The sequence below is a fragment of the Cervus elaphus genome, chromosome 5 (genome assembly GCF_910594005.1).
Source record: "Cervus elaphus chromosome 5, mCerEla1.1, whole genome shotgun sequence".
NCBI classification, from domain to species: domain Eukaryota; kingdom Metazoa; phylum Chordata; class Mammalia; order Artiodactyla; family Cervidae; genus Cervus; species Cervus elaphus.
The window spans coordinates 17,884,870-18,029,048 of NC_057819.1; the positions used below are offsets into that span (position 1 = coordinate 17,884,870).

Below are 144,179 nucleotides of genomic sequence, written 5' to 3' on the forward strand. Positions count from 1 at the left end.
CATATAAAAGATGAAATAAAATAACAAAGACAATTAGAAATCTGGAAAAATATTTGTAATATATTTGCAAACATAACTGCAGTGCATTGTCAGTTCTTTTTAGCATGGGAAAATGATAGAAACATGCAATGCCAAATAAGAAGAAGCATGAAGAAGAGGAGAAATACAAAATGGCCAAACAGCACTTTGGAAATATATTCAATCTCTCAAGTAAGCAGTTTTAGTGAGTACATGGGATAATATCATATACAGCTGGTGAGTGTGTAAATGAACATCTTTCTGGAAGGCAATTTGGTTCTATGCATCATATCTTTTTAAAAAGTACCCTACAATTGCACTACTGGGAATTAATTCTAAAGAAGTAGTCAGATAGGATACCAGGATAGCAATACAGAATGGCTTATATACAGACAAAAATTTGAATCAACATAGAGATCCAGGAAGAGGGGGGTTGTAAATGAATGCTGGTACATCCATGCACTACAGTGCAACCTTTAAAAACGATGACATTCTGCTATATTTATTGACATGCAGAGGTGTTCATGACATATTTTAAGTGTAAAAAAATGCAGAATAAGAAGCAATATGTTTAGTGTGGGGGCGGGGGGTGCATGTGTCTGAATACATTAGAAGCCGAGAAGAAATGTTAGCCTTGCTCATTTCTGGCTGGGGAAACTCCAGATACTTTCTTCTTCTTTATACTTGTCTGCATTTTCTTTTTTCTTTTTCTTTTTGGCTATGAGCATATATTACTTTTTTTTCATATATTCTATCAGAAAATTTTAGAAGACCTTTTTTTCATAACTACAGAAAAGCACAGATGTGGTCCTGGCTGGAAACCAAAGATGCTGTTATGAATCCCACTGCTGTTCTCATCTGGGGATCTCAAAACACATCACAAAACATCTGCTGAGGTCTTGGCAGACCCTGAAGATGTCTTGGTCAAAGTCGCCCTGCCTGGGAGTCTCCTGGAGGACAGTCCCAGATCCCTGTCCTTCCACAGAGCCGGCTCATTGACGTTCCTGAGGTCCTCCATCACCTGGAGCAAGTGAGCAAAGTTCCTGAGGACCCAGGATCTCATTCACAGCCCCTTCCATTGCTTTTCAGGGCGTTGGGCTCCAGCTGGAGCGCCTGCTTCACCACTTTGCCCTGCCACTCATGTCTCAAGCCGACGACACACCACAGCCCTGAGGAGAGATGGTCACATCGTGGCCATACTGGACTGCTGGGCCCTGGGAAAGCTGGGAGCCCCCATCCTGGACATCTGGAGGATCTCATCAAGGGTGCCACAGGAGAAGCTTGGCTCAGGGACCCAGAAAATGGGGTGCATCCCAGAGCAGGTTATTTGCCACGTGTGGGTTATGAGTTATGCAACCTAACTGGTGGCCTTTTCCTTCAATTTCTTTGCCTGTAAAATGGGTACACTGGACTCCTCTCTAGCTTTGCATAGAGATGAAATAGCTACAATGATAGAAATAATACGGATAAGGATTATTGTAGCTACTACTTTCCAAGAACCTACTATGTACCCAGCCCCGTGCAATATACTTACAGATTTTGATCAGTTCATCTTCATAATGTGGTGAGATGGGGCCTGTAACTGTATCCACTTGACAGATGAGGAATCTAAGGCTCTAAGAGGTTAAGTGAGTGGCTCTTATCTCGCAGCTAGGAGGCAGTGCAGCGTAGGCTGAAGCTTCAGCTGCCTGTCTCCTGATTCCACCCTGGGATCGCATTCTGCTCTGCCCTTCCTCTCCCTAATTCTGGTTTGTTTCTTCCTTTTGTTCCTCCTTCCTGACTGAGCAACCCTAAAGTGAGGCACTGTCCTGGGCGTGCAGAAGGTGCAGGGGGGGTGGGGGCAGTCTGCTGATGTCTGTGTACCTTCCTGCCCTCAAAGAGGCTGCAGACCAGAGCCTGCAGACAATGAAGCCTTCCATCCTTCACTGTTTATAAGAGCATAACAATGGGCTGTCCACCCACATGGGCCCACATAAACAACTCACAAGACTTCTGCACAGTGGAAATCTCTGCAGCCATTACCAAGGACAAAGTAGCCGCTCAGAGAACAATATCTAAGATATGGTGTTAAGTGGAGTAAGCAAGAATAGAAAGGAAGGTTTTAAGTGAGCCCATTTGATTGTTTAAAAATGTGTAACATCTTAATTTGATTGATTGATTATTGTTATGACAGTATTCTTTTTAGTGAGGTAAAATTCACACATAATATTAGCCATTTTAAAGTGAAAAATTCGGTAGCATTTAGAACATTCATAACGTTGTGCAACCACTGCCTCTATCTACTTCCCAAATATTTTCATCATCCCAAAAGGAAACCCTGTTCCCATTAAATAGTCACTCTCTTTTGCCTCCTCCTCCAACCCCTGGCAACCACTAACCTGCTTTCTGTCTCTTTGGCTTAATGTATTCTAGATATTTCTTAGAAAAAGAATCATACAATTTGTGGCCTGTTATGTCTGGCTTCTTTCACTTCATGTAATGTTTTCAAGGTTCATTCATGTCGTAGCAGGTATCAGAACTTTATTCTTTTTCACAGTTGAATAATATTCCACTGTCTGGGTAGGGCTGTTTGCTCATTTATCAGTTGAGCGACATATGTTTTTTCCCCACCTTTTGGCAACTGTGAATGATGCTGCTATGAATATTTGTGTATAAGATTTTCTTTGAGTCCCTGTTTTCAATTTCTTTGGGAATACATCTAGGAGTGGAATTGCTGGGTCACAGAGAAATTCTACATTTAATTTTTTGAGCAACTGCCAAACTGTTTTCCACATTGATTGCGCCATTCTACATTCCCACCAGCAATGTGTAAGGGTTTCCATTTCTCCATATTCTTGCCAGTACTTTTATTTTTTGCTTTTTCTTTATAGCTATTCTAATGAGTATAAAGCAATATCATTTCCCTAGTGACTAATGATGTTGAATATCTTTCCATGTGCTTGTTGGTCATTTGTATACCTTCTTTGGAGAAATGTCTATTCAAGTCTTTTGACCATTTTTTAATTGGGTTATTTGTCATTTTGTCGTTGAACTGTAAGGATTCTCCATTTTGGTTTTAAGGACATGCCTGTCTATGTATGTCCCTTCATTCAAAGCATTCATAAATGTTTATCAGGCACCTACTAAAGGTCAGTCACTGTAAAGTGGTAGACAAGACAGTTAAAGATGCTTGCTTAGGGACTTCCTTGGTGGTCCAGAGGTTAAGAATCTACCTTCTAATGCATGAGATGCAGGTTCAATCCCTACTCAGGGAACTAAGATCCCACATGCTGCAGGGCAACTAAGCCTATGTGCAGCAGATACAGAGAACCTTTGTGCTGCAACTAAGACCCACTGTGGCTATAAATATGTAAATAGTATTTTGTTTAAAAAAGATGCTTGCTTATAAGGAGCTTCTGGTCTAATAGGGAAGACAGAAAGAAAAAGGAAGCAAATAAACAAAACAAGATCTATTCAGATTGTGGTAAGTGCTAAGGATAAAGTAAAGTGGGGTGATGGAATAGACTGGGAGAATAATTTCTTTACTCAGTGTGGCCAGGGAGGCCTCTCTCTCAGGAGGGGACATTTGAGTTGAGACAGAGAGAGAACAAAGAGCCAAGATCTGGGATAAGGGCTCCGGCAACGAGAAGACTTGGTGCAAAGACCCTGAGGCCAAATGAGTTTGCTATATCTGAAGAACAGCCAGTGGGGTTGGAGCACAGTGAGCAAGGGGAAGAAAGATGTGTTGATAAAATCAGAGTTGCAGATGGGGGCTGGAGCACATCTTAAATCTGGACAAAAGCTGGACACATAAAATAGATTGTGGCAACTTCTGGGGTGATGTGGACCTTCCCTTTCTACTGTACAGATTCCTCTTGTGTTGTTTTTATTAAAAGCAAATATTGCTTTTGTGAGAAAAATTATTATAAAGAGCAATGCATGCCCAATATAGAAAATTTTAATATAGAATCACATAAAGAAGAAAATTAAAATAAAAATTACCCAGATGGCCAGCCCCTAGAGATAAGCCCTCTGCTAGGGATTTTATTTCTCCTCAGAAAAGGCAATTTCATATCAAAGAGCATGTCTTCCAGCCTCTGTAAGTTGCCCTGAAACCCTCGGAAAGGCCCTCTTAAGAAACAACCAGGTCTCACATATAAAAGCTTTCAAAGTATGTACAATCTTCAGTCCAGCATTTCCACTTGTAGAAGCACATCTTAATGAAATAATTGGATGATTGGACAATGTAAAAAATGTTACAAGAATGGTAACTACCTCACTATTTATAACTGAGAAAAACGGAAAACAGTCTAAATGCCCATTAAAGGGGGAAATGGTTGAATAAAATATGGGACATCCATCCAGTGGGACATTCAACAGCTGTTTCAATAATGAATCGATATTTATTGACAAGGAATGGTCTTCTGGTTGTATTATAAAGCAAATGAATGGTTATGAAACTTTATGTATGGAATGACCCCCATTTGTTTTATTTATATATGGGGGTATATACCTATATATGTATTTATACATTCCCTGGTGGCCCAGATGGTAAAGAATCTGCCTGCAATGCAGGAGACCCAGGTTTGATCCCTGGGTTGGGAAGAACCCCTGGAGAAGGGACTGGCAACCCACTCCAGTATTCTTGCCTGGAGAATGCCATGGACAGAGGAGTCTGGTGAGCTACACTCCATGGGGTCACAAACAGTCGGCCACGACTGAGTGACTAATGCTTACACTGTATGCTTAAAAGTAGACCACAAAAATATACACCAACATGTTAAAGTGTTATTTCTAAGTAAAAAAATTACAAGTGATGTTTTTCATTATCTAATTTTTTTCACAGTATGTGAATATTACTTTTACTTTCAAAACTAAATAACATCCTAGCTCGATCCCACCTCAGGGCCTTGCCCTGACAGGTCCCTCTGCCTGGAATATTCTTCCCCAGGCATCCTCTGTTTCCTCAAGTCTTTGCTGAGATGTCATTTTCTCGAGGAGCCTTCCAGACCATTTTAAGTAGACCCCATACACCACTCTCTCTTGCCTCTTAACTTGCTCTATTTCCCTTTTATTTCATAGAACTTATCAACTTCTAACTGAATTTGTAATTTCCTTATTTATTACACTTATCATCTATGATCTCTCATCCCCCACCCTCAGCCAACAGGTCAGCTCCAGGAGGTAAAAATTTTTTTGCCAATTTTTTCCCCTGTTGATTCCCAGAGCCTAGAACAGGGCTTGGGGCAGCGGAGGAGCTCAATAAATACCTGGGGAATGAATGAAATATAAGCAAGCAAATGGTTTTCCTGCACGGATACTTTTGTCCTTGCCCTTCTGGTTTTCAGAAGTGCTATGGATGAGACATCAGGCAAGCCTAGTGAAGGACTGGAGGGAGAAAAGATGTCCTCTCAGTTTCCACATTCCTGCTCCCCTCACTTGCCTGTGAGCGGAGGTAGCTGCGCTGAGCCCTAACGTAGCACCGCCCCCTGCCGGGAAGTTTGAAGAACTGCAGAGCTCTGCTGTGACCCCAGACACATTTGAAAAAGGATGAAACCTGGGAGTTTGAAAGTAACCAGGTAGAAAAGTTATGGGGTGAAGCCCCCATGTTTTCCTCTGGCAACCAGATAAGCCCGTGGAGGCCTCTTTTTTAGGCTGGAAGAGGGGTTGAGAAGGAAATGGGGTTCACTTTCTCAGCAGTGGGGTCCTGAGGAGTCCTGACTCAGGCAGTTTATCTCTCAAGGGTGGAACGATTGCTTCTGATGAGAAATTTGGCTCAGACTGACCTTAGTGGATGGGTTTCCCTGGTGGCTCAGTGGTAAAGAATCAGTGCAGGAGATGCAGGTTCGAACCCTGGGTCAGGAAGATCCCCTGGAGAAGGAAATGGCAACCCACTCCAGTATTCTTGCCTGGGAAATCCCATGGACAGAGGAGCCTGGCAAGCTACAGTCCATGGGGTCACAAAGATTCTGACACAACTGAGCAACTAAACAATGGTGACCTTAGTGGATATCAGCCAGAATTCAAAGTCAACTCTCCAGGGATCTTTTTTTTTTTTTTTTTTTTAATTTCTGGCTTTCCTGGAGTTAGTTCAAGTACAGGGTTTTTCTCAGGTTTTGTGTTTACCATGTGCTCTTTTTCTCTAAGCCACCCCACAAAAGGAGAATTTCAAATCCAGTTTTTACCCAGACCTTCAAATGAATGTGCAAGTTCAGTTACAGAAAGAGGAAATGGAATGGTCAGATTTGCTTACTGGCTTAGCATTTTTATGGAGCAGTTACCTCTAGCCAGGCAGGGTTCTAGGTGCTGGTTATACAGCAGAGAAAAAAACAGAAATCTCAGCCGTCACAAGGTTGATATTCTGGGGAGGGGACAGATGCTTCACCCAGAAATAAATTCAAATACCTAATTTAAAACTGTGCTAAGTGCTCTGAAAGAGAATATGGTAAAGAAGGGTAATGGGATAGACTTTGATTTGGGGAAATCCACACAAGAACAAAATATTTAAATTTGAATTCTGCTGCCAATAGTCAGGGGCCATCTGGGGGCCTCAGTCTTTCAACCTTGGCAAAATACCTCCCCAGAGAACAATAATTTGCTCATTTTAGTAACTGTTTGCTCTACAGCACTGAGTATCACACAGTGGTCTAGGATCAGAATCCTGGCTTCAAACCCTGGCTCTGCCCTCCTCTTCTTATCCACCCCCACCGAGCACCATAGAACAGGGATATTAGTTCCCTGAACAGGGATTGAACCTGTGTCCCTGCAGTGGAAGTGCAGATCCTAACCACTGGACGACCAGGAAAGTCCCTGCCATCCTCTTTAGTTTCTACTTTTCTGGTCCCATAGAGTTATTATAAGAACTTAATAAGATAAAAATAAAGCAACTGATATAGTACCTGGCAAGTAGTCAGTATTTTAAAAAATACCAATTGCAATTGTTAAAGGCTCTGAGAAGTTCTGCAACTGAGAAACCTTTTTTTTTTTTTACTTTACCACCTTCACTAATTTTAAAAAAATATTTATTTATTTATTATTTGGCTGAACCAGGTCTTCGTTGTAGCACATGGGACCGTTGTTTTATTTTATTTATTTTTAATATTTACTCTTTTTTTTAACTTTTTGTTTTGTACTGGGGTATAGCTGAATAAGTGTTGTGATAGTTTCAGGTGAATAGCAAAGGGACTCCACCATACACACACATATACATATTTCCATTCTTCCCCAAATTCTCCTCCCATTCAGGCTGCCACATAACATTGAGCAGAGTTCCCTATGCTATACAGTAGATCCTTGTTAGTTATCTATTTTAAATATAGTTGTGTGTATATGTCCATCCCAAACTCCCTAACTCTCCCTTCCCCCAGCACCAGGGATCAAACCTGGGTCCCCTGCATTAAGAACATGGAATCTAAGCCACCAAACCACCAAGGAAATCCCTAGAAACCTCTTTAACTAGATTCATTCTTCAGCTATAGAAAATTTTTGCTATATTTTGTATTCCACTGTATATTTTGGTGGAGAAGGCAATGGCACCCCACTCCAGTACTCTTGCCTGGAAAATCCCAGGGACAGAGGAGCCTGGTAGGCTGCAGTCCATGAGGTCTCTGAGAGTCGGATACGACTGAGCAACTTTACCTTCACTTTTCACTTTCACGCATTGGAGAAGGAAATGGCAACCCACTCACTCCAGTGTTCTTGCCTGGAGAATCCCAGGGACAGGGGAGCCTGGTGGGCTGCTGTCTATGGGGTCGCACAGAGTTGGACACAACTGAAGTGACTTAGCAGCAGCAGCATATATTTTGGGGAAAAATTATTTCAGCTTTTTTGGAAGGAGTGGTAAGCAGACATTCCTCACTGCCTTACCCCAAATCACTTGCCATCTTTTTTCTTGCTAACAAAACTTTAAGTTCAGGATTTGACCAAAGACAAAATAAATCCTCCAATGGTTTAAGCTCCTGCTAATGGTCTTCTGCAACCCAAAGCATACCTCATGCATCCAGGGGCCCCAGGTATCTGTTCAGAACTAAGATCAACCTGGTTTTCTCCATTTGTGTTAATACCTGCATGTTTACTCTTAGGACAGTCTCTGGGCATTGTTACAGGCAGAACCATTTCCTTCCCTGAGGCCTGTTCCCTCTGTAAAACCATGACTCACTTCAGAGACTCCTGTTGGCCTCACACCTTCATTCCAGAGTGGATTCCATGATCTGTCCCCCTTTGTCTTCCTCAGCTCTCCTGTCTATTTTTGTCCTTTGTAAAAAGCCCTGGCCCCTGGCTGGGATACAGAAATATTAGCACACACTGCCCCTTAATCCCTCAGGCTCCTCTTCCCTTGTCCAAAGTCACCCAAGAGAAGAGGGCAAACTTAGCTTTCTCTGTCTGACTTTTCCTGGGGAAACAGAAGTGCTCCATTGTGTGTCCCACCCTCAAATTCTCCTATTCTCCTCAAGTAACAAGTAACTCAAGGACCTTCTTTCTGTCTCAGAGGACACATACAAAGGATGAATAGCAGATACAGGGCATGCAGCATGCATACACAACTTCCTAATCCAGCACCCAAGGCAGACATTGCTAATCAATCACAGCACTCTTTTTTTTATGAAGCCAGGATAGTCATGCTCAATTGAAGTTGATACATGAGATCCTTAACCCCTCTGACATAGATGGTGGTAAGGGATAAAGAGCAACATCCATACTCAACTCAAATAAGATTCCTCTGATGCCTGTCACTGTGATACTCTTGGTGAGCCAGAGGGGACCCACCTTGCCTGAAGTCTTCCTTTTTTTTTTTTTTCTGAAGTCTTTCTTTTAAAAATATTTTTTTTTTTCACCACAACATGCAGGATTTTTAGTTGCAGCATGTGGGAATCTAGTTCCCTGACCAGGGATTGAATCTGGGCCCCCTGCATTCAGAGTTTAGAGTCTCAGTCACTGGACCACCAGGGAAGTCCTTGGCCTGAAGTCTTGGACAGGATGGGCATGAGGACCACAGACGTCAGCCTCCAGAGACACTGCATAGGAAGCCTGTCCAGACCTTTTACACATGTGTTCTGGACTCACTCTAAAACCACCCTCAGTCCCTTTTGAATTCAGTTCCATAGAACAAGTCTACAGTGATCACCTACTCTGTGCCAGGACTGAGGGCCCTGGAAAGATGAATGAATCCTGGTTTCCCATCTGGAAGGTTCTGGAGAAAGAGAGAGACTAACAGAATGATAAGCCAATTCAGCAAATGCTGAGTGAGTGCCTACTATGTGCCAGGCACTGTGCCGAGTGCCACGGGAAGATGGTCAGCAAGATAGACACCGTCTCTACATCATGGAGCTACATCCCAAGCAGGGAATCAGTGCTTGTCAAATAATCAAACAGAGGAGTGTGAAACGTGACTGTGATAAGTGAGGGAGAGAGGACTCCAGCGCTAGCAATCTTCACCTGGGGCACTGGGGAAGAAGGAACAAGTTAGTTAAAGAATAAGTAACTGCTAGGTAGACCAGTGGCTCTCTAATGGAGACAATTTTGGATTCAGCCCTAGGAGCCATGTGGCAATGTCTGGCAACGTCTTTTTAAGTATCTCTATTTATTTATTTGACTGTGCTCAGTCTTAGTCACAGCATGTGAGATTTCTGATCTTTGTTGCAGTATGCATAATCTTTAGTTGCAGCATGACAACTCTTACTTGGGGCATGTGGGATCTAGTTCCCTGACCAGGGATTGAACCTGGGGCCCTTTGCATTTTGAGCATAGAGTCTTAGCCACTGGACCCTCATGGAAGTCCCATCTGGCAATGTCTTTGATTATTACGACTGGGTGGTATCTAGTGGGAAGAGGCCAGGGGTGCTACTCAACATCTTCCAACCCACAGGTCAGCCCCCAACAACAAAGAATTATCTAGCCCCAAATGTCAATAGTACTGATGACATCACTATTCCCTGCCTCCAACCATGGCAGAGAGGTCGAGGGTGTCAGTTCATCTCCCTTGCCATCTCCAACTGAGCATGACCATCCTGGTTCACTGAGAGAGAGTGCTGTGATTGATTGTCAGTGTCTGCCATGGGCACTAGATTAGGAAGTGGTGTCTGCATGTCACGTGCCATGTATTTGCTAGTCCTGCTTTGCAGGTGTCCTCAGAGAACTGAGACAGAAAGAAAGTTCTAAGGCCATGCATGACACTGAGAAACTCTGATCTAGATAAAGAGAGAAGGGAAGAAGGGTCCAGACAGATGAAACAGTCTTTGTCCTAAGAGAGTGAGCAACAATTTAAAAGAATGAGTGGACATAACCGGCTTTGAAAAGGTTCCCCTTGCTGCCATGTGGCAAGCCTGTGGAGGGTCAAGGACAGGAAGCAGGGAGGCTATTGGAGTCGTCCAGGTGAGTGGTCACAGGGATTTGATCAGGACAGCTGTGCACACCTTGCAGGCCTGAGCTGAGGGAAGACAGAAGATTGGACATGAATTCACGGAAGAAGTTTTGAATTCTGGTTTCCATTTGGGGTTAGACATTCTAAATATTGAAGTAAGATTGTCTTTAGGATTAAATGACCATAGGACTGTCTTTTACCTAAAATGATCAGAAAAGTCATGCACAAAAAACTCAACTTTTCATCCAAGGACGGGCATAGGTTACCCCAGAAAATAGGATTTAGGAAGACATTGGAGGGCAAAATCCAAGTTGTGTTTTGTTCAGTGTTATCTTAATCAAGCTGAACAGTGCCCCATGAGATTGGTGTTCGTACCCACCCATTTCAGAGATGCAAAAAGGGAGGTTCCACAAAGAAAAGCCACTTGCCCTCCAGGATCCAAACAGCAAGCGGCAGAAGTGGCATTCTTCCCACTTGACTCCAAGTGTCCCTCCTTCCCCACAGCCAGGCCAGCAGACAGCAGGAGGAAAGACAGAGGATCGGTGGACTTCAGCATTCCTAGGCATCTGCATGCTCTTCACTGGCAGAGAACCCATCTCTCCCAGTGTTGTTGCTGATGTCTAGCTGCTGAGTCATGCCCAACTCTTTGTGACCACATGGACTATAGCCCAAAAGACTCCTCTGTGCATGCAATTTCCCAGGCGAGAATACTAGAGTGGGTTGCCATTTCCTTCTCCAGGGGATCTTTCCGACCCAGGGATCAAACCTGTGTCTCCTGCATTGACAGGCAGCTTCCATACCACTGAGCCACCTGGGAAAGCTCCATCTCTCCTATCCTCATAATAATTCTCAAGATCAGTGGTTCTAAGCCTGGTATAATTTCCCCCCACAAGGGAAGAATTGGCTGCGTCTGGAGACATTCCTGGTTGTCACAATCTGGGAGGGGGTTACTCCTGGCATCTACTGAGTAGATGACACTGCTCAATGTCCTGCCGTGCACAGGACAGCCCCTATCCCATTTAAAAAAAAAAAAAAAACAAACTACCTGGCCCCAAATATCGAAAGAGCTGAGGCTCAAGAATCCTTCTCCAGAATCAAAGCCCTGTGAATACCCATGGCTGTGCCGGAAAGGTGCAGGGGCCCCAGCCCTGCAGAGCCCTGTGAGCTGAAGACATGCTGAAAGGTCCTTCACCCAAGAACCCTGGGTCGGATGACTAATGAGCCAGGAGTTCAGCCTTTATACCGCTCCAGAGCAGGGCATAAGTGACAAGTTCGGCTGTCATGATGCCACGGTTTCAACAAAGGGGACTTGAACAGGCGGGCAGAGGAGTGTGGAAAGGCTTGTGGGGAAGGTCAGGGCAGCAGCTGTTGCTGGAATCTGGGCCTCACTGAAAGGAACAATGCCCCCAGAATGCCAGGCGTGCCATGGAGACAGCTGAGCCTGCGGGGCGGGCAGGCGTGGGCAACGGGCATCTGAAGGGCACTAGTAAAAATGGAATTGTCTGGGTGCCTTGGTCCCCCCACGCAGGCAAGACAGATGACTGAGGGCTAAAAATACCAGGAGAGGAAAAGCCACCAGAGGCTTGTCTGGCTGCCTGGGACTGGATCTGACCTCTAGGCTCCCTGGGGGTGGTGAGAGCTGGGACCTGGATCCCTAAGACCGCAGATCGGATAGCAGGGTGAGGAAAACTGCAGTGGTGGAGTCTGACATGCAGGCTTCAAATGTGCCAGGCACTAGCAGTGAGACCCTGGAGAGTGACTGCTCTTCTCTGAGCCTCAGTTTCTTCATCTAGAAAATGGGCCTAATACTAGTACTCTCCTCTCAGGGCTGTGAGAATGAAATAAGATGATGGTTAAAGCTCTTAGGTCAGTGCCTGTCACATGAGCTCTAGATAAGCAGGACAATAATGATTTGATTTCTCTGGGGACCTCAGTTTGGTGAGGTCATGGGACAGTGGCTGGGAGGTGGTCACGGTGGGCAGGTCTGCTTTCTCCAGGCCTTACTATCCACCCGCAAGAATCCAGCACAGGCTTTAATGTCCCCTCCAGACCCAGCACTTCCCCCTCATTTGTCCTTCCTCCACCAGGAGGCTTCATTTCAACAATGCAAACATGTCCAAGTGTCACAGCTCACCTTCCTCCAGTACCTCTGCCTGAGGGTGAGGTGGGGGCTGGAGTAGGAAATGAGCTGGAAAGATAACCAGTAGTAACTCCTTTGCACACACACACACACTCATGGTGCACATACTCTGGGAAAAGACATTCACAGGAATTCTACGAGTTACTATGCGGATGGTATTTGGGACAGTACCTGGCACAGAGCAAGCACACAATATATGTTAGTTGCTATTATTAGCATCTCAATGATCTAGTTTTACTTTTAAAACAATCTTCCAAGGTCAGTTCTACTGTTTCCCCCCATTTATAAGTAAGGAATCTGAGGTTCAGGGTAGTTAAGTCACTTTTCCAGAGCCCTACAATAAAGGAAGTGAAGGAGCTGACCTGGAATCCAGCTTTCAATAATTGTACCACTCTGGTAAGTCAGGCTCAAGTGGTAAAAGATCTTAACTATTGGACCAAAGAGTTCTTCCTCAGGTAGCAGGGAGCCATTGAGAGTTCTGAAACACATATAGGTCATCATCAGAGTTGGGTATGTCAGGAAGCACTGCAGTGGGGATATACGGAAGGCATAGGTGGAAAGGCAAGAGAAGAGGGGTCTCAAACAAATCAGGATCTACTACCATATGCCAGACCTAGGACAAGATTTAGGAGAAATGATATGAAGACATGATAGGGGCAGAACAGACTTATTTGCCAGTGGGACAGAATCAAGAGGGCTGAAGATTTTGGTCTGGTCGTTAATAAGCAGAGAGTTTGGTTGAGTGAGAGAAAAGAAAATAAATCCATGCTTGAACTTGTTATCTCTTTTACCCCTCTTTTTCCCCTCTCCCTGGACACGGCTGACCTCCAGTGCTCTGGGAAAAGAGCTGACAATTACTGAACACTTACTGGGAGCCCAGAGCATTCCAGCACTTTGCAAGTATGAGTTAACTCATTCAAACCTCACAAGAATGCTTGCAACACTTGGAAATTAGGGTCTCTATTATCCCCATGTCACAGATGAGGAAACTGAGGCTGCTTGACCAACTTGCACTCGCTACACAGAAGGTGCCCCTTCACTGTAGCTGCCCCATCTCAACTGGGCACAGAGCCTGTCTACCCAGGTCTGACTCGCTGGAGAAGCCAACTTCCCCACCTGGTGGCTCTCACTGACGCCTGGGGGCCCTGACACGGGGAGATAGGCTATCACTTGGTGACAGAGCCCATCACCCACCCGACTTTGGGCTGGCAGGGCCTGGTATGCCTTTGTTCTATTGGTGATGGCTGACTTCACCACCCTCCTTAAAGAGGTATTACGCCCAAGGCAAGGCAACCCGCTAGACCAGTTTGCTTTCAATGATAACATGGTGAGCACATATATGTCATTTTCCTATGCCAGGTTTTGTCCTAAATATTCATGTGCTTAACACTTTAAATTTAACGCTTTCATTTACTGATATTAATGTATGTATTCGTTTGATCCACTGAAGAGTTTTATAAAACAACCACACAGAGAAGAGCTTCCTTTTCACCTTACAAGGAATATAAAGGCTTAGACTTGAATTCCAGGAGCTAAAGAGGAAAAAGTACTTACAAAGGGGATGAGTTAAAAAATACCCCTAGCCAGAACTGGATGAAAACCTTTAAAAGACTCAAGAACAGCAAAGACGCTAACTCCCACTACCTCATATGAAATGCAAGATAAAAACAGTACGAAACGGTCAGACCAGCGTAAAAACATCTCACGATGTTCTGATTTTCCCTGCGGTGACTATTTTAGTCCTTTTTGAAAATATATCTAATCCTTTCCCCAAAAAAAGTTCGTCGGGTTTTCCTTTGTTTTGTTCTTGGCACCCCTGCTCAGCTGGTGCTCTGAGTGTGTATAAAGTGTGTCTGCTGCGTGACCTGGCTCTGCCTGCAGCCTCTCGCTCAGTCACAGACAGGTGGACAAGCATCTCAGCCCCATGGGAGAGGAGAGGGTGGGTGGCGTTTCAAAAGGTTTCAAGGCACATCGTGCAGTAGAAAGGTCCAGGTGGCTGGTGTGTGTGAGTATGTGGGTGTGTGATGATATCATTCATGTGAAAAAGTATATTAGTATGTGCATGATATGATACTAATACAAAAAAGTACAACTGTGTGTGCCAATGACAGCGATTGAGAAAGGGAGAGGGAAAAATTGAGATGCAATCCTGAAATAGATCCTGGAACAGAAACAAGGGCATTGGTGGAAAAACCAGAAAAACCCAGATGGAGTCTGGAGCTGAGTCAATAGTAATGTACCAACGTCAGTTTCCTAATTTTGACCAAAGTCCGAATGACAACGTAAGATGTTAACATTAGGGGAAACTGAGTGAGGGGGACATGCTGCTGCTGCTGCTAAATCACTTCAGTCGTGTCTGACTCTGTGCGACCCCGTAGACGGCAGCCCACCAGGCTCCCCCGTCCCTGGGATTGGGACCTCTGCAAATTTTCTATAAATCCTAAAGTTAAAATTTTATTTTTAAAGAAGTCTGGAAGGAACTTCCTGAAGTTCTAGAATAACAGAACTAATCTCCGATTGTTGTGTTCTGCAGTCACTACGTCGTATCTGTCTCTTTTCCAATGGACTGTACCCCTTGGACTGTAGCCTGCCAGGCTCCTCTGTTCATGGGATTTTCCAGGCAAAAATAATGGAGCGGGTTGCCATTTCCTTCTCCAGCGGATCTTCTCGACCCGGGGAGTGAACTCGTGTCACATGCATTGGCAGGCAGATTCTTTACAGCTGAGCTACCAGGGAAGCCCAATCTCTGGTGCTAGAGGTAAAAAAAAAAAAAAAAACCCAGTTATTTTTGAGGAGTGTTGACTGGGACAGGGCTTTGGGAGCTGGGGTGTTTTGGATCTTGACCTGGGTGTACACATATGAAAAACTCACCTCACTGGGTACTGAAGAGGTGTGCACCTTTTTACAGGTGTATCTTGATTTTTAAAAAGCAAAGGATTAAAAATATAGTCTAAAAGCCACACACACGGTTTCCTCTGGGGAGGAATTAGCTGGAGTAACAGAAAGGAAGATTTTTAGTCAACTATTTCTGTAGCATTTCAAACTGTTTGATAGCAAGAATGTATTCATTCACATTGTACTAATTTAACTTTTTATGGACATGCACACAGAAAAGGGCACAGATCATAACATTGCAGCTCGACAAATCTTCCCAAACATAACACATTTGTGTAACCAGCACCCAGATCAAGATACAGCACATTCCCAGTGACCCAAAAGATCTCCAATTATTCACTGTTTACTTCAAATTTCAGTTTAATTAGGGAGTCTATATATACATGCTAAGTCGCTTCAGTCGTGTCTGACTCTTTGTGACCCTATGGACAGTTGCCTGCCAGGCTCCTCGGTCCATTGGATTTTCCAAGCAAGAATACTGGAGTGGGTTGCCATTTCCTTCTTCACTATGTGTGTGTGTGTGTGTGTGTGTGTGTGTATTGTTGTTGTTTCATTGCTAAGTTGTGTCTAACTCTTTTAAGACCCCATGGACTGTCGTAGCCCGCCAGGCTCTTCTATCCATGGGATTTTCCCAGGCAAGACTACTGGAGTGGGTTGCCACTTCCTTCCCCAAGGGATCTTCCTGACCCAGGGATCAAACCTGCGTCTCCAGAATTGCAGGCAGATTCATTACCACTGAGCCATAAGGGAAGCCCTCTGTGTGTGTGTCTGTCTGTGTGTGCGCGCACGTGTGGGTGTGCTTTTATTTATTTTTTTGCTAAACCTGGTATCCCAGAGGCCCCTACACTTATGAGCTCCCACTGTTCTGATCCCTAACAGCGGGGATTCATTTTACCTGTTTACCCACACACTGTTTTGAAATTTAAAGTCTTAATGTTTACCTTAGAAAAATATCAGAAGCAGTGATCTGCAACATAGAAATCACAGGTTTATGTCTCCTTTACCCATCTCCCCTCATTCCAAGCCCCTGAAAACACAGTCAACCCAAACAAAAGTGTTGGATCAAGTTCAAACAGGGACTTTGACTCTGAGACACTCAATGTCGAGGCTCCAAATGGTCAATGGAAAAGGACTGTCCTTCCTTCAAGGATTCCCTCCATCAGGTTAGACCACATTTCCCAAGCCTAGGAAAAGGTAAAAAACTTCCTGGCCCCAAGTTGGGGTTCTCAGGTCTAACAGCTAAGTGCTCCAAAAACAATCACAGTGGCTAACGTTTATCGAGGGCTCAAAACGCTCTATCCTGTTTGATCCTCATGACAACCTTATGAGGCAATGCTATTGTTACCTTCATTTTACAGATGAGGAAACTGAGATTTAGAGAGGAGAAAAAAAAGAACTTCTGAAATAATACAGCTGGCCTGAATTCAAACCTTGGCTTACTGGATTCCAAAACCCTGAGCAATCACACAAGGCCATCTCAAGAATCAAAAGCAAATACTCCTCCTGTCCTCAGCCTGGCAGATGACCAATTCCGGGGACCGAGGGTCTGTGGTCTGCAGTCCCCTGTTCTCTGGCTCCTTGTTTCTAGCATTGCCAAAGAAAAGTCTGATGCCAATTATATTTTTTCCACAGGAGCTATATTCTTTCTGCCTAGAAATATGTCAGATTTTCTCTTAACCCTGCAAGTTTGTGAATTTTGCCAAGATACACCTTGGTGTGTTTTTCCCTCATCCATCCAGCATGGAGCTTGGGAGTCCTTTCAATCTGCAGATTTCATCCTCTCCTCAGCTGAAGACAGTTTTCTTGTATGTGCTTGGTCACGTCCGACTCTTTGCAGCCCCATGGACTGTAGCCCACCAGTCTCCACTCTCCAGGCTCCACTGTCCATGCAATTTTCCAGGCAAGAATACTTGAGTAGGTTGCCATTTCCTACTCCAAATTTTCTTGAATTGTTTGTTTATTTTCGGCCCCTCCTTCTGGAATGTGTATCATTTGCTTCTCTTTATTTTCCTCCAAGGTACTCTCTGCATGTCATCCTCCAGACTACTATATGGATTGCAATGACCCTCCTTGTTGACAATTCATCTAGTTAAGTTTTTTATTTCAGAAATCAGGTCTTAAAGCTCCAGGAAGTCATTTTGGGATTTCACTGGCATTTCTGTAGGTCTGCTTGTTTTAGTTTTTGTTTTATGTAGTAAGCCTATACATGGGTTTTAAAAAATAATCAAATTAACACACTGCTTCGTTTTCAAAACAGAAGACTATTATGCCATTGACAGTTGGACATAAATTCCTACTTTTCTCAAATTGAAGCTTAGTATGTACATCTCTCTCCTTACCCAAACAAAGTTTTACTGACATACATCAAGCCCTGAGAACAGGACCCTGCACCAAGTGAGGCACCAATAAATATTTAAGTATTCATGTCCTTTGAAATTGGGGTTGATATCATTCTTGCTTTAAAACAATGTACATCCATAAGCACTACTTATGTGTTTTCCTCTCCTCATGCCTTCTTTTAAAATCATCAATGGGTAATTTTTAAAATTACCACTCGATAAAATTGACCTTTTTTCATGTACAGTTCCATGAATTTTAATACACTTAAGTTTTATTGTTGTAATTAATATTACTTAGCTGTTGCTCTGTTTCCTCACGTTCTCACTAGATGTGGGGGGCAGTATAAACTCCTCGGAAATGTCCATGTCCCTGTAACGTGTGACTATGTTACCTTACAGGTAAGGGCGCCTGAAAAAGGGGACTTTGCAGAGGTGATGAAGAATCTGAAGTGAGGAGATGATTCCCTCACCGAGATTATCAGATTATCCAGGTGGGCCCAAATTAATCATGGGGGTCCTCAGAAGATGGAAAGAAGGCAAGAGGATCAGAGAGGTTGAAGCCAAGAGTCTGGAGTGATGTGTCCATGAGCCAAGGAGTGTGGGCAGGCCTTAGGAGCTGGAGAAGGCAAGGGATGGATTCTCCTTGAGACCTTCCAGAAGGAATGTTAGCCCTGCATTTTCAATTGATTTCTGACCTCTAGAACCATGAGATGAATAAACTGGTGCTCTTTTAAGCCACCAAGTTTATGGTAATATTTATACAGATGCAATAAGAAACTAATCCACTAGATTCGTTTTCTGATTGTTCTGCCCGATGTTCTTCTCTCTGGCTTCTGTTCAGGGGGGCAGTTATTTTTCTCTTTGGCTCCATGGAACTTAGGTCTGGTTGCTGGACACTTCTTGACCATAGGAATCCCATCAGCAGGGGAAAGCTCTCAGGACTGGTGGAGTTGCATTCTCAGGCAAGGTGCGTTACCCACACTAGCCTCAAGGACAGAGAAGCTTCAGCCCACTCATGAAGCTCCTTCCCCTGATATACCCTTGAGGTTGGGACTGAATCCTACCCCTGAACGTCTACACAGACCCAAACCCCAAGTCTTCTTAGACTGTCACTCCCAGGGCTCTGGGGGACTCCCCAGTGCCAGTCCAGCTCATCGACAAGAGGGGATATCTGGTTCTCCAACAACAGAACCTAAGGTCTAACACAGCCTGTGGGCACAAGTCCTGGTGGCCACATAGCACCATAACCTACTCAAGGTGCCATGTTCCCAGGATTTTCCTGACACATATAATCTCACTTAATCCTCCCAACAGCCTTATGAAGGTGTGTGTACTATTATGGTCTCCATTTCCCAGATGAGGAAACTGAGGCCCTGAGAAACATCACCCTGACGGAGACCGCCCCCCCACCCACCTTGAGTTAACAGAGCCGGAACTCTCTCCTCAGCACCTTCTCCCAAAGGCCCAGTTGAATAAAATATGTTCTTAGAGGGTCCAGCTGTACAGACGCCCGTCTGGGAGGGCCTCAACCAGGGACTCTCTACCCCTACCATGCATTCTGCACATCTACTGTGGCTGCAACAAACTTTTTGTTTAGCCATTTATAGCTACCGACTGCTCACACAAGCGTTTTAATGGAAATCCATGGTGTGCCTATTAGCTCAGGAAACATTTGTTCTGGTGTTGTCAGAGAATCTTGGACAGAAAAGCTCTTTTTGATCTGTCTGCGTGCAGGTACATGTGTGTGTGAGTGTGCACAGATGTGTGTTATTGTGTGCCTCTGTACATATGCACAAGTGCATGGGTGGGTTTTGTCCATGCGGGCGGGCATGGGTGTGGGTGCATGTGTCCACTCAGGTGTGTGTCCCTGTGCCCGCACACATACAGGAAAATACATTTTTTGTTATTAACGATTCTCTAGAATCGGCTCCTGGGTAATTCTAACCCAGGTGTGACTGCAGAGAGAAAATAACTTACACTTTTTTTTTTTTTTGGCCATGGCAATAAATGATTCTTGGGTTTGCACCCCCAAAAGTGAAATTATTTTTTACCTGAGAAAGGAAGTTGAGTGATCACTGCCATTTACTGAGGACCTGCCTGGGCCTCATAGTTACTCACACTGGAAAAATCTCATAAGGAAGGTCTTTTTAATCGTTCTCACTTTATGTGCTCAGAGAGGTAAAGCCACTTGCCCGAAGTCACACAGAGCCCCCCTCAGTTCAAATCCAATTGTGTCTGACCTCCCAGCCTGAGGGCTCACTCATTCCACTCCACCGCCTCAAATTGCCTAAGGTTGAATGAAAACTTTATAACAATCCCTACTCAGGCCTCTGACAAGGAAAGCAAAGTCTGTGTTACTTGTTTCTTTAACTACCTTGTTCTTTCCTGGGGGCCAAGGATCTTCCAGTTTTCTCCAGCAATATCCACAGAGGTTTTAGCACATCAGAGCAACTGAGCACATATTGGTAGATTGATTTGGTTGATAGGATCTCGTTTGCTGGCCTTGCTCCAGTCAGAATGCCCCTGGAATGGGCAGCCTAGGCGCTGGTTCAACACAGTGTCTCCTGCTGGTGAACTCGTTATTACTCCCCTCGTTTCTGGTATGAAATTCCAAGGCCAAACCATGTGATCTGTCTTGCACACCTTGCTGTTGCCTCAACTTGTGCCCCTGCTTCCCTCACTCACTCAGCTCCAGTCACATGCTCCTTCTGCTCCTCAAGATTCTCAATCTGTCCTCCTCAGAGGCTCCTGCTGTCCCCGGGGCCAGGAGCATTCTCCCCATCTCTGCTCAGCACTACTGCCTGGCACTGCCCATCTCTATTTCGTTCCTCTGTTGCATCTGTCACCACTTGAAATTCTCTGGGTTGGACATTTGTTTCTTTTCATCCATCTACCCCTTGCACAGTTTCATGAGGGCATGCAGTTTGTCGCTAGGCAGCTGTCTCCCCTACACTGGCCCCGCGCCTGGCGTGCAGCGGGGCTCCATGAGAGGGTGACCACCCACCCAGCCATTGACTCTGTTTCAAAACCACTGGGGCGGCTGAGGAGATGTTCTGCTTCTTGGACTCTGAAGCCCATCACCCACGGCCACTAAACAAGGCCAAGACTTTATTCCAAGCCCTCACTTCTTTTTTTTTTTTAGTTGGAGGCTAATTACTTCACAACATTTCAGTGGGTTTTGTCATACATTGATATGAATCAGCCATAGATTTACACGTATTCCCCATCCCGATCCCCCCTCCCACCTCCCTCTCCACCCGATTCCTCTGGGTCTTCCCAGTGCACCAGGCCCGAGCACTTGTCTCATGCATCCCACCTGAAGCCCTCACTTCTTACTCCTTGGATCCCAAGGCTGCCTGCAAGGCCACAGGAGGAAAACCATCCTGAGAGATTAACCACCACAGTGCCTTGAGTTCTGACAGCAAACCACCTTTCCCAAGGCCCTTTAAGAGCCTGGACTCTGGAAGCAAATGGGCCTCAGGTCCACTCCCAGCTTCTGTCTGATCCCAGGCATCTCATTTTGCCTCTCAGCCTCAGTTTCCTCATCTGTGAAATGGGGACACAGAAAACAAGGGGGTCTCTCCCACACAGGGTGATTAGATTTTAAATAGGAGCACAAAACGTATACACAGTTCCTGGCACACAGCAGGCACTTGATGAGAGCTGTTCTTTCTTCAACCAGTTAACAGATTCGCTGAGCAGCTGCTGTGTGCTGGCCAGTCAAGAGCTTGGAGCCGAGGAGAGTGTGGTGAGGGCCTCCTGAGCGGCCCACCGAGAGTGAACAAAATAAGGGAATTGCACAGTATGTTGTGGTTGTCTACTAGCTCAGTCGTGTCTGACTCTTTGTGACACCAAGGGCTGCAGCACGCCAGGCTTTCAGGAAGTGGTAAATGCTGGGGAGAAACACAAACCGAGAAAGGGCTCTCCAGGGCAGGGGCTCAATGGCTGTTTTTAAAAAATATTTATTTGGCTGCATCAGGTTAGTTGTGGCACTCGAGATCTTCGCATCATGCAGGATCTTTCATCGCAGTACGCAAACTCTTGAATTACAGGAGCACTCTGTCTCTCTTGCTGTGGCCCATGGGCTCAGTAGTTGCTGCGAGCAGGCTTAGTTGCTCTGCAGCATGCAGAATCTTGGTTCCCTGACCAGGGATCGGACCCATGTCCCCTGCATTGCCAGGAGGATTCTTAACCACTGGACCTCCAGGGAAGTCCCTAAAGGGTTATTTTTAAAATAGCATGCTGAGGAGGTCTCATTGAGAAGGTGAGCAAAGACCTGAAGGAGGTGAGGGACGGAGGTTCACAGATGTCAGATGGAAAAGCATTCCAGGCAGAGGAAACCACAGGTGCAAAGGCCCTGAGGTGGAACCCATGACTGATAATGTAAGAGAATTTTTAAGTCTGCTCTCCCCGCCATTTTCCTCCTCAAAATTGACAAGCACAAGTGCTGACCGCCCGAGCGCTGCAGCAAGCGAGCAGCATCTCTCCCCGTGCACCAGCCGCCCGCCTCTTTAACCTTGAATGCCTTTCTGGGCCCCACGTGTCACCGGGTGGCGACTGAGCTGCCCTTACTTCAGAAGAACGGCATGGGGTGGGGGGGCCTTAGGTGGTGTCCGCCTCACCTACCACTGCCAAAAGTGGTCATGGGGTTATTTTTAAACTTAGGGAGGAAGTATTTATTGTTCCCAGGCTGAAGAGAGCCGGGCAGACTGTGGGATTCTTCTGGGGGAGTACTGCTGCGTCCTTTCCACCATGGTGAGTACTGAGGGCCCCCGGAGGAGGTAAGTGATGCTGGGTGGCAGGGAGGGGACACCACCTCCAAGCAAAGGACCAGAGGGGAGGGGGAGCACGGCAGCTCGCCGGGGCCCCAGATCCTGGAGGAAAAAGCACTGCTTGCTGCGTGCACACAGAGGAACCCCAATCAATGCCCCCGATAAGCCACAAATAACAGCAGCTCCCGGGGACTCGCAAAAACAAAATAAGAGAGTTGGCTTTTTTATGGCTTGTCTACTGACCTCTTGAGGAATCAATAACTCCCAGGGCTTGCAAAATGGGATTGAACGCTTTTAAGGATCAAATTGTAATTCTTTTCTCTTGTTCAGGCAGCTGGGGAAAAGAATCTTTTTGTTTTCACCTTTTGAACTTGCAAATTTAAAACCTCTCTCCCTCTGTTGTTTAGTTAGGTGTCCCTCTTCGGAAGCAGGAAGCCCCCAAAATCAGGATCAGTGTGAGGCTGTGGTTAGGGGCACAGACTGTGGAGGCAGTCTGCCCAAGTTCGACACTGGCTCTGCCTTTTTGTGACTGTGTGACCTTGGGTAAATGACCCAACCCCTCTGAGCCTCGGTTGCCTCCCCGGGAAAATGGCAATGGTAATAATAGCATCCACTTGACAGAGCAGTTATGAGGACTAAATGCAATAACATATGCAGTGTTCAAGCATTTGCTGTAACTCAAGTCAGAAGCGGGTGGGGAAATGTTAACTCACTCCCCTCGCTCTGTTTGCATGATGCAAGGACAGAACATTTAGAGAGGAGATGTTGCTGCCATTTGGATCAGGGGAAAATCGAGGGGGACAGAGCAGTTGGGTTTTAACACCCTGAAAATGTGTCATTTCATCTCGCATTCTTCATGGTTTAGTGAGCCTGACTTTTTTTTCGCCTCCAATCAATTCTCCTTCTGTGCATTACTGAACTTTTTGTGAAATGCATCAAACAAAAGCAGCTGGGTCCTGCTGGGGCTGATCCGAAAGCCTGACCTCCATCCCTGGAGACACACCTCTACCTCCCCTAGTTTGCAAAGGAGTTGCTGCAAGACCCACAGTCTTAAAATCCACCAGAACCAGGCTGATTTTGGGAAGTCTTATTCCATGTCCTTTTATCTTTCCAGCACCGCCCTTTTGAGATGAGTGTCGGCACCATACCCACATTTCACAGATGAGTGGCTGAGGCTTACCCAGAGATGGAACCTGACCTCGTTTTCTAATTCCCAGCCTCTGACTCTTTTAACTGATGTGTTTTTTCACCCTCTAGTCACCTAAGAAAGCCAAGAAGAGAGCAGAGGGAGCCAATTCCAATGTGTTCTCCATGTTTGAACAGACCCAGATCCAGGAATTTAAGGAGGTGGGTGCAGCTGGGTGGAGATTCCCACATGCTAGAAAGAGCCTTTCCCTCATTCCATATTCCCTGCAAGGACCTTTCAGTTATGTTGTCTTTGTTTTCATTCTGTTGTTGTTGGCTGTCCCATGCCACATGTGGTATCTTAGTTCCCCAACCAGGAATCGAACTCACACCCCTTGCAAAGAAGTGCAGAGTCTTAACCCTTGGACCAGCAAGGAAGTCCTAGCTTGTCTTTATCCTCCCCAAAACACCCCAAATTTGGTCTGAACATGTGTGTGAATGACTTAAAGAAATTAACTTTTGCTGATCATCAAAACAAAGCCTATGTCTTGTTGAAAATGTAGGAATGAATTTCAGAAATGCATGAAGAATAAAAATGACCTGACTTATAATTCCATGACCCAGAGATGATCAGTTAACATTTTGGTATATGCCCTGCCAGTGGTTTTTGTTATGCACGTATTTGTTAAACAAAGTGACTATCTTCTATGCACACTAATCTGTACCTGTTATTTTTCCTTGAGCAATTCAGCACCAACATTTTCCATCATTTATTTAAATCGCCTCCTATGGTTAGATGTTATGTTTAGAATGCTTTACTATTATAATTAACACCCTTTGCTTGTATCTCTAGTTATTTCCTTGGGGTAAATTCCTAAAAGCGGAACAGTTGGATCGAAGGAACATTTTTTTTTTTCTTTACAAAAGGAACTAAAACCAAGTACAACCACTGGTCCAAGCTGCCCTCCAGAAATCCTGTGTTCATTCTGACTCCCATCAGCCCCAAGAGGAGAAGGTGTCTTTCCTGCCACATCTCCATCAACACTGGGTGTTAACATCTCAAATATGATTTCTGCCAGTCGCAGAGATATCTGAGAGTATCTGAGATATTAATTTTTACCGTCTTGATTGTTGACTGCTAGCTGGGTCTGAAACCCTATCCCAGTCTATGGGGATGTGCCTTCGTAAGCAAACCTAAGTACCAATTACGTAAAATTAAACCACTGCTGCAGACTCAGGATACACTGAATTAATTTTCCAGCCATCCTGATGGCTCACACTGAGTTATCTACTCTCTCACCTGGCCCTTCAGAGGAAAACACACTAAAGCTATGCTGGCGAGGCCACAGTATTTTATATGAAAGGAGAAACCACTGGGGGCTTCCAGTGGGACATGAAGACTTGCCCCTTCTGTCCTCACCAGCATTCAGATCACAGGAACATCACACCCCACAGGCTGCCAGGGAGAGAGGAATTCCTGGGATGAAATGTCACATCTGAACCTGAAATAGGTCTCTTCCCCGGAGAAGACTACATCCTCCCTTCTCCCTCCCTCTGTCCCACCTTCTGGAATGAGATCAGCTGCTGGGGGCATGACCTGGGGGTGCAAATACTTTCAGGAACCAGTTGTTAAAAGAACTCAAGAAATGCAGATATGATACGTCATTGGTAAAATACCTGGGCATTCACAAAGGTCTTGGAGTTTCCCTCAGAGCCAGCTGGAAAAGATCACTGGCTTCATTTTACAGATAATGTGGGCTTGCGAGTTGGTGAGCAGACTCGTCTTTAACTCATTTATTTTTTCAACAACAGCTTGATAAAGTTATAATTCACATACCATGTATTCAGCCTTTTAAAGTAAGTGTACAATTCAGTGGTTATTTAATACAGTCACAGCATTTTGCAACCATCATCACTTATCTAATTTTAGAACATCTTCATCGCCCCCAAAAGAAACCTCATACCCATCAGCAGTCACTCCCCAGTCCCCCCTCCCCCCAGCCCCTGACAACCACTAATCTATTTTCTGTCTCTAAGGATTTGCCTGTTCTGAATGCTTCATAGAAATGGAATCGTACTCTATGTGGCCTTTTGTGTCTGGCTTCTTTCACTTAGTATCATGTTTCAGGGTTCATCCATGTTGTAGCATGTGTCGGAATTTCCTTTTTATCATTGAATGACATTCCACTGTGGGGAGAGACCACATTGTTTATCCATTTATCAGTTTGGAGCTACTGTGAGTAGTGCTGATGGGGACGTTCACACACAGGTGTTTGTATGGTCACGTGTCTCATTTCTCTTGGGAATACACGGAGGCGTGAAACTGCTGGGTCCTGTAGTAACTCCAGATCTAACACCTAATATCCCTCGATGCTCCTTGAAAACCCCAGAATCCCACTTCCCCCAGCCCTTGGCACAATCGCTGGGACTCCTCCCCACAATTTCTCCCGGGCTGACCAGACAATCACCTTCCTTTCGCAGGCCTTCACCATCATGGATCAAAACAGGGATGGTTTCATCGACAAGAATGACCTGAGGGACACCTTTGCTGCTCTTGGTACGTCACCCCGCACCACCACCCAGCACCAGCTAGGAAGGTCTTCTTATCCCACTCCATGAGGGGCAGGAGGTGGGGCTATCAAAAAGGTCAAGAGCTTGTCATTTTGAAACAGCTCAACCAAGATTGGTCTTTAAGGCAAATTTCAGAGGATAGGAAAGAAGTGTTTAGTCTTTGAGTGTCTTAACGTATCTTTTTCTTTTAAAATCATTTTTATGTGGTTTTGAATACAATGGCAGTTTACAATAGAAAACTTGGAAAATTCAGAGACGTATAAAGGAGTAGACAATGTTGACCACTAGGGCATATTCTACTCTCAACATCTGAGCCTCTAATTTTTTTCCTAGGCATCTCGTGTGTGTGCATGCTTATTAGTTAGACTCATTCTATTTTGGATTCAGCTTTTAAAATTTAACATCTCAGTAGGGTGATCATGAGTACATGGAACTGCTTCAAAATATAAGTGTCCAATCTGTCACCTCCTCCTCCATTCCTACCCCCAGAACTCAGGTCCATGAACAGCTGGGCAGGTTTTGTACTGAGCAATTATCCAGAGTACTATTCGCATTTGTAGCCACTGTAGATTATTAATTTAAAACATAAGTTATCTCAATAAGGGGTGGCTTTTTCTAATTTATACAAACGTACTATATGGGCTTGTGACAGTGGCTAGGACAGGTATATCAGAATCTCCAAGGCTGTGTGGGTTAGAGCGGTTATAATTTGAAAAAGTTCCCTCGAATTCTGATCTGTCTCTCCCACCTCCAAGTGAGAAGGGCTAATTTTATAATATGAGGATTTCTTATTTGAGTAAAACATTAAAACATCTGTATAAAATATTCCAGGTCCTGAAAGCACAGTTTTAAAAATAACTAAACCCTCTTTGGGTTGTTTCCAGTTGTCTGGTTATTATAAATAACACTTTTGAGAACATCTCACGTGAATCTCTGGTCCCGTCTACTCTGTCTCCGATTATTCCTAGGCAAGATTCCTTGAAGTAGGATTACAAGGACAAATGCCAGTGTCCTGACAGCTGTTTCTGTCCCAGCTCAGAATCGCTGAGTGTCTGTCTCCTGCTCTAGGGCGTGTGAACGTGAAAAATGAGGAAATTGATGAAATGCTCAAGGAGGCTCCAGGTCCAATTAACTTTACTGTGTTCCTACAGATGTTTGGGGAGAAACTTAAGGGTAAGTTCATGTGTATTTCTGTTCATCTATGTCTGTATATGTATATATCTGTGTGTGTTGGTTTGTGCACCTATGTGTGTGTGTCTGTGTGTGTCTTCATCTTTGGGCATCAATTAAAAGCACTAGGAAAACATACAGGAGTTGGCAGATGGAGGCAAGGTAACATAGGAGAGGGAGAGAATAAAAAGAGCAGTTAATAGTGCTCCAAGGTTTATCCTAATCCAGACCTCATACAAAGCACTTTAAATGCATTATATGCATCATCTTAGTCTAGGATGTAGGTTCTCTTCTTATCCTCGTCTACAGAAGGGGAACTGAGACTCAGAGACGGAAAGTCACTTGCCTGAAGCTACATGGCTAACAAATGCTGGAGTCAGGATTCAAATCCCAGTATTTCTAAGTCTAGATCCATGCCTGACCTTGGGTTTGCTCCAGAAATAACTGGATTCTCAGCCCACGCTTTCAAAACACCAAGGCTCGGTGCTCAGAAGTGGTGAGGCCTTTCTTCCTTACCCAAGATTGTTAGCCACCCATAGCACATCAACCCCATTTTCTGTTGCAGGAGCAGACCCCGAGGAGACCATTCTCAATGCGTTCAAAGTGTTTGACCCTGAAGGCAAAGGAGTGCTCAAGGCTGATTAGTGAGTGGGATGTGAGTGGTGGGAGGGGGGCCTGGGGGTTCCTTGCTTCTCCCCACAGCCCTCCCCACAAAGCCGGGGCAATATCTGCGTTTCTCTCTCTGCAGTGTCAAGGAGATGCTGACCACGCAGGCGGAGAGGTTTTCCAAAGAGGAGGTAACAGGCCCCCTTCAGACACCCTCTGTACCCCAGTTACTGGCCTCACCTTTCTAGGGACTCCCTCTCCAGACTCTCTTACATAAAATAGCCCTGACCCCACACTGAGAGAGAATCTGCTCTCGTTTACTGAGCCCTTACCTCATTTCATTCTCTCAATCACCCTGTGAGGTAGTGACTAGCACTATGGTCGTTTTACAGATGGTGAAACTGAGGCTCAGGGAGGCAAAGTTACTAGCTTAAAAGAACAACACTAATGGGAAATGCCGGGTCCTAGATCCAAACCTCTATCTGACTCCAGGTTCTGCCTTCCTCGTAACACATTGAGACCCGGTGACAGCATCAATTTCCTGATGGACTGAAGGTGTCATGCAGGGTGACCATGCATCGTTGTGTAGGTTGTACACTGCACAATCCTCCTGGATGCCCTTAGTAATATATACTGCAGAGTATCTATTTGTTGCAAGTTTTTTCCAGCAGATGGCAGTCAAGTGTCTTGCTATAATTTTCTAAAAATCAGAACATAAGACTCTTTCTGGCAGGTGGCAGTAATGTGCCTGGAAGAAGGGGCACTATTGCTATCAATAATTCATCAAAGGCCCTGTATGAACAAGCAACTGTCTTGTCAACATTGCTAATTAATCTTAATGAATCTATTTAAAATAGTCCCTTGCAGCCTCTCAGGCCTGATTCTGTGAAGTTTCACATTTTACTAAAAATTTTATTTGAATTTCCTCCTTAAAATTCAAGCAGTTGAAAGAGCCTACCTTTCAACTCCCACCATCTTCATGACTTCGGACAAGCTCCTTAACCTCACTGTGCCTCAATTTCCTCATCTGTATAGTGGGGACAATAATAGAATCTACTTCATAGTATACATGACGATTAAATGAGTTCAAATGTATAAAGTGCTGATACGTGAAAAAGGTAATATGTGTTAGCTATTATTAACCCCAAATTAAAAAAACAATAATTAGCCAATATTCTTTAAGGACTTCCTGGTGGCTCAATGGTAAAGAATCCTGCCAATGCAGGAGACTCGAGTTTGATCCCTGAGTCAGGAAATCCCCTGGAGAAGGAAATGGTAACCCACTCCAATATTCTTGCCTGGGAAATCCCGTAGACAGAGGAGCCTGGTGGGCCACACTGCATAGGGTTGCAAAACTTAGCAACAACTACTACAACAACTTAGCAACTAAACAAACTAAAAATATTTTTAATGTAGAAATTACACATTAAAAAAAAATTAAATTTCTAATTTCCCTCAAAGAATCTAATTCCTCAAGGAGTCTGACCTCCTTGCCCACATGGCCACAATGGCTGGCCCTGAGGAGTTACAATCCCTGTAGACGGACTACCTCTCCATTTAACCACAGTCCCTACCAGGCCCATTGTGCTCGCCTACATAACCTGCCCGCCCCTTTGCACACACAATTAAGTTTGCAATCCCTGCTTTCCTCATTGCAGGCTGGGTACCTAGGAACATCCCTGCAGGATGGCCCTTGGGGTCAGCACCTGGGGAAGAGTTAGGAAGGGCAAGGAAGCAGGAGGGCAGGGAGAGAGATGCCCATAACACCCCATATCCTCCAGGCCCCAGCTGCCTCTCCACTTGGGCCGCCCTCCCCCCCAGATCCTCAGCATGTCTTGCTGGTTCATTGCAGATTGACCAGATGTTTGCCGCCTTCCCCCCTGATGTGACTGGCAACTTGGACTATAAGAACCTGGTGCACATCATCACCCACGGAGAAGAGAAGGACTAAGAGAGTGGCTTGCTTTTGGGTGGGCAGATGGGGGCATCCTTGCCCTCTTCTCATTTTGCCCAGTAATGCACCACCCCCAACCCTGGCCAGTTGGTCATGTGGCTGCCTCATTTATCCACCTCCATCTTCTTTGCAGTCTGGGTGCCTTAGAGCTACCACGTGACCACACAGCTGGCAGATGGAAATTCACCCAGAGCCTGTGTTCAAATAAAGAGGAGGTCGTGTATTTGTTCATGGTGTGTCCTTGAGTAAAGAAGACCCTTTGCTAGTTCCCATGAAGGCAGTCTATGAGTTAGGGACAGCCCTGCTGTCATTATTATTGAATCTTAGTGACTCTTTACTTAAAACAGATCTTTAGGGACTTGGGACTCTGCTGGTGGTCCAGTGGTCACCAGCAGTTCCTGGTTCTTGTCTATCTCTTCAGCAATTCTAGTGGAAAGAGGACACTTCTCTCTCTCTCTCTCTCTCTCCACCAGCTCCACACAAATCCCAAAACAGGGCCTATGCAATACCTGAACCAACCCTGAAACAGGTGCAGTACTCTGACTAGCAGACTTGCTCATATGATCAACCCTCGCGCAGGGGTTGAAATCAGTCCCTTCCATACCTTACATGGCCTGAGGGTAGGAGGGGCCATTCCCAAAGGAAAGTCCAGATGTATTTTAGGAGGAAGGAGGAGTAGATGTCATGTAGTCTAATTTTTCAAGGGAACCCCAAGAACCTGGAACCTAGCCAAAGCGAAAGATGTACTGGGAACAAAGAGCTGAAGCTGGGATCAAAGTGGCAGCTGGGGTCACCTAGAGAGAATGAGGGGGTCTGGGTGGTTGGAGGAGCCAGAACTGGAGTGAGTCTTTAAGGTTCAAGAACAATAACAGAGACCCCCCCCAGAGGAGAAGCTCAGGGTCTGCTCCAATGACATCACCTGCTGGGAAATGGGGTTCCTTTCAAGCCAGCTGAGAGGCAGGGACTCAGGACCCCCACGCCATGCCATGATGACCCTTCATGATCCACACCCTGTGATGACCCATGTCCCCCTCACATCCAGAACCTGTGACCTGGGGCTCCTGCAGAGACAAGGCCAGGCCCAGGAGAGGCCCCAGCTCATGGCACTCAAGTGGAGTTTGTATTTCAGGACAAGACATCCTGGACACAGCTCTACAGTGACACACTCACCCATGCGACCCTCCCACACACAGATATAGACACAGGGCCTCCACAGCTCCCGGTTCCCACCTGTGAGTCTGCTGCACCCTATGTGGTTCGAGGACGTGAAATCAGTATTTTGGCTCCCATGTGGCCCCTACACTTCACCTGGTGAGCCGTGATGCGGGGGGTACCATCTCAAGGGTAGTCAAGGGCCACGGTGACCTCACACCACTCTTGCCACCTGTGCCAGCTTTGGATCTCCACACTCCTGCTCCTCTACCCCATCCTGGGGAGCTGCCAGTGCCCCAGTCTCTTAGTAATGAGTGTGGAAGAGGCACTGGGGTTACAGAACAAAACATTTACTCTCTCTAGTTATGTACGAATGGCCAGAGCTGCCTCAGACTGTTACCTTCTTCTTGGACTTCACTTCGTCCCCTTTTTCAGGTATGCTGTCCCTGTTTCGAGACTCTCTTGTGGTGTAGTGGTTGAGCACCATTTGCCGAAGGCTGCTGTGGTCCAGGGGCTGCTCCACTGCACCAAAGACGGGACTCGGTGTGAGGAGTTCAAAAATCAAATCCAGCACAGCAGCGGGGTGCGCTTCCTTCCCAGGGCTAATGCCTCTTTGCCCTGTCCAAGGAACTCCAAGCCTGGTTTGGTGACCCTCCACAGCACTGGGGGTTGAAGTGTGAACATTCTCCAAGTTCAGGGAGAGGGAGGACAGGCAGAGATACACTGCTCAGGGATGGTCAGACAATAACTGTCTTTTTCTCCCAGACGAGGATGTGAAGGTGAGTTGGATTTAATATCAAAAAGACAGGGCCACCATGTGCAGTTGCTCAGGATGTAGACTGCACAAAGACACCTGTTTCCGCAGGGCTGAAACCCACTCCCCCACACACACACTTGATTGCCAAGCTACATGCATCCAGCAGAGGTGGCTTTGCCTAATTAATCTGCCTAGAGGGGCTTCCCTCTTCTAATTCACACATGCAAGCCATAGAGGCTAGTGGGCTAAGAGAACCCAATGTTTATCAATATTCCCTTGAACAGAAATGAAGATATCATCTGTATATTCCTGACCTTGTGAGGACAGTGTTATCAATCACTGTTCTCTGCCACCCTCCTTGTTTAAGAACTCAAAGGGTCAAGGGAAGCTGTGCTAAGGTGGCTGACACCAGCCCTGGTTTTCACTCCTGCTAAGTCTCAGTTGCCTTGAGTAAATCAAGCAGATGTGTGTACACCTGTGCATCTCTGCATGCACACATATTGGCAGTTCTCTCCCTCCATTCTTGGCACACCTGCACACTTGAAACGCTGCTCACAGAAGAGGGGGAACTTTTTTAAAAACCAATTTTTTCCCTCTGGTTACTCAAATCACACAAGGTCACTGTAAAAGAAAATTCTAAGCAATGACAGAATTAACTCAGAAATACAAAGTTCTCTGCAACCCACCACCCAGAAATACCCACTGTAAGTCAGCATATACATCCTCTTCATTTTTATATGTATAATCAAGATATTTTCCTTCCCTTCCTCCTCCTCCTCCTTCCTTTTCTCTCTGCCTTTCTCTCCTATGTACCAGGTTGTGAAAGGCTGTCTCGTGCACTGTAGGTTTTACGTAGCATCCCTGGTCACTAGATGCCATATACACATATGTCAGTTCATGTCAGTCCACAGCATTCTTTTTAGTGGCTGCATAGTATTCCATCACATGCACGGGTGAACTATAACTTATTTAACCAATCTCTAACGGGTGAGCATTTCAGTCATTTCCAGTTCAGCTGCCCTCCTACTTCCACCTTCGACCCCTGAGTAAGTTTTTCTCTGAAGGACCAATCCCCACAAGCAAGATTACAGACTCTATGCATGTATCTGAAACCCAGGGTAATTATTAGCTAAGCCCATTTCACCTGTAACCTGCTTTCACTAATCAAGATCATTTTATTATTGGTACAAATGTCTCGCTTGTCCTCCAGGCAACATGTAGCCTAAACAACGTGTCTGCCTGAGTTGTTTTCTAGGAGCTTGGGTCCAGCTGTGTCTAGTTCCAGCTGAGCAGGTTAACCCTGGATAGAACCACAATCCTTCCACTGAGCACATGCAAGAGTTGCTGGATGACATCTTGAACACACAGAGGCCCACACTTAGTTACACCTATACAGAACCAGGATCAGGGCACCATTTTCCAATCACCTTCCCCCACATGCTCCATGCCTCAGATCACCCGGCATCTTTAGTCTTTATCCCATAAACACCAGAGCCCCTTGCTTTCCAGGAGGCGGATTTTGGAGATTTGTCTCCCCGTCCCCTCTCCTTGGCTTTGCGAACTTGCGAATGAATCACCCTCTCTCTGCTGACCCTTCATGTCTTGGCCTGGCTTGCTTCGCATTGCAAAAACGCAACCTGGCTCAGTAACATAACCACTTCTCAACCTTCCCGAACATGTTGCCAAACTACCCACCAAACACCACGTGGGGCCAGACTTTACCCCCACCTTCCGAGAGAAGGGCTAGTTCCCTCAAGCCCCGCAAACAGCAGTACCACCAGCTTCCGCCTCCAAAAGCAAAGAAGGTCAATGTGCCTGTGCCCGCAGGGCCACAGTTAATCTCTGGTGTGAACCAAGTCTCAGCTGCTTCAATCATGGGGTGGGGGCACACAGATGCGGTTGGGGAAAGGAGGTCACATGTGGAGCGAGAGTCAAAAGCATACGGTGAGGGTAGGAGACGGGATCAGAGAATCTCGTCTGCTCATAACTTGCCAACTTGGAAATTTTGGCTATTTTAAGGTTCATGAAATGGTCACAGAGTAGTTGTAATTTTTTAAAGTATCTGAGATAACTAAACTTCAGAATCTGTGGCTTTGTCATCATGCTGTAGAAAAAAAATTCCAGGTAAGAAAAGAACTCACCTTCATCCAACTTGTCACTAAAGGGGTCAGCCCAGAACACTGGGGGGGTGACCTTGATGGGTTCTGCAGGCTTGAGGAGGGCGGAGCCGCCCCAGAAGGGGTTGAGGAAGGATGGCTGGACCTCCGCCTCTGTCACTTCCATTTCCATAAGCCGCTTGTAGGATTCTAACACCAGCAAGTCATTGGTCTTCTTCTCAATGATGGCTGGAAAAAAGGCATAACCAAGAAGTTTGCCAGAGACCTGGGCCCTGGGGGAACTAGAGGTAGCGCTCCCTGCTGGAGAGGAAGGGAAGTAACAGGAAGCAGGCAGGTCATGAATGCCTATAAGGACAAGGGCTTTCTCTTGGTTTATATCATTCATTCCCTAGAGAGCACAATTTGGTTCTTGAGAGGCAAAACCAATCTGACTCTTTGATGTATAAGGCACGGATATACATAAAAAAACATGAACAGTTATATGGTATATCAACTGTATGAAAATTCCATAAGGAAGAGCTGTTAGGAAAAGTATGTCTGAAAAGGCTCCATAGGGGACAATAATAAAAAGAAGGTTGAGGAATATTTTTTTAACACTAAAAACTGGGAGCCATGGGCAAACTCTGTCTTAAACTACTGATCTTTTCCTCAGTGCTCTGAGTTTGGGGGAACTGTCCTTCCCACTGTGTTTCATGGCCCCATGGAGTCACCAGAATAATTCATTCATTCATTCATTTATTCATTCATTCCACAAATGATTATTGGATGCTTATCAGACCAGGCATGGTGCCTGAGACGCCATGATGCATGGAGGGAAAACAGTGACCATAAACAATAACAGAGATGCAAACCTTGTCCTGATGAAGCTCATAAGCTTCAGTGTGAATGGGAAGATGGACAGAAAGGCAAGTTCAGCAAATAAATACACATACTCCTCACTATCCAGATGCTTGTTATCTAAATTCAGTAACTATTGGATTTTTTTTTTCAATTTCACATAACGCATACCGTTTCTCTTCTCTGTGAAAATCAGGGACCAAAAAGATTCACATCTGAAACTTGCTATTGGTTCTCAAGAACCTCCTCTCTTCACACAATGAGAATTACCTGTATATAGAGACAAACTAGGCAGGGATTAAATAATAGAACTGCTATGAGAGTGAGTACCAGACCACCTGACCTGCCTCTTGAGAAATCTGTATGCAGGTCAGGAAGCAACAGTTAGAACTGGGCATGGAACAACAGGCTGGTTCCAAATAGGGAAAGGAGTACGTCAAGGCTGTGTATTGTCACCCTGCTTATTTAACTTATGTGCAGAGTACATCATGAGAAGTGCTGGGCTGGATAAAGCACAAGCTGGAATCAAAATTGCCAGGAGAAATATCAATAACCTCAGATATGCAGATGACACCACCCTTATGGCAGAAAGTTAAGAACTAAAGAGCCTCTTGATGAAAGTGAAAGAGGAGAGTGAAAAAGTTGGCTTAAAACTCAACATTCAGAAAACTAAGATCATGACATCTGGTCCCATCACTTCATGGTAAATAGATGGGGAAACAATGGAAACAATGAGGGACTTTATTTTGGGGGGCTCCAAAATCACTGCAGATGGTGACTGCAACCACGAAATTAAAAGATGCTTGCTCCTTGGAAGAAAAGCTAAGACAAACCTAGACAGCATATTAAAAAGCAGAAACATTACTTTGCCAACAAAGGTCCGTCTAGTCAGAGCTATGGTTTTTCCAGTTGTCATGTATGGATGTGAGAATTGGACCATAAAGAAAGCTGAGCACTGAAGAATTGATGTTTTTGAACTGTGGTGTTAGAGAAGACTCTTGAGAGTCCCTTGGACAGCAAGGAGATCCAACCAGTCCATCCTAAAGGAAATCAGTACCGAATATTCATTGGAAGGACTGATAAATTGAAGCTGAAACTCCAATACTTTGGCCACTTGATGGGAAGAGGTGACTCATTTGAAAAGTCCCTGATGCTGGGAAAGATTGAAGGCAGGAGGAGAAGGGGACAACAAAGGATGAGATAGTTGGATGGCATCACCGACTCAATGGACATGAGTTTGAATAAACTCTGGGAGTTGGTGATGGACAAGGAAGCCTGGTGTGCTGCAGTCCATGGGGTCACGAAGAGTCAGACACAACTGAGTGACTGAACTGAACTGATGAGAGTGAATAATAGTGGATACAGCAGGACCAGCCTCAGATGGAGCAGCGGAGGGGGACTTGCTGGAGACAGGACATTTAAACTGAGATCTAAGAATGAGGAATTGGGTACGGGATGAGTATCCTAGGAACACCCCATGCAAAGGCCCTGAGGTAGAATTTGTTGGGGGAGAGATTTGGAAATACAAAGAGGAGAACAGTGTGGCCACAGGAGGTGAGTAAAGAGGAAGAGCAGGACAAGAGATGATGAAAAGTGTAAGCAAGGGGACTTCCCCGGTGGTCCACTGGTTAAGAACCCACCTGCCAATGCAGCAGACACCAGTTCGATCCCTAGTCCGGGAAGATCCTGCACGCTTGAGGCAACTCAGCCTGTGCACCACAACTACTGGGTCTGAACACCCTAGAGCCTGTGCCCCACAACAAGAGAAGCCATTGCAATGAGAAGCCCGTGCACTGCAACTAAGAGTAGCTCCCTGCTCACCGCAAGAGGAAGCCTGCACACAGCAATGAAGACCCAGGGCAACCAAAAATAAATAATAAGTAGATGAATTTTTAAAAAATGTAAGCAGGGGCCAGGCTATAAAAAAGTTGATAGACTGCAGGTAAGAAAGAGTTAATATGGCAAAGTCCGACTGCTCTCCTTGGAAAAGGTTGCTTAGCAGTTTGGTCCTTGGACAGTATCAGGGAACTTGGATTTCAGGAAGGTCCCCCTCACCATTAACTGTTAAGAGAGGCTCATCATGCCTTTGTTGTTCAGTCACTCAGTCATGTCCGACTCTTTGCGACCCCATGGACTGAATCACACCAGGCTTCCCCGTCCTTCACTGTCTCCCAGAGTCTGCTCAAACTCATGTCCCCTGGGTCAGTGATGCCAGTATGCTTAATCTGTGTATTTAAAAATGTAGCTTATGCTATAAATACTTGCTATTCTTTCTGGGGTCTGGAACTGGGATATGTGCCAGGCTGGAGGTGTCTGTATGATCAGCCCCCATCCTCACTCTAAGCGATGAGTATCCAATGAGCTTTTCTGGTTGACACCATTTCACGTGTGTTGTCACAACTCATGGCTGGGGGAGATTACGCACGTCCTGGGAGACGACCCTTGGAAGCTTGCTCTTGATTTCCTCCATGCTTTCCCCCAAGCTCCTTTCTCCTTCACTGATTTTGCTTTGTACCTTGTGGCTATAATAAATCATAGCCATGAGAATATAACGATATGCTGAATCCAGGAGCCCTCCTAGTGAATCCCTGAAACTGACGGGAGAGAGGCGTCTTGGGAACCTCCCAAGCACAGATGGTATTAAGAACCTTCGATTCTATTCTAAAAGCAGTGGAAGTCATTCATTCTAAACTGGCATGATCTCTGTGGGTACATCTCCCTCTCTCTCCAGAGCTCAAGGCCTAGAAATGTGTATTACAGTTAATAGGCATTTGCTACATGCCAGGCACTGCTCTGAGCACTTTCTTTCTTTCCTCCCAATCTGAATGCTTTTCATTTCCTTTTATTGCCTTACTGCATTATCAAGAACCACCAACATAATATTGAATAGGAGTTGTGAGAGCAGACATCCTTGCCTTGTTCCTGATCTTGGAAGAAAAACATTGCTTTTCTTCATCATTAACTATGAGGTTAGCTGCAGGTATTTCTGGAGATGCCTTTTATCAGGCAAGGAAGTTTCCTTCTAGTTCTAGTTTGTTGAGAGTTTTTTTTTTATTATGAATGGATATTGAATTTTGTCAAATATTTCCTTCTGTATCTATTCACATGATCCTGTAACTTCTTCTTTAAGAACTACTTATTTATTTAACCTTCCCAACATTTTTTAGATGAAAAAACTGAGGCACAGAGAGGTTCAGAAGATTGCCCAGAAAATTCCCTGATGGTCCAGTGGTTAAGCATCTGCTTTCCAATACAGGGGACGCAGGTTTGATGCCTGTTCGGGGAACTAGGATCCCACATGCCACGGGGCAACTAAGCGCTACAACAAAGATCCCAATTGCCATAACTAAGACCCGATACAGCCAATAAAGAAATATGAAACACACAGACTCAAAAATCCATGTTTAAAAAAAAAAAAAAAAAACAGTTGCCAAAAGTCACACAGCTAGTAAGAGTAGAACCACGGTTTGAACTCAAGCAGGTTGGCTTTAGTGCCAACAGGCTTTACCACCAGGCTCACTACCTCCAAAACAGCAAGTCCTGGTGCCTGCTCATAGAAATCTCTGGAAATGGTTGCTAAGAGTCTAGTGGGCTTGACTCACCAAAGTACTGCGGGAGGTTGGTATCCGTGATTTTCCCCGTCTCCCCTAACTGCACCAGGATCTTGGTGGCATCACAATTTATCTTCTTAAACAGATTCTCCACTGAGGTCTTGAGATACTCCAAGGTCTTGCTGATCTCCCTGTAGTTGTTCTCGTACATGTCTGCCTCCTCCGTGGTCTTCTTCAGTTTCTCCTATGGCAGACCCCCAGTTCCCATCCAGGTCAGCCAGGTGGCCACTCTGGCTGGGCTCAGCCCTCACATGTGAGAGTCTGAAACCAGGGTCTCCAATTGCAGGTTTGCAAACCTCTAAGGGGCTTTCCTGCTGGCTCACCCAGTAAAGAATCCACCTGCAGTGCAGGAGACGCAGGTTCGACCCCTGAGTCGGGAAGATCCCCTGGAGAAGGGAATGGCAACCCACTCCAGTATTCTTACATGGAAAATTTCATGGACAGAGGAGCCTGGCAGGCTACAGTCCATGGAGTCGCAAAGAGTCAGACACGACTGAGAAACTGAACTGAACTGAACTGAGCGACTAACACTTTTCACACAAGGGGTTGCAAGAACAATTTAATGGGCCTCAATCCATATTTTTTAAGTGAAATAAAATAAATCAGAAAATAAAGGAAGAGAGGAGAAGATACTAGTATGCACTGGAAGTAGTGAGGATAGATATTGTCTAATGTAAAGATTTGTTTCACTTATGTGTATGTGTGTCTGCATGTCTACTGGATTGCAGCATTTTTTAAAAATTGTTGACTCATTTTTAAAAAATTAAGGCCCACGGGAAGAAATATATTTTACATTGCAGTCCAACACATTCACACACTGTTGTTCAGTCGCTAAGTTGTGTCCTACTCTTTGTGACCCCATGGACTGGAGCACGTAGGCTTCCCTGTCCTCCACCGCCTCCCAGAGTTTGCTCAAGTTCACGTGCATTGAGTCGGTGATGCCATCCAACTATCTCATCCTCTGCCGCCTTCTCCTTTCACCTCCAATTTTACACGTGTGTATCTATAAACATTTATCTAATCAAATGAAATTAAAGTTTCACAAATCAGTATTCTTATTGTGTGTTCTAACATTTTCCATTCTGTTCTGTTCTATTCCATCTTGTTATCTTTAAATGCTGGTGGCAATCCAACAAACTGATTTCATCATTCAGTTTAAATCATATTACTAGAGACCAGTGGTTCTCAAAGTGGCGTCCCAGGACAAGCAGCATCATCTCCATCAGGGAACTTGTCAGAAATGCAAGTCCCAGGCTCTAGAATCAGAGGCTCTAGGTATAGACTCAGCATCTGTGTTTAATGAACCTCCAGATGGTCGTGATACATGGTAAAGTTTGAGAACCTCTGTGAGTCCACTGGATCACAATTTCAGTTTCACATTGGTATTACCTGGGAGCATTAAAACATTGGCTACCCAGACCCCAGCCTCAGACATTCAGACATCTTGGTCTGGAGTGCAGCCTCGGCACTGGAAACTTTAACGCCTCCAAGGTGATTCTGACTTGCAGCCCAGACTGAGAATCGCTGCTCTAGGATAAATGCTCTGATGGTTTCCCACCTCTCTCCCTGGCTCTCAGCTTGCAAACGTGAACTGGGCCCTAGAAGGATCAGCCTTGTCCCTACCAGCTCCATATGGACCATTCCAAATAAAGATCCCAGAGGGCCCTACTCACACGCCCATTTCCAGGTGAGGGAACTGAGGTTCTGAGGCAAGGGAGAGGGAAGCCATGATTTGAACTGTCTCTCAACCACCACGCCAGGCAGCTTCCTCTGTCCCAGCCACTGGAATATTCAGTTCCCAGGGCTGAATTTCCTCATATGTCAGCCAGAGCCCCTCCTCTCATTCTAAAGGTGCAGTAAAAGATCACATGGTTAAAAACGCTTTTTAATAGCCTGATGTGGTGTTGATAACACAAGTATGTGTGTGCATGCTCAGTCATGTCCAACTCTCTGTGATCCCCTAGATTGTAGCCCACCAGGCTCCTTGGTCTATGGAAATTTCCAGGCAAGAATACTGGAGTAGGTTGCCATTTCCTCCTCCAGGGGATCTTCCCGACCCAGGCATCGAACCCTTGTCTTTCGTGACTCCTGCATTGGCAGGCAGATTCTTAACCACTGTGTCACCTGGAAAGCCTGATAACACATGTCCGGCACCTAAAATGTTCCAAGCACTTTACACGCATCTTCTTAACTAATCCTCACAATTGTCCCAGTTTTCAGATGAGGAATACTGAAGTCAGAGAAGAAAAGTGAACTTGTGCTTACCTCATCTGTGTTGAGTTGTCTAAGAACCTGACCTTGGGCTCTTTATTTAAGCAATTATTTAGTAACAAGATGATGGTGACTTGAGGTTTTATTGACTTACAGGATAAACAACAATAATGATAGTTATGTTTACAGCTCTCTGCCCTGCAGTATGCTAAGCGTGTACATGCAGGATTTTATTCAATCTTCACAGCCCTACAAAGTGAGTACAATTATTATTCCCATTTCACAGGTGAAACTGAGGTTCAGAGAGGTTAAGTCAACTTTCTCAAAGTACTAACGTCAGGAAGTAACTCTTCTGGGAATCATACCCAAGCCTTTGTTCCCAGGACCTGGATGCTTAATTTCTATGCTAAACCTCCTGTGAAAGGACTGATTCCACCACTTCCCTCAGAGGAGACAACAAATGGAAGGTAAATAGAAAGGTTCCAAGACTAAAGGAGATGGGCGTGATTTTTAGTAGGGGGTAAGAAAAGTGGGTTCTAGGTGAGCCCATTGCTATTAAGACAAATTCTCTTGCTAAGAGTATCTGCATTTGAAAAGAGGCTCCAGGAAAACGCAAGGAGCAAAGAGTTACTGGAGGACTTCAGACAGAGGTGGGGCCATGCTTGGGGTTGCCTGGTCAGCCTCCCCAAGCTGTATCCCCCATTAGGCCTTCAAAACCCCAAGATGCAGAGCAGCAACAGTCCCAACCCCAAGGAAGCATGTGAACACTGGGTGGCCAAGAGTCAAGGATGTGGGATGCCAAGCACGTGTCCAACTTGAGGGGGGATCTCCTTGAACCTGGGCCCTGCCTGCAAGTCTACTTTCCCCATTCCCGAATCCTGGGAGAGGGTGCTGAGCCTGAGAGGTGCTTTGCTGCCCTCCAGTGGTGCATTAGAGAATGGCAGAGCCATCCCTGTCTACCACCTGCAATGCCAAGAACAGAAATCAGCTACAGAAAAAGGAAGGGAAATGACCCATGAGCATGGTTCCTGGGATAGGAACTACTGGATTAGAACAGGGCTTTGCAATCAAACTCTGTGGTTCATATCTTTCTCAGACACTTGCTATCCATTCTCCCCTTATACCTTAATAACAAAATGGTTATCATTTTAGTGTAGCAATGTGCCAACTAAAAGTTGTATTTCCAACCATCCTTTGAAATAGGAGTGGCCACTAAGACACAGATACAGATGCTATTGACTGAGAATTCAAGGAAAGAACTTTTAAGCTGACTAATCCAATTAGCAAGGCCTTTTTTTCCTTCCCTACTTTCTTTCTGCTTGGAATGTATATGTGATGGCTGGACCATAATACAAGCATGAGGCATCGTTGGGAATGTAAGCCACACACTAAAGATGGCAAAACTGGAAGGAGAAGCCTGATTTACTGATAACATCATGACCAGCCCTAAAGTGCTAATCTCCAGATTTACATTTTAACAAAGTAAATAAACTTCTATTGCATAGACCACTGTTATTTTGGGTCCCTATTATTAGCAGCTGAATCCAATGCAAAGCTCATACATTATCGCAACTCCATGATGATGGAGATTGCTTCTCTGAACCTCAGTTTCCTCATCTGTAAAACAGATCATACCACCTACTTCATAGTGTTGCTGTGAGGATTAAATGAGATAGTGCAAGCCAAGCTCTTAGCTCAGTGTCTTGTGCATAGTAATTGTTCAGGAAATATTTGTAATTACTATTATTGATTGAGAACAGGCCACAGCTAGGACAAGGGAGAGACAGAAGTAAAGACAGAGGCAGAGATCTGTTTGAAACTCACCAGTCAGGGATGAAATTACGGGCACAAGGGCCTGGGATAGGCTTCCTGAAGTGGGAGAGTCTTTAAAATGGAAAAAGAAAGCCTTTGCCCTTTTTAGGAACAAAATTTTGCAGCAATGTCTGTAGCAGAGGCTGCCTGTGACAAGGGGTCAGAACATGTCAAGACACGACTCAGGCCAGTAGTCATAGGACAGGCATCTTACTCCTACTGACAATCAACTGACAGGCCATCAGACAGACAACAGAGACTCCCATGTCCCCCCCTCCCCAGGCTGGTCTTACCTCCAGCTCTCTCAGGATGGAGTGGCTATCATCATGGGATGATTTCTGCTGGGATCGCAAGTGCAAGATCTCATTCTGCTCAGGAGAGAACCAGACCATAAGGAAAAGCAGTGTCCCCCTTCCTAGCACACCTCAAAATAAGCCAGTGCCTTGAAGAGTTGATGAGGACTTATTTCATTTTTTTAAAATATCTAGAATACAATTTATTTTTAATTGGAGGATAATTGCTTTACAATTTTGTGTTTGTTTCTGCTGTATACAATGTGAATCAGCTATAAGTATATATATATATATATATATATTCCCTCCCTAGTGAGGATTTAAATTATCCATTTCAAGAAACCCCAGAACCCCTGGACCCCTCTTAGGTCCATGGAAGTTTTCTGATGCTTTTTAAATTAAAAGGAGGATGAGGGCATGAGTGGGTGGGTGGTTCATCCTTTCTGGAGAATTGTCTATAATCAATAGGATTTGCAGCAACGGTGGCCAGGTTCTATCTGCACTGTCCAGTACCGAAGCCATTAGCCACACGCAGGCACAGGACTCTTGCAATGAGGCTAGGACCAACGAGGAACTCATTTTTAGATTTAATTTAAATTGATTTAAACGAAACTCTCCCATGTGGCTGGTGGCTACGGTAATGGACAGACAGCTCCAGAGTAGGGGTTCTACAACTCTACCATGAATCAGAATCACCTAGGGGTTTGTGAAAACACAGACATCTGGGCTCCACATCAGAGCTTCCGATTTAGTATGTCCGGGTGAGGCCCTGTGCTATGCTATGCCTAGTCGCTCAGTCATGTCCGATTCATTGCAACCCCATGGACTACAGCCTGCCAGACTCCTCTGTCCATGGGGATCCTCCAGGCAAGAATACTGGAGTGGGTTGCCATTTCCTCCTACAGCAGATCTTCCCAACCCAGGGATTGAACCCAGGTCTCCCACATTGCAGGTGGATTCTTTACTGTCTGAGTGACCAGGGAAGCCCAGGAATATGGAGTAGATGGTCTATCCCTTCTTCAGGGGAACTTCCTGACCCAGGAATTGAACTGAGATCTCCTGCATTGCAGGTGGACTCTTCACCAGCTGAGCTACCTGGGAAGCCTGGGTGAGGCCCTAGAATGCACATTTCTCACAAGTTCCTAGGAGATGCTGCCACAGTGGTGGCCCAGGGGCCAGATCTGAGAACTCCAGGGCTAGAACAGTGTGTCCAAATGTAAAAGGCAAGCACTTTCTGATGGGGCAATACCATTTCCAGGAATCTGTCCCAAGGAAATAGTAGGACACGTGGGCAAAGGTGGCCACTCAAGGCTGTCCCTTGAGTTATTATTCATTATCTCCATTAGGAACAACCTGAATGTCTACTGGTTGGTGATTGGTTAAGTAAATAATGGTACATTTATATCATGGGGGGAAAAGGTCTCAAATTAAGATACAATTTTTTTTTAAGATACAATTTAAATGCATATTCCAGGCTTATTTTCAGGGAATCTAGGTTTGCAGGTATGAGATAGGGCCTGAGGAATTTGCTTTTTTAAGAAGCATCTTGTGGTATTATTACTACAGAGCATCTAGGGAGCATGTAGGGGCCCCAGAAGCCACTACAAAGAACATAGGAATAAAAAGTTTTAAAAGGTTATGTAAATTTACTTAAAATACCAGAGGAGAAAACCATAGATGATGTTGGGCAAACTGTTGGAGGAAAAAAGTTTATAAAACAGCAAGAACTATTTTGTTCGCTGCCACATTACCAGTGTCCTTTGGCCTTCAAAAACCTTCCCTGTGATACTGAAGATGGCCACCAGAGGGAAGTGGTGAAGCGCCTAAACAGGAGGGGACACACTCAGAGGCCAACTGGGTTCCTCTTGCTTGAGACTGGCCTGGTCTCCTCAGAGCAAATGAGACCCCAGCTCCTCTCAGCAAAGGAGAGAGAGTGTGGTCTGACCAGTTTATAGGGGCAGTGCACTCAGCTACCTGTGAGAATGTGGGCTGGAGTTGTCAGGTCTGATTTTCCTAGAGAAAGCAGAAATCCACATTTTCATGTGGAATATCCTGATTTTTAAATGTTGGCAACTCACTAATTTTAAAATTTGGGTATGAAGGAGGCCAAACAACAGAACAATGAAGGCTGCATTCATCAGTTTATGACCTGTGACCCCAGCCCTCTAGGTAAGAGTGAAGTCAGATGTTAGAATCCCAAATATTTTTGACTTAAATCTGAACCCTACTTTGGGCAGAGCTGCCACAAGAGGGCAAAGAGATAAGGTCTCAAACACCCCCCTCCAGTAACTTATCTCACCTCCACCCCCTTCATCCAGAACCACTCCATTTCATCTGTTTTATATACTGATGTTTCCCCATACCCTAGTTTAAACAAAAATTTTGGTAGCTTTTAAACGAAAGCTTGGAAACTACTGCTCCAATCCAAGTATGTCATTCTTGGTGGGGAAACTGAGGCCCAGAGAAGGTGAGAGTTTGGCCATCTTTCCTCAGACACACTTGTCTTCACAACAGAGACAGGCTGTGTGGCTGAAGAAGAAAGGAGAGTGCCCTCAAGGTGACTGGGAAGGTCAAGGTCAGTTACTGGTGGAGAACCATTGCTCGGGGCTTCCCACTGTGTGCAGGGCAGTCCTGGGCTTTGGGGATGAAGAGGGTACACACGAGGGCCTGTCCTCTGAAAGACTGGCCTCCAAAAGAGAAACATAGGGCCATTCAAGCGCCTCTCCCCTTCGCTCTCTGGGTCACCCAGCCAAAGGGAGACCCCAGCTGCACAGTGGAAGGACAGCGAGATAGGGGGTGCTTGCCTACCCTCGTGGCAGGTCATTCGTTTGGCCACTTGCCACCAGGAAAGACACACACACAGCCTTCTCCACATTCCTGTCTCCTGGTTCCAGAAGCTGCTCCCGCACCTCACCCATTCTGGAGCTCAGCTATGCTATTCTGCACATTCCCTCCTTAATTTCTTTAGACCTTTGTAAAGTCTCTTTTTTAAAAGCTCACCTCTATTTACCCATTTTGGGCATGCCATCTGTTTCCTGTGACAGCCCACCTCCGTTTCCACGTGTCACCTGTACTATTATTATCTATTAGTAGCTTTCTTTAAATTGACCAAATTTTGTGTAGTTTGTTTATCATTATTTGCTTACTGTTACTATTACTACCTGGGCTTCCCAGGTGGTGCAGTGGTAAAGAATCCACCTGCCAATGCAGGAGACTCAAGAGGGGCAGGTTCAATCCCTTGATCAGGAAGATCCCCTTGCCTGAAGAATCCCATGGACAGAGGAGCCTGGCGGGCTACAATCCACAGGATCGCAAAGAGCTGGACATGACTGAGCAACTGAGCATGCACATACATTACTACTCCTTACCACCCTAAGGAATCCTCTCTATAGAATTGCAATGCTCTACAAGCTGTTCTTTCTAATCCTCATTAAAATTAAGTTCATCACTCATTTTGAAAAAATTAAAATGTTTTCCCCCGTCTTCTAGCTACTATCTACTTGCATGTGGCCCCAGGTTCAGGAAATGGTGCCACTGCAAAAGGAAGGGCTCCCCTAGGTTCCCACCCAGCACAGGCACCTCAGAGGGAAGAGTAATGAGTTCTCAGAGGAGGTGACATTTGTCAGGACTAATGAGTGGTATTGCATCAGAAGAAAAGTGAGAGGGGTGGGCAACAGCATGAGGAAAGTTTCAGAGAAGGGAAACACAGGGGGCAGCTGGGACTGGCAGCTGACGGGAGTGCCTTGAGGGTCGTGATGAGAGCTGAGCCTGCAGGGGAAGGTTGAAGCCAAATTCTGAAAGGACTGGAGTGTCATGCTAAGTTTAGACTCTCTCTGTGCACAGAGTCCCAAAAGCTGTTTATGTGTGTTCTGGGGAGTCAGCAGCTCAGGGAGTCAGCAGCTCAGAGAGTCAAGTTTGGAAAATTACAGGTTCAACAAAGGTAGTTTTTTTTACTGCAGGACTTATCAGAGCCTTTACTATGCTCACCTACATCAATTCTCTCCAAGATCAATTTACCATCTTTCCTCAATTCTACAAAGCTGCTTATTGACAGGGGTCAGCCAGCTTTTAAGGCAAAGGGCCACACAGTCAATATTTTGGGTTTTGCAAGCCACATATGGTCTGTCTTGCATATTTTTTTCCCTTACAACCCTTTAAAAATGTAAAAATCATTCTCAGCTCATGGGCTGTGCAAAAAATAGGTCAAAGGCCATATTCGGCTGTGGCTATAGTTTACTGAACTCTGGATTATAAGACATATCATGCTTATTAAATGTCACTTACCGGGGTGAGGGGACATGAACCTATTAAGTGTATGTGTCAACTGAAAGATTACTACCAGTTTCAAGAAGGTTAAAATGTAGAGGGGAGAACACTGGGGGAATATAGTATTTCCCAAAGTTTTTTTGACTTGAAGTCCTTTTTCTGCAGAGCAGCTCAAAGAGTGTTCTGAGGAACCTGCTTTGGGGAAGGCTACTGTGGGAACAGATGGGCCCCTAGCCTGGGAAAGGAGAGGTGCCCCGACCTGGATTCTCTCGATCTTCTTGTGCATCATCTCCATGTCGTTGTTGAGCTCTGTGACATATGTGAACCGAGCAAAGTTCTTCTCCTCCTTGGCCAGAAACTCCTCGATGAGCTGATTCAGGTTCCCAGTCTTCGTCAGTTTCAGCAGCCGGAGGTGAGCCATCTCGTAGCTCTCAAAACTCTCGCCCTTGCTCTTCTTCCCAAACTTCTTTGCCTTGAGAACTAGAAAAGGAAGAAGCAGCAACTGTGAGTCTGAAAGGGAAGCCATTCAGAGCAGAGCTTGGCAGAGGAAAGAACTCCATAACATTATCACTGTGCCCCAGGGAGGGGGCTAGACTTTCCCAGGACAGGGAGGGGAAAAGTGAGAGATGGGAGTTTCTCAGAAACACACTTCTAGCCATACAGTTGCAAATGAGAAGGTAGAAAGGGACAGAAAGGGACAGATTTGACAAAATCAAATGTAGCTACACAAGGGGGCTCTCTGAAGAGCTCAAATCTTTCAACATGTCCAGGAGAGAGTTAACATAGCAGCCCTGAGACTGCTCTGCTTAGAAAGGTCTGTTTGCAAGGCTGGCCCTTCACCTTCATCTGGGAACTTGAATGGTGAACATTTCCCTACACTGATATAAAACTGTCCGCAAATGGTTAAGAGCGGCTCCTGTGCCCTGACTGTATGAACAGTGTGGCCTATGCCGACATCTGCCTTCCTGCTGGGAGGCTGGAATCTTGGGATGTGCTGGGGAGAGAGGGCCTACACAACCAGCCCCCAGGAAGAATCTTGGGCATCAAGTCTCTAATGAGCTCTCCAAGTAGATGACTCTCCACATGTGTTGTCAGAATTAGAGGCTGGAGGAATCAAGCATAAGCTGTGTGACTCCACTGGGAGAAGATCCGGGGAGCTGGGCCTGGTTTCCTCTGGACCTCGCCCCATGCATCTTTCCTCCCTGCTCATGTGTCTGCATCACAGCCATGTTTGCAATGATATGCTGAGTCTTGTCAGTCCTCCTTCAGAATTTCCAAACATAGATAGGGCTGCGGCAACCACCAATAAAACAAGTTTCTCCTCTAAATAATGGAAGCAGAGCCACAAGGTGAGAACCCATCCTGTAGGTTAGCGATGGCGGATAAAATCCAACTCATCTAGTTACATTTGAATTTCAGACAAACAATGTATTTTTAAAAGTATAAATATGTCTCAATTGGAGATAAAGCACAAATAATTCTTTAGTGTAAGTATCTTTCAAATATTGCATGGGACTAAAATTTTATTCTTTATCTGCAATTGAAATTTAATGGTGTCTTGTATTTTTATTTGCTAAATTTGGCAACCTTGGTACGAGGAGACTTGGGTAGCTTCAGTTGAGAGAAAGAGGTATTCAGTGGAGAGAGATACCTTCTTCCTTTTTGGACTGCTCCTCGAATTCAAGACGGTCATTCAGCTTGACGAGCAAGAAGGACTTGAGCTTGGTTTCGTGGTCGTAGACGCGCTCCAGCTCTCGGATCTCCAGGTTGTATTGAGAGATGTCCTTCTGCTGGCGGTCCTTCATGGCGGCCATTCGGGCCATGGCTTCCAGCCTGGGTGGGGCGGGGAGCACAACACAGTCTGAGTGTCCAGAGGCTCCTTCCTTCTCCCCCCGCCTTCTCCCTACCAGTCCAGCCAGACTTCATTCCTGGTCAGTGATCACCCCTTCTTTTAATCATGGAGATTTCTGGGAGTAGAGGAACCACCTTCCTCACCTGAATGACAGGTGCTCACAACCCTAGACCACCCTCAGGAAATGATTTTCTATCATCCTCTCTGTCACCATCCTTATCATCATCATCACCATCACCACCACCATCAGCCTCATCAAACATCACCATTATCACGATTACCATCATCATCACCACTTGTCAAGTATAATACTATGCCCCAGCCACTCCCTTATATACTCATATTTTTTAATATTTCTTTATTTTGGCTGCACCAGGTCTTAGTTGCCGCATGCAGGATCTTCAATCTTCATGCAGGATCTTCTGAGCAGCAGCAAGCAAACTGTTAGTCTCAGGATATGGGATCTAGTTCCCTGACCAGGGATTGAACCTGGCTCCCTGCACTGGGAGTGTCTTAGCCACCAGGAAATTCCCTATACTAATGTTATTTAATCCTCACTTCCACCCAAAGAAGTCCTACAATAAATTAGTGGTGATGGAGCCAGGATTCAAACCCAGATCTCTCTGGCTCCAAAACCTGCACTCTTCACATGTAAACTGCATGCCTTTTGCCCATCCGGGGGTGAAGCCAGGAAACAGTCCAGACTGAGAGGGGTCCCTACGACTAGAGGCAGGGACACCTGGGGGAGATGATACAGAATAGGGGTTTAAATCTCAGCTCCACCACATCTGCCACTTACCAGCATCTCAGGTAAGCATTTTGACATCTCTAAGCCTCCATTCCCTGGCCTGTAAAATTGAGATAATAACTCCTAGGGCTGTGGTGAGGGTTGATATACTACCCAGAGCACCTAGCATCATGCTTGGCAGACACACAACCAGGGCTCGGAGTCACAATGATGATGGTTTCAGGTTTCTCCACACATAAGCACAGTGGGTAGAGGAGTAAGAAGCCCAACAGGTGGCTGAGACATCTCTGCCCTCAAGAGTCTCTCCCCCAGCCTACCTCTGCTCATAGGCCTGCGCAGACTGCTCAATGGCCACATTCATTGTTTTCTTCTGCATCAACAGGCGCCGACGAAGATGCTGGTAGACGTTGTCGTAAGCAGCCTTCTCATACCTCAGGTCCTCGATCTCCTTCCGGAGCTTCGCGTTGGTGGTCAGCATCTGGTCAAAGTGTACAGTGACCTGCAAGGAGGGCTGTGCTTCAAAACAAGGCTCGCTCCTGGGGCATGAGACAAGCTTCCAGAAGGCAGCCAGAGGGTTGAAGGTCTTCCCCTCCCCTCCCACCCCAGGCCCCCCAGAACCACGGTTGGAGCGCTGCCTGGCCTGCATGTACACCATCGTTCACCTTCTCCTGACTCAACCAATGAAATGTACGCCTGCTAATGGCTTCACAGACATCATTCTTTCCTCCTCCGAAGGGAGGGAGAGCTGTCTGCAGAGATTTTGTTTGGCCGCGTTGCACTCTGTGGGATCTTAGTTCCCCATGTGTTCCAGGTGCATTCATGCACACGTGCTCAGGTGTGTCCGACTCTGTGCAACCCTATGGACCACAGTCCACCAGGCTCCTCTGTCCATGGGATTTCCAAGGCAAGAATACTGGGAAATACTGGGGTGGGTTGCAAGTTACTTCTCCAGGGGATCTTCCGGACCTAGGAATCGAACGCATGTCTCTTGCACTACAGGTGGGTTCTTTACCGCTGAGCCACAGGGAAACCACTTAGTTTCTCAACCAGGGATCAAACCCGTGCCCCCTGCAGTGGAAGCAGGGAGTCCGAACCATTGGACAGCCAGAGAATTCCCCCAGAAGACACCTTACATACAAGATTCAAACGGGTTTCCAAAACATGGATCTGTTTCTGCAATTTCCGGGGGTTATTGGCCTCCTGTATTTTTGTGAAGATCTGTCTTTGGGTTACAATTTTTTTCTCCATCTGAACAATCTGAAAAAAAGAGAGAGAGGGGAAAACCCAGCTGTGTTAACATCTGTATGGGGACAAATGCAATAGTTCACTAACTCAAGCATGCTAAAACAGAAACTACCATTTCTTTTCCTATGAATAGAATTTTAATTTCTCTCTTGGATGTGGACTCAACTTAATTTTAGTTTGGGAAAAAATGAGCAACTAAAAGTTTTTATTCTCACTTGTGTGTGTAAATTTCACTCACATAAGGGCAAAAATTTCACTTGACCCTAAAGCCACTGTTTTCCTTGAGAAATGGCATTGATCCCCCAAGAAGCCTTCTGTAACCTTGTTTTTGTTTGGTTGGCAGGTTTTTTGTTTGTTTCTTTTTCTGACTCTTACAATAATGGGGATGCTAGCGACCCTTAAAGAGCAAGTCAGGAGGTGTCACACACCCTGCAACATGTAAGACAGCACCAGACATCCAAAAATTGACCCCCATCCCTTGTGACTGTCCAGTGCGCCTTGAATGTCAGGCAAGGGAAAATCCTCTATAATCTTCTGTGCCTAGAATCAAAATGTCTTTTACATATACACACACAGCATTTTTCATTCTTTTTTTAAATTTTTGGCTGTGCTGGATCTTTGCTGCTGTGCGTGGGCTTTCTCTAGTTGCAGAAAGCAGGGGCTACTCTCTAGCTGCAGTGCAGAGGCTTCTCACTGCTGTGACTTCTGCTCCGACTTCTCAGAGCACAGGCTCTAGACTGCATGTGCTTCAGCAGTTGTGGCTCCTGGGCTGAAGAGCACAGGCTCAACCGTTGAGGAGCATGGGCTTAGCTGCTCCGCAGCATGTGGGATCTTTTCCAGCCAGGGGTGAAGCCCACGTCTCCTGCATTGGCAGGTGGATTCTTTACCACTGGACCACCAGGGAAGTCCTTTCATTCAGTTTTCATGGACAAGTATCCAGGAATGGAGTCACTGTATAAATCAAGAGAATGTTCATTGATTTGTCTGGAACTTAACCAAGACTTGACCATCATTTTGGAAATCTTGACACCAGCACAACCTGGAACATCTTGTGGTTTTTGTTTGGCCATGCTGGGAGGCTTGTGGGCCTCTTAGTTCCCTGACCATGGATTGAACCTGGGCCACTGAAGTGAACACAGCAACTCCTAACCACTGGATGGCCAGGGAATTCCCATGGATCATCTTCTTTGAGTTGTGGACACAAGCCCAAATCAGTCTGCAGTGTGGAATCTGGCCTACTGCCTGTTCCCATAAAGTCTTACTGGCACACAGCCATGCCCATTCTTTGCATTGTCTATGACTGCTTTCAGGCTATGAAGGCAGAATGGAAGAGCTGCAACACAGACCACACGGCCTGTAAAGCCGAAATATTTACTATCAGGCCCTCTGTGGAGCAGTTCGCCAGCCCTGTTCTAGATAAGTCAGGCCAAAACATGAACATATCGAAATACACATAATTTTAGTATAAATAGCTTTCCTTTATGTTTCCTTTATATTATAGCATCATATTGATTTAAAAGAAGAAGGGTAAAGGATTATACCATCTATGAATTTTAATTCAGGATTGTAAAGGAAGTATTATAAAATATTTGCTGTTAAAAACAGGTGCTGGCAGTTGAGTGATTCATAATTTCAAGTGTCAATGACTAGAAAATGATTAAGTTCATTTAGGCTCAGGACTTGTTAAAAATATGCTTTCCTCAGAACTTCCTCTGCTTTTATGGGCACAGATCTCAGCAGCCTCTCTTAAGGGGTAGCAGCTTGTATCAATTAGGAAAACAAGCAACAACAAATTACAGAAAGCCTGGCTAAATAGTGGTTTAAACAAATTATGGTTTATCTTTCTCTCATAATACATTGATGGCTTACGTTCAGTAACTGAAGGATGTGAGGACAAGATCTGTATAATTCACCTGACTTCTCCCTCAAAACATGGCTGCCATAGCACCAGCCTTCACAGTTATGTTCATGGAGGGAAACAGAGGAAGAAATATGGATGACGGGTAGGACCTATATCTAAGACGCTTGCTCCTTCGAAGAAAAGCTATGAAAAATCTAGATATTATATTCAAAAGCAGAGACATCACTTTGCCAACAAAGGTCTGTCTAGTCAAAGCTATGGTTTTTCCAGTAGTCATGTATGGATGTGAGAGCTGGACCATAAGGAAGGCTGAGCACTAAAGAACTGATGCTTTCAAACTGTGGTGCTGGAGAAGACTCTTAAGAGTCCCTTGTACAGCAAGGAGATCAAACTAGTCATCCTAAAGGAAATCAACCCTGAATATTCATTAGAAGGACAGATGCTGAAGCTGAAGCTCCAATACTTTGGCCACCTGATGCAAAGAGCCGACAATGGAGAAGACCTTGATGCTAGGAAATATTGAGGGCAGGAGAAGGGGATGACAGAGGATGAGAAGGTTGGATGGCATCATCAACTCAGTGGACATGAGTTTGAGCAAGCTCTGGGAGATGGTGAAGGACAGGGAAGCCTGGCGTGCTTGCAGTCCATGGGGTTGCAAAGAGCTGGACACAACTGAGTGACTAAACAACAACAACAAACCAGTTGGAGTCTCTGAGCTGGAGGGGCATCTGGTGGGGAAACGTCTGGAAAACGTTTCCTTATTCCTAAAAGAGAGTCATAGGAAGAGATGGTCTGTCTTCTCCTGAAGATGTTGTTCCACATGGATGTGGTGCCTGGAATAGCTGCTGCAGTCCTGCCCACAAAGGACAAATACTTTGATAACCTAACTGAGCTGCTGAATCAACCATCCTGAAGCTTGTATTATTTTTATACTTCCTGTTGGTTTTAGTCACTAAGTCGTGTCCAACTCTTTGCAACCCCATGGACTGTAGCCCGCCAGGCTCCTCTGTCCATGGGATTTCCCGGGCAAGAATGGTGGAGTATGTTGCCATTTCTTTCTCCAGGGGATCTTCCCAATCCAGAGATCAAACCCATGTTTCCTTCATTAACAAGCAGATTCTTTACAACTGAGCCACAAGGGAAGCCTGCTACTTCCTATTAAACGAGATAAAAACATTTTCCTGTTGCCAGTACTTTACTCAGGGAAGGTGGGCTCTGCCCCCAGGCCCAAGGGATAAATCATCATCCATCTAAACCAGAGGCTGGGAATATTTTCCTAAAAGGCCAAAACAGTAAATATTTTAGGCTTTGAGGACCAAGAGACTCACATAACTCTTTTAGGGTATGTAGATACTCACATAACCATTTAAAAAGCAAACATTTAAGATGTAAAAACCATTCTTCACTGGAGGACCATAAACAAATAGACAAGACTTGGTGCTTGCACCATAATCTGCTGCCCCTGGTATACCCCAAACCAATTCTGGAAATTCCATAATTTCCCTTTACCAGTGATTGGCAAAGGAATGGACCTATACCCCAACCCTGGCCAATCAGAGAAAATCTGCTGAAGGGATTTTGTGAGTTATTCTCCCTTTCATAAGAAGAGAATATCATGGAGGAAAAACTCCCATCCATTCTTTATATTTTTGAATGCAATTAGATGAAATATTATACCAGCTAATGTATATTATATCATTATACAAGATGGCCATTTGGCAGCCATGAGGCCAAGAGAGTCTCAGAGAAAAATAAAAAATCCATCATTGTAGAGCTGCTAAACCATCCCTAGGATGGCCTATTTCCAGTCAGACATCTTATTATGTGAGAAAAACAAACCTCTATTTTCCCAACTGTGTTCAGTCAGGAATTGCATTACTTGCAGCCCAACACATTTCTCAAGCAAGATGGTGGCTCAGCAGATCGGACATCAAGGGAACCAGTGGATCTCACACAAAACTGGCAAGGTATAGAAATGCTGCTTATGATTGACATCAGCCAGGTTTTGGACTTTAGCTGGAACACACTGTCTCTCTCCCCAACAAATTCCCTCAGAGCAAAATCAAATTGCTTCATTAGTGCTGACAAAGTCAGGTTCAAGTCAAGCCAGATTCCTTTTCCACTTGGCTCTCCTTTCCTGTTCTATGCACAAGGCAACATCCTCAACACAAACCCACTCCAGCTCTCTTCTGAAATAAAACAAATGACTTGTTTTGATTTATGGGAGGGTAGCGTCCTTCCCCATATATCAGGTGTGGCCTCTGCTGCTCTGAAGGGCTGCCTGTCCCTGCCTGAGCTGACCCCTAGAGTCCTCAGGCTCCAGCTCCTTGCCAAAGGAAGTTATGGCATCAGCTCTTGTGACTAAATTCAGAGCTGTATTCCCTTTGGCACCTTTATGTCAGACACTGCTTTCATGATGCTCAAAGTAATTAGGCTTCAGCCCAATGGGAGACATTACCCAAGCCTGTAGCTGAAGAGGAAATGCACTGCCTACACGAGATGCCCAGCAGGAAGGCATCAGCTTATTAATTATTCTGTGAGGCCAAGCAGGGCCCAGTGGTATCCTTGCCTCCAGTGACCCCTTGAAAGGACAAAGTTCTGGGCACTGTGCGGTGGACACAGCAGGAGGGGATCCTGGGAGCTGGGATGGAATTAGACCAAGAAGGTTTTTGTTCTGGGCAGTGAGTGCCATACTCTTTGGAGGATTAGCAAACTAAATCGCCTTTTCTAATGTTTCTGAGAATCCACATCCCTGTTTCTTTTTTCAATTTTTCTTTGTTCACTTTTTAAAGCTTTTTTTTTTCCTTTGATGTGCACCATTTTTAAAGTCTTTATTGAATTTGTTACAATATTATGGTTTTTTTTAATGTTTTGGTTTTTTGACAGCAAGGCATGTGGGATTTTAGCTCCCCAACCAGGGATCAAACCTGCACCATCTGCATTGAAAAGCGAAGTTTTAATCATTGGACCACCAGGGAAGTTCCCTCTTTGTTCACATTTATTGCCTTCTTCTCATACATTCATATATTCATTCATTCACTCATTCATCAATGTTTATCAAGCCACTGCTTGATGCCAGACAACAGGGGCACCAGACAGAGTGGCCCCTGCCCTCAGGGAACCTACAGTCTAGGACTGGGAACAACCCAGGAAGCATGTTGAGTTCTAGCAGAGGGGAGATAGAAGATAATTTGGACACACACAGTAGGGGCACATAGCAGAGAAAAATGAAGGGACAGTTATCCTGCATAAACAGTCTTTGAGCTGAGACCCAAAGGATGAATAAGACTCCCCCAAGCAGAGAGGATGGGGCCCAGCACTCCAGGCAGAGGGAAGAGCATGTGCAAAGGCAGAGATGAGAGACAGCAGTGTGGATCCATAAAGGCAGCCAGTGTGGATGGAGCACAGAGGGCAAGGGGTGGGGGGCATTTACTCCAGGATCCAGAGTGCCCTACTTCTCTGAGTACCCCCACTGAGTGTGCTATTTGTTCCTGGCCAGAAACCTAATACCAGGGGGATATACTTTAAACTGGACAGAGGCCATAGAGAAGGCCTCCCTGAGACCTGAGAAAGTCACCTTTAGGCTGAGAAATGGAGAGGGCAATGGCAACCCACTCCAGTACTCTTGCCTAGAAAATCCCATGGACAGAGGAGCCTGATGGGCTGCAGTCCATGGGGTCACTAAGAGTCGGACACGACTGAGCGACTTCATTTTCACTTTTCACTTTCATACACTGGAGAAGGAAATGGCAACCCACTCCAGTGTTCTTGCCTGGAGAATCCCAGAGACGGCGGAGCCTGGTGGGCTGCCGTCTATGGAGTCGCACAGAGTCAGACACGACTGAAGCGACTTAGCAGCAGCAGCAGCAACAGCAGACTGAGAAAAAGATAAGCAACTAGGGTGAGGCATTTGGGGGCAGCATATGCAAAGGCCCTGAGGTGAGAAAAGACAGCATTATTTGGGGGGAAAAAGAGAAAGTCTTTTGCAGCTGGAGTGAGAAGACTTAAGGCAGGAATAATACGGGATGAGCCTAGAGGGGTAGGCAGGGGCTAGATCACATAGTGACTTTCGAACCACAGTAAGGGATGAATGCTATCCAGCAAATGTCTCCAGCTTTTTGTTTTCTGGATCCATGAGGACTGCACTTCCTAGGCCCCTTTATGAATGGATAGAGTTGACTATTTTTGGATGGGTATGGGCACTGGGGGTATTTATGGGTTCTGTAGACTGTCTTGAGTCAATGGGTCATGAGCAGATGTGACGCACTGGAACACTTAATTGCCAGGGTGAGACCCTCAGGATCTCATTTTTTTCTACCACAACCCCTGGCAGTGTCCAAGATGGGGGCTATCCCATCAGCCTGGCCCCAGGATGAGAGGATTTAAGAGCCCCTAGCCAATCTACAATAGACCATAAATCATGTATGAAAAAGAAACCTCTGTTGTTTTAAACCACTGAGTTGGGGAGAGGGAGAGTTTGTTACTGCAGCATACCTAACCTCTCCTGACTGATACAGTAAGGACTTGGGCATTTATTCTAAGTATAATAGGGAGGCACTGGAGACCACAGTGGGGAAATGGATCAATAGAACTGAGAGATTAGGGGTTACAATGGTGGTAGAGACAGGTTTAGAAAAGCCAGCAGTGCAGGGTATGGTGGGGAGTACACCTCCCCCACTCCTACCCCTTGCTCAGTGTTCTGGTTAACCCTTTAAGAGAAAGACCACACCTTCTCATCCAGTTCAGCCAACAGCAGTTTCATTGATTTAATCAGGGCCTCATAGTCCTCCTTAGTTTGCAGCAGGAAACGCAGTTCCACGTAGTTTTTCTCATTGAGATCCAGGTTCCTGGAGGACTTGATGAGATTCAAAAGCAGGGTGATCTCATCTTGCTCCTCCTGAAGGGTCTTGATTTCCTTGCTGTTGGGAAAGCAGCACATGATTAACCCTGAACCCCTGGCTTTGCCTGGATCGGACACTCCAGGCCCCTTGACCCTGAAAGGAAACTCAGAGAGGTACTTCCCAACCCAGCGAGTTGGAAGGGACTCACTCAAGGTCTCTAGTCCAGGTCCTGAACTTACATCACCTCTGACCCAGTTCACTGCAACTTCCACTGCTCTGCACCCTTCTCTGAGTGATATTTTTTTTTTCTCCTCAGAACAATTTGCAGCTGTGCCTGTCAAAACCCATTACCTAGACATGATGGGAGCCCCCAAGTTTTCTTTTGCCAGCAGCTCACTGGCATCTGTCTGATTTCGCAGACCTTCTTTTCCAGCTTTCCAGCCAATTATCTCTGGTAATGACAGGCAAACCCATCAGACATGATCTTTCAACTGTGCATCACCACAGAGTTGCAGAGGAACCTGTAACCCCCACCAACTCCTCTATTCGGGGGCTAATGATTTATGAAATTGGCTGACATGAGTTGTCTTTCTCTCCCTTGTCTACTCTGGAGAAGAGAGGAGGTCGAGGACGTGGGCAAATGGAGATTTTGAAAAGAAAAGAAGGCTCGGGCGACTGTACAGCAATTGAACAATGTGAAATTGGCACAGAGGCCAAACTTCTTGCAAAGTCCTTGCAGCCTATTCCCACTGCTCAGTGCAATTTGCAGGCTTGCGGCCTCAACGCCCTTTGGAAGCTTGGAGAAATGCAGCATTTCAGGTCCCAACCCAGGACCTGCTGAATCAGAATCTGCTTTGCAACAAGATGCTCAAGTGACCTCTACGCACTTTAAAGTTTTGGAAGCACCACTCTAGAACAGTAAAGAACATTCAAGGGCAGGGGTCTGCAAAGACTTTTCTATAAACAGTAAAGAGTAAATATTTTAGGTTTTGTGGGCCAGAGGACCTCTGTTGCATCTATTCAACAGAGCAACCATATGAAACACAAAAATGAATAGGTGTGGCTATGTGCCAGTAAAACGTCATAAAAACAGGCCGCCAGTAAGACTTGGCTCATTAGCCACTACTGCTCTAAAGCAGCACTGTCCAGTAGATTACTCTGCAGTGATGAAAATGTTCTCTAGTTGCTCTGTCTGATAGCATCCACCAGGCACATGTGGCTACAGAGCACCTGAAATGTGGCTGGTGAAACTGAAGAACTGAATTTCTAATTTTATTTTTTGTAACTAATTACCAATGTAAATGGCCACATGCGGCTAGGGGCCACTGAGAGCACATCTAGTTCCAGAGCATCTTGTCTTCTAAACCTGGCCCTTGGGACTTCTCTGCCCCTCTTAAGCCCCTCATGGGAGGGGTCTTTGTAAAGGTACAGAGGAAAAAGGGAGAGAGCAGGATAATCCATCAAAGACAAGCTTTCCAGGTGTAGTGAGGTCAGAGAAAAGCAAAAGGAAGGTTTGTCCATCTTTAGGCAGGGCTGGGACTGCAGTGAGGGGAGTGAGGTGCTTCAAAAATTAAGGAAATCTTCACTCTCAGGGTGGTATAGGTGCGAGGTCAGCACTGGGAAAAAGCACTTCCTTAAATATTGTACCCTAGCTACCTCACTTACCTCAGCCCAGTTTTCCTTCTATTTTGGGGTGTTTATGTCTACTCTTCCACTCCCCTTCCCCGCTTCAGTTCCATCACAGTGAAACCAGATCAAATGGACCAGGGTAGGGCACAGTAGGATGCAGAAGAGTAAGAAAGATTCAAGAAAAACTGAAGACACACCAAGAAGTAGGCATTTCCTGATGCCCACACCAAGGATAGGCTGTGAATCAAGATCTCCAGGCACAGAAGTGCAGGTTGTGGACTGCACAGCCCAAGGGAGCACCATCTACTTGAAAACATATCACCAATTTGCTGATTTATTGTACTTTTCTGAGAGACAGTTCAGTTCAGTTCAGTTCAGTCCAGTCGCTCAGTGATGTTAGACTCTTTGCGACCCTATGAACCACAGCACGCCAGGCCTCCCTGTCCATCACCAACTCCCGAAGTCCAACCAAACGTCCATTGAATTGGTGATGCTGTCCAACCATCTTATCCTCTGTCATCCCCTTCTCCTCCTGCCCTCAATCTTTCCCAGCATCAGGGTCTTTTCAAATGAGTCAGCTCTTCGCATCAGGTGGCCAAAGTATTGGAGTTTCAGCTTCAGCATCAGTCTTTCCAATGAATATTCAGGACTGATTTCCTTTAGGATGGACTGATTGGATCTCCTTGCAGTCCAAGGGACTCTCAAGAGTCTTCTCCAACACCACAGTTCAAAAGCATCAATTCTTCGGCACTCAGCTTTCTTTATAGTCCAACTCTCACATCCATACATGACCACTGGAAAAACCATAGCCTTGACTAGACGGACCTTTGTTGACAAAGTAATGTCTCTGTTTTTCAATATGCTGTCTAGGTTGGTCATAACTTTCCTTCCAAGGAGTGTCTTTGGCCATGTTTTAACAAAATCTCTACATAACAATGATGTTTCCAACAGATGGCAGTAAAGAATCTTGAGAAAAGGGTGCCTTTTTCTAATTCACATAGTGATTCCATATTGACTAGCAGTGGCTCTGAGTAAGCCAATCCATGGAAAATCTAAAGAACTCCTCTAGCCTCTGAACTTCACACGTCATCTAACAGTCAAATTTTCTTTCTAATAACAGGCAGTTACTGCCTGTATAAACATTTTAGATGTAAAGGAATCACCTTTCCTTGGACGGAATCTAAGAATGCCTATTTAACGTTTGTTTCTTCAACCCCCGAGAACACCTTTCTGTTGCCCAAGGAAAACTATATATAATTTCTAGGGCAACTCAAGTTCAAATATTCAGTCTTGAAGATCCCAAAAGGTCACACAAGCAGGAAACGTCCTTTGGGGTATCCACTGCCGGGTGATTTCCCCTTCTCTGGGAACTCCCCACCTTCATTGCTAGAACCGCTGGGGATACCCACAGCTATTTTTTGTCCTATAGTTCAACCCCTAGGCCACAGCTGATTGGGCCAGAAGCAGACACCAGACCCAAGCTGAGACAATCAGATTCTCCCTCTCCTGAGAATTCTGGGATGGATTCTCAGAATTCTGGAATTGATTAAGGACAGTCTCTCTGTGTGGCCCTTGGTAGCTCAAGAATTAGAGGAAGCCATCTCCCACCAGCCACAGCTGAGACTCAAGAAAAGGAAGAACAAAACTCATGTGTTGAAAGAAACAGGAACCAGAAATGGCTTCTAGTTTGGGTCCTTTCCTGAAACATGGGTGCTCCGCTCCCCTCGGGGTCCCTGAGACACCCTGAACTCTGAGAATTTATCTCCTTTCCCCACTGAAGCTATCCCAAATTGGTTCATGCCCCAGAGGCCACATCAGAAGGCAAGCCCCATGAAACCAAACCCCATTTCTCTGACCATCACTTACTGCTGGTTTGTGATCTTCCGCTGGGAGCGGAAGTTAAAGGACTTCCGACTGTCCACCATCTTCCGGAATTGCTGCCTCAGCTTCCGAAGCTCCCCCTCAGCCAGCTGCTCTTTGGTCTTCTCTGAAGGTTCCTGGGAACTTTCAGGGTCTTTTCTCCTGTACTTCTTCTGGGTGAGACAGGGTGGTTATTAAGCAACAGGTTAGGTGACTAGAAAAGCCCACATTTCAACTCAAGGATGGAAGGCAAGAAGGGTGCTTGGGGCAGAGCTAGAGTTGAAAGACCACCCTTGGGTGATGTCAACTGCTTGCGTGTTACATGGAAAACCTGCCCTGGGTTGCTGGGGTGGAGAGGAGACTGGACTTCATTATTACATACTGAAGAGGTGGCCTTGCTGTGTGACCTTGGGTGAGTCACTTAACATCTCTGAGTCTCCAGTCTTTCATCTATAAAACGGGTACACACAGATTTGCTGTCAAGATTCCATGAGCTAATATGTATTTAGTGGACAGCACAATGCCTAACCCCACAGTAAACCCTCTATACATAGGAGCTATTATTACCCACCATTGGCATCTTGAAGGAATTGTGCTTTTCCTCTGCTCAGACACCGTACCCAGGGAGGTCAAAGCCAGCAAGTGCTCTTCTCTCTCTCTGCAATGCCCTGTCCACAGTGGCAAAACAAAGAAAACTAGTGAGCCACCCCTGCTGGTGGTGCCGGACCCAGCAGCACCCTCTCCCTTCTCCACCCCCCGCAGACCTCCCTCCTCCCACAGTTTGGCACCAGAGGAGGACATGACAGATGGCTGCCCGGGTGTGAAAAGAGGCTTTTTTTTTTTTTTTAAAGCAATGTTTTCCTGAAACCTGTTCCTCTCCCAATTTATTATTAGGAGCCAGGCAGATGGTTCTGGCATGTTGGTTACCCTCTTGCTCCCTGTGTTCCCAAAGAAGAGGGGCAAAATGGCATCAAGGCAGTGTGTCCTCTGATGGGGTTACATTGAAATTCACCCAGCTTCAGCTGTGAGGACAACCTCCCCTCGTTTTTAAAAGCAGAAGCCAGTTGTACTGAGATGCATTAGGTATTCAGAGGTGCGAACAATGCTAACTCTATGAACTCCATGGGGCTGTAAGATCCACTGCACCCCAACTTCCAGACTTCAGGAACTAAATTCCTAAACTAGAAACTCTGAGCTCTGCCACCCACTGAAGGGTTCTACAGTGCAGCGGTTTAAAGCATTGCTGTATCAACCATCAAATCTCAGCAAAAATTCCTCCTTGGCCACTTGTTAACTTTGGACAAGTCATTTCAGTTTTCTGGGCCTTGATTTCCTCATCTGGAAAATAGGAGAAATTCTAGAAGCCATTTCAGGTTGTTCAGCAGGTAAGGCACTAAAACAAGCACAAAGTAAGAACTCAGTAAATGGGAGCTGTTATGATATGCTGTTATATGGGTCTTTTCATATGATGACAGTTTAGCATTAAAAAAAATTTATGTGGGCTTATGGAGCATCCAGCATTCCTCTGTCTCCTGTAGCAATACCTGGAATTTCCAGTAAGAAGCTACCCTCTCTCTCACTCCTGGTCATTTCTGGATTGGAACCTGTGACTCTGGATGGGCCAATCATAGTGCCAGAACCCTGGCCAATCTGCATAATCTCAGGGCCCTGGCCCAAGTGATCAATTCTGTGATAGGTCCGTGACCCCCAGCAGAGTAAATGGTGGAATTTAAGCTTGCACAGTCAGGAAGAGAGAAATTCTGTTTCCTGCTGCACTTTAACCTGTGAATGGGGTTGGGAGTGGCTGACAACCATCTTGCCTCTTCAGGAAGCCTAAGAATAACGCTATCTTGGAGAACAGAAGACAAACTCAAGAGAAATTTAACCTTGGGGGAATCATCTGAGGCCCTGGATATAGCCAAGCCTGAAGATACTCTGGGTCATGTCCAATTACATGAATCAGCATATTCACTTAAAGTAATCCAAGATGAGTTTTCTGTTGCTTGCAATCAAATGAGTTCTCCTGCCTGCAGTACCTAAATCTCTTTAGCACACAAACTAAGAGGCTACTGTGTGCTAAACATTGTAAGGAATTCAGGTGTAAGTCAACCTTCAAGGTGCTATGAACCCTGCCCTAGGTAAAATAGTGGGAAAAGGTGCACAAAGAAGATGATTTTCAATTTGGGTTTTGAAGGATTAATAGGAGTTCACCATGCAGAGAAGAAAAGTGGGGAAGAAATTGGGGGTAAAGAGAACTGTCTGGGCAAAGGCTGAGTGGCAAGTGAATAAAAGGAGTGTTCAGAGACAAGTGTGTGCTGTAGTATAGATCGCAGCACCCACTGGGAATAGCCAAGAGGTTTGGAAAAGCCAGGATGTTCCTTAAAAGCAGGGATGTAAGAAGATCACCCTTTAAGAGATGAGGTGATTGTCTCCCAACAACCACTTCTCCTTCATGAAGAGTTGTTGCCACAGTAGCTGCCTGACCAGGGCTTATACTTCCCAACTCCTCCTGAATCTATGCATGCCTATGAATTCTCACCCATGGGATGTGAGCAGAGAGATGTGTCCCTTCCAGACCATGACTTTAAGAAGTGGATGTGACATTTCCATCTTCTCTTCCCTGCTCTGACATCTCTGGGAAGTGCAACCACAGATGGGCAGAGCCACAAGACAGGTTCCCTAAACCAACTTGTGGAAGAAGTCACCTGCCAACCATGAGCATCCTCATTGGACTGTTAACCAAAAAAAGAAAGTAATTTCTATTATATTAAGCCAATGAAATGTGGGAATATCTTGGTTATAGAAGCTAGCTATAACATGTTATAACTAGCATGACTCTTAGAACACCATAAGTTCTTAACAGGACTCTGATTTTGTCCCTCCTCAATGTGCCCAGTTCTAGAGGATGAATCATGATTGGTTCCCACTAATCCTAGTAACCCTATTTCCCTTTGTCAATGATTGGTCAAAAGATGAGCATGTGACCCAGATCTGGCCAATGGAACTTCAGGAGAAGTCTATTCCTATTCCTTTATGACAAAAAGAGCTTGTCCCTAGTCCCCTTTCTTTTGCTTTTGGAGATTATTGTGAAAGAATGATAGTTGATGCTGGAGCAACCATCCTATGATCATGAGGAGAAATATCACTGTCACACTAAAGAGAGTGAAGAAGAAATATGGGGGGAAATTTAGGTCCTCACTGACACTGTTTGCCACTGCCCCATTCTTAGAACAGCCTACCTCTTGGCTTCTTGTTAAGTGAAATAGTTAAGTGTCACTACTGGTCAAGGTACCCTTATCAAGTATTTTCTTCGTTGCAGCCTACAGCATTCCTGCCTTACATGACCCACTACCTTGAAAATTATTCTCAAGTTGCTGGGTGACAGGACAGTCACTGAGGCGATAGGACCTTTGACATTTCCCTAATATGTTCTAGGGGGTTTCTAGAGGGTTTGGAGACTAACTGAATTTTGGTAAATCACATCTGAAGGAAAATATCTATTTCTGGAAAATTTCCACAGACAGGGAAGTAGAGTAAAGACTAAAGTTCTATAGCTTGTTTATTTCTGGAAGAGCCCTCAACGTAGGCCTACAGGCTATAGCAGGATTTATTAGACTGAAAAAATTTGGGCAAAGGATACTCACTTTAGGACCTCTTTAAATTATAGAATTTTGTGCAGCTCCAATTTCATATGGTCCAGGAGCTTTTCTATATCTAAAGACTCTTTTGATCCTAAGTGGATCTGTAATGCACCTTTCTAAAAGTATGACTAAAGGATATATGACATTCACTGACAATGTGATTTCTCTCTCTGATCTTCAGTCTCCTCATCTGTCGAATGGAGATACTCACCCACATCCTCAGTACAAAATAATGTATATAAAGCTCTTTGCGCAGAAGCCTAGCACATAATAGGTGCCTGATGAATGTAACTTGTCTGTGAATCACGATTTTTAAGTATCAGTTTATCTTGCCCTTGAGCTAATTGGTTGTGTTGTATGTTTTCCCCCAAGAACTGGAGACTCCATCAACTTTTACCTTGTTGCTTGATACACATACATACACACAGAGAAAGAACCAGGCTCCTCCTGGGACACTGGCTTTTCTCCAGCTTCTAGACACCAACACAGACCCTTCTGAGCCCTCTGGGCTGGGCCCACTCTGTTCCCTGGGAAGAGATCCACCCTCATTCACACAGCTTGGACTTCAGAGAGCCCTGCAGGGTGTCCTGGCCCCTGGCACACCACCCTCTTGGTCAGGGTTCTCAAACTCAAGGCCCACGGGGCAAATTCAACCTGCCTTCAGTTCTGGTTAGCAGGCAGTGTTTTAAAATGTGAATGTGGGTCATGCTGTCTCTCTCCTGACTACAGGCTCTATTCCTCCCCATTGCCTAACTCCTCCTCCCCTCCATTCCCACATTTCCTGTTTTGGGAGCCAGCAAGAATTTGAGTATGCAATTCTTGGGAGGAATCTCAAAGCTGCCCATGCAATGGAAAGTGTTAAGAAATCCAGAGGTCCGGGTCAGGGAGCATCATGAAAGTGCCTCCAGCTCCCTGGACCTCCCGCTACCTACTACAGTATCGTAATCCTGGGCACATGATTAGCTCTTAGCAAATACTATTGGAATGAATGAAGTCTCCTAGTGGGTGGAGACTTTATTGTCTAATATTTAATTAGTTGAGGTAGAGGGGGCAGGCTCCTCCTCTGCTGCTGAATTTTAACAATCTGCCCTTAAAAGAAAATCCTGACCCCTGGAAGGGCTCTGCAGGGCCCCTGGGACAGTTTACTATGTGGATTATAAAGGCCAAGTCTGAAAGAGAAGGATCCTACCAAAATTAAGTCAAGGCTGCATAACCTGGTGGAATGTTAAAACATGCTTGCAGCGCTAAGCGGGGCGTAGAACACAAATTTTTAAAAATTGGGATAGTTTCGGGGGGGGGTGAAAGTTTGTTGGGCTTCCTTGGAGTTATTTGACACACTGTAATTTATTTATGTTTAATTGATGGGGGTCAGGATATTTTGCAAGTTGAGGGGCAGCTAAACCTCTGACGTCGGGGGCCAGGGGCAGCCACCAGGTATTTGATTTCCCCAGCAGGGGGCGCTGTGACGCAGCAGGCGCGGCTGCAAGCGCAGAGAAACTCACCAGCGGCGGCCTGCAGGACCGCTCCCACCGCGTGTCCGACGTCGGCCGCAGCTGCGTGTCGGACGGCGCTGGGAGAACAGCTAGCTGCACCGCTGTGCTGGCCCGCGCCGACCCCAAGCCCCAGGTCCGGGCGTTCTCGGGCCCCTGGAACGGCGCCTTTGTGACTCGCACAGACGGACGTTCTCCCCTGGAAGGTGCTGGGAGGGTGCAGAGCCCTGAAGTGAGAAGCAGAACAGCCCATCAGAGGAAGGGGTTTTTTTCGGAGGGCAAGAGGGGTAGCGACACTCTCCTCGGAGACACCCCTGACACACTAATTGAACCCTCACAGCACTGCTTGACTCAATGACAGTTATCCTTCCGTGACTTGGCCACTCACATCGCCATTCAGGCTCCAATGTCCTCTCTTATTCACACGAATCTCCTCCCGCCTCACATTCGAGGTCCTTACAGCAATCCTACTGGGTGCATAATTTACATACACAAACGCAAAGGAACCCAGATCTTCTTGCTTTGGAAACAAATACCCACAAGTGCAGGGGAATTTGTCCATCAATTTTCTTCAGGAGCACCCACCCTCATCCTCTGTGAGCTTAACATAGGGCACCCTAGTCTGATCCTGTTTACCTATGACCAGCACCATAGGTGGTCAGCATTTTTCACTGGCCTAACTGCGTTTGATTGTTAAAAGATAAACATTTCTTCATACAAATGGCCCTGAAATACAAGCCAACCACTTCCTCTGAGGCTAAACTCAAGAAGCAGCCACACTGCTGAAGGGAACAGATTACTGGTTTTCTAGGGTAATTTCGATGCCTGTGATTTCCACCTTACCTCCAGCCACTTGAATGAATGGTAGCTCAGTCTCACTAAGCTCTCCATTCTCTTATCCCTAAACTCGTGGGACAAGATGTGTTTTAGAAGTTACTGTGTTTGGGGTTTCAGAAAGGTGCTTTGGTGCACAAGGAAGCATGTTGCCCCTGATGTTGCTGGCAACCATGTAACCGTGAGGGAAGTTAGTGGGACAAATGAGATTTGGGCAACATGTCAAAATCAAACACACTGACATTTCTGCAAGAAAACATGAATATTAATAAGAAGTAGAATAAATAAAGATCATAAGCAGCTTCATGTCAGGCCTCGATGACTCACACAAAGTGTTTTGGGACAAGTGTTACCAGTCTCATTTTACAGATAAGGAAGCTGAGGCTCAGAGAAACATAATGACTTTTACAGTTAGTGGAGGATCCAGGATTTGAACCCAGAGCTGCCTCTAGAGACTCATGCTTCATCACAATTCTGAGTGAATCCACAGCTCCAAGCCTGAGAAGTTCTGGTAGCTGGTATCTACCATCTCTCTGATATTTAAAGGGCTGCTCTAGCCCTCAGCTCCATATATAGCCCAATGACTCATAATTTCAAGTGTCAACGACTGAAAAATGATTAAGTTCAATTAGGTTCAGGACTTGTTAAAAATAGGCTTCCCTCAGAAGAATTTACTCTCTCTGCCTTTATGGGCACAGATTTCAGCAGCCTCCATGCAGAGAAGTGCAAGGCTTTTTAAATTAGAACATGCCAGAATCAATTCTGCTAAAGGGATCTTCAGCTCCGTCAGCGGGGCTTGGAGCAGAGTGAGATGCCAACTTGCCAAAATGATGAGCCAGCGGTGAGAAGTGTTGGCGATAGCAGCATCTACAGAATGGAGGAGGAAATTAGAATCAGGCTACAGAGGGGCTAGGCAAAGGCATTTGGCCACAGACCAGGAAGCTGATTGTCCAAATGACTCTTTGACAAGGAATCAGAAACCCACCTGAAATAACTCAAAATGATATTTTTTTCTCTCCAGCATCTGCTCCCCTTCCTCCTTCCCAACAGATCCCAATTTGTTCAGGTAACCATCCCTCTCCCATTCAGCCTATGTGACCAGGAGAAATTGATTTTCGCACACATCTCCAGAATCACTCTCAATTACTCTTAGCCCGTCACAGCTATCCCATCCTCCTTGCCAATGATTGGACCTGGAAGCTAATTTTAAGCCAGTTTGTGCATAGCATTCTCCTGGAGATTGCAACTGGCCCAGGAATTGGCACATAACTGACAGTGGCCTAGTCAGACAGAAAGGAAGAATTTACAGGCCAGGGCTTTTTTTCTAGCTCCACAGATGGGAACAAGGAAGCACGTTGCCCTGCTGTTGCTGGCAGCCCTCCTGTAACCATAAGGGAAGGAAATGTGAGATCAAAGCCAACACGTTATACAGGGGGGAGCCTAAAGAGAACGGCAGAACAGTGTAGCTGGAACTCCAAACATACCATACCTGAAATCTACCTTGGTTCCACACGTCTTGTTTTTGGTGTTTTTTTTTTCTTTTTGGCCATCCCAAAAGGCATGTGGGATCTTAGTTCCCTAACCAAGGATCAAACCTGTGCCCCCTGTCCTGGGAGCTCAGAGACTTAACCACTGGACCACCATGGAAGTGCCACACTTCTTGTTAAAGAAGTTAACACATTTTTTTGTTTAAGCCAATCCAGATTTCTATTTCTTCTAGCCAAAAGTATACTAAACTATATGAATATCATGGTTATAGCATGTAAACCGGAGGCAGATCCCCATGAGGAACAAGAACCAAGAACTAGAAAGCTGTCAGAAATCAAAATAGCTCCTCTCTCCAGCTCTCTCTCTCTTTTGAATCACCTGATCTCTCAACTTGGTCTCTTATTTTTAAAGACAAATTTCTCCTCCCCTCAGCTTGCTTCTTATGAATTCCCATTTTAAAGTCCACATTAAAAGAAATCAAGGTCTTCTGAATTTCAACTTCCCAGAAAAAAGAACCCAAATCCAAATCCAGTCTGGATTTGGTGTCCACTGTTATGGCCAGGGGGCCACTATCAGGTGACAAAACTGCCCTTCCCCAGGGACTGTGAAAATAATTCTCAAAACAGGTGAGGGCACAGTCATAAAATGGAGAGAACTCTGGACCAGGTGTTACGATATCCAGATTCTAGTCCTAGCTCTGCCACTGAAGTGTGGTATGCTCTTAGGAAAGTCAGTTGACCTCTCTGAGCCTTAATTTCTTCAGACTGCCAGGGCCAAGTTGAGAATTTTAAAGCCTGAAAAGACTGTAAAATATTTCATCCCACTTACAGCACTGAAAATAAAAACAGTACTGATTCATAAGATAAGGGTCAAGTAGTCTGATAGGATTCTGACTTCTGCTATGATGCTTTTTCAAATAAAATGATGCACCGTTTTGGGGAAAAGCACTTTTGGGTGTCCCTACTTTACTGGTGCCCTTGGTACTGCTTTCATTTGTCTTTGGGTAACTCAGCAAAGGTTACCCCCTCCAGCCCAGCACTGCTGAGCAGCCTAATGGCCGTGCTGGTGGCATGTGGTGTCACCCAACCCTGCCTTCTGCTATCACGGACTGGATAAGAACCCCTCGCCCAAGTTAGACAGAATTTAGACCCAAAAAAGTCCCTGGGAAACAAAAGACTGATGAATAGAGGGTGCAAGAGCCAGGAGACTGTGTGAAGTCAGGGCTGGGGCAGCCAGTTTTCCCCAAGTGTATGCACTTCTTGCAAAGAGTCGGACACAACTGAAGTGACTTAGTGTGTGCGTGTGTGCGCAAGCACGCACACACACACACACACACACACACACTGCTCAGAGGTTGACTACACACAAAGCCCTTCCCTCACGTCTTCCTTGCTGACAAAATCCTGATTTGTATTCTAGAACTGAGTATAGAACACTGAATCTACAGAAGGTGAGCCCACTGAAAGCTTGGGGGCAGCCAATGAGATGTGAGGGAGAGTCCACTGGGAGGTTTGGGACAGATCCAAATGCTAGCTGAAACTCCACTGCACAGAGGTGTGAGCTGAAGTGCCGGGCCCAGGGGCAGAGGGATCTGAATTGTATTCCGGCCGCAGACCTGTAAACCCACCCAAGACTCCACGGACTGCCCAAATGCCTGTAATAATCTCCATGTCTGCGCACACCAGCTTCTGTCATTTGCAGTCAGAAACATCATCTACCAAGGGAGTGGGCATTATTGGTATTTAAAATCTTCAGATTATTCTCTAATGGGATCCAGAACTGCCCCACTCCTGGCCTCCCTTTCACTGAAGCCAGAGTTGCCAATTATTATCTCAGTGGCAGACTTCTGAGATAAGAAATCTGTACACGCTACAGAAAGTAATGCAGTCTCATACAGCAAGACTGATAAACATGTTTATACTCTTCAACCCAGGAAACCTAAACCTGAAGATTCATCCTAAGAAAACAAGCCAACAGCAAAAAAAAAGAAAAAAAATTTAAAGAAAAATCCATAGACACAAAGATGCCCATTGTAACATTATCTCTACAGGAGAATGAACCTGTGCTTTTGGGGTCAGAATCCAGGCTCTTTGGTGAAGGAGAGTTGGAGCAGTGATAACTGGAAGGGGACTCAAGAGGCTTCTGGAGTGCTGGGAAAATTCTGTTTCTTGATCTGGTTACATGGATAAGCTCCCTTGTGAAAATTCATCAAGCTGTGCACTTCTGACATGTCCCTTTTATATATGTATGAAAGTGAAAGTTGCTCAGTCTGTCTGACTCTTTGCAACCCTATGGACTATACAGCCCACAGAATTCTCCAGGCCAGAATACTGGAGAGGGTAGCCTTTCACTTCTCCAGGGGATCTTCCCAACCCAGAGATCGAACCGGGGTCTCCTGCCTTGCAGGCAGATTCTTTACCAGCTAAGCCACAAGGGAAACCCAAGAATACTGGAGTGGGTAGCCTATCCCTTCTCCAGCAGATCTTCCTGACCCAGGAATTGAACCAGGGTCTCCTGCATTGTAGGCGGATTCTTTACCAACTGAGCTATCACGGAAGCCCCAATATATATGTATATTGCACTTCAGTGGGCTTCCCTGATGGCTCAGCGGGTAAAGAATCTGCCTGCAGTGCAGGACACACAGGAGATTTGGGTTCAATCATCACTGGTTGGGAAGATCCCCTGGAGGAGGAAATGGCAACCCACTCCAGTATTCTGGCCTGAAAAATCCCACAGACAGAGGAGCTTGGCGGGCTACAATCCAAAGGGTTGCAAAGAGTCAGACACGACTGAGCACACACACATACACATACACTTCAATAAAACAGCTCTCTACAAAGAAGAACAACAGGAGGATTTTTTTGTGAGGGGAGGTGGTGACCACACCAGTTCCTTGTCTGGATTCTTCCTGCCTTTCTGTAGTAATGGTTTCCCTCTGATGCTAATCTCTCAGAGCTTCTACCTCCCTTCTCTGGTCCCCTAACCCTGAACACTCTGACAGTAGTCCCTTCTTTAAAGTCCCTTGAGCATCTGAACTGGTTTCAGTTTTCTTGCAGGACTCTGTTGCAGCCCCCCGCCCCATCCCCTGTGACAAGGAAGTGACCTTCCTGGATTCAATGCTGCAGAAACTTTGCCCTCCAGAGAGGATGGGAACCAGCCCAGGAGTGAAGCCAGCATTAATTTCAATTTGGCACTAGGAGCTGTGCCAAACCTTTCTATCTTTTTGAAAAAGTGAATAACTGGGCTCTCCCTGCTTCCCATATGTGCTCTCATCCTCTCCCTGCCATGGTCCCACCCCTGTGGGCGAGGCACTGAACAGGTAGGAGGCATGCTGAGCTAGGAGAGAGACAGAGAAGGAAAGAGAACACGGGATGCCATTATGTTACGCTGGTGCCCCAGCAGCATACACACCCACCATGTCACTCAACTGCTCTAAGGAAAGATCATCTCTGTCTGGTCTCGTCTTCATGGGGAAACTGAAGCTTCACTGTGGGAGACACTGACGTTTCCTTCCCCTTTATCTACTCTTTCTCCTTCCTTCCATTTCTACTTTTTTTAAACAAATTTTTATTTATTTACCTCTGGCTGTGCTGGGTCTTCGTTGGCTTTCACTAGTTGCAGTGAGTAGAAGCTACTCTCTATTTATGGTGCTCAGTAGTTGGGCTACACAACTTAGTTGCCCCAAGGCATGCATGTGGAATCATCCCGGACCAGGGATCGAACTCTTGTCCCTTGCATTGGCAGGTGGATTCCTAACCAGTGGACCACCAGGGAAGTCCTCCTTCCTTCCTTTTCTTACTTTTAATGGGATAACAGCTCCCCTTGAATGGGAGTTGAGTTTGTGACTTGATTTGATCCATAGAATGCCACAGAGTGATACTGTTCCAGTTCTAGGGATAGGCCTTAAGAAGGCCTGGCAGCCTCCACTTTTACCCTGGAAGGTGTGAAAGACACTTGGTCACTCAGAGATCACCATGCTGTGAGGAAGCCCAAGTTAGCCACATGAAGAGGTCACACAGAAGAGCATCAAGGCCCTAGACATGTGAGTGAAGCTTTCTTGGATCTGCCAGCCTGGTTGATCTGCCAGCTGACTGCAATAATATTGTACAGAAGATACAAAAGACATAGTTCAGCACTCTAAATAGGGCTTATATTCTAATTAGGGAAATTGATGTCTGCTGGGACAAGACTCAAGTGGTTTGCTCCAAGCACAGCCCAGTGCCCCCTTAATGTCAAGGGTGACACAGCCCTGGGTGAGCTCAGGGTCACAGGTTCCCAGACCCTGTGCATTGTCTCTCCTCCTGAGAATGCTCTCTGGGCAGATCCTGAGCCAGCCTGGGGCTGGCTGGGGTGCAGGGTGAGGCAACTAGAAGGTGAAAACCAAATGCCAAAGTCAGCAGTAGGACTGGCCAGAGAAGTGGGCTCCTGGGGCAGAATCTGGGGTTTTTTTTCCCAGACTGCTGAGCTCCAGAACTGGGCTGCCCTCCAGAGAGCCTGCAACCTTGAGTGGGAGGCAAGGTCTCCCAGTAAAAGCGGCTGAGCCAGTTTAAATACCTGCTTTTCTTTATCTGCCCCACCTTGAGTTTCTGGAACAGGAGCAAGAAAGGCCACCCCACAGGGTACATGGGTGATAAATTTGGGCTTCAATCTGACAGGATCAAGTGCAAATCTCAACTTTGCCTCTTACAGCTCTATAACGTGAGGCAAGTCCCATCCCCTCTCTGAGCCTCAGTTTCTCTTCTGAGAAACAGGAGTAATAACTATACCTACCCATGGACTCTCTGAAAAGCATGCCTTAGGTTAGCACATAGTAAATGCACAATAACTTGCTAGATATTATTATTCAAGAAAATCTAGTTAAGGACCTGATAAGGGTTGAGGTCCTGAGAGTGGGGAAGGAGAGCTGAGTATAGTTTCTGGGTCTTTCCAAGGACACACCATTAGATTGTACAACTGGCCATAAATATTCACTGCCCATCCCGTGTTGAACTCAGATGTGGTCATGCGACTTACTTTGGCCTATGAAATCTGGACAGAAGTGACGCATTACATCTGGGCCGAAGCTTTAAGAGCTGGTATGTGGTCTACCAGGCTCTCTCGCCTCTGCCACAACACCTGGTGGGCTCCACCACAACTTCCAGGTGGGCTGCTCCCTTACTCTGGGTCTCAGAGTAGGCATGGAGTGTGTGATCAGGGTGGCTGACAGAAAAACAGAAACCATAGCAGCCATTTTAACAGAATTAGAATGGATGTTGAAGGACAAAAAAAAAAAAAGCAAAGGAGCGCAACTAGACAACACAGAGATGCTGACTGCAGGAAGCAGACACTCTCCCCAGGGCTGGCAGACAAAGGGTAGAGATTGGAGTGTCAGAACCCAGAGCCTTGGAGGAGAGGCCCCCTCGAGGCTGTAACTCAGACCGCCGAGTGGGGAGTGCCTGACACTTGTGGAGACATAAGGAGGCCGGTTCTAGAGGTATGTGTATAAAACCAGAGACTGGAACCACTAGCCACTGCCAGGATGCAGAAGTGTTGCTTGGGTGACCTTGACCTGAACAGACAATAGAAGGAAGGAGCAAGTCACTTCTCTTTCCTCCAGCCTGCCCCCTATTGGGAGAACCTACCAGGAGCAGCTGACAAGGAAGGAAGGTGGCTGGTCTCAGCCCCAGCATCACAAAGCAAAGCATGGGAGGGGAAATTTAGAGCTGAGAGACAGCAGCTTAATAACTAACATGTGGAGTGAGAGTGAGAAATAAACACTTGTTTTAAGCCACTGAGTTCATGGGGCTCTTTGTTACTCAGCAGAGCCTAGTCCCTCCTGATTATCCTGTAGCCTAGCCCCCAAGCCTGAATCCTAAATTCCCTCCAAGTGCAATGTGGGAGCTTCCCTTCTCACTTCTTTACCTCCTCACCTGCCTCATATCAAATGTCTTCCCTTTCTAAGAGGTTCTAGAAGCCTCCAGGCTGTATATTGTCATCCTGCTTATTTAACTTATATGCAGAGTACATCATGTGAAATGCCAGACTGGATGAAGCACAAGCTGGAATCAAGATTGCCGGGAGGAATATCAATAACCTCAGATACGCAGATGACACCATCCTTATGGCAGAAAGTGAAGAACTAAAGAGCCTCTTGATGAAAGTGAAAGAGGATAGTGAAAAAGTTGGCTTAAAACTCAACATTCAAAAAATGAAGATCATGGCATCCAGTCCCATCACTTCATGGCAAATAGATGGGGAAACAATGGAAACAGTGACAGACTTTATTTTCTTGGGCTCCAAAATCACTGCAGATGGTGACTGCAGCCATGAAATCAAAAGATGCTTGCTCCGTGGAAGAAAAGCTATGACCAATCTAGACAGCATATTAAAAAGCAGAGACATCATTTTACCAACAAAGGTTTGTCTAGTCAAAGCTATGATTTTTTTTCTGGTATTCATGTATGGATGTGAGAGTTGGACTATAAAGAAAGCTGAGTAAAAAAGTAAAAAAAAAAAAAAAAAAAGAAAGCTGAGCTACTACCAAATGCAATCTACAGATTTAATGCAACCCCTATCAAATTACCAACGGCATTTTTCACTGAACTAGAACAAAAAATTTCACAATTCATATGGAAACACAAAAGACCCCAAATAGCCAAAGCAGTCTTGAGAAAAAAGAATGGAGCTGAAGGAATCAAGTTTCCTGACTTCAGGTTATACTACAAAGCTACAGTCAGCAAGACAGTATGGTACTGGCACAAAAACAGAAATATAGACCAATGGAACAAGACAGGAAGCCCAGAAATAAACCCATGCACCTATGGGTACCTTATTTTTGACAAAGAAGGCAAGAATATAAAATGGGGCAAAGACAGCCTTTTCAATAAATGGTGCTGGGAAAACTGGAAAGCTACATGTAAAAGAATGAAATTAGAACACTTCCTAACACCATACACAAAGATAAATTCAAAATGGACTAAAGACCTAAATGTAAGACCAGAAACTATAAAACTCTTAAGAGGAAAACATAGGCAGAACACTCAATGACATAAATCAAAGCAAGATCCTCTATGACCCACCTCCTAGAGTTAAGAAAATAAAAACAAAAGTAAACAAGTGGGACCTAATTAAACTTAAAAGCTTTTGCACAGCAAAGGAAACCATAAGAAAGGTGAAAAGAAAACCCTCAGAATGGGAGAAAATAATAGCAAATGAAACAACTGACAAAGGATTAATTTCCAAAATATACAAGCAGCTCATACAACTCAATACCAGAAAAACAAACAACCCAATCAAAAAGTGGGGGGAAAAAACCTAAACAGACATTTCTCCAAAGACATAAAGATGGCTAACAAACACATGAAAAGATGCTCACCATTGCTCATTATTAGACAAATGCAAATCAAAACTACAAGATATCACCTCACACTGGTCAGAATGCCCCTCATCAAGAAGTCTACAAACAATAAATGCTGGAAAGGGTGTGGAGAAAAGGAACACTCTTGCACTGTTGGTGTGAGTGTAAATTGATACAGCCACTATGAAAGACGTTATGGAGATTCCTTAAAACACTAGGAATAAAACCACCATATGACCCAGCAATCCCACTCTTAGGCATATTCCCTGAGGAAACCAAAATTGCAAGAGGCACATTGTTCACTGCAGTACTATTTACAATAGCTAGAACATGGAAGAAACCTAGATGTCCATCGACAGATGAATGGATAAAGAAGTTGTGGTATATATACACAATGGAATATTACTCAGCCATAAAAAGGAACGCATTTGAGTCAGTTCTAATGAGGTGGGTGAGCCTAGAACCTATTATACAGAGTGAAGTGAGTCAGAAAGAGAAAGATAAATACCATATTCTAACACATATATATGGAATCTGAAAAATGGTACTGAAGAATTTACTTACAGGGCAACAGTGGAGAAACAGACATAGAGAATAGACTTCTGGACATGGCGAGAGGGGAGGAGAGGATGAGATGTGTGGAAAGAGTAAACATGGAAACTTACATCACCATATGTAAAACAGATAGCCAATGGGAATTTGCTGCATGGCCCAGGAAACTCAATCAGGGGCTCTGTATCAACCTAGAGGGGTGGGATGGGGAAGGACACGAGAGGGAGCTTCAAAAGGGAGGGAATATATGTATACATATGGCTGATTCATGTTGAGGTTTGACAGAAAAACAGCAAAATTCTGTAAAGCAATTATCCTTCAATAAAAAATAAATTTAAAAGAAAACTGAGTGCCGAAGAATTGAAGGTTTTGTACTGTGGTGTTGGAGAAGACTCTTGAGAGTCCCTTGACTGCAAGGAGATCCAACCTGTCAATCCTAAAGGAAATCAGTCCTGAATATCCATTGAAGGACTGATGCTGAAGCTGAAACTGCAATACTTTGGCCACCTGATGCAAAGAACTGACTCATTGGAAAAGACCCTGATGCTGGGAAAGATTGAAGGTGGGAGGAGAAGGGGACGACAGAGGATGAGATGGTTGGATGGCATCACCGATGAAATGGACACGAGTTTGAGTAGGCTTCGGGAGTTGGTGATGGACAGGGAAGCCTGGCATGCTGAAGTCCATGGGGTCACAAAGAGTCAGACACTTCTGAGCAATTGAACTGAACTGAACTGAGAAGCCTCTAAACCTCTAAACATTAAACCTTGGAGAGAGACAGAACTCCTGGCTCTTTACAAAGGAAAGGGAGGTGAAGAAACTTTTTCAAGGTCACACAGTGCACTTTTGTACTCCTTAGACTTGACCCAGGATTCCTGACTCCCAAACCTGGTTGCCTAAGGAACTTGGTATTAAAAAATAACAGCAACAACAACCACAGATGCCCAGACCTCGAGCCAGGAGACTCAGACTCAGGAAGTCTGAGGAGGATCTTGATGATAATCTGTTTAACAACAACAATAATACATGCAAAGATGTATATAGCATTTTCATCATACCAGGCATTGTTCTAAGTGCCTTAAGTACATGAACTCATCTGTACCTAAGGAATTCTCACCACAACCCTATGAGATCTCTATTTTTCTTTTTCCATTCTACAGATGAAGAAACAGGCATTTCTCTATAACAAGTAGGAAATGTGATGCAAAGGAATATCAGATTCTTTCATCAACTGCAAATTGTTTGGCCCACAGTGGCCAGCATTTAAAAATCAGGAGCATTCATGCAAAAGGAAATAGAGTATGGGTTCTAAGAGCAGAATATTGGAACTAGGACTGACCAGGTTTGAAGCTAGGATGATCAACAGTCCTGGTTCTCCCAGACTAAGAGTTTCCTGGGATGTGGGCCTTCTAGTACTAAAACAAGAACAGTTGGTCACCCTACATTCCAATTCTAATATTTTCTAGTATGTAACTTTAAGGCAAATCATGTGACCCCTCAGTTTCCCCATTGGTAAAAAGTAGATAATGACAATATCTACCTTACAACATTAAGTCAACATTTAAGGTGTTTCTAAACTGCCTGAGTGTTTGCCATTGATATGATTATTAAAACTTGCATTTCCAGACTTAGTTCCCTTGAAAGATTGGAAGACATGACAACTAAGAACCTATATTCTAATTTACTACTTAGCATACATTTAATATACAGTGCTTTTCACTACATACCAGGCACTGTTCTAGGCATTTACAAATGTTCATTCATTCAGAACATCTCTAAGAAGTGAGTTTTTATTATTGTTCAATTTCACCAATGAGGAAACTGAGCCACAGGGAGAGGAAGTGACTTCCCCAATGTCACACAGTGAGTGGGAGGCAGAGCCAGGATCCAAATCCAGCCAGTCTGGCTCCATTCAGTGACCAACTAGCACTGGGTCTTAACTGCCCTCCGGAGAAGGGCATGAGCTCCCCGGATTTTCTATCTCCCTGGTTTTCTATCTCCATTCCTCCTAGACCTCTTTGAGTTCTGTTTTCCAGCCCCACATCCCTGGGGGTCTCAACCACAGTGGCAGCTTTTCTAAATGATCTAAGGGAAAGAGTCTGAGGTCTCTAAGTCCAGCTTTCATTTTCTGGGTCCCAGGGTTTCTCGAAAAACGTCCTCTCCTCCAAGAGATTTAGATTTAGATTAATCTTCTTAGCCAGTGGCTCAGGATCAGGCAGACAGTCGGGTCACCTGCTACAGCCTGGCCAGACCCAATTACCTGCCGTGACCCCAAAATTCACTCATGCACACCTGCTCCTGAGACATTTGCTGATTAATAACAGCAGGGGCTTTGGGGATGGTATGTTCCTCACCTTCTGGGAAACTCTTCAGGTTGAACACGGAGGCTGGCTGATGGAGGGCTGTAGATAAACATGCAGCTCTTCACCCCTCATGCTCAATCCCCCCAGCTACCCGCCCTGAATCTGCATCATTGAAAGCTCCACCAGATTCCATGTAATTTAATGTCCCAGAAAATAGAAGCTGATTGAGTCAACGGTCATCAAATTAAAGACTGAGAGCTGACAGAATATTCAGAAATCATCCTGGTCAGGGTCACATGATGAACGTCTGTCGAGTTTTCCTGCCTCCTTGTGGTAAGGGCATCCCAGTTTCCCCTTGCAGGTTTATCCCTTGACCCCTCTGTCTGTGAGGTTGGGGTGGGGGTGGGGGGTGCTGCCCTCATGCTGTCTGGATGCAGGCAGCCTGAATGCAGGCTGCGTCTCCCTAGTAGAGCCTGGCTCCTCAAAGCCACAGCTCTCACCAGATTCCCTCAGGCCCCAGGCTCCCTGCTCCTGCAGGTCCCACCCACTGCTGGTTCCCTTTCTCCTGCTCACAGCTGTTACAAGCCCTTCACTAATGCTCATCAGTTACCCTGTGTCCCCTGGGGGACCTTAATTGATTGATGCCCCTGCAGATGGATACACCAGTAGCCCTTCTGAGAGCTGAGCACTGCTCTCATCCCCAGGTCTGTTTCCCCAGGCCCCAGGACTCATCTGCTTCCTTCTCACTAGACCTTTACTGCCACTCTCTTTAAGGTTGCTCTTCTCACACTTAGTTTCAGAGTGGGAGTCAATCTCCCAGCAGCCCTCAAGCTCACTGCCCAGAGTTACTTTCACTGGGCACCAGGCACTGTGCTCAGGATTTTCAAAGGCATGAAAATGAGTTCATTTGCTATCGATCCCTGCAGGAAAATCCATGTGAGGAAGTTACACAACTTCAGCAATCATCATACATGCTGAACTGTTTTCCAGATTTGGCAAATTGGTCATGGGCAGGAGGTCACACTGGTTACAGGCTTGGGTTGTGGAGTCAGACAGACCTGAATTCAAATCCCACCTCTGCCATGAACTAGCTGTGTGATCTGGACAAACGACTTACCCTCTCTGGGCCTCTGTTCCTTCATCCAGGCAGCCAGGTGACACAGCTTGGAGAGGCAGTCACTCACATTATCACACCAGACGGTGACAGTTTTCACAGGCTATGGAGTGAACGCTAACCCCGGAGCCCAGAAAGGAGCAGCAATGACAACACGACCTCCCTGGATTATTCTTGTCAGCGGTCACTATGGCAAGAACAAGCACTCAGCAATCCACCCAGTAATCTTCCCCCATGTCACAGAAGAGGAAACCGAGGTTCAGAGAGGATAAACAATGTGTCCTAAGTCACACATTAAATAAGTGACTGAGTCAGGATTTGAATTCAGATTTCTTTTCATCCAGAGCCTGCACCTCTTTAAGTCCTCCTAAGACCTCCAGCCTGGGAAGCTACACCACACACCTTGTTCAGAGTCACAGTCCACCTCTTTCCCTTCTGGGCACCTCTACCATCTCCAACAGAAGTTTCTCTGAAGTGCAAATGGTTGTCTCCCATTTCTCCTTCCCCAGCCCCAGCAGAGTTTCGTGCAGACCCTGACTTTGTTCTTAGTAGTCCACCTCTGGAATCTCAAAGGCCATTCCAAACTCCACCTTTGGCGTCTCTGACTCCAAACACAGCAAATAATGAGTTCCTCACATTGGATCCTGCAGCAGACATCACTAATCAATCCTGGAACTCTTTCCCTGCAGATCCAGGATGCCCGCAGTCCAGGCAGGCAGCCACTACCAGCTGATTCAAGCATTGTCAAGAAAAAAACCACATTTGCTATTCCTCCTAGAGATTATAATCTCCTTGAGAGCAGCAGTAGAGTCTTAATCAGCTCTGCCCACTTCCTGCCCCAAAATAGTTATGTTTTCCTATATTAAGAACTCAGGGAAGTTTAATACCTTCATGTTTCTAACGTCAAATGTAAATGGAAGCTCCAAAAAATGAAGGGCCTTGTCCAAGGTCACATTGCTAGTAAGAAGGGGAACAAAATCATGTCAGAAACAAGGTCTTCACTATGTATCATTGGAGGTGTGGATCTGCGTAAAATTCTTGGCATACTGCTTGGCACCTGGTATGAAATCAATAACATCAAACTTATTTTGTATAAAAAGAAATTGGCTCTGTTCCGAGGCCACAGCCTTGTATAAACTGTTCTGAAGTGCTCTCTGGCCAGAATCTTTCCTTGATAAGAGAACACAGAAGACTCCAGAAAGCCCAGGTTATCGGCACACAGACTTATGAGAATGTACTCTCTGGAATACTGGGGCAGATCCCTGGGCTGGATTCAGGACCTGTGAGATCTTATTCTTGAGACCCCATTTACCAGCAGAGAAGCTGAGGTTGGAATGCTGATCCCAAAAGTTCCCTGTGACATTTAAAGCTGCCTTCTCCTGCTCTCTCCCCATCTCCCAAAGCAAGTGGGTGGGCAGCAATGATCTTCCCAGCCTGTTGTGCAACTCTGGGCTGCCACACAGCTGCAGGGAAGATGGGACCCACGTGGCTGGGTCTGGCTCTGAACAGGTCACAACTTCCTGTGGGACCTGACTGTCCATGGAAGGCACAACCAGATCACTGATGGACTCTCTTTTAATTTGTTTTCTTTCTCCCTCCTTTACTCCCTTTCTTCCTTCTCTCTCTTCTTCACTTCCACCTTTCTAACTTTTCTTTTTCCCTTCCTCCCTGCCTCTCTTCCCCTTTCTTCCTTTCTTTTCTTTTTGTTTCTGTTTCTCTTTCTTCCTTTCTCTCTCTCTCCCTCCCTTTCTTTCTTATTCTCTTTCTCTTTCTTTCTTTTCTTCCTTCTTCCTAACCTGCTCATAACCTACTTACTGAAAACATGGACCCTGGAGCCAAGGGATCAAATCCTGGCTCCATCAGTTACCAGCTCTGTGACCTTAGGCAAGTTGCTCACACTCTCTGTGCCTCAGTCTCCTCATCTGTAAAATGGGCTAACAAAAATGCTGACTCTCACAGTACAGCTTTACAGTCCTTGCGCTCTGTGAATCCACAGCCTAGGAGGGGAGATCAGCATTAAATAAATAATCACACAATTAACTGATCATTTTTCTTGCCAAAGGGCAGAGCAATCAGGGAATGTTTCCATGCAATTGTAGCTTGTCTATTCATTTATTGTCTCTTCCACTAGCTTGGAAACTCCAAGAAGGCTGGGGTCACGTACATTTTGTTTACTAATGTTTACCTGGCATTCAGAGTCACTCATTAACTAGGTTTGGATCAATGGATGAATGAATATAGTGATGTTCTATTGGAGACCAGAAGGATAAGCTGAAGTAAGGAAGTGAAGAGAGTAGGTGGAAGGGCGTCCTAGGCAGAAGGAATAGCATGTGCAAAGTCCCTGTGGCTGAAAGGAGATTGGAGTGTTTGAGGAAATGAAGCCAGGATGGCATGTCTGGAGCAAGCAGAGTGACAGAGTGGGGCAGGCTCCCCAGGGCCTTGGGAGTCCCATGGTGGATTTTCTCCAACAAGTGCGCAGCCAGGGCTGTAAGAGCGGCTGAGCTGGGGTGTCTGAAAGACACCCTGGCTTCAAGTCCCAGCTTCCCCACTTTCTGGATGCATGACAAGTCAATTAACCTCCATGAGCCCTGGATCCTCATTTGCACAAGGGGCATAATAATAGTAACCTATTGCATGGGGTTTGGAAAGGATCATAGACTGTAAAGCACTTAGCACCGTGCCTGGCACACAGGTAGTGCTCCCGAAATATAGCTGTGGTCATAAGAACATCATCACGATTGACGCAGGTTTCCTAGTTCTCTTTTACTATCCCTGAAGCTGAGTCTTCCCCTTAAGGAGGGTCTCCATCTCCAAACCCTCTGGGGGACATAGTTGTTCCTGCTTTCCCCACACCCCACTCCCTCAGGCCCTCCTGGGGCTGTTCTCCTTGAAGTTCCTGCAGCCAAGACTGAGGAAATGCTTCCCTTGGCTCAGGGCAAAATCTGTACCCATGTTGCTAAGCAACCAACCCCTATCCAGATGCCAGCTGCAGCCTGGGCAGAGGGATGAACGTCAGCACTCTGGGGAGGGCCTCCTGGGGTGCTGCCAGGACCACAGGCTACAACCAGCACTGAGGCAGGAGAGTGCCAAGGCAGATGGCTCACTGAGAGTCAACACACAGCAGTGGAAAGCCCATGGGGTCAAGGGCAAATCCAAATGCATTTGGACTCCAGTTTTACAGTTTACTAGTTGCGCAGTCTTGATCAAGTCAGTGAACCTCTCTGGGCCTCAGATTATTCATCTCAACAATGGGATGCAGAAGTGAAGCGAAAGTGAAAGTCACTCAGCCATGTCCGGCTCTGTGACCCTATGAACTGTAGCCTGCCAGGCTCCTCTGTCCTGGAATTCTCCAGGCAAGAATACTGAAGTGGGTAGTCATTCCCTTCTCCTGGGGATCTTCCTGACCTAGGGTTTGAACCCGGGTTTCCTGCCTTGCAGACAGATTCTTTACCATCTGAGCCACCAGGGAACCCCAATGATATGCAGACCTAACTACAAATTCATCATGAGGATTACATGGGCTGATGTATATGAAAATGCCCAGCACATGGTAGGTGCTCAAAGAATCTTGAACTATGGATGGATATACAGGGGTAAGTCCAGTAATCTTGTCACCCATCAGTGTTAATAAAATTCAAACTACTTAGCCTCCCCTTCATGGTTCCTTAACCTGATCCTCCCACTTTCTTCTGTCATCTTATTTACCTACGAGTTCAGTGTCTCGCAACCTTGGCACTACTAACATAAAAAAACAACAACAGAAAAACAGATTTATTGGCATAATTCCTATATCTCACAATTCACCCTTTTAAAGTGTACAATTCAATGCTTTTCAGTATATCCATAGAGTTGTATAACCGATACCACAATCAATTTTAGAACATTTATGTCACCCAGAAAGAAACGCCGTACCCATTAGTGGTCACTACTCATACCCTCATCCCCTAGCCCCTGGCAACCACTCATCTGCTTTCTGTCTCTATGGATTTGCCCATTCTAAAGAAGTCATATAAATGGAATCATACAGTGTGTGGTTTCCGTACCTGGCTTCTTTCCCTTAGCATAATGTATTCAAGGTTCATTCATCCTGTGATGTGTATCAGTAAGTACTTCATTCTTCTTTATGACTGAATGATATTCCATTGTAGGGATAGACTGCATTTTGTTTGTTCTTTCGTCAGTTGCTGGCCACTGGGGTTGTTCCTACTTTTTGGCCATTGTGAATAATGCTGCTGTGAACATTCATGTACACGTTTTTGTGTGGACTGATGACACTTTCAACTGGACAGTTCTTGTTGTGGGTGCTGCCCTATGCACTGTAGGATGTCTAGAAGCTTCCCTGGCTTCCATCCACCAGATGCCAGAAGCACTGAAACCCCCAGGTTGTGACAACCAAAAATTTCTCCACTGTTCCCTGGGTGGCCGCATCACCCTGGTCAAGAACTACTGCCCTAGGACTGTCCCTTAGCAGTTCCCAAAGCTTGTTTTACAAGTGGAAATACCAAGAGATTCTCTGAGGGAAATAACCTTCTGTGGTCAACCCAGCTTAGGAAGACACACAGTCCACCTCCTTGCTTCTGTCCCTGGAAATTCATGGGGCATTTTGGCATTCTCAAGGCTCCCTGGGTGTCTCCAACAGCAGCAACAAACTATGGGACATTGTGCAACTTGACCTCTGTCAAGCTGACTCGACCAAAGAATCCTTTTCTAATCTTCACAGAACACCCATGATAGCAACTCTGGGCAACGCTTCTCAGACACCTCCTCCCCTCTGACCACACTGGTTTGCTTACTGCTTTCTTGAACAGATTTTGCACATTTCGGTCACAGAAACTCTACTTATGTCATGTCCCCAGTGTTGTGGGAACTGTCCCCAGTACCCACTCCCCTCCAACTTGCTCACTAGAGGAAACTCAATTTTGTTTGGGTGGCAATGTGTCCAACCTCAGGGGACCAATCACGATTAGTCAAAGCCACATGTGTCAATCTTATTTCTCTTTGCCAACAACTGGCATAGGTGTGGACACATGGCCAGTCCTGGCCAGAGAACTATAGCTGGCCCAATTGGGACTGGAAGACCTAGTGGTCCCCAAGATTCATAGGTCCAGCAGTTGACTTGATGACCATGCATCCCTTATCATCCAGCAGGCTAGCCTAGCCCCACCCCACAGTGGCAACTGCAGGGTTCCCACCAGCTAACAGCAACAAACTCCAAAGCACAAACGCTTTTCAAGCCTTTGCTTGTATCATATTTACTAGCATCCAACAGGCCAAAGCCCCTCCCACAGCCAAGTTCAGCTTTGAGGGCTGGAGAAATGGACTCCACTTCTTGATTGAAAGGACAGCAATGCCACCATGACAGGGGTGAGCATGCAGGGATGGGAGGGACTTGTGGCCTCACTGCAGTCCCTCATACCTCTGATCTGGAAGGCTCTAGCATTTAACATGGAGCTGACACACCGTGTACTCTCAGTAAACATCTGTGGAATAAATGAGTGAATTCCCTCAGTCCCTACTCCCCATGGCCTCAAATCCTCCCTGGAGGCCTTTCTTCTTACCCAGAGTCCACAGCAGACCGGCCAGGCAGAGAAGGCCTACGGGGGTGACCTGGGATTTGGTTCCCAATTCTGCCACACTGGCGGCACCTGTCCTAGACAACTATATGACACACCCCCACAATTACAACTAAGTTGGTTAAGAGTCACACAGATATAGGTTCAAATCCTAGCTCTGCCAGCCACTGTGTTTGACATTGAAGTCAGCTCAATAAATAAATATTGTTTAAGACTCACAGAGAATTAACTTATGGTTACCAGGGAAGGAGGATAGGGAAAAGAGATAGTTAGGGAGTTTGCGATGGACATGTACACACTGCTATATTTAAAATGGACAACCAACAAGGACCTACTGTATAGCACAGGGAACTCTGCTCCATGTTATATGGAAGCCTGGATGGGAAGGGAATTTGGGGGAGAATGGATACATGTATGACTGAGTCCCTTTGCTGTCCACCTGAAACTATTACAACATTGTTAACTGGCTACACTCCAAAATGAAAGAAAAAGTTTTTAAAAATAAGAACAAAAATAGTTTAAAGAAGAAAGACGTTCTTTTCACTCTGCTGAAAACGTCCAGACCAGGCCTGGTTATGGTCATCAAGCGTGTAAGGGACCCAGGGTTCTCCCAGCCAAATGTACCTTCAAACAGGGCCCTACTTCATAGCCCAAGATGATGGCGTCTGTGTTCCAGACAGCAGGTGAAAGAGGAACAAAGAAGTAACAACAAAGCAAGTGCATCTACATGTCTTAGGAAGAGTTCTCCAGAACCCTCACATCCTTAAGCCATAATTCAGTTCCATGTCCACATCTACCCGCAAAGGAGGCTGGGAAATTCTCTGCCAAAAACTGGATTACTTTTACTTTAGATGAAGGAAACTTTAGAATGGATGTTGGGGGACACACAGCAGTCTTTGTTACAGCTCTCCAGGCCTCAATTTCCTTTTCTGTGAGTTTAGGATAATAATAGTTTTGCCTCATAAGTTCCTTGTGAGATTAATTAATGGGTATCAAGAGCTTAGTAAATTGGCAATAGATGTTAGTGATTATTATGATGATTAGCAAAATATCCTGGTACTAAGTACAGAGGGAAAAAAGAAGTCAGTGTTTTCTGTGCCAAACAGGGGTGTGCCTGGGTTCAATCAGGTTCACCAACTGGGTGAATGACAGGGAGCTGCCTAGAAAAAACTTCAGACCTGCTTTACCACCCAGGAACAGTCAGAGGTGAATTCATGCCTCCCTTTTCCTCTAGGAAGCAAGCCAAAGTCTCCAGGAACAATTTGTGTTCCTAGGAGGCCAAAGGTAGCCCTTGAACGTTTTTATTGGAAGGGGGCGATTTTTATTTTCTGATTTTAAAATTAGCAAATCCTCTTGGATACCAACAAACTAGCAATATCCAACAGGACCAGGAGTTCCCTGGCATTTCACTGGGGGTTTCGATTTATATTGGATTCAGTGCATGCTGTTTTTATTGCAAGTGCTAAGTAGGAAAAGTCCTGGGAGTCAGTGGCAGTTTATAAGTGGGTGTCTGACCTAGTTATGGAAGGCTTCCTGGAGGAAGAGACTTTCGAGCTTAGATGAAGCATGAGTGTTACTGAGGCAGGAAGGATATTCCCAGCAGGTAGGAGTCGGGCAGCCTGGTTGGCCAAGTCCCACATGGGAGAATATGTGACTGGAGCTGAGGCTGGAGGCAGGAGGAACTGGAAAAGGCAGGTCAGATGGACTACAGGGAAGGATTTTGGTCCTCATCTTCGCTGCAGGGGGATACAAGTAAGGGATGTGATCATATCTGGAAAAAATACACACTAGCCACAATGTGGAGGACAGATAGGAGGAGGGGCAGAGTTACTGACAGGAAACCCCCTAGAAATGATGGCATTGTCAGCAACAAATTCTCAGGGATTCAACTTACTGTCCCATGTATCCCAGAACATACCACAGCATCAAGGGAAAGGTACTTCCTGGAGCCTAAAATTCTCATACACCACACCCCCTGCCCCTTCCCAGTCACTCTCTAGCCCTTTTCTCTGCTTTGCCTTTGTTTTCACTTTCATTGTCATTTTCTTTGCTATTATATGTTCATTTGTTGTTTACTTGCCAGGTATTTGTCACCCCCTCTAGCACATGAGCTTCAGTGAGGGCAGGGACCTTGTCTCCTATCTTCCTTGATACAGTACAGCCCCTGCGCCCTGCACCATGACTGGCACACAGTAGGTGTGCAATAAAGGCACCGAGTGTGTGTGTGTGTGAGTGAATGAGAAATTGGGGTGTTAGGACAGCTTATCAAAGTGAGCTGGACCCAGGCTGACCCTCCAAGGACCCTCCAGGTGCTGGCAATTAACAAGAACTCTCGACTCCATCCTGAAATATAAAATCTTGGCACTCTCAAGGCGACAGAGGGTTAACTTCCTTCTGCGGGGATCTGAAGGCCAGGGAGTTGGGGCAAGGTCTCCATTTGGCCTGTGAGGACAAAGAAGTAAAGTGACTCAGCAGAGACCAGCTCAGAGCCAGGCAGCCGGGGGAAGAGTGAATTCATTAAAGATGACTGGTTTTCTCAGCTCCACACACTCATAGGTTTGCAACAGATAATGAAATGATGATGATAATGAAGACGATGGTTAACGTTAATGTAAAGCACAATGGTATTTACCAGATATTGTTCTGAGCATTTTACTATATTAACTCATGTAATCCTTACAACTATCCTATGAGGTGGGTGATGTGGTTATCCCCATTTTACAGCAGGGAAAGTCGAGGCATAACTTGCCAAACTGACAAGACTCAGAAGTGGCAGAGCAGAGACTGGAGCAGGTGATCCTGGGCCTTGTGTCAGAGCAAAATACCATCCTGCTCCCCAGCCAGACACAGTGCCCAGAGGCTTCTGGTCCCAAGCCCAGGGTCTAGCTGACCCACTCCCACCCTCCTGCTTCATGAATTCACATTCAGACCACAAATTTCCCTTCGGTGCCTCATTCTCTGATGAGTGAGATGCTCTAATGTTTAAGTAACCACAAGCTACAGAGTCAGATGTACATAGATTCAAATCCCAACTCAGCCACTTCCCAACTAAGCAGTGAAGAATAAGTGATGTTACCTTTCTCAACCTCAATCACCCCATCTGCCAAATGGACCTAATGATGTTTCACCCTGGAAATGGCTATGGGGACTGAGCGAGTCCTCCAGAGCTTGCCTGCACGTGGTGCATGTAGAGGAGAGAGAGTTGCTGTTTTTCTACTTGCCAAGGCTTGACCCCTCTGTCTCCTTCACCAGCCCACCTCCCCCCCCCCACACACACACCAGCAGCCTGCTCACTGACCTTGCCAGAATTCAAAGCCAGGAGAAATTAAAAGCCCAGTGGGATCCCTTCAGATTCCACCAGCTTAGCAACTCAGGCAATTAAAGAATCTCTTAGATTTGAGTTCTGAGCAAATCGGATCTTTAAAAAAAAAAAAGTCCCAAACTCTAAACCCCTCTAAAGAGCTAAGTCTGGTACCCCATGAAGCTATTTTTTTAAAGTCCTCTAAAAAAAAATAATAATAATAAATAAATAAATAAAAGTCCTCTGAGCATCGGCATTATTGAGAGGTAAGAGCTCTGAGTACTTGCATCTTGGGGCTGCCCAATCCTCCCAGAGGACTCAAGGTCAAGGGAAATGTTAAAAATACAGGTTCCCCCAACAAATGCAACCTGAGGGACAGTCTCTGAACAACAACAAATGCTTCAAAATGTCAAAAAAAAAAAAAAAAAAAGCTAAGGAACTGTTTCAGATTAAAAGGGACAAAAGAGAAATGACAACTTAAAAGCTTGATTCTGGATTATTTTTTAAATGAAGCAGGAGGGACAATTAGAGAAACTTGTCATGTACTGTGGATTAGATAATAGTGGCACGTAGTAAAGAGCCCACCTGCCAATGCAGGAGACACTGGAGATGCAGGTTCAGTCCCTGGGTGGGGAAGGAGAAGGGAGAAGGGAACGGAAACCCACTCCAGTATTCTTGCCTGGAGAATCCCATGGACAGAAGAGCTTTGTGGGTTACAGTCCATGGAGTCTCAAAAAGTCAGACACCACTGAAATGACTTAGCATTCACACACATTGTATCAGTGCTAAATACCCTGAATTTTATAATTATGCTACAGTGATATAAGAGAATTTCTTCCTTGTGCTTAGGAGATAAGCACAGGTAAAGAGGAATCACATTTATAGCTTCTCAAATGATTGTGAAAAATAATATACGTATTTATATACGGAAAGAGAGAAATGACTGAGCAAAGGATATGCGTGAATACTTTGCACTACCCCTGCGACTCTTCTGTAAGAGTGGAGTTATTTCAGAGGATTCATGTCACATTCCTGCCTTCCTGGAGAGCTGAACTCATTGGATCTTTGGAGGGACCCAGGAATCTGCGTTTCTAGCAAGGTCTCTAGGGGATTCTGGCACACAGGAAGCCTGACTAATCCCAGCTCTGAAGAGTGCTGGGGTCTTCTTTCACAATCAGAGGGCAGAGGCACAGCCCCTCCAGTTTTTACCTTCCTTTCCCCCACTTGTTACAGGCAACAATCAAGGAGCCACTAATGGTTTTGCAAACCAACAGCACAGGAGTTCCTCCAGATTTGTGTCAGAAGCACAGCTTGCTCTGAGCCCCTAGCCTACTTGTAATCACGTGACTTAAAATACACTTTGTTAAAGACAACCTGCTGAGGAAGGGAGATGGAAGAAATTAAAGGAGAGTAAAGAAGAAGCCCCCCACGACAGGCTAAAGGGGCACCCTGGGGGATCAGAGGGCTCCTGTTTGTTTTTTTCATCAGGGATCGTGATGACATCACTTGGCCTTAATCCTCCTTAGTCATTTTCATCTGGGGACACTGGCGGCAGCTGCCATTTCTTAACGCATGGGAGGCACCAACAGCTCAGCTCCGCATTGCTGTTCAAATATGCCAGGGCACCATCTCACCAAGACAGGGCTGCCTCTCACAAGCGGAGCCTCAAAAAAAGCGACGCAATATCCCAGAAGGCAATTAGGAGGAAAACAACTCGGGCGGAAGCACAACCCAGACTTGCCAGAGGCTTGCAAACTGCTTTGACCAGGACCCACAATAAGGAATGCATTTGCACCACGATCTGGTTCACTCTAACACACACACACACATAATGACAGACAAGAAACACCCCATCCTCTTCCAGGAAGGCTCTATTGCAGAGAGTCTCCAGCTGTCAACCCCTTGGACTGAGTCCCTTGCTTCATCTTCATGGAGCAACTTTGCCCAAGGTCACATCTCTTTCCAGAGGCCGTTCGTGTCCAATGAGGGGAAGATAAAAGCCTGGCCATCTTGCCCAACTCAGGATAATTCTGAAGAGCCGTTTAACTCCCAGATTTCCTATGGGGTTAGCCGAGGTCATTGCTAGACCTCCATTCCAGCTTGACCTCTCCCTCTGCCCACTCCTGCTTTTTCCCCCTCCCTTCCACAGGAGTTGATCTCACAGATACTTGCTCATAAAAACTTCCAAACACTAAATTCTGTCTCAAGGTTTGTTTCCTTGGAGAACCAAACCTGGGACCCACATAATTAAAACAAGAGTTCAACAAAACCAATATTTATCTTTTCTCTGCCTCATGCATTCCCATATAATCTATGTTATTTCACTTTTAAAAATGTTGGTAATAATCCAATACATTGATTTGATGACTCAATCATGCTTTGAAAATGCTAGTCTGAACTATGCTCATGAAGCATGAAGGATGATCAGTGTATCCTTTGGGCTGTCCTTAGGTGTATGTAAAAGAATGCCTGACCAAACACGAATTAAGTAATAGAGATTTACTTTTTATATAACAACAGGCTTGGTAATAGGTTGTTCCAGAGTTTGTTTATGACTCAACACCTTCCTCAAAGACCCAGGTTTTTTCCATATTTCTTCTCCAGCATCTTTGACATGTTGGCCATGACCCCTCATAGTCACAAGATGGCTGCCTTTGCTCTGGGTATCATGTCCTTACACAACCACCTTCAAATAGGAATAGGAAGCTTCGCTTCACAGCACATTTCTTTCAATTCAGGAAGAAAAAATTCTGCAGAAGACCCAGAAGCAGACTTCCCCTTATTTCTCATTAGCCAGAATTCGGTCATTGTTCATATCTAAATCAATCTCTGCCATCCAATACCTAAGATTCCATTAGCAAAAACAAAACAGTGAATGAAGATTAGTAAACAACCAACATGGACTGCCACAGTTCATGTCAGGTATGCTACTCAGCCCTTATTTCCTTCTAGGGTCCAATGTCAAAGACCCCGAGGTGGGGCAGAGTCATTGATCTCTGGCAGATTCACAAGCAACCATACCACCATGCCAGACATCACTAGTAGATCACAGCAATCTTTCCCACTGAGCAGGAATGTGATTTCATGAGGTGTCCCAACAAAATACTCCATGCACCCATTAGAATTAAAACCTGAGATTAAAATCTGATTCCTGCTCTGGCCTTTAGACCAAAGGATAACAATGGAAACTAATATGAGAGAAGATTAGCCAGTTTTTGCCTTGTATTTTCAGGATACTCTCTGACTCACACATACATCCTTCCCTCTTCACTTGGAATATTTCTTCCTTCCCTTGCCCTGTCCAATTCCCATTTGCCCTTCAAAGAGGCCAAACTCAAGCCTGATTCCTCTAGGAAATCTCTCTGAGTATCCCAATCTTGTCTAAAATTATTCACTGAACCCACTGATCAATCTTAACATTACTCAAAAGAGGAATAATCAGACATTGTGTGCCTGTGGATGTGATGCAGAAGCAGCATCCCTACAAAGTATCTTTGCCCAACCAACCAACCTGAATCAAATCCAGCCTCGAGATTAACCACTTACATGCTCAGTCTCTCAGTCATGTCTGACTCTTTGCAATCCCATAGACTGTAGCCTGCCAGGCCCCTCTGTCCCTGGGATTTTCCAAGCAAGAATACTAGAGCGGGTTGCCATTTCCTCTTCCAGGGAAGAGGGATCTCTTCCTGACCCAGAGATCAAACCTGCATCTCCTGTGTCTCCTTCATTGGCAGGCTGATTCTTTACCACTGCACCATATGGGAAGCCCTAGATATTAACCAACCACCAGTTTATAAAAAATACAGGAACTAACATTAAATGATACATGGGATATAACGATCTAGAATGTAATATAATGACACATGGGATATAAAAATCTAGACTGTCAGAAAATAAAGAACCAATGACCTAGTGTCTTTAGCACATAAACGACATTTTGAAAAGGGGCAGAAATTTTGTAGATTTGTATCAGTTAACTGATAGATTTGTATCCGCCACAATAATGTTATGTAATAAACCACACTAAAACATAGTGGCTTAAAATAACAATGTACTATTTGTCATAGCTCTGTGGTCAGATGGGTGGTTCTTTTGGTCTGGCCTAGGCTCAGCTGATGTGGGCTGGGCTTGATCATGCATCGATGGTCAGCTGGCAGGTCAGCTGTGGACCAGCTGGTCAGGCATGGCCTCACTCAGGAAAGTACCCACCCCAACATGGTTACCCCGTAACAAGCTGCTTAAGTTTGTTCTCCTGGTTGAAATAGGAATCTAAGAGAATAAGTGGAATCGTGTGAGACATCCCAAGGCCCAGACTTAGAAACCATCCAGCATCCCTTCTGTTGCATTCTTGACCAAAGCAAGACACATGATCAAACCCAGATTTCAGGATCAAGAAATAGACTCCACCACTCAATAGGAGAAGCTGCCAAGTCAGATTGCTAAGGCAGTGAATGTGGAGAGAAGCCATTTACTATAATCAATCCACTTCAGGCTTAAAAAAGACATGTCAACCAAATGCAATGTGTGCCCTTGTTCAGATCCATATTTACAGAAACCAACTGCAAAAACCCATTTTTGTAGTCATTAGGGAAAAATTGAATGTAGGCTGAGTATTAAATGATAATATGGAATTGTTGGTTTTTAAAGTGCAATAATGGTGTTGTGTGAATTTTTAAATGTCTTTATTGTTAGAAGTACATACTAAAATATTTGTGGGTGAAATGATATAATTTTGGGGATTTATTTTAAAATAGTCTATCATAAAAAGGAAGTAGGGAGAATAGATGTACAAGAACAGCAAAAAGTTTATAGCTGTTGAGGCTGGGTAATGCACACAAGGGGGGTTATATGACTATTCTCATTAAATTTATGTACATGTGTTAGAAATTTTCCATAATAAGAAATGTTTTCACACTCTTCAGCTTTCTTTGCCTCATGTAGTTTTATAAGTGTGGTGATTATCCCTGGTGGTTCAAGAACATTAAAGAGAAAGTCTCAATTTGGTGTTTACCTGTCTTTAACACCTATCAAACATTCATTAATCTCTCTACAACAAAATATAAGCAGGTTTTGGGCTCTAGAGCCCTTGGCAGGAACCGGATATAACAAGAATTTCATCATGGTTTAATTTCCATTGCATTTATTTTTTTACTATTACATTCTCTCTACCATGAGTGAGGTTGCTTTTCTATTTATGGATAGGGACACAGAGCTCTCTTTTTAAATAAGTTAAGGTCATAAAGAGTGAATTTTAAGTGATTAAATCTATAATGATACAGATGATAAAAGATTATGGCTAAAACTGTGAAGGTGGGTGTCTTGTTAAATCTTAATCGGCTACCCTCTCTGGGCTTTCCTGGTGGCTCAGTGGTAAAAAAAAATCTGCCTGTCAATGCAGGAGAGTATGGGTTCGATTTCTGGGTCTGGAAGATTGCCTGGAGAAGGAAATGGCAACCCATTCCAATACTCTTGCCTGGGAAATCCCATGGATAGAAGAGCCTGGCGGGCTACAGTCCGTGGGGACGCAAGAGTCAGACACGACTTAGCAGGTAAACAACAGCAACAACCCCCTCTAGCAATTTTAAACCTCACTGGCTTTCCAAAATAAAGTTCTGTATCTGAAGTCACACCCCAATGCAGGGCAGTGGGGGCCTCTGCTCCAGGGAGTCATTCAGGGACCCCAGTTCCTTCCAGCTAATGGCTCTGAAACCCTTCAGGCCTTGAAGTCCACCATCGGACCTGCTGCACTCAGCTGGCAGACTGGAGAAACAAGAGCACGTCTGCAGTGTCACGCGGAAGGACGTGGGGGCCAGGCCTGAACATACACACTTCATTTCAGCCCACGTTCTGTTGGCTCGGATTTGTACCACGGTCCCACCGAGCTGCATGAGAGGTTGGAGATGGTGCCGTAAGCACCATGGGAAGAAGGAGGTCTGGTGAACATTGAGCATTACCTCTGCCACAGTGCCCTCAAACAAATGAAATTTGAGAAAAGCTATTTTTTAAATGGAGCTCAAACTCCTCAGGGTGGCCCACACAGGTCTTTATGATCCTTGCCTGTATCAGTCAGGGTTCAGTCAGAAAACCACTATGAAGAAAGGATTACAGGGATGAGACTGGGCATAATGGTAGGAGCTGGTGGAGGAATCTATTCAATGATCTTGTCCCTTAGATAAGTTGTCAGGGAGGAGCCCTGGGTATGAATGAGAGCAAGGACAAGGTAGAACCTGGGAGGATGAACCTGGAGCCACAGGAACTCAGAGAACTGATTGGCACTGATGTCTATAGTGCCTGGGGCCCTGAGTTGACCTTCAGAGCATGAAAACATGGCTAATTTCACATCCATCTTCCAAAACTCGCACAAATTTCTCTTGTGGCCGATGCTAACCCAGAATCATACAAGAAAGGTAATTTTGGAAAAGGAGTTCTAGCCCATCTGGACCCAGTATAAGCCACTTCATGGACGAGTGGGACACTTAGCCTTACCCACCACCACTCCCCAGCTCATACCTTCCACTCCAGCCATGGTGACTACAGTTGACCCCTGAACAAAACAGGTTTGAACTATGAGGGTCCACTTACACGTGATTTTTCCAATAAATACATACTACAATGACTATGTGACCCGAGGTTGGTTGAATATGCATATGCAAAACCAGAAATTCGGAGGGTTGACTGTAAAGTTATAGGCAGATTTTTCAACTGTGTGTTGTAGATGTCCATGTCTAATGCCCATGCTGTTCAAGGGTCAACTGTACTTGCCTTTTCTCAACTATTCTAGACATTTTCTCACTTTACCCTTGCTGTTTCCTCTCCCTGGAATGTTCTTTCCCATCATTGTCTAGTGCCCACCTCTTCCTAAGTCTTCAAGATCTGATCAAACGTCACTTCCTCTAGGAAGTGCCCTGCAGTCTCCAGGCAGAGGGGAAGATGGGTGGGCCCATAAATACAGAAGGTTGTGCAAAGAGCCATGGGATCTTTCTCCATAAGGCTTGACATCTTCAGAAAAGCTGCTAAAATGCACTAAGGGCATTTCTTTTTAAAAACAGTGATGAGGCTAGGTTTCTTATCTGGGTTTGACTCAGGGTGGAAGCAAGAGAGCTCACATAGGCACTTCCCTGGTGGTCCAGTAGCTAAGACTCCACATTCCCAACATAGGAGGCCCAGGTTTAATACCTGGTCAGAGAACTAGATCCCACATGCCACAATTAAGAGTTTGAGTTCACATGTCACAACTAAAAGAACCTGCATGCTGCAACTAAGACCCAAATAAGTGGGGCTTCCCTCATAGCTCACTCGCTAAAGAATCTGCCTGCAATGCAGGAGACTCAGGTTCAATTCCTGGGTCGGGAAGATCCCCTAGATGAGGAAATGGCAACCCAATCTAATATTCTTGCCTGGAGAACCCCATGGACAGAGGAGCCTGGCAGGCTACAGTCCATGGGGTCACAAGAGTCAGACACAACTGAGTGACTTTCACTTTCACTTTCCAATAACAAGAAGTGGGGGGAAAACAAAAAAGAGAAGTTAGTTCAAAAAAAAAAGCTCATATAGGCACAAGAACCCTGAGACAGGGAGTAGCACAGGGAAAAGAGAAGCATTAGGAAATAAAATACAGGAACGGGCGGAAACTTTGGGGAGACTTAAGGTTGCCTTCGGATCTGTGACCTGTTTCACCAAATCTCCAAAGGGTCATGAGCAACATACTATGCAGCTGTGGTAGACTGGTTTATCCTTCTCAAGTTTTCACTCCCTCCCCCATATGACCTTGAAGGGCTTGAGAGTGAGGCAAGTATATTTCCCTGTCCTGTGGATGTTGTACTTGGACTTGACCATAGGATATTTTTTTCAGCCAAGAGAAATGTGGACAGAAGTGATGTGCTAGTTCTGAGCCAAGCTGTTAGGAAACCTTACATGTATCTGCTCGCCCCCTTGTGCTTCAGCTATTCACCATGAAAGGAACATACCTGAGCTATTGCGGAGCCAAAGAGGGCGAAAGACACATAGAAGAAGCATGTGGAATATGTTTGAATTCATCAGCAACCAGAGGCCAAGCCCCAGATGATTCCAGCAGAGCTACAGTTCACTCTAGACTAATAAACAAGAAAATAGATGTTTGTGGTTGGTTTTTAATAACTAAATTGAAACATGATTCACATACCATAAAATTCACCCATTTAAATAATACCATCCAATTTTTTTTGGCAGATTCACAGTCATGCAGCCATCACTATAATCAATTTTAGAACATTTTCATCACCCCAAAAGAAAATTGCATGTTCAACACATTAGCAGTCTTTCCCCATTTCCCTGTTCACTGTTACACAGCGTTATTGTAGTGACAGCTGACATATATAAATATATATATATATATATACACACACACAAGATATTAGAAATGCATCCAGTGTTATCAAGCTCATAATTTCACATTCTTCTTAATAGAAGTCCAGGATAAGAAAGGTTTGTGTGCACACATCTACACAGACTCCCCTATACACATTCACACAATCCTACACACGTGCTTAGACACACATCCACTTCTACAAATGTATTACACACCCACAGTCAAACATAGACTCACACTCATTTTTAGTAATACAAAGATTCATATATAGACTCATCCACACACACTCACAATTACATACTTGTAGACATGCACACTCACACAGCAATTTCCCAACCCCAGTCATTCAAATAACTCATCACATTTTTTCCATATCTACATATCACATATGCTTTTATTTCCTTGTTTTTTCCTTTGAATGACTCACATTTTTATTTAAATAAACTGGTTTTTTTAAAAAAGTGCTATAAATAGAGGGTCCTCATCTTTCCCATTAGCTCTTGACCTTTCTTTCCACCAAACCCAAGCATACCTACTATAAGTGGAAGAGGGGGACTGGGTGTCACCACCTTCAGGAAGCCCCCTGACCACGCAGTTGCATATACCTTGCACTTAGAAAGAACTCCTGCTTACTTCAGTGCTCTACTCTCAGCATCTTGGAATTCTTAATAATGTATTAACTATAATTATAATGCATTTTCATTTTGCATTGGAACCCACAAAGTCTGTAGCCTCTTCTGCCCTTGACCACACAGAGTATCCCAGCTTCGGAGATATTCAGGGCTCCCTCCATTGGAGAAGCTGACCCAGGACAGGTCACATGTCACACAGCCCGGACCTTGGAGTACAAACAGGTGGAAGTTTGAATCTCGGCCCTATTTACCAGCTGGGTAACCTTGGGTAGGTTACCTACCCTGACAAAGTGCCCAGGACAAGAGCACAAATGGAGGCCCACAGGCCATGTGTCTAAAAGTCTTCATGGTAAAAATCAAGCTCACAAATTTGTCAAATAAAACATGTTCTAACCTCCTATTTTAAAGAATATACCTTCATTAAAATAGTCAAAATATACGTGTAAAGCTATGTTTTTTATATGTCTGAAAATTGGCAAAATATCAAAGATGATGGAACTAAATTATGTTGTATTGATGTAACAGTGCTATCTAAATGAGTAACTTTTAAAAAGTATAATTAAGAAATGTCTATGTATTTATTCTATAAATTTTGTTTTTCTTGCCTTCATTTTAGCAAAATCACTCACACTGGTTTTTTTCTTTTTTTGGCCATGCCACTTAGCATGTAGGATCTTAGTTCCCCAGCTGGGGATCAAACCCAGGCCCCTTGCAATGGAAGTGTAGAGTCTTAACCACTGGACCACCAGAGAAGTCCTTCACCCTGTTGTTATAATCAAGATTTTTATGTAATTGTGTGCTATTGGCAGTAATGACCTAAAGGAATAAAAAATAAATTGAAGTTATAGATCAAAGGACAAAAAACTTGAATACATTTTCATAAAAAGTGCAAATTAAAATTTTTTAAATTAGCAAATTAAAATACTTCTGTGGGAGAAGGCGAGGGTGGGATGTTTCGAGAGAACAGCACCGAAACATGTATATTATCTAGGGTGAAACAGATCACCAGCCCAGCCTGGATGCATGAGACAAGTGCTCGGGCCTGGTGCACTGGGAAGACCCAGAGGAACCGGGTGGAGAGGGAGGTGGGAGGGGGGATCGGGATGGGGAATACATGTAAATCCATGGCTGATTCCCGTCAATGTATGACAAAAACCACTACAATACTGTAAAGTAATTAGCCTCCAACTAATAAAAATAAATAGAAAAAAATAAATAAATATTTTCTGAAGTTATTTTTCTAGAATATTTTATTTATGTTTTTTCTTTTAAAATTAAACAATTTAAAAAAAAATAAAATTAAATTAAACAATTTATTTAATTATCTTTTAAAATCAAAAGGCAAAATACAAATGACAAAATTAAAGTAACATTTTAAGATGAACTATTTCAATAAAGCTAGAGATGTTAATTTTTAAATTTAATTTAATTCCAATAAATATTAAAAAATAAGTGCTTGCTTTGGCAGCACATACGCTAAACCTGGAACGATACAGAGAAGATTAGCATGGCCCCTGCACAAGGATGACACACAAATTCATGAAGCATTCCATACTTTTGTAAAGTAATTAGCCTCCAATTAAAATTAATTAATTAATTAATTAAAAATAAATGGGAAGGAAATCTGAAAAAGAGGGGATATATGTATACGTATAGCTGATTCACTTTGCTGCAGCAGAAACTAACACAACACTGTAAAGCAATTAAACACCAACAAAAATGAATTAAAAAAAGAAGCAGCAAAGAATAAAACTGCTAACAATCCTAGAGTTCAAATGTCTGATAGTTAATGTAAAGAAACATAAGACACTTCACGCATTTTACATCTAGATCTATGTATATTCAAGTTTAAGAGTGATGTGAGTCTTTAATATTTCAAAATGATCCTCTGTGCTATGTTAGTTACATACTGCTGTACACCAAATTACCATAAACCGAGCAGTTTAAAACAAGACAGATTTACTATCTCACAATTTCTATGGTCAAGAGTCCAGACTCAGGGACTTCCCTGGCAGTCCAATGGTTGAGACTTCGAGATCCCAGTGCAGGGGGCACAGGTTGATGCCTGGTCAGGGAAGTAAAATCTCGCACACACAAAAAAAGAATCCAGGTTCAGTTCACCACTTATTAAACTGCAGTAAAGATGTCAGTCAGGGCTGGGGTCTCAGCTGAGATTCAGATGGGGAAGGAACTACTTCCAAATTCACGTGGTGGTTCAGGACTCAATTCTTTACGGGCTGCCAGACTGAGAAGAGAATCTCAGCTCCTTCCTGGATGTTGGCTGGAGACCATCCTCAGTCTCTTGCCATGTGAGTCTCTCCATATGGTGGCTTACTTCATGAAAGCCAGCAAGGAGGAGTCAACAGGGAGAGTCTGCAAGCAAGACAGTAGTTACATCTCATGCAAGGTAATCACAGATGTGAAATCCTATCAGCCTGGCTGTATTCTATTGGTTAAAAGCAAGTCACAGATCCTGCCTACTCAAGAGGGGAGAAGATGATACAGGAGTGTGAATGCCAGAAGGTAAGAATTAGGTGGGGCGGGGCGGGGGGGCACGGGGGCTGGCATTTTAGACTCTGTACCCCATAATGGCCATGCACCTTGCTTGCAAAGACTGCACTAATGTGTGAGTACATTCAGAACCACAAACTGGAATGCAAGGAGAAGCCTGAGAGTTTCTTACATATTTATGCTATCAAAGAGGAAGGATTTAGCAAGATAATATAGTATATTGAGTTGGCAAAAAAGTTCATTCAGATTTTTCCCCTAAGATATTCTGGAGGGACTTCCTTTGTGGTCCACTGCTTAAGATTTCACCTTCCGATGCAAGGGGTGCTGTTTTGATCTCTGGCTTGAGGATCCCTCATGCCTCACAGCCGCTCCCACCCCCAAAGAAGCAAAAGCAGTACTGTAACAAAGTCAATACTTTAAAAAAAAAAAAAGACGTTCTGGAAAAATCTGTGGGAACATTTTGGCCAGCCCAATATTTGCTCTTATAGGAATGCTTCCAATTTTCAAATTATCCCTCCACTAGAACCAGAACTAGAATGTTCATCTCCAATGTTGACAGCAGCACTACCCATGAACCTTTACTGCATTCAGACACAATTGTTATTTTAAAGTCTAAGAAATGGGGAGATGTTCTGAATGATGTTAATCAGGAAAGAACATGTTGAGGACTACAGGTTGCTCTGTGACAGCCCCGGATACCAAGTGACAGACATCTCCATGTGTTTTTAATAAATTCTTTCTTTCTTTGTGCATTGCTATTTGTTGTTGTTCAATCACTAGTGTCCAACTCTTTGTGATCGCATGGATGTAGCACACCAGCCTCCTCTGTTCTCCACTTATCTCCAAGGGTTTGCTCAAATTCATGTCCAAGCATTCTTTGCCCATGCTTATGATATGTGAGGAAGCTTGAGTACCCTAACATGGCAGCTGAGTCCCTCAAAAAGAATAATCCATGAAAGAGAGCAAGAGTGCAAGGTAGAAGCTATGACCTAGTTTTAGAATTCACACACCGTCATTTTTGCAATAATCTTCTAGTTACACAGCTTATTCCTAGTCAATGTGGGAGAGATCTATACAAGGGTATCGGTGGTAGGCAGAATTCTAAAATTACCCCCAAGACTCCTACTTCCAGGTGTATGTGCCCAGTAGAATCTTCCCTCCCTTGGGTATAAGTGAGATTTGTGAATATAATGGGCTGTCACTCTCATGGTTATGTGATGCTATCTGGCAGAAGAGATTTTGCAGATGTAGTTAAGGCCCCTAATCGGTTGACTCTGAGTTAATCAAAAGGGAAAATATCCTGAGTGGCCCGAAATAATCAGGTAAGCCCTTAAAAGAGACCAGGAAGATTTAAAGCAAAGAAGAAAATGAAAGGCAAAAAAGATTTCTCTTGCTGGCTTTGAAGAAGTAAATAACTATGTACGAATTGCCTATGGAGAAGGCCATTTAGCAAAGAGCCGAGAACAGCCTCTAGGAGCTAATAGTGTTGCCCAGTCAACAGCTAGCAAGAATATGAGCACCTCCATTAGACAACCAGAGGGAAGTAAATTCTGCCGGTGACCTATGAACTCAGAAGAGGACTCTGAGCCTGAGATGAGATCACAACCCCATTGATACCCGATTTCAGCTTTGGGAAGCCCTGAAAAGAGATCTTCTGACCTACAGAAATTATAAGAATAAACAGGTGCTGTTTTAAGTGGCTAAATTTATGGTAATTTGTTACACAGCAGTAGAAAATGAATACCAGTGTGAGTATCAGAAGGCAAAATTACTGGGGGCCATCTTGAGACTGGCTACTAGAACCTGATACTGTTAGATTTTTAATTTTTGTTTTTCTAGTCAGTGTCAGTCCACTAATCTTCCCTCTCATATGCATACCTTCTTTACACTTCACTCACTCACTCAACTTCTCCTCCCTTGATTCCTTCATTCCACAACAATTCCTGATCCCCTACTTTATTCTCACCCAGTGGATTACTGGGGACACAGAAGCGAGTCACGTGTGTTCCCTGACCTTCCAGAGTTCCAGTTTGGAGCAGGAACATTCCATGGTATTCCTCAGTCTCCTTAAAGCTACTCCCAACATAAGCCATACATGGTTCAGACCCCAGGACTTTCCAGAAACCTGTTTCAGCACATTGATCCATCACCAAACCACAAATTTAACCCCCAAAGCATTGATGTACAGCAGATTCTGCTGAAGTTTCCAAGTAGAGACCAAGGATGGTATTATATCACATGCATGCATGTGTGATAAGTTGCTTCAGTCATGTCTAATTCTTTGTGACCCTATGGACTGTAGCTTGTCAGGCTCCTCTGTCCACAGGATTCTCCAGGCAAGAATACTGGGGTGGGTTGCCATGCCCTCCTCTAGAGAATCTTCTGACCCAGGGATTGAACCTGCATTTCTTATGTCTCCTGCATTGGCAGACAGGTTCTTTACAACTAGTTCCACCTGGGAAGCTCACTATATCACATATTACAAGCCAAATGTTATCAAACTTTGTATTAAACTTCTCTGTCCTTAAGCTCTATGATTCAGAATGTCTTCTCCCAATCCTTCCCTGCTAAATATCTTTATTACTCTGATAAGTTCTTTTTTGTTTTCATATTCCACTTGGCAAAACAAAAGCTTCATGAGAAACCCAATCAATGTGGACATGGATGAATGAGGGGCTTGCTTCCCTGATTCTGCAGGCAGCTCCACCCTAGCCCTTGTGACGGTAGACCAGGTACTTCGGTAGACCAGGTACTTTCTGTCTCAGTTGCCTGGCCTGCATTCTGGTAAAGTCCCCAAGCGAAGAATGGAGGCTCCCCGGGGACCCCAATCAGGCTTTTGAAGTTCTTGGAGGAAGGTGTTAGGTAAATAGCAATTCCAGGTAACGCTGTCTAGGGCCTTCAGATTGACGGCACTGGAGAAGATCAAAGGCCGTGTGGACAGCACCTAAGATCCAGCTTCCAGAAAACTGCAGTGACCCCAGCCAGGGCTTCTCAGGGTCCCTCTGGGTTTGAGACTGAGTAGCTGAATGTCCTGGTCATCATTCTGGAAGGCAGTTCCCCACGCTGGTAACATGCATCTTCATCATCCTCCCATCTCCTGACGAGGTTCTGTCTTCACTTGCTCGTCACACACTCTCACTCAGACCTGTGGCTTGAATACCCTCCTTATGATGACTCATCAGTCTCCTGCTCTGCCTTCTCCCCTGAGTCCCAGACTCATTATACAGCTGCTAACTGATACATCCACTGGGATGTCTAATGGGCATAGCAAACTTCCTGTGTCTAAAATGGATGTCTACTTCATCCTCCTCTCTCCCCAACAGCCCTCGGGGAAATCAACTCCTCCCCCATCTCAATAAACAGTTCCATCATCGCCCACCCAGTTGCTCAAGCCAGAAACCAAGGAATTATCTTTGATTCTTCTCTTTCTCCCATCACCCAACGATAATTCATCAGCAAATTTTGTTGACTTTCCTTACTAAATGCATCCCCAGTACATTTTCTTATCTATGTCTGCATGACTCCCACCTTGATGGTCTGCGTCACTGCCATCTCAGGCCAGGGACCACAGTCGCCTTCTCACCATGCTCCCTGCTTCCTCTCCTGCAACTTCATAGTCTGTTCTCCACATAGTAACCTGAGAAAACATTACTTCCCTACTTAAGCTCTCCAAGTCATATGTCACTGACAAGCCCCTGTATGATCTGGCCCCTGCCTGGATCTTGAACTTCAACTCCTCCCACACTCCCCTGTACTCTGCTCTAGCCATAATAGCATTTGTTCTGATCACTGAACACATCAAGCTTGATCCAGTCTCAGGGCCTTTGCACATGCTGTTTTCTCTGCCGGGAATCCTTTCCTCTCTACCACCTATTGTATAGCTGGACCCTTCTGGCCATTCAGATCTCAGTTCAAAGTTCACCTCCACACAACCTATCCTGTCCTTGTGTACAGCTGGCCCACTTCATCAACCCTGGTTTGCCTTCCTCATTTTGTCATCTTTCCTCCATAGTTCCTATTACTACCCACCTCTCTTACTTTTGCTTGTTTGATTGTCTTCCCCCGAGAACTTCACTCCAAGAAGGCTTTCTGGTTCACTGCTCCATCTCCAGCACCTAGACCAGTGACTGACAAACAGGACCTGCTCAGGAAATTTCTCTCAGATTCACTCATCCATTTAGTCAGTACAAATTTATCGAGTGCTTACTGCTTAACGACTTGGGGAACCCCAGGGTACAAGGGGAACCAAGATGTCTGGTGTTGATGGATTCCAATTCAGCCTTCACCATTACCAAGCTCCAACCTTTACTAACCAAGCCTCTGTTTCCTCATCCATAAGATTGTATACAGGGTAGGACTATTATGAACTAACTTGTAAAAGTCTACCAGACAACCTGGCACACTGTAGGTACTCATTAAATGAGTGCTTTCATCCCATGACCAAGGGTGGCTCTGTCTGCTAGAAAATGTGGATGCAAGCTGGGGTTGGGGTGGTGCTGAGACAGCTGTGGGACAGCTGGATGCCCTCATGGGAGAGAAATCAAGAACAGATGTGGGTGGGAGGACCCTCAGGCCAAATGCTGACCCACTTGGCCACTGGAACAAAGAAGACAGGACCATAAACAAGCCAAGAGAGATTATTAAAATAACAGAGAGAATGGGAACAGCCTCGGGGCCACAAGACCTCTTCCAGAGGCCTTCTAGGTCCAGCTCTGAGACTTCAGGTCAGGCCAAAAAATATCTCCAGGTCTCAGAGCCCTGCCTCCCACCCGGTGAACCTAGGAGTCTGCTGGCCAGGGGCAGAGAGAAGTCTGGCAGGGACTAAAAGATATCAGGCTCCTGGGCGAGATTTGAAAACAAAAGTTGTCTTTACCTTCATCAGAAAACTGTGCAGTCACAATAAAGAATGAGGATGCTCTTTATCTCTTAGAATGGTCTCTAAGAGATATTGTTGAGTATGAAAAGATGAATTTTTAAAGGATTTTTAAAAAAGCACGTACATGTGTCTGCTCATCTATCTAGTCACTATCTCTGGAAGGATGCTGATGGTTACTGAGGTTACTGATTGGGACATCCTTGGTGGTCCAGGGGCTGACTCCACTCTCTCAATGCAGGGGGCCTGGGTTCAAACCCTGGTCAGGGAACTGGATCCCACATGCCACAACTAAAGATCCCACATGCCATAATTAAGACTCGACACAGCCAAATAAATAAGTTAGTGGTGATCATTTTCTCTCCAGAGTGGAGAGAAGTGTGAAGGGGTGTGAAGGAAGGAAATCTTTTCACTAAAATGTTCTTTGCCTCTTTTGAATATTGAATTACTTGAGTACTGAATCACTATCTATTCAAAAATAAATGCTTAATATTTGAGAAGGAAAATGGTTTACCCCTCCTCTTCCATCAAAGGGAGTAAGGGATACCATACTTTTTCCAGAATGATCTATCTAAAAACTAAAGCCAGTTCCATTGCTCCTCTTTATAACCCTTCTCTGTTTAAATCCCTTCAGTGACACATAGTTAAACATATTGTACAACCTCAAAATAAGAATATTTGTTGAATGAGTGAGTAAGTGAATAAATGCATGAATAAACCAAATGCTTTCTCCCTTTATCTTTATGTACTGATACAGAAAAATGTCCACACTAAGTGAAAAAAGAAAGTCACAGAATATTTAGTCAAGAATGATCCTATTTTTGATAATTATACGTAAATGAATTCTACTGCAGTCATATTTACATAAATTATTATATATGTCTGTGCTATAAGTACATATATATTTATATACACATAAAATTATATTGCATATTAGCATATTCATTTATATATCATATACATTAGTATATACACACATATATATATAGTTATTAGCCAATAAACAGAAAAAATCTAGAAAGACTCCAAATTTGCTGGTTCTGTATCTTGATCTTAGTGATGATCGGTATGAAGATGGGTAAAAACTCACTAATCTGTACTTAAGAATTGTACGTATTCCTGTATATAGCTATATCTCAATCTTTTAAAAGGAAAAAAAAGACATATGCCCAAATATTATTAGATATCATCTCCTGGAATGGTTGGGATTATGTGGGCTTTGATTTCTAACATATATCTGAATATTTTACAGCAAACACACAATTATAAATCTCTTAAAAATATATATACCTTTAAATTCATATTTTATTTCCAACTCTTTAGTTTAGCACACAAACCCTTTCACTTCTTTAACTGCCTCCGCCCTTCCTTCCAACCACATCAAACTGCTTAAGCTCCCCAGTGCGTCATTCTGTTTCTCACCTTCAGGACTTTACTTTCCTGTTCTCTCTTCCTGAGATGCCCTCTCCCACGTCCTCAACTCCTCCCACATACCTACCTAAGTTCTTCTAGTCATTTAAGTCTCAACTGAAATGTCACTTCCTCCAGGAAGCCTCCCTTCACCTCACCAGGCTGGGTCAAATTCTCTAGAAACACTTTAGAGTTGCCTCTGTCGGTCTTGACTCACCTGTCCATCTCACTCATCCAACCGTGAGCTCCTTGAGGCAGAGACTGGAGTGATGTGGCCACAATCCCAGGGTGCCTTGGCACACAATTTGAAAATTGCTGCTCTAAACCAGAAACTAAGAGACAGAGGCCAAAGCTGCTCAAGAAGCAGTGGCAAGGGTTTGGTGTTTCCATGCTGGCTGAAGCACACTGACAAACATTCAGAGAAAACCTATTTGCAAAGAGAAGAAAAAGAATTAAAATATAGAAAAGAAGTTAAAAGGCCCCACCAGGAGCAAAACAAGAAAGGGCAACCACCTGATGCAGTATTGCCGGTAATTGGACTCCATCACCTCACCCCAGAATTCATGTCTGACATTGAACTCCTCATCTGTTGCCCTAAACCAGTTCCTTCCACGGTCTAACCTGCACTCAGGGACTGGTGGCAGCTCCATCCTTCTAATTGCTCAGGCCAAAACTTTGCATCATCCTTGATGTTCTCATTCTTTCAAATCCCAAATCCAACTAGTTAGCTAATTCTGTCATCGTTTGCCTTCAACAGATGTCCAGAACTTGAGCATTTCTCCGCATCTCCATGCTACTGGCCCAGCCACCATCCTCTCTCCCCCACACTAGGCCACGGCCACCTCACTGGTACCTCTGCTTCTACCTGGTCTGTTCTCAACTCCGTAGCCAAAGGGAACGTCTTATAAGTCTGTTCTGGACGCTGAACTCTAATGGCCCCCATCTTGCTCAGAGCCAAAGCCAAAGCCCAAGCCCTTAACATTGCCATGAGGCCCTCTGACCACAAAACCCATTCCTCTGGGTCTTCACGTCACTCCAAGCACAACAATTTCCTCATTGTTCCTCAGATGTGCCAGGCACAGTCCTGTCTCTGAATCTTTGCATGGCTCTTCTCACTGCCTGAAATATAGTCCCTCAGATAACCTGATGACTGGCTCCCTTACTTCCCTCAGTCATGGTTCAAATGTCACTTGCCAGCACGCTCATAAAACAGAAGCAGTGCCTGCCTCCTCCTAGCATTTCTGGGCCCCTCACTTTTGGGAGGAATCACTGACTCAATGCGCTCATGTACAAAAACGTATATTTAGAGAATTAATTCCATTTATCACCAAATATTTACTGAGCATGTATTATGTCCCAGAATTGAATTGGGCAATGAGGACAGTTTAAAGCTGGCTTCCTCAAATGACCCAAAATTGGTGTCTTGAACCATGTTCCCCAGATAACTAACTATTCTTCCTCCAGTTCCTTTAATAGGGAAATATAATTTTGGAGGTACTTACAACCCATCGGAAATCCTGAGGTAGGCTCCCTGGGAAGTCCCAACACAGGTACAGTCATCAGCGGGGAATCTTAGGCCTGGCTCAGCTGTTATCCTCCCCTACCCTGCAAATCTAGCTACCAGTCTGGACTGCTGTGACAAAGTTGGCCCAGGAAGGAATTCAGCTCCTTCAGTTTGTGGGCTGCCACGGAAATCCCAGGGGCTGGGCTGCCAGGGCCATGAGCAGGAACGTAGGACGGGATATGGAGGCAACTTGATTTCTTTTTACTTTTTTCCTTCCTTTTTTCTTCTTTTTTTGGTGGGAAGGCTCCTTCACACACTCCCTCAAGTCAGGATTTCCTCACACTCTCCCTCAGCCAGGGCTTCTCACACCCTCCTTCAGTCAGAGCTCCTCACACCCGCCCTCAATCAGGGCTCCCTCACACGCTCCCTCAGCCAGGACTCCTCACACCCACCTCCCTCAGTGAGAGCTCCTCACCCAGGGCTCCCACACACCCTCCCTCAGCCAGGGCTCCTCAGTCTTCCTTCACCTTTTTATATATATATTTAGTTAGTCATTTTGGGTTGCGTTGGGTCTTAGTTGCCGGCAGGGGCTCTTCCTCGGGCTATTTGCAGGGCACGTGTTTAATGGCTGTGGCGCTTCAGACTCGGTGGGTGTGGCGTGTGCGCATGTGCAGTGCGGGCTTGGTTGCCCCGCGGTATGTGCGATCTTAGTTCCCGAACCTGGAATAGAGCCCGAGTCCCCTGCATGGGAAGACAGATTCTTAACCAGGGCTTCCCTGCGGATGGTGAAGAATCTGCCTGCAATGCAGGAGACCTGGGTTCGATCCCTAGGTAGGGAAGATCCCCTGGAGAAGGGAATGGCAACCCATTCCAGTATTCTTGCCTGGGGAATCCCACGGATCGAGGAGCCTGGAGGGCTACAGTCCAAGAGGTCGCAAAGAGAGACTAACACACACAGAGAGACCACGAGGGAAGTCCCTTCCCTCACCGTTTTCTAACCTTTAATGTACTTAGACATATGGTTTTCGGGTTTCCCCTTGTACTCTTATCCCAGACTGTGCCAGTGTTCCAGGCAAGGACTAGCTTTTGGTAAAGAAATAGCAAATATGGCAAACGCCACCTGGACTGCCCCTCCCTAACGGTGGCAGACTTCAGTATTAGATTACAGTGTTCTTTCTCCCTGAGACCTGGCCTCAGAACTGCTTTTTACACAGCCGTCTGGGAAGACACTATATGAGAGTTGCAAGGGGATTTCCTTCCCTGTTCTAAAACTTTCTACATGGCAGTCTGCTCTGCACCCCACAGCACTCATCAAGTCTCATTCTTGTCTGGAAACTTTCTTTTTTCTCTTGTTAAGAAGAAACTGCTGATGCTAGATGTTTGTGGAAAGTAGATAAACCCTCAAATGCTGTTTTTGGTGCTCCTAAGAACGTTCTGATGTTATTAAGAGAAAAGAAAAAAAATTAATAAAATAACTCCCCTTTGGGAGAGCAATTATTTATATCAAAAACATTTTTTAATGCCCACTCTTTCCTCTGAAAAGATTAATGTTTTGCAGTAAATCCGAACACAACACACTCTGACTCCCAGCATTTTTTGGCAGAACAGAAAATCCTGATGGCTCTTTTTGTCTGAATGGTTTATTTTCTTTCTCTGCATGGATCTCAGTTTCTCTGCCTTCTTCTTTCTGTTTCTCTCCCGTTCTCAGTCTCTTTATATTCCCAGCTCTGTGTGTATTTGTCTCTCAGTCTCAATCTCTCTGTCTCTCTTTACCTCCGTCCCCCTCTTTCCCAGTGGACTGGCAGCCCATCTCTTGTGGGAACCTGTCTCTGAATATTTCTCTCTGTGTGTGTACACATGCATGTGTTTGTCTATGTCTATGTTTTTTCCTCTCTATCTCTGTATGTGGACTTATTGCTTTCAGTCTGTCAATTTCTCCATCTTACTCTGTGCGTTTGTGTCAGGCTTTCTCTACCTGAGTCTATCTTATCTTTCGTTCTACCACTTCCTTTGTTTGTGTCTCCATCTCTAAGTGAATTTCTCTTTCCCCATCACTCTCTCTTTTTATCTCTCTCTATCTCCTTATTTGAGTTTCCTCTTCCTTTTTCTCTCTTCCTCCCACTGCCCATCTATCTGTCCATCTTTCTCTCTTTCTGTCTTTGTATGTTTGTGTCTGTCTCTAAGCAAATCTCTCTCTCTCTCTCTCTCTGCTTTTCCCTCTCACCCACTCCTTGCCTCCAGTCCACCCTCAAAGTGTCTGTTTGTCTTTGTCCTTCAATCTCCCTCTCTCTGTCTCTGTGCTTTTTCTTCTCGCCAACCCCTTGCCTCCGATCCACGCGTTTCTCTTTTTCTCCTTCCCCTTTCCCCCTAGAGCCCTGAGCTTGGGTGCAGACAACAAGACAGTGAATATAAACTGAAAAGTCACCCAGAGGTTTCCAGGCCACCAGATGCGCACCATATTTAGACAGAACAGCTGGATAATTTAACGACTTCCTTGTTTTCCCCGGAACATGGGCCGCCAGGGCGTTTCAGACAGTGAGTCTGTGTGAGGACGCACAAGTGTACGCACCGTGTGTTCCCTTTGGGACCTTGTGCACACGTCACCATTCTCTAAAAGTTCCCACTCATATCCTTTAGTGTAATCCGAGTCATATTTCTTTTCCCCACAACGTCCCTCTTTTTCCTCTTCCTGTGCCATCTGGCTTAGAGACCTGGAGCTGTTTAAGCATCTCAGAGACCTCCCACCTCCATCCTGTGATCCTCATCATGGTCTCGTGAGTGAGGTGTCTGGAAAGAGAAAAGAAAATGAGGTAGGAAGATCTAGAAGAAGAACTAAGGAGAAAGCTCAAAAGAAAACCCTCAAAGGCAGGGCATTGTGTTATTCTTGGTTCCATTTTACAGATGAAAAAGTGGGTAGGCCAACTCTGTAGCCCCAAAGTTCATCAGAACCACTTCTCTAACCCAGAACTGTTAGCTCCCAGCAAGCAACTCAACTCCCAGCGTCACAGTCCAGCAAAGCAGAAGACTTTACCGAGGCAGGAGGTGCAGTGGGCATCAGCTCAGGTCTGCTTGCACATTGCTCCACTGGAACGCAGAAGCTGTGTGGCCTTGGGCAAGCTGCTACAGTTCTGGAAGCCTTCTGTTTTCTCACCTGGAGAAGGAAAATACTAACAGTATCTACCTCAGAGGGATGTTCTGAAGTCTGATGAAATCTAACATGTAAAGTTCCTGAGTGATAGGAAGTACTCAAAAAATGTACATTGCTGTTGTTAGTAACAGTATTAGTATAAAACTGAGGCCCAGGTTCACACAAATTAGTTGATGGTAGACCCAAACTTAGCATCCAGATCCCCCAGCTTTCACACCAGTGTATTTTCACGAAGAGTTTCCTGCTACCTCCCCCCAATTAGAAATCTCAAAAACATTTTCTGAGCGCTTTCTATGTGCCACACAATACCTTTCACACATTCACTCATTTAATCCTCAGAACAACCAGGGTTCCATTATCCCCATTTTTATTTATTTTTAAAATATTTTTTATGTGGACCATTTATAAAATCTTTGTTTAATTTGTTACAATATTGCTTCTGTTGTTTATGTTCTGGTTTCTTGACTTCGAGGCATATAGGATCTTAGCTCCCTGACCAAGCATCGAACCCGCACCCGCTGCATTGGAAGGGCAACTCTTAACCACCGGACTGCCAGGGAAATCCCTCATCCCTGTTTTAAAGATAAAGAGGCTGATTCATGTCAATGTGTGACAGGAGCCACTGCAATATTGTAGAGTAATTAGCCTCCAACTAATAAAAATAAATGAAAAAAAAACATTAAAAAAAAAAATAAATAAAGATAAAGAAACTGAGGCCCAAAGAGCATTAGGAACTTACCGAAGGTGACACAACTAGTAGATGGTGAGGATACACTCCATCTACTCACCCACCTTCAATCCCCTACATTCACCCTGTTTTCTGTTCAAACTGTTGGAGATGTACTTCAAATCATGCTTGCTTTTCTTTGCTTCTCTCTCTCTCTCTGTCTCACCTTCTTTCAGCTTTTACTTATGTAAGTAACACATGAACACATTCTCAGGTAGAAAAAATTAGTATTATAGATAAAAACCAAAGTTTGCTTTGATGTTATCCCTAATTTCCATTGTTGACAATTTGGTGAAAAGACTTCTGGACTTTTTCCTACAGATTTACATACACATTTTACTGCTACCTTTCAGACCTTTCCCACTGGGCCTCTAATACAGTAATTGAGGCAACAAACCTGAAGGTGAAGGAGGTTGAGTTGGGGCTGGAGATAGTCTCACCTTGTGTTTTCTGAAGATCTGTTACATACAAATACGCTGAAAGTTTCTGTCAGATAGTTTCAGCCAAGGTGCCAGAGAACTGGTTGCATAATAACCTTTCTTTGGCTTACACAGAGACAAAATCAGAGAAGTATGGCTTATCATTTACGTCATTCACATGGCAGTCATTCCTGACCTGTGGTTCTGAGACCTTGCTATTGCTGGTCCAAACTGAGATGTGCTGTCAATGTAAAACACACACTGGATTTTGTAGCCTTGTTGTTGTGACCCCGTGAAGTACAACATGCCAGGCTCCTCTGTCTTCCACTATCTCCTGGAGTTTGCTCAAATTCATGTTCAGTGAGTTGGTGATGCTATCTAACCATCTCGTTCTCTGCTGTCCACTTCTCCTCCTTCCCTCAATCTTTCCCAGCATCAGGGTCTTTTCCAATGAGTCAGCTCTTCCCTTCAGGTGGCCAAAGTATTGGAGCTTCAGTTTCAGCATCAATCCTTCCAATGAATATTCAGGATTGATCTCCTTTAGGATTGACTGGTTTGATCTCCTTGCAGTCTAAGGGACTCTCAAGAGTCTTGTCCAGCACCGCAATACAAAAACATCAATTCTTCGGTACCTAGCCTTCTTTATGGACCAACTCTAAGATCGGTACATGACTACTGAAAAAACCATAGCTTTGACTATACGAACCTTTGTTGGCAAAGTGACATCTCTGCTTTTCAATATACTGTCTATCTACGTTTGCCATAGCTTTCCTTCCAAGAAGCAACCACCCCTAATTTCATGGCTGTAGTCACTGTCTGCTGTGATTTTAGATCCCAAGAAAATAAAATCTATCACTGCTTTGTTCCTCTTCACTTTCTCCTGTTAGCCTGTTAGAGTGGTATCTTCTGCCTATCTGAGGTTGTTAATATTTCTCCCAGCAATCTTGATTTCAACTTGTGATTCATCAGCTTGGCATTTCTCATGATGTTCTCTGCATAGAAGTTAAATAAGCTTGGTGACAATATACAGCCTTGATGTAATCCTTTCCCAATTTTGAATCAGTCCCTTGTTTCATGTCCGGTTCTAACTGTTGCTTCTTGACCTGCATACAGGTTTCTCAGGAGACAGGTAAGATGGTCTGGTACTCCCATCTCTTTAAGAATTTTCCACTGTTTGTTGTGATTCACATAGTCAAGGTTTTAGAGTAATCAATGAAGAAGAAGTAGATATTTTTCTGGAATTCCTTTGCTTTCTCCATGATCCAGCAAATGTTGCCAATTTAATCTCTGGTCCCTCTGCCTATTCTAAATCCAGCTTGAATATCTGGAAATTCTCAGTTCACATACTGCTGAAACCTAGCTTGAAGGATTTTGAGCACAACCCTGCTAGCATATGAAATGAGTGTAACTGTATAGTAGTTTGAACATTCTTTGGGATTGGAATGAAACTGATGTTTTCCAGTCCTGTGGTCATTGCTCAGTTTTCCAAATTTGTTGACATATTGAATGCAGCACTTTAACAGCATCATCTTTTAGGATTTTAAATAGCTCAGCTGGAATTCCATCACCTACACTACAGTAATGCTTCCTAAGGCCCACTTGACTTCACACTCCAGGATGTCTGGCACTAGGCAAGTGACCATACCATCGTGGTTATCCAGGTCATTAAGACCTTTTTTGTATAGTTCTTCTGTGTATTCTTGCCACCTCTTCTTAATCTCTTCTGCTTCTGTTAGATCCTTAACATTTCTGTCCTTTATCGTGCCCATCCTTGCTTGAAATATTCCCTTGATCTCTCCAGTTTTCTTGAAGAGATCTCTAGTCTTGCCCATTCTGTTGTTTTCCTCTATTTCTTTGCATTTGTTCATTTAAGAAGGCCTTCTTATCTCTCCTTGCTAGTCTCTGGAACTCTGCATTCAGTTGAGTATACCTTTCCCATTCTCCTTTGCCTTTTCACTTCTTTTCTTTCCTCAGCTATTTGTAAAACCTCCTCAGACAACCACTTTGCCTTCTTGCATTTCTTCTTCTTTGGGATGGTTTTGGTTACCACCTCCTGTACAATGTTATGAACCTCTGTCCTTAGTTCTTGAGACACTCTGTCTACCAGATTAATCCCATGAATCTGCTGGTCGCCTCCACTGTATAATCAAAAGGGATTTGATTTAGGTCATACCAGAATGGCCTAGTGGTTTTCTCTACTTTCTTCAATTTAAGCCTGCATTTTGCAATAAGGAGCTCATAATCTGAGCCATAGTCAGATCCAGGTCTTGTTTTTGCTGAGTATATAGAGCTTCTCCATCTTCAGCTGCAAAGAACATAATCAATCTGATTTCAGTACTGACCATCTGGTGATGTCCACGTGTAGAGTTGTCTCTTGGATTATTGGGAAAGGGTGTTGCTATGACTAGCATGTTCTCTTGGCAAAACTCTGTTAGGCTTTGCCCTGCTTCATTTTGTACTCCAAGGCCAAACTTGCCTGTTATTCTGGGTCATAACTTTTGCATTCCAACCCTCTATTATGAAAAGGACATCTTTTTTTTGGTGTTACTTCTAAAATGTGTTGTAGGTCTTCATAGAACTGGTCAACTTCAGCTTCTTCAACATAATTGGCTGAGATACAGACTTGGATTAGTGTAATGTTGAATGGCTTGCCTTAGAAACAAACTGAGATCATTCTGTCGGTTTTGCAGTTGCACCCAAGCACTGCATTTCAGACTCTTGTTGACTATGACGGCTCCATTTCTTCTAAAGGATTCTCGCCCACAGTAGTAGATATAATGGTCATCTGAATTAAATTAAATTCACCCATTCCCGTCCACTTTAGTTTACTGATTCCTAAGATGTTAATGTTCAGTCTTGCCATCTGCTGCTTGACCATGGCTTCCCTGATAGCTCAGTTGGTAAAGAATTCGCGGGCAATGTAGGAGACCCTGGTTCGATTCCTGGGTTGGGAAGATCTGCTGGAGAAGGGATAGGCTACCCACTCCAGTATTCTTGGGCTTCCCTTGTGACTCAGCTGGTAAAGAATCTGCCTGCAATGTGGGAGACCTGCGTTCGATCCCTGGGTTGGAAAGATCCCCTGGAGAAGGGAACAGCTACCCACTCCAGTATTCTGGCCTGGAGAATTCCATGGACTGTATAGTCCATGGGGTCGCAAAGAGTTGGACATGACTGAGCAACTTTTACTTACTTACTTAGCTAAGATGTTGATGTTCACTCTTGCCATCTCCTGCTTGACCACATCCAGTTTACCTTGATTCATGGCCCTAACATTCCAGGCTCCTATGCAATATTGTTCTTTACAGCATCAGACTTTACTGTCACCACCAGACACATTCACAACTGAACATCGTTTCTGCTTTAGCCCAGCTGCTTCATTCTTTCTGGAGATATTAGTAATTGCCCTCCACTCTTCCCCAGTACCATATTGGACAACTTCCCACCTGGGAGGCTCATCTTCTGGTGTCATATGCTTTTGCCTTTTCATACTGTTCGTGGGGTTCTTGTAGCAGGAATACCGGAGTGATTTACCATTCCCTCCTCCAGTGGGCCACATTTTGTCAGAACTCTTCACTGTGACCTGTACATCTTGGGTAGCTTTGCACGGCATGGCTCATAGCTGCACTGAGTTACACAAACCCCTTTGCCACAGTAAGACTGTGAACTGAAGGGGTTTGTATCCTTAATGCTCTAAAAAGAGTATGTAATATTTCAAGAACACTTTCTTTATTTGATTACATGTTGAAATGACAATATTTTAGATATATTGAGTTAAATCAGATATACAATTAAAATTAATTTCACCTGTTCTTTTTTAGTTTTTTAATATGACTAATGGAAAAATTTTAAGTTCCATATTGGCTCATATTTTATTTCTAATGGCTAGTATCCTTCTAAACAGTTGCTCAAGGAGACACTCTATTTTTGAGTTTGATTTTTTAAATTATTTTTTTAGAGTGTAGTTGATTTACAATGTTGTGCTAATCTCTGATGTACAGAAAAGGGACTCAGTTATACACATATATACATTCTTTTTAAAATATACTTATCCATTATGGTTTATCCTGGGAGATTTTATATAGTTCTTTGTGCCACACTAGGACCTTGTTGTTTATCCATTCTAAATGTAATAGTTTGAATCTATTAACCCCAGATTCCCAGTCCATTCTTCTCCCTCCCCACTCTCCCTTGGCAGCCACAAGTATGATTTCTATGAGACACTCTATTTTTAAAATTTCATGGAGAATAGTAATAATAGTCCAACTATATCAAGTGCTCATGGGCCAGACTGAACACGTCCCATCTGTGACTGCATCTCCCCCCTCACAATAGCTGTACAAGGTAAGCACTGTTCTTACCTCCATTTCACAGAGGAAGGAACTGAAGTTCAGAGAGGTGAAGTCATTTGCCCAGGGTCACACAGCCAGGAAGCAGCAGAATAGCAATCTGAACATGTCATTCATGGGGCTAACCCCACACAATGACAGATCCCTTCTGGGAAGGGCTGAGGGTTTGGGAGGAAAACAGACTTTGGCTCAAATCCCAGCTCTGCCAAGTGTCTAATGCTGGGTGACCTTGAAGAAACCATTTCACTCCTTGGGGCCCCATCTTCCGCATCTGTGAAATGCGACAGTAACAGCACTTACATTTCATGTTGGGAGAAATTAAAAGGAGAGAACAAAGTCTAAGGCACAGTCTTTTCTTGGAGGTGGAAAGACCAGTTCCACTGACGTTTCAGATCCCAGGCCTGACCATGGCCTGATCCTAGGCCTACAACTGGGCTTGTAACCCGAGTCAGACTTTGACAAAGTACCAGTAAATATAATCTGGCAAAAATATATGTAAAGTGTGGGTTGAAAAGAACCCCACAGCAGCTTCAATCTAAGTTGCATCAGCTTCTTTTCTCCAACCTCCTCTTCCCAGTCTCGGGCCTCTGAAACAAACCCTCCCCCATCAAAACTCCACAAGAACAGGAAACCCACAGTTATAAGTCCTCTAGCTAGAACTCTGAAAAGTCACAACAAACAGAAATTCGTTTCTGCTTATCTTATCTAGATGCTCCTCCTTGTTAGGCTGTTTGGAAAGAGAAATTGATTCACTCTTCAAAGTCTGCCTGCTCTTGGCTGGACTGGATGACATTTTTAAGGCAAGGAGTCCATCTGACTCCTTGCACACATACATGCATGCACATACAACAACATACACACTTATGAACAAAGATTGGTTTAGCCACTTCCCTGCCTAGGTACCCTCCAGGTATTTTCTCAGTTGCCAGTTTTGTTTTCACTTAAAAATAACGTTGATATGTGTAGGCAGTCTGTGTAGTGGTTGGGACTTTAGGTTCTACTTAGTTTGAGTTCCCCACAAAAGAGATTCAGAGGCAGATTCTACTGAAAATTGTTTGAGAGGTGGTTCCAGGAAATATCAGGAAGAGAGCAAGGAAGTTCAGTTCAATCACTCAGTTGTGTCTGACTCATGGACTGCAGCATGCCAGGCATCCCTGTCCATCACCAACTCCCAGAGCCTACTCAAACTCACGTCCATCGAGTCAGTGATGTCATCCAGCCATCTCATCCTCTGTCACCCCCTTCTCCTGCCTTCAATCTTTCCCAGCATTGGGGTCTTTTCCAATGAGTCAGTTCTTCACATCAGGTGGCCAAAGTATTGAAGTTTCAGCTTCAGCATCCGTCCTTCCAATGAATATTCAGGACTGATTTCTTTTAGGATTGACTGGTTTGATCTCCTTGCAGTCCAAGGGACTCTCGAGAGTCTTCTCCAACACCACAGTTCAGAAGCATCAATTATTCGGCACTCAGCTTTCTTAATGGTCCAACTCTCACATCTATACATGACTACTGGAAAAACCACAGCTGTGACTAGACGGACCTTTGTTGGCAAAGTGATGTCTCTGATTTTTAATATGCTATCTAGGTTTGTCATAGCTTTTCTTCCAAGGAGCAAGCGTCTTTTGATTTCATGGCTGCAGTCACCATCTGCAGTGATTTTTGAGCCCAAGAAAATAAAGTCTATCACTGTTTCCATTGTTTCTCCATCTATTTGCCATGAAGTGATGGGGCGACCAGATGCCATGATCTTTGTCTTTTGAATGTTGAATTTTAAGCCAGTTTTTTCACTCTTCTCTTTCACTTTCATCAAGAGGCTCTTCAGTTTCTCTTCTCTTTCTGCCATAAGGGTGGTGTCATCAGGGTATCTGAGGTTATTGATATTTCTTGCAGCAGTCTTGATTCAAGCTTGTGCTTCATTCAGCCCGGCATTTTGCATGATGTACTCTGCATATCAGTTAAATAAGCAGGGTGACAGTACACAGCCTTGATGTACTCCTTTCCCAATTTGGAACCAGTCAGTTGTTCCATGTCCAGTTTTAAGGGTTGCTTCTTGACCTGCATATAGATTTCTCAGGAGGCAAGTGAGGTGGTCTGGTACACAGAATAAGAGGGTACAGAGTCCCACTGTGAGCAGACAAGGCTCTGGAGGAACACTTGGGACTATGTAGAACACACCTCAGCATGATCCCACCTGAGGGGCAGGAGCTGGGGTATCTATCCTCCAACTCCTGTCAGTCATTGGTTGAGGGATGCTCCCCAGGGAATGTTAACTTCCTGGGACTTCTGATTTGCCCCCATACTTGCCCAGCCAGCCCTGGTGGATAGAGTCAAGTCCAGGTCCTGGCAGTCTGCAGGTCCAGGACCAGAGGGAAATTAATGACTTGCCCAGATTGCAAATTTTAAGGTAATGATCACTCTCAGGGCTGTTCAGGTGCAGGGTGGGAAGTATGAACCAACAGATTGGCTTGCACAGAAAGGTTATTAAGGAGCCTCAGACAGTATCTGGTACAGGTTTTCGAATCAGACTGCCTGGGTTTGAATCCTAGCTCTGCCACTCAAGGACTACTCATTTAACTTCTCTGTGACTCAGCTTCCACATCTGTAAACTGGGATAAAATTATAGTACTTACTTCATAGGATTGTGCTTGAGGATTACATGAGTTGATTCACATAAAATGCTTAGAACAAAGTTGGGCACAAAATAAGCCTCCCATAAACATTCACTCTGATGACATTGCAATGAGGGTTATAGCACTGACCTTTTCTGAAAACCAAGGAAACAAGTTTACCTAATAGCTAAGAAAAGATCCTCTGGAGTCAGGCATATGAGTGTTCAAGTCCCCGATCCACCACTTACTGTGTGACCTTGGGCCAGTCACTTAACATCTCTGGGCCTCAGATGCTTGATGTTTAAAATTATTATTAAATAATAAGATACTTTGCAACTGGAAAAAAGGGTGCATGCAAGATGTTTCTCTAAGCAGTGTGCCTGACTTGAAGTGAAATTGCAATAAATGCTTCATGTTCAACTTTCCATACCAGCAGGGGGTTGCTGCTGTGTTGGAGCAGCCAGGAAGACATAATTCTCTTGGCAATATTTACTACACACTTGCAAGTTGCAGGACACTAAGATAGGAAGTGAGGACTCTTAAAAAAGAAGTGTTAACACTTGGCCCTTCAGGGGGACTGGAGTTCCCTCATCCCTCCCTTAATAGAATCACACATTCATGCCCTTGCTTTGCTCCTCCCTCAAGTCGACAGAGTAAGTTTTCCAGCAGCCTTGAGATCATAAGCCAATTCAAAAGAAAGCAGAGGGCAAAGTTAGAAAAATTTGGTCTTTGATGATTCTGTGGCAACACAAGCCCTGAGCTGCCCACCCATGAACTTACTTTAACGTGAGAGAAAACTGAATATGGGCTGAGTTTCTGGTATATGCAGCCAATATTAATTCTCTGATGTATATCCTTCTTTGTATTTTATTATTTTTTATGCTCTGGGCATGGCAAGGAGGGAGAATTGTGTGATCTGGCAGTTGCCCAGGAAAGTCCTCAAGTCCTGCAGAAAGGAAATAACAATTTCCAGGCTGACTCCTACAGAGTTTTGCTGCCTTGTTCCCAGCCTGGAGTCTAGCCCTCCTCTTATCTCTGTCAGCTGTCAAAGGGATCCAACCAGGTGACTCCTGCTTTCTTTAAAGACGCAAGAGGAGACATCCATCAGCGTCAGATCATGCCTGAAAGGATGAAGCTGCCCTGAAACCACATCAGCCTTCTTCCTTTTCCCCTCTACCCTGACCTCAATGGGCGTTTATTCTATTCACAGTACATCTGTCTATCTTCCTTCCAGGCCCATTAATTAAACAACTGGGCCTCATATCCGGCCTGATTTTTTTTTTTTTTTTTTTAGCAAAACACACCAGAACTGCCGGACAATTTTCAGAAATAATCTTCTGACTCAGCCAAAGATAGATGGGTTGGAACTTTGGAGAAAGGAGGCCAATTATTCCTTTCAAGTTTGGCTGCCACCTACTGACTGCCTACTCTGTTTCTCTACCCCTACTTTTTCACCCTTCTTCAAGGAACAACACCTCGATTTTACTCATGACATCCCCTCCCCCCACTGATGGTTCCTTTGGTCTCAGTTCAGATCAGTTCAGTCACTCAGTCGTGTCCATCTCTTTGTGACCCCATGGACTGTAGCATGCCAGGCTTCCCTGTCCATCACCAACTCCCAGATCTTGCTCAAGCTCATGTCCATCAGGTCAGTGGTGCCATCCAACCATTTCATCCTCTGTCGCCCCCTTCTCCTCCTGCCTTCAATCTTTCCCAGCATCACAGTCTTTTCTTTGCATCAGGTGGCCGAAGTATTGAAGTTTCAGCTTCAGCATCAGTCCTTCCAACGAATATTCAGGACTGATTTCCTTTCGGATGGACTGGTTTGATCCCTTTGCAGTCCAAGGGACTCTTGAGAGTCTTCTCCAACACCACAGTTCAGAAGCATCAATTATTTGGCACTCAGCTTTCTTCATGGTCCAACTCTCACATCCATACATGACTACTGGAAAAACCACAGCTATGACTAGATAGACCTTTGTTGGCAGAGTAATGTCTCTGATTTTTAATATGCTATCTAGGTTTGTCATAGCTTTTCTTCCAAGGAGCAAGCGTTTTTTTATTTCATGGCTGCAGTCACCAACTGCAGTGATTTTTGAGCCCAAGAAAATAGTCTGTTACTGTTTCCACTGTTTCTCCATCTATTTGCCATGAAGTGATGGAACGACCAGATGCCATGATCTTTGTTTTCTGAATGTTGAGTTTTAAGCCGGCCTTTTCACTCTTCTCTTTCACTTTCATCAAGAGGCTCTTTAGTTCCTCTTCTCTTTCTGCCATAAGGGTGTTGTCATCAGGGTATCTGAGGTTATTGATATTTCTTGCGGCAGTCTTAATTTTAGCTTGTGCTGGAATTCAGCGTGGCATTTTGTATGATGTACTCTGCTTGTAAGTTAAATAAGCAGGGTGACAGTATACAGCCTTGATGTACTCCTTTCCCAATTTGAAACCAGTCAGTTGTTCCATGTCCAGTTTTAAGGGTTGCTTCTTGACCTGCATACAGATTTCTCAGAAGGCAGATAAAGTGTTCTGGTATTCCAGAGTCTTTAAGAATTTTCTACAGTTTGTTCTGATCCACATAGTCAAAGACTTTGGTGTAGTCAATAAAGCAGAAGTAGATGTTTTTCTGGAACTCTCTTGCTTTTTCTATGATCCAACGGATGCTGGCAATTTGATCTCTGGTTCCTCTGCCTTTTCTAAATCCAGCTTGAACATCTGGAAGTTCTTTTGGTCTAAGTGATAGAAACTCCACTTCCTATGACCAGGATGGTCATGTGACTCAGACCTGGCCAATCAGAGCCTCACATGTCTCTGGCTGCAATGACTGCCAACTCAGTTTGGACCACTAAGAGTCGGGCCAGGACCTGTGTTCCATTTGTTAGGGAGAAGCTGGCTCCCTGCTCTGCTGGTCTTGGTGTTATGAGGAAGGGAGCTCCTGGCAGCTGTCTTTCCACCACAGGGCAGTGCTTAATTGAGAGATTGGAATTAGAACAAAGAGAAGCTGAACCTAGTGATGGTAGGAGAGAGACCATCCCTGATAGCGCCATTTGAGCTCCTGGATCAAGCCACACCTGAATTTTTTTTAAAAAATTGTTCATGCATTTTTTTCATTCACATATGCAATTAAATTTTCTGATTGAGCCACTTGGATTTTGGCTTTCTTGTTCTTGCAAATAGAAGTCCCAATGTTCTATCCCCTTTCCGTCATTATATAATCATATAATATTCTCAGGTGGCTCCCCGGGTGGTGCTAATGGTGAAGAACTGGCCTTTAGGAGACACAAGAGACATGGGTTTGATACCAGATTTGGGAAGATCCCCTGGAGTAGGAAATGGCAACCCCCTTTCATATTCTTGTCTGGGAAATTTCATGGACAGAGGAGTCTGGTGGGCTATAGTCCATGGGGCTGCAAAGAGTTGGATAAGACTGAATACAGACACGTACATACATATAACATTCTCTACAGTTTACTTATTTTTCTTCCCTATTGAATTTCCCTACCACTCCCCAGTGCTTCTTTTTGGGGGGGGCAGGCGGAGGTGGCCAGGGGTCTGCTTTGCTTACTGCCATGGCCCTAGAGCCCAGAAGAGATCATGGTACATAGTGGAGGCTCAATACACTTTTTTAATAGAAAAATAAAGAGGCCTGAATATATATATATCATTTGCACCTTGCCCCCATTTTGCAGATAATGATAACTGAAGCTAAGAAGCTGAATGTGTCCAGAGTGATTGGCCTAATTAATGGACAAACATTTACATCAAATGATCCTGGCTCAAAGTCCACTGCTCTTACATTATATTGCACCAAAGTTTCCTTATCATTCTTCAGACTGTATAGTCACCATGACATTACCATTTACTGAACTCTTGCTGCTGTCAGAGAAATTTTCAGCCCTCTACATGAATATCTCCACCAAAGTAGGTACCATCATTAACTCAGTTTACAGAGGAAAAAAATGAGGTTAATGAATGGGATTAGTGTGCTTATAAAATGGACCCAACAGAGCTCCCTCACCCCTTCAGCCTTGTGAGGACACAGTGAGGAGACAGCTGTCTATGAAGCAAGAAATAGTCTCTCACCAGACACCCAATCTATAGCACCTTAACCCTGGACTTTCTAGCCTCCAAAACTGTGAGAACTACATGTTTGTGGTTTATAAGCCATCCAATCTATGGCATGTTTGTCATAGCATCCCAAACAGACTGAGACATATGTGTCATTACCCATCAGAATCTTAAAAGGCAGAATTTAAAAGTAAAAAATAAAATTAAAAGTGCCAGGTGTTCCAAAGGTTTTTCAAATGTCTTCACAATGCTTGCCATATCTTTTTGAAAAATATTTATTTATTTATTTTGATTGCACTGGGTCTTCATTGCTGCAAGTGGGCTTTCCCTAGTTGCAAACGGCAGAGGCTACTCTTCATTGTGGGGCCCTAGGTTTCTCATTTGGAGAAGGCAATGGCAACCCACTCCAGTACTCTTGCCTGGAAAATCCCATGGACGGAGGAGCCTGGTATGCTGCAGTCCATGGGGTCGCTAAGAGTCGGACACGGTTGAGTGGCTTCACTTTCACTTTTCACTTTCATGCATTGGAGAAGGAAATGGCAACCCACTCCAGTGTTCTTGCCTGGAGAATCCCAGGGACGGGGGAGCCTGGTGGGCTGCCGTCTATGGGGTCGCCCAGAGTCGGACACGACTGAAGCGACTTAGCAGCAGCAGCAGCAGGCTTCTTATTGTGGTGGCTTCTCTTACTGTGGAGCGTGGTCTCTAGGTGCACTGGCTTCGATGGTTGCGGTGTGCAGGCTCAGTAGGTGTGGTAGGAGGGCTCAATAGTTGTGATGCATGAGCTTAGCTATCCCGTGGCATGTGGAATCTTTCCAGACCAGGGATTGAACTCGTGTCCCCTGCATTGGCAGGTGAATTCTTATCACTGTGCCACCACGGAAGTCCCATACCATATCTTTATATCCTCTATACTATTACACATTTAACACGTTTAATCAACTTGCAATTTTAGTATTTAGAGTCTATTTTAAACAGAAAATGTTCATAATTGGAAAACAAGTATCATTTGCCATAAATAGAAGATAACGATAAATATATATACTTAAATTCTAAAGGGATCTTTTCACACCTAAAGGCTGGACTTGAGGTCTAATTTCTCTTTATTAAAAAGAGATGACAGGGTTAGGACTTATTAGAAATATCTGAGACTTTCTCCTTAAGACATTCATTGCTTCTAAATAAAATATTAAAGTATATTAAAAAGTAAATAACTGCTCTAAACCAAGGGTTTTCAGACTGAACCATGGCCTGTCACATGTTTTTGTAAATAAAGTTTTATTGGCACATGGCCACAATCATTCATTTACATATTGTCTAGGATGCTTTCATGTTACAGTGGCAGAATTGAGTAATTGCAACAGAGATCATTTGGCCCACAGAGGCAAAAATATTTACTGTCTAGCCCTTTATGGAAAAAGTTTGCTGACCCCTGCTCTAAATCACATCACACTCGAATTCTTTGGTGTGGATTTTTATCACCTTTTAAGGGAAGCAACTCCTTGGAATAAAAAGCCCACAGCAGCTTGAAAAGGCCAAATGCCATCCAGTTTGTGTGGAAGCAGGCTCTTTAGATATAAAATCCTCCCAGCTTTCTAAAGGCAACAGCCAGAGACACCTTCCCTATTGAGAGAAGAGCAGTGGTCAGAGCCCCATACTTCTCACTCTGAGCCAGAAGTGGCATCTTCCCATGGGTTTCGCTGAGTGGTGGAATTATGTATGACTTTATCCTTTCCACATGTCTGTATTTTCCAAATATTTGAAGCTGTATTAGTTTGCTTGGGCTTCCATAACAAAGTATGGTGGTTGAGACAACAGAAATTTATTTTCTCACAGTTCTGGAGGCCAGAAGTCCAAGATCAAGATGTCACTAGGGTTGGTTTCTCCTAAGATCTCGCTTCTTGACTGTTACTGGCCGTCTTCTCCCTGTGTATTCTCCCAGTCTTCTCTCTGTGTGTGTCTGTGTCCAAATTTCTTTTTCTGAGGACTTGCCTCATGGTTCAATGGCTATGACTCTGAGCTCCCAATGCAGGGTGCCCAGGTTCAATCCCTTCAACACATGGATTTTGGGAAAAACAATTCAACCCATAGCACGTGTATTTGTTGCGTTACTTAAAAATGAGTAGTAAATTGCTAAATTTTTTAACAGGTGGACTAACAATCATGGCCAACAGTTTAGCCTGGGACTTTTAGTATGTAAATAACGTATGTCCAAGCTCCAGGAGTTGGTGATGGACAGGGAAGTCTGGCGTGCTGCAGTCAATGGGGTCGCAAAGAGTCGGACACAACTGAACGACTGAACTGAACCAAATGTTTTAAAAATACAAGCAGTGCAAAGGATGGCAAGGGGATGTAGATACCTACTCCCACTCAATCTCACTCCCTGCTGTTGACAGTCTCTTGCATATCCTTCCAGAAACATCTTCTATCATCATGCTTCTTATTTTGCACAAACAGGATTATGTTTTATGTACTGCTCTGCAACTTGCATTTTCACACTGAACAATAAATAAACCATTGTCTTTTTTCAAAGCATTGCATATGTCTTGCACTCCCAACCTCCGTCTCAATGCCTGCTTCCAAAGAACTCAACTTGCAAACAAGTTACTTGGAAGCGAATCTCAGACAGCATGTCATTTCACCCATAAATATTTCAATAACTACTACCAAAGATCAGGACTTTGTTTTTACTTTTAAACACAACCACAAACAAACAAATAAAATCAGAGTAAGAACAGAAATGAAGGTTTGGGGAAGAGAGTTAATCATTCTTTTAATTTTTATTTCTCTTGATGATATTGTAATGCAAATTTGAAACTCTGGAAAACTGAATCAGTAAAGAGCCACTTGTTCCTTATCTGCATTCCTACCATCAAGACAAGCAAGATTTTTCAAGCCCTGAGAATTACTTTGGTGTTCTTCCTTCCTTGGTCTATAAAATGGTGAGGCCAGAGGGAGTGTTAGGACCCTAGGGACTGCTTTCTTACCCTGCAGAGAGGCACACTCTAGGGCCAGGAAGAGGCCTGCTCTGTTACGTGAGTTTCACAGAGACAACCACTGTTCCTCACTGTCCCCAGGTGCTGTCCCCTGGACCTCAGCTTATCTTGTGATGTGAGGTAAATAGCAACTTTACAACACACTCCTCCTCAGAGTAGAGTGCTGTGTTAAGCACTTACCTGCATCATTTCATTGAATCCTGCCCTCAACTATTATCATCCCTATTTTGCATATATATTATTAATAGTTTTACCAAGTCCAAGCTTACACTGCTTTCCCCAGGACAGGTGAATACACTGAGAGGAGTTGTTGGGGCAAAGAATAACAATTTTATTCAGAAAGCTAGCAGACCGCAGAGATGGCGGACCAGAACCATCTTGCCAGAGTTAGAATTCTCTTATACTAAAATGGGAGGGGGCATGACTAGTTTCAAATTGCTGGAATTTTTTGTTCTTACAGCTGTACACTAGGTCTGATCACAAAATTCCTATAAACCTCCAACCAGACAAATGTTATTCTCTGTTCTGCAACTTTTTATCTTTACATGAATGAAAAACTGTTATATACCTTTAAAGGTCAGAACCTTGAGAATGGGCTGTCCTATGTACTTCAGCCTATAGGCAACATTCTTTTACAAAAGGTGCAGAGTCAGCATGACTAAGCGCAAACCACAGAGCACAAAGTTTAGAGCTAAAGGAATAGATTCAATATGGAGTCAGGTTTGTTCTTCTCTGTTACAGTAGCTTCAATTTATTTGTCTATTTGACAAATTTTTACTGAGCATCTTGGACATGGCAGACACTGGTTATATAGTGGTGAACCAAGCAGACAAAAATCTCTGCCCATGTGGAGACAGAAAATAGACAAAGACATAATACAATGGCAGACAACTGAGAGTGGCATGGAGAAAAACAGAACAGGGTTAAGGGGAGAAAGGGTGATGAAAGAGTTGAAGCTGTTTTAAGTAGGTTGGTCAGGAAAGACCTCTGACAAGGTGATAGCTGAACAGAGACTTGAAAGGAGTGAGGGAGCAAATACCTGGGGTAAAGCATTCTAGCCAAGGAACAGTTTCAGGATGGGAACGTGCTTGGGATGTTTGAGACATAGCAAGGAGCCAGAGTGGTTGCCAGTGGTGGGGGGTGGGGGACGGGGGGCAGGGGGGGTGCGAGTCTTAGACTAAAGGTGGTGTGACGCCCGGCCTGGCAGCCGTGGTGTGTCTCAGGCTTATTCATATGAACTCCAAGAGCTGGCAACCCTGTATATCAGGGCTTTTTGTTTTTGCTTGTTTGAGAGCAGACACACCACTTCCCAGCACACTACGGTTTGTAGGCAAAAGTCAGGATTTGGATTTTATTCCAGGTTTAACAGGAAGCCATTAGAGGCTTCAGAACAGAGAGAGGCATGATCATACTTCCGTTTCTAAGAGCTGGTTCACCTGCTGGGTGGAGAAGAGACAAGAGCAGAAATAGTTTTAAGTCTTTCAGGCCAGGGATGATGGTGGCTTGAACTTGAAAAGGTTGTATTTGGGATGCACTTGGATTTGCTGTAAATGAGGAACATGGAGTGTGAGCGAAAGAGGGACAGAGACAATGATGCACCGACGTGTAACGTGGTCTTTCTGTGCTCTGGTTATCCACAGCAGCTTAACAAAACACCCTGAAACCTGGTGACTTAAACAACAGCGACTCCAATAAAAAGTTAAAAACAGAAAAACAATAGCGATCGTTTACTTAGCTCACAAATCTGTGACTGGGCAGAGCTCCATGAGAACAGCTCATCTCTGCTCAGGAGTGCAGAGAAGGGGCTGCTGGAAGAGAAGGGGGCTGGAAGGACTGCTTGATGCTGACTGATGGTGGATACTGGCTGTTAACTAGGCCCTCACCTGGGGCAGCAGCCAGAGCACCTACCTGGACCCTCAGCATGTGGCCTTAGCCTCCTCAGGCACAGTGGCAGGGTCCCAAGAGAAAGAGAGGGCCAGGAGTGCCATTCTACCTTTTCCCTGCAGCTTCATCCAGATATTATTGACCTGCAACATAAGCAGGTTTAAGGTATACAATGTGAAGATTAGATGCATGTATATATTGTAAAATGATTAACCATTAGATGAATACGTCTATCCCCTCATGTAATTACTATTTTGTATGTGTATAGTGATGGCATTTAAGATCTACTATTTTGGAACTTCCCTGGTGGTCCAGTGGCTGGGACTCCACGCTCCCAAAGTGGAGTGGGGTGGGGAGCCCCAGGTTCGATCCCTCGTCAGGGAACTGGATCCCACATGCCACAGCTGAAGATCTTGCATGCTGCAACTAAGACCTGGAATAGCCCAATAAATAAATAAAAATGGGGGGAAATTTTTTTTTTTAAAGATCTACTCTCTTAACAACTCGTGTGTGATACATTCTTGTGAATTATAGTCACCATGCTGTATGTTAGATTTCCAGATCTCATTCCTCTTATAGCTGGGAGTTTATAATCCTTGACCAGTATCTCTCCATCTCTCCCACCTCCCTCCAGCCCCTAGCAACTGTTCTGCTCTCTATTTCTTTGAGTTAGGCTTTTGTAGATTTAGCATAAAAGTGAGAATATACAGGATTTGTCTTTCTCTGTCTGACTTACTTCAGGCCAGGAGAGAGTAGGATGGTATATATTACCTTTTGAGACCCAGCCTAGGAAACCACATAGCATCACTTTCGCTGTAGAGAGTCCCCCCAAACCCAAGGGGGAGGGAACCTAGATTTCATCTTTTGATAGGGGAGGGGTAGGGTTCTAGAAAAGCGAGTTGGACCAGAAATATCGTCACGGCCAACTTCAGAGAATACAACTCACTACGTTATGTTTCGAGTACCATGCTAAGCAGCCCACGTACCTCATTTCATTCAATTCTGCACTATCTTCACTTCACAAAACTGAGGCTTACCCATGTCACTTGCTCCAGGCTATTCAACCACTAAGGAGAAAGAGCTGGAGTCTGATTCCAAGTAACAGGGAAGCACTTGATGGAACAGACTTGGAAGTGGCAGAGAATAGCCTTTGGAGCTGAACCCAGAGAGGGGGCAACCAGCAGGGCAGAGCTGGCCGCTCTGAGCCCACTCACTGCCCTTCTGTCCTTCCCAGGGTTAGACTTTGCTTCCCAACTGGCTCTAAGGCCACAGCTCTACTGTAATGTCAGGGCTGTGAAGAGAAGATGAGATTTGAACACTCATGGGCAAATAAGACAATTTGCTGTGAATCAGGCCCTGGGAGCCTGATCTGGTTTGGTTCAGGAAAGCCTCTACACCTGGATGCAGCTTCCCTCCTGGGCTGGGTAGGGGCCAGTGCACGGGCAGATGGAAGGACTGGTGGAAAGCTCTTTCAGAAATTGTCAGTGTGTGTTTCAGAGCCTCAGCAAGGGAGCTGGAGGGCCGGGCTTTCCAGGCCACACAGATCTGAGATCCCAGGCTTCCAAGCCAAGCCAGCAGCCCCTTTACCATAATCAATATTTCTGAGAAGAAAAGGCCAGCTCAGGGCAGAAACCAAGATGGGCCCTTGGGACCTCTGGTTTCTCTGCCCAGTGGCCCATCATCAACTTCCGCTGCGGGCAGCCTTCAGTGGTTTTCCAGAATGCTGCTGAGGAAGCAGGGACTTGGGGATGTGATACCAGAAAAACTGCCAGAGTAACACAGTGGGGGTGGGAGTGTGTGTGTGTGTGTGTGCACTGTATTAATTTTTGTTTGTTTGTTTTGTGATTCCCTTTTCTTTTTATTAAAAGAGATCTCTCTCTCTCTTTTTTTTTTTGGCCATGCTGCACAGCATGTGGGATCTTAGTTCCCTGACCAGGGATTGAACTCATGCCTCCTGCATTGGAAGTGTGAAATCTTAACCACTGGAACTCCAGGGAGTCTCTGTAGATTTATTGTTTATTAAACCATCTCAGACATAAACATTATCAAAAATTTTCCAAAATCTTGAAACCACCCAAGTGCCTGCTAATAGGTGAATGGATAAACATATTGTTATCTACTCATACTGAGGATACTGCTCAGAAATAAAAAGGAATGGATTACCAACACACACAATATGTACCAGTCTTAAAAACATGATGTTGAGTGAACGAAACAAGACACAGAAAGAGCCTAATCTGTATGATCCCATTTATCTAAAACTCTAGAAACGATCACTGTAATCTATAATTGCAAATAGGAAATCAGTTATTGCCTGCAACTGGGGTTTAGGCGTGGAGGGAGATTAATTCCAAAAGGAGGAGCGACTTCTCTGGTGGTCCAGTGGTTGAGACTCCACCTTCCAATGCAAGGGGCTCAAGATTCATCCCTGATCTGGAAACTAAGGTCCCGCATGCCACAGTGTACCATCAAAATTTAAAAAAAAAGAAGAAAAGAAAAAAAAGGGGAAGACTTGGAGGAACTTTTGGGGGGTGATGGAAATGTTCTCTATCTTATTGGGGAAAAAGCTACATGAGTGTATATATTGATCAAAATTCATTAAACTGTAAACTTAAAATGGTTGTGTTTTATCATATACAGGGTGTACCTCGATGAAGCTGACTTTAAAGACTAATATAACAAACTCCCACATAACCACCTTCCAATACAGGAAATAAAACATCAGAAAAAAAATTGCACCCCCTGTGTACCCCTCCCCAATCACCTCTTTTCTTTTTTCCTCCTCAGTATGATGTGTTTCATGGATGTCTTTATATTTTCACTACGTGGAAACATGTTTCTGAATGTTGTATGTTTCTTTCTCACGTGACTTTATACTTTTACTGCATGGGATATACTCCTAAACTGGTATATTTCAAAATCAATTTAAAGGATCACAGCTAGCATTTCAATAGTAAGGATAGGAGAGGATTAAAAAATAATCAGAGCATATGACACTTAGTAAGGTAAGGATGTCTTGTGAAATTTTTGTAAAAGTTTTACATCTGTATATATATGTACTGAGGGTTGAGACATAATATATCTTTCTTACAGCACACTGTGGCCTCCAAAAGTTTGAAAAACACTGTCCTAATATATAACATAATATTATATTTTTTGTCATTTTAACTTTTATGTAAATAGTATGGTACAGTTCTAATCCTTCCCCAACTGGCATTTGTTTGCTTAACATTAGCTTCCAGATTTATTCATATTGATACATGTAGCTTAGTTTCGTTCATTTCCATCACTGCATAAACATGCCACAGGTTATTTTTCCATTCTCCCATTACTGGATTTTTTTCTTTTGCCAAATGGAGCATTACCAAAAAATGCTGTCACTATCACCACCATTTTACTTTAGGAAGGACATTGTAAGATAAATAAAACTGGAAAGTCCTACTATCAGAGTCAAAGATGATTCTTTTAATGGAATAAATCTGGCTTTATAAAAATGTGCTCGAGGGACTTCCCTAGTGATGCACTGGTCAGGATGTGGAGTTTCACTACTGAGGACCACAAGCCACACACAGCCAAAAAAAAAAAAAAAAATGCATTCCATTTGCCCCCTGGGGGGGTGAGGTTGTTGTTATTTCCTTGTTGATTGTTAGTTTGTTCAGGAAATTGATAAAAACACAATCACCTATACAACAAGCTCTGCTGGGGAGAGGGGGAGGAAGCAAGTAGAATGGAGAAAGGGTTCAAATGGAGTCTCAACTATAATGCTTAATTCCTTTTGTTAACTAAAAGAAAAAGTCCAAGTTATTCCCACTCTTATTTCTCTTTGAAACGAATCTTTTGCTTTTATTACTATAACACTGGGATTCACCTGGGGAGGGATAGGCAAGTGTTGCTTCAATTTTTTGAGGCCTGGTGAGATAAACAAGGCCATTTTAAAAAAAAGTCTAAGTCAAATACGGCCAAATGTTAGTGTTTGTTAACTCTGGAGTGTGAACAGGATAATCTAAGCTTTGGTCTAAGCTTTCAATAGTTTGTTTAAAATGTTTCCATCATCAACAAATATCAGGAAATTTCCAGTAAAGACAGCTAAAAGACAGTTTGGTCTTTGTCGCATAAAATCCAGAGCTGCTAGCTTGCAATCCCTCTGTGATGTTGGTGAAGTCATTTAACTTTACTGAGTCTTGTGGCTCTCGTCTGAAAAAAAAAAAAGGGCTTGGTCAACCCAAATGTCCATCAACGAATAAATGGATAAACAAAACGTGGTCTCTCCATACAATGGAGTATGATTCAGCCATAAAAAGAAATGAAGTACTGACACATACTACAGTGTCGATGAACATCAAAAACATGATGCCAAGTGAAAGAAGGCAGACAAAGAAGGTCTCGTGTATAATTCTACTTACATGAAATGTCCAGGATAAGCAAAGACAGAAAGATAGAAAACACCTGAGTAGTGCCAGGAGCTTGGAGGAAGGAGGAACAGGGAGTGACTGCTAATAGGTACAGGGTTTCTTTTTGTGGTGATGAAATTGTTTTGGACCTGGATAGGACTGTGATAGGTAACACAGTCCTAGATAACACTGTGAATGTACTGAACACATAACAGAATTGTACACTGTAAAATGGTTAGTTTTATGTTATGCGAGTTTCATCTCAATTCAAAAAGCAGGGGGAGAGCTTGTTCCTCCAAGAATTATTGAGGATGAAATTAAAAGGACACACGTGCAAAGCTCCTAGCACTGTGCCTCCATCATTGTTCAGAGCCATCTCTCCCATAGTGGGTAAGGTGAGGCTGGGCTGATTAAGCTTGTATCACCTACTCAGTCAAGTTAGTGGCTTGCTCAAGGCCACACAATGAGTCATGTGTGGACTCTGCACTAGAACTTGACTTTTCCGACCTGTGAGTACTGAGTAAGTTGTCTCCATGCTGCTTCTCCTACTTTATACAAAAATGGCACTTTACTGTTTAGAAAATATTTTTCCCCATGTGGTTTTCTAATACCCCTGACTTCAGAGGTTCAGTGTGGCAGAGTGCTTAAAGGGTATGGCCCCTGAGCTGGGCAAATCTGGGTTCAAAACCAGGTTCTGTCAATTCTTAGCTGTGTGTCTTCGGGCAGTCACCTCTCTGAACCTTGTTTTCCCCACCTATTTATGAAGAACAATGACTTAGCCTGTGCATTAAGTGAAAATAAAGCTGGAAGATACACAGTTGAAGCAAGAGTTAGGTCAATGCCTAGCACATAGTAAACTCTGAACTGTTGTTTAGTTGCCAAGGGGTGTCCGACTCTTTTGGGACCCCATGGACTGTAGCCCACCAGGCTCCTCTGTCCATGGAATTTCCCAGGCAAAAATACTGGAGTGGGTTGTCAATTCCTTTGCCAGGGGATCTTCAGACCCAGGGATCGAACTCGTGTCTCCTGTATTAGCAGACAGATCCTTTACCACTGAACCACCTAGGAAGCCCCAAACTCTATTAGTATTAGCAGTTGAGGGGCTACTCTGGCAAAGCACTTAACACATAGGATTAAAACTGATAGAAGAGGACTTCCCTGGTGGTCCCATGGTTAAGCATCTGCGTTGTAATACAGGGAACACAGGTTTGATTCCTCATTGGGGAACTAAGATCCCACATGCCAAGGAGCAATTAAACCCACAAGCTACTACTAGGGAGTCCATGAGCCACAGTGAAAGACCCGGAAAGAAATAAAGAACCCCCCATGCCGCAACTAAGATTCAACACAGTCAAGTAAATAAATAAATAAATATTTTTAAAAAACTGACAGAAGAACAAAACAACTCCAAAGTCACTTTGCCACAGGCCCCAGATGCTGCAAAGTGGTGGTTCTCATCTAGGAGTGGGAGGGTGATGTTTGGCAGTGCCTGGAAATATTTTTGAATGTTACTGTTGTGGAGAGGGGGTGTGCTTCTGGTATCTGGCGGATAGAGGTCAGGTATGTCACTAAACATCCGAAATGCACAGGACACCCCCACAATAGAGAATGATTTGACCCAGAAGGTCAGCTGTGTCCAGGCTGAGAGACTCTACTCCAAAGTGACCTTACTCTTGCCAGACATAGTTCCAATCAACAGTGTCAACCACCCTCCAAATACCGGGATAACTTGCTACTTTCCCAACCCAGAGTGAGTCATTTTGTGAAGCTAAGGAACATTTAGCAAGGCAATAATCACCCTAATTTCTCTGTTGGGTAAGTCCAGATGGAAATATATTTGGAGCCTTCTCAAACACAGAAACATCCAACATCAACAAGAACTCTATGAGGGCCAAAGATGGTTTGAAAGATCCATCTTAATCTCCCTCTCTTGAAGGCTTCTGGGAGCATCCCGAAGAATCTGCTCTCCTGATTCTGCATGAAGGGCCTGAAAAACAGAAATTGGCACACAGTAAGCACTAAATAAATGCTAGCTATTATTATTATCATCATTATCACCATTGTCCTCATTATAACTATTATCTCCCAAGGTACAGGGGAAGGTACATGCCCATAACAGCCTTCTTTAAAAAAAAAAAAAATTATTTATTTGGCTGCACTGGGTCTTAGTTGCAGCATGCAGGCTGGATCTTTAGTTGGAGCATGAGAACTCTCAGTTACATTATGTGGGAACTAGTTCCCTGAACAGGGATTGATCCCAGGCCCCAACACTGGAGGGCACAGAATCTTAGCCAATGAACCACAAGGGAAGTCCCTTACAACAACCTTCTGAGATGGGTGATATCGTTCCCATTTTGTAGATGGGGAAACTGAGGCTCAGAGCAGTGTGTGATGCCACATTTTTCATCATCTTTTCCTTGATCTCAGAGCTTCCACTCCTATGGTCTGTTCTCCTCACAAACACCAAAGGGATCTCTTAAAAATGAAATTAGACCTTATTTAGGAGAAGATGCTCTCTGGGTAATAATGTTACATGATGTATTATGATCCAACATTTCTTTACGATTTAAATATCTTGAAAAATTAAGGGCAAAGCCATGATATCAGAAACCAACACAACATTGTAAAGCAACTATACTCCAAAAAAATTAATTTGAAAAAAAAGTGGGCAGTGGCCCAGTTCCTGGAAATCTCCGCCCCTTCCCCAAAACAGTTGGAATAATCCTCCCACTCATTAGCCTGTGAAATTGCCCAGCCCATAAAAACTAACCACACCATATTTGGGGGCCTTTTGCTTTCTGAGATGGCCCACACCCTGTATGTATTTCTCCCAAGTGTGTTCTTGCCTTTTGAGAGGGACCTAATTCTGTCTATGAAATGTGTATCTCTCTAAATAAATCCATTCCTTACCTTAAAAAGAAAAAAGCCATGGTTTTGTAAAATGTTAGCATTAAAGGCAAACCAAGTGGAAAGGAATATGGAAAATCTTTGTACTACCTTTACAACTTCTCGGTAAATTTAGGATTATTCCAAAATTTTAAAAAACTAATCAGATCGTGTTATTCCTTGACCCAAAACCTAGAGACCCCTCCTAACACTCTCCCTCTCACTCTGCACTCCAGCCACTCTGGTCTTCTTTCCATTCTTTCAACACTGGAAGATTGTTCCTGCCTCAGGGCCTTTGCACTTGCTGTTCCTTCTGTTGAGAATACTCTTCCCCCAAATGTAGTTCTTCCCATAACTTTCTCTTTCTTATCCTTTAGATTTTGACTCAAATCTCTAATCCTGAGTCCCTCTCCCATGTGATCACATGACCATTTCTAATTCTCTCATAAAACTGGATTCTCTGAAATTATCTCCTACACTGGTTTCTCTGCTCCTCTCTGTCTCCTCCACTAGACTGGGACTTCCGTGGGGACAGAGACTATACTGCTTGGCTCACTACTGCCTCTCCAGCTTCTCTCACAGAGTAAGGCCTCAGTAAACATTTGCCCCCTCCCCAAAAGTGGTAAAGAACTGCCTGCCAATGCAGGAGACATAAGAGATGAGGGTTCAAGCCTTGGGTTGGGAAGATCCCCTGGAGGAGGGCATGGCAACCCACTCCAGTATTCCTGCCTGGAGAATCCCATGGACAGAGGAGCCTGAAGGGCTTCAGTCCATAGGCTCGCAAAGAGTCAGACACAATCGAAGCGACTGAACATGCATGCATGCACGCAAAATAAACTGTGTCTGCTGGTAATACCATCAAAATAAAACTATGAATTTTGTCAAACAGCTTTCATGCATATTTTTTCCTATGGTTTCCTAATTAGTTCAAAATTTCCAGGATATCCAGGCAGGTCTAGATCTGCTGGCAAACTGCATCAACATTTCTTTGTATCACTTAACAACAATCCCAGTGCTTAATAAATTGGGGGAAGGAATGAGGAAGGATTCACCCCCAGTGTTCTAAAACAGAATCCCAAATTGTTGACCTGGGGCCAAATGTAGTTCATGGATATGCTTTGGAAAACTTACATAGTGTTTTAGAGGAATTTGAGTTCATGATCAACTTTTAAAAATTGGAGCATTTCACATCAAACTCCAGATGCCCAAGTTTTCCTGAAAACTCAAAGGACCTGGCCTCACTGGGCCCAAGTTTCCACTGGGTCCCCAGGGTCCCCATGGACTAGAGTTGGGGTGTGTGCTCCTCAGTTTATCACAGTCCCTATCCACCTGGCTTGGGCTACGTAGGTGGTGTTCATGGTAAAGAATCCATTCACCAATGCAGGAGATGCAAGAGATGCGGGTTTGATTCCTGGGTCAGGAAGATGGATCAGGAAATGGCAACCCACGTCAGTATTCTTGCCTGGAAAATTCCATGGACAGAAGAGCCTGGCAGGCTACAGTCCACGGGGCTGCAAGGAGTCGGACACGACGCAACTGAACACACACACATCCACATCCACCCAGCTTATTTCCTTCATGCTATCAGCCTAATCCCTTTAGGTACTAAGATTCCCCCTCAAAGTCTAAAGTATCCTTAGGAATACTGTTAGTTTCAAATATTTTCACTTTAGCCCCCCTCTTCAAATCTTACATGGAAGTTTAATATCTAAAATAGATAATAGTGATTATAGTTCATTTCGATTGAGTGCTTTCTGCATGCCATTGTTCTGCTTTGGTTGACTCAAGGGCTTGGGGATGCGAATTCTACCAGCTCTCCATCATTTTCAGCAGACCCTTACGAAACCTCTATGGATCCAAGGAAGACAGTTCAAAAAGAACATTTTTTTTTTTTTTTTTTTTTGCCTTTCTGCATGGCATGCAGGAGTTTAGTTCCCCTATCACGGATAGAATCGGTGCCTCCTGCAGTGGATCCTCAAGAGTCTTAACCACTGGACCACCAGGGAAATCCCCTCAAAAATATATTTTAATCCATGCTCCTCACTATAAGCAAACTAGAGGAGGGAAGAGACACTCCACCAATTGGAACAGTAGCCTTTTTGGCAACTGTTTGTCTGCTAGTCCTGAGTGTTGACAGTGGCAGGAAAAAAGCCAATAAGGGGATCTGTTCTTTCCTTCCAAAGTTATTTGCTGCTTTCTGGGAGCCCTTCAAGCCATGAGGGCTCATGCCACTCTCAGGCTTAGAACTAGCTAATTCTCTTAGACATGTTTCAGCAAATGTGGACTCTGGAGGGGAGTTGCCTGGCAGAGAATGGTTTGGAGACAGAGGCCCTCCCTATGGTCCCAGTCCAGTCAGAAGTTTTCCTCCAGCCCTGATGATGTCAGCAGATGTGAACACACCTGCTACTTTGTCTATGGAAATTTTATGGCACTCATTGTCCATTGAGACTCTTTTAGATCATTCCACTGAGTCCCACATTTATGTACCTAGTGTGTGCCAGTGTTGCGCTAGGTCCTGGGGATTCACAGTGGGAATTTATTAAATATGAACAAGGGCTTTGATTTCTGACTGTTCCGAGTTCCAGCTCGAGCTCTGAAACTTACTAGCTGTGTGACCTTAAGCAAACAACCTAGCCTCTCTCTGTCTCACTTCATCTGTAAAATGGGTGTAACAGGAATAGTAATACTTCCTAGTATTGTCTTGGGGATTCAAAGAGAGTTTTTGACACATACAAAGAAAAGGAGTGCAGTGTTTTGTTTTGTTTTTCTCCTCTGGCAGGCTTCAGAAGATGATATTTTTTTATTTGTGTTTATGTTTTCTGTCTGGCTGGCTTACTAAATGACTCTCCATGAGAGAAAAGCCTTGTCTTTCTTGTTCACCCCTGATTCTCTCCGAGGAACAATGCCTGGCACAGAGGAGGTGCTGCATAAATGTTTGTCTGCTGAATGAATCGCTGTCTTTCATATTCCTGCTTTAACTGCCATTCCGATGATGCGCCTTGGAGGAGCCCAGGGTCTCGTGGAGAGCCAGCATGACCTTGACAGCCAGCTGTTCACAACGGTGCTGTGCATCAGCTTCGAATGTCGCCAACTGGGCTGTGTGCCCCGGGCTGACAAGTGACACTTGTTTGTCCTCTGGTGAGCAGCGTTACAGCACGGGAGGGTAAGTTGGTGACTGGGGAAAGCTGAGTGAGCAGCTGCTCCAAGCAGGGGGAACTCTGAACCTTAACGCCTTCAAGCCAGCAGTAGGGAGGCCTCGGGTCCATGTGGAAGGAGCCTGGGCCCCACCACTTCTTGGGCCCTGGGGGGACCACCGGTTTTGAGCTTGGATGCCCGGGTGGCACAATGATCTCGATGGCATTTCGGGCTGGGAATTCGTGCATTTTGTGTGCCTTGAGAAACAAAATTAATTTCTCTGGCGGGAGCAAACTGTGAAGCGCTGCAGGAAAAAAGCAGTTAAATGAAAAGGTCAGGATCCAAGAGAGCAGATGTGTTTGCTGAGTGTAACTGCACTTTCAAACCCAGCGAAGACGACACGCAACCCCCGGAGGTGGCACATTTTGGAGGGATCTCCTGGGGAGAGATTATTTGGGGAGGCTGAGAAGCCAAGGGAAATTGACCAAAGTTTTCCGGGGTATCTGCAGAACTGGGGACCCGACCGCAAAGCCAGCGAGTGCAAATTCGCCCTTCTCTTCCGGCCTCGAGCTCCGACGCGCGAAATCTGCAAATTCTCCTTTATCTGCTGCACAAGCTCGCTCATCTTCGTTCTGGCTGCAATCAGGGTAAACCGTTCCGATGATTATGTAACTTCGCGAGTTCAAGAAAGATAATCCAGAAAGAGATGATGAAATTTTTTTGAGGGTGGATTAAAAAGAATTTTTCCCCCAAATGTAAGTTACAGAGTGCACAAAAATGTGCATACAAATACCCATATTTCCACCACTCAGAAAGAATAACTTAACATTTTTATTTATCTGGGAGAGGACTTTTTAAATTAGCCATCAAGTATATCTTTCCCTTCCCCCCAAATTCTAGCAAATTTGAAGCCAAAGAGAGTCAACCTACTTCTCTTTATTATTTCACTGTTCACCTCTACCACAGATTCATCTTAAGGGGATATTCCAGGACACCCAAATTCCCTCCGTGGGCTTTTCACATGGCCAGGTCTGCAAACACGGCCGCAGTGAACAGCGTCCTGCGGAGCCCGCAACCCTCGGGTGCACAGCTGCATCTTCTCCCCCATCCCCAACTCAAGCGTGAAACTTTGCAACTCACGCTCCCGCCAGAGGGCCTATTTGCTCGGCCCGTTTGGCGGAAGGATTCCGCGCGCGAGCGCATTTACTCCCAACCGTCTCCTCCCCATTCCCGCGTTCTGGCCCCGCCTCCTTTCCTCGCCCTGGCCCCGCCCCCTCCGGGTGCCCTATGGCCCATAAAGAAGTCCCGGCCGGGCCGCTGCACTCCCCCGCGCGCATTCGTGCGCCGCCCGAGGCTGGCTAAGGAGTCGGCGGCCATTTTGTTCTTCTCGTGGTTCCAGTGGGGAGAGAAGGAGGAAGCAGGGAGCGGGGCGGTTGGGGGGGACCCACCGCGGCTTCTGCCACCGCCGCCACCACCATCTCTGTGCTCGTGGCGTGGGGAAGGAGGTGTGAATCCCGGGCGCGAGCCGGCGGCGGCGCCGCTGCGGGAAGGTCGGCGGTGGGAAGGCGATGGCGGATATAGATAAACTCAACATCGACAGCATCATCCAACGGCTGCTGGAAGGTGAAGGGGGCGGCGGGCGGCTCCGGAGACTCACGGGGGAGGGGGATTTGGGAGGCCTGTTGGGCTTGCTGCGCCAAGACGAGTGAGCCCCGCGAGTTCGCCCGCGGGCCGGGGACTGTCACGGGAAGGAGGTTGCCCGGGGTTCCGCACTTGGCCCAACCCGCGGACCCTCCTGGCTCCGCTCATTCATTGCTTGAGGGTGCAGCCTTTTTCCTGGCCGTGAAATTTGAAAACTCCGCTCCCCACCCCCACGTTTCCGGTACGTTCCCCCGTGCGCCCGGCACTCCGGACCAATCTTTGGAGAATATTGGGGGCCCCAGTCCAACCTACTGAACTGCTCGTTCCGAACTTCGTGGTTCTCAGTCTTTTGGAAAGCAGTATGATGCGGATATGGATTTCACCAAGCTTGAGGGCTTCTTTCCTAGCCTGCTTGTTTTTATTTTTTTGTGAGGCTGGGGTTGAGGGCCCCGTTACTTGTTACTTGGTAACGAACGTTCATTCGCAGGGGGATGTTGAAACCCATCTTCTCCTGCCCTCCGAGATAGTCTTTTTAAGTTGTTTTTATCCCGGGGAAGTCTCCGCGCTCTTTTCTGAACATGTCTCTGAATCGTGAAACCGGCAGTGATGACAGTTTCGTTAGGATCTTTCCAATGTGCCAAGCTCTGTTAAGCGCTTTGCGTTCACTGCATTTTGTTGTCTTTAGTCGCATCAGACTTTCCGATCCCATGGACTTCAGCGTGCCAGGCTTCCCTGGCCTTCACCATCTCCCGGAGCTTGCTTAAACTCATATCCATTGAGTCGGTGATGCCTTCCAACCATCTCGTCCTGTGTCGTCCGCTTCTCCTGCCTTAAATCTTTACCAGCATCAGGGTCTTTTCTAATGAGTTGTCTCCAGTACTTTGCGTGCATCGCATAAATCAAATTAGCCATCGCTTCTAAAGCGCTTACTGTGTTGTCAGGCATTTTTTGGAGCTCTTTACACAGATTTCATGTAATACATGAGGTAGATGCTATTATTTTTTTCCTGACTAAGACCTAGAGAAGTGTAGTCACTTGACCAAGGTCACACAGTTAGTGACAGTCAAGTTTGTAAACCCAGGCAGCCAGTCATTGAAGTCACCCTATGTGTGAAAGAAGGGGGTGTCCAGTGGTTGAGCAAAGGTTAAAATAAATATTTAATTTTGACTGACCTAAAACTCCTGAGGTGTCTGGCGATTGATTTCTATTGATGTGGGAGAGGGATGAAGTTTGGATTTTAAGGAGAGACGCTGAAATAAAATCACCCCTCACCACCCCTAAATTCTAGAGCACATCTATTAATAATAACATCTAATTCCGAACTTTGAAAGAATTCAGATCCCTTTCTTGAGTGTTGGATAATGTAGATTTGGCAGAGTTTTAACTGCATTTTTGCCTTTATATTCTAAAATGTTGTTGGACTGTAAATGCTCAAAGATGGAGTCTAGCGTAAACAATTGGACAGCTCTGGTGTTAGAATTTGCAGATCTTTTAAGTCATGAGAATGAAACTTCTGAAAATATGTTTTCTTAATGTGTGTTAAGGTTTTTTCCTTTTATAGTGTCTCAAAAGAAAAACTCATTAAATGAGCCCATGAAATGTCACTGCCATTGTGGGTGAAAACCTTGTTCATTCAATACCTGGCATTTATTAGAAGAATCACACTTTTAATATTAGTTAATATAGTTCTTTGGTTTATGTGAGGCAGCAGTGGGTCAGAAACGGATTAAAACAATTTGCTGTAAGAAAAGAACTTAAATTTTTTTCATTCAAAAATTGTAAATTAGCTTCTGCATGTCTACGCAGGGACATGTGTGGCAAGTTAAGAGTGGGCTTTATTTCTTTGAGAAAGCTGGAAAAAATGGAAGCTGTGGATTAGAAACAATTTTAAGATTAGTTAAGTCTTAGTTGTGGAGTCGCCCGTAACTCTTCATACAACATCTTGTTAATTTTAATCTTATTTTTTTAATTGTGCTAAGAAATTTGTGCTGATTAACCTGGATCATTTACAGTGAGATCAGTCATTATTTCTTAATAGTTTCTATACATGCTATACTGGAAAACCAGATTTTTTTAACATTTCGTTTTCTTCATTGAAATTAGTAAAGCAGTGCGTTTTCATTCTTTGGGAATAAACTAGCTGCTCAACATTCTTAATGTTTTTTTTTTTTTCCTCATCAATGTTAAATTGGCAGAGAAACTATTGAAAGTGATCTATTGAAGATATATATATGTATATCTTTCCAAGGTAGAAAATGCTGATAAGTTTTGTGATTTTTTTTTTTTTTTTTTTGTAGCGCCTCACAAAGTTTCTCCTCTGAAAATTTTCATTAAGAGTTAAGTATATCTAAAGATGGAGGGAATGTGAGTTATGACCTTGTTGGAATTTTTTACATGTTCGGAATTGTCTCTTTTAAGGTGGAGGACTGTACAAGCTAGTTGAGAAGTAGCTCAGTGATAGTACTAAAAAGACCATTCAAAAGTGAAGTCTTATCTAACGAAACACCATGCTTTAGCTTTTAGTCATTACAGCTTTGCAGTTCTTTTCTACTCTTACCTTGGGAAAATCCCAAGGACGGAGGAACCTGGTAGGCTACAGTCCATGGGGTCGCAAAGAGTTGGACACGACTGAGCGACTTCACTAAGGAGGCAGCATTCTGCCACCCACCTGGGAAGGTCTGCCTTGCAGGTGATAAAACCCTGAGATTGTCGCTCTCGTGTTATTCATGTTCACTTGCTTAAATAACTGCACCGTAAAACTTCGGATTTAGAGAATAAATCAGCTGCTGATTTGTCTGGTAGTCCTACTGTGTTGGAGAAAAGTGAGATTAGAGTCAGATTAGCTTTGTAAGTGATCTCATACAGAGAATGATTGATGGCTAGCCATTTTCTTGCAAAGCAGACAGTTGTAACTTCACATCCTGCTTTGAGGGAAGCATCTCACCTCTGAAGATGGCGGTTGTCAAACTGCAGGACTGTGTCAGGCTCTGCACAATTGCTTGATTTGCATTAGTGATTTAAATATGACTTCTGTCCTGGCCCTCAGACAACATTTACGAATTTAATCCTCTAATTTGTAAAAGTAATCCCTGTGTTTAGCTTTTTGATGTGAAATGAAACATGTTTGTATTGTAATGTTTAAAAAAGACAGTGGTCCCTGGTCCTGAAGATAATAAAGGACAAACATAATGGCACAAGAAAAAAATTCTTAAAATGCTGACCAAGGAAGACAAAAATAATCTTTCTTAAAGAATGAGTTTACACGGCAGATCATTTTAACAGTTAGACGCTTTTCTTGCGATCAATGATCATAGGGCATTTTGTTGATAAAGACAGTAATCGTAAACTTGTGTGTTACTAATACCCTTAATTTCCAAGAAGCCTGTATTGTGAGGACCTCCCCCTCCCCTCCCACATGTCAATTGTATGCTGCATTCTCTCCTACAAGTAAGACCAGAAAGGTCTTAGGCTGTGATCTGCCACTTGCACCAACCCTAATCCAAGCTGGGGAAGGATTATTCTCTGTGCCCGCAGTGCCCCCTCGCCTGTCGGTAGCAGGAGGAAGCAGTGAAGTCTAACAGGATGGCGTGTGTCATTTTGTGGTGCTTGAGGGAATGTAAGCCGCGGGAGCAGGCAGGCATTCCTCCTCCAAGCTGGGGGAATGGATGCCAGGCTGCACCGTGCAGTAACAGCACATCCACGGTAGAGGTGGGTGAGGTTGTTCCGTATCAGTGAAACTGCGGTCACGTGCCATTGCTGTTCAGTCTGCCTGAGTAGGTGAGGGTTACTGATCTTGAAGCAGGGAGATGATATACAGACTTGGTCATTTCATTCAATTTACTCTCGAGGATGTTAGTAGACCTTGAAGACTGGAATGTGAAGGAGATAATATCCTGATACGAATCACTGTGTAAATGAGGAAACTGGAAAGTCTTAATTCAAGAACAATTTACAGAATTCTGGGGCAAATTTTTTTATGTTTTAGGATCAGACCACTGTATCCAA

General features: G+C 44.6%; 3 protein-coding genes, 2 long non-coding RNA genes and 1 other non-coding gene across 7 annotated transcripts in view; 4 read left to right on the top strand and 2 right to left on the bottom strand.

Moving 5' to 3' along the window:
- Positions 1-14,450: 14,450 nt before the first annotated feature.
- On the top strand, positions 14,451-18,503 carry LOC122693900. The gene is made up of 3 exons (XR_006341061.1): positions 14,451-14,502; positions 15,031-15,255; positions 18,131-18,503. It is a non-coding gene; the product is annotated as an uncharacterized LOC122693900 (long non-coding RNA).
- CCDC63 (coiled-coil domain containing 63) lies at positions 15,130-80,358 on the bottom strand. 2 transcript variants are annotated; one of them, XM_043901853.1, is made up of 13 exons: positions 79,783-80,358; positions 66,165-66,379; positions 61,593-61,689; positions 61,028-61,194; positions 57,421-57,610; positions 50,723-50,842; positions 49,903-50,084; positions 48,637-48,818; positions 47,245-47,465; positions 42,720-42,794; positions 38,395-38,587; positions 33,980-34,183; positions 15,130-15,249 (listed from the first exon to the last, which is right to left on the bottom strand). In XM_043901853.1, the coding sequence occupies exons 3-13, from the start codon at positions 61,599-61,601 to the stop codon at positions 15,224-15,226; spliced, it is 1,569 nt and encodes a 522-aa protein (XP_043757788.1). In that variant the 5' UTR covers positions 61,602-61,689; positions 66,165-66,379; positions 79,783-80,358; the 3' UTR covers positions 15,130-15,223. The 2 variants fall into 2 exon arrangements, with proteins under 2 accessions (XP_043757788.1, XP_043757789.1); XM_043901854.1 differs by lacking the exon at positions 15,130-15,249 and adding an exon at positions 31,470-31,603.
- MYL2 (myosin light chain 2) lies at positions 22,347-30,152 on the top strand. Its single transcript, XM_043901855.1, has 7 exons — positions 22,347-22,486; positions 23,761-23,850; positions 26,110-26,185; positions 27,268-27,372; positions 27,935-28,013; positions 28,118-28,166; positions 29,828-30,152. The coding sequence occupies exons 1-7, from the start codon at positions 22,484-22,486 to the stop codon at positions 29,924-29,926; spliced, it is 501 nt and encodes a 166-aa protein (XP_043757790.1). The 5' UTR covers positions 22,347-22,483; the 3' UTR covers positions 29,927-30,152.
- An 18,726-nt stretch (positions 80,359-99,084) lies between the features above and the next one.
- LOC122695779 lies at positions 99,085-99,191 on the top strand. The gene has a single exon (XR_006341533.1). It is a non-coding gene; the product is annotated as a U6 spliceosomal RNA (small nuclear RNA).
- A 699-nt stretch (positions 99,192-99,890) lies between these two features.
- LOC122693514 lies at positions 99,891-110,614 on the bottom strand. Its single transcript, XR_006340932.1, has 3 exons — positions 110,500-110,614; positions 106,644-106,853; positions 99,891-100,005 (listed from the first exon to the last, which is right to left on the bottom strand). It is a non-coding gene; the product is annotated as an uncharacterized LOC122693514 (long non-coding RNA).
- Positions 110,615-139,705: 29,091 nt separating this feature from the next.
- Positions 139,706-144,179, top strand: part of PPP1CC (protein phosphatase 1 catalytic subunit gamma) — an 18,115-nt gene continuing 13,641 nt past the window's right edge. Inside the window, exon 1 of the mRNA XM_043901856.1 lies at positions 139,706-140,156. Within this exon, the coding sequence (XP_043757791.1) occupies positions 140,102-140,156 (55 nt within the window). The 5' untranslated portion in view covers positions 139,706-140,101. The remainder of the gene's footprint in view (positions 140,157-144,179) is intronic.

Coding starts and splice junctions, on each gene's coding strand:
- MYL2 (XM_043901855.1), top strand. Junction 26,186..27,267: donor GGACACCTTTGCTGCTCTTG/GTACGTCACCCC, acceptor CTCCTGCTCTAG/GGCGTGTGAACGTGAAAAAT. Junction 28,014..28,117: donor GGAGTGCTCAAGGCTGATTA/GTGAGTGGGATG, acceptor CTCTCTCTGCAG/TGTCAAGGAGATGCTGACCA.
- CCDC63 (XM_043901854.1), bottom strand. Junction 57,611..61,027: donor CGGAAGATCACAAACCAGCA/GTAAGTGATGGT, acceptor CTTTCCCAACAG/CAAGGAAATCAAGACCCTTC. Junction 50,085..50,722: donor TGGAAACCCGTTTGAATCTT/GTATGTAAGGTG, acceptor CCCTCCTTGCAG/GTCACTGTACACTTTGACCA.